Source organism: Eumetopias jubatus, unplaced genomic scaffold (genome assembly GCF_037043125.1).
Source record: "Eumetopias jubatus isolate StellerSeaLion01/CBP00866 unplaced genomic scaffold, mEumJub1_p1.0 scaffold_8, whole genome shotgun sequence".
NCBI lineage: Eukaryota > Metazoa > Chordata > Mammalia > Carnivora > Otariidae > Eumetopias > Eumetopias jubatus.
The window spans coordinates 45,160,586-45,304,764 of record NW_028274814.1 but is presented as its reverse complement, the minus strand read 5'-3'; the positions used below and the strand labels follow the sequence as shown (position 1 = coordinate 45,304,764).

General features: G+C 38.0%; 1 protein-coding gene and 1 pseudogene across 4 annotated transcripts; one reads left to right on the top strand and one right to left on the bottom strand.

The window, feature by feature from the left end:
* Positions 1–25,384: 25,384 nt before the first annotated feature.
* Positions 25,385–26,427, bottom strand: LOC114222618 (protein SET-like; annotated as a pseudogene).
* Positions 26,428–79,941: 53,514 nt separating this feature from the next.
* On the top strand, positions 79,942–120,960 carry CD163 (CD163 molecule). Of its 4 annotated transcripts, none has more exons than XM_028121112.2 (17): positions 79,942–80,095; positions 81,467–81,553; positions 82,526–82,846; positions 85,781–86,101; positions 97,824–98,144; positions 98,891–99,211; positions 109,792–110,106; positions 110,205–110,519; positions 110,908–111,000; positions 111,341–111,655; positions 112,805–113,125; positions 114,328–114,636; positions 114,998–115,033; positions 115,454–115,561; positions 116,834–116,944; positions 117,854–117,903; positions 120,748–120,960. In XM_028121112.2, the coding sequence occupies exons 1-16, from the start codon at positions 80,065–80,067 to the stop codon at positions 117,871–117,873; spliced, it is 3,345 nt and encodes a 1,114-aa protein (XP_027976913.1). In that variant the 5' UTR covers positions 79,942–80,064; the 3' UTR covers positions 117,874–117,903; positions 120,748–120,960. The 4 variants fall into 4 exon arrangements, with proteins under 4 accessions (XP_027976913.1, XP_027976912.1, XP_027976914.1 ...); XM_028121111.2 differs by having other exon boundaries at positions 117,851–117,903; XM_028121113.2 differs by having other exon boundaries at positions 79,943–80,095; positions 116,849–116,944; positions 117,851–117,903.
* The last annotated feature ends 23,219 nt before the right edge of the window (positions 120,961–144,179 follow it).

The window sequence follows — 144,179 nt, the reverse complement described above, 5'->3', positions numbered from 1 at the left end:
CCAAACCCATGGCCCCCTAAGCAAGGGTGAATGGGTTCCTTTTATTTAGGGTTCAGATGAATATTTAGATAGGGAAGCCTTGTCACCCTATGTAGACGTGGGCATAAGGCCGTGCATGCACCTTAAGGAGACATGCCTATACAGACATTGTATGTTATGTAGATGAGGCCTGTGGTCCTCCTTGGGTGGAGATTTCAGTATTATGATGAAGTAAAGGTAATTGTCAGTCATTCCAGAGGTCACTCCGTGGTCCATCTAGGAGGCATGAGTGGGCGGTCACTTTCAAACTGGTCTGGGTGGTTTGGGCTGACTGGAGGTCTTGTTGGGGCAGTCACTTCACTCGAGGGGTGGTTTTGGTTTCCATTTGCCTGAGTGAAGAGATAAACTGGAAAAAAGGGCTTACGGTAAAATGGGGGACAATGGTCAGTGAGTACAAGCAGGTGGGCAGTAAAGGCCAGGTCTTGGGGTCCAGCTGGTGACACCATGTTGTCCCAGAAGCTCTGACTGATAAGAGTCAGCCTATCCAACCCCTAAGAACGTGAAAGAGGTGCAAAGCTTTGTAGGGATTTCAGGGCTATGGAGGACTTTTATTCCCCACCTGGCACAGTCCCTCCAACCCTTATGTCACTTGGTGAAGAAAGGGCACATGTGCAACTGGGAATCGGGGACATAAACTGCCTTCGAGAAAGTGTAAGTGCTAGTGAGGCATGTTAAATCTCTGGGCATCTCCCAAGCAGGGCTAGCATTTGAGTTAGTTGTATCTGTGACTCCGGGGGGTATGGGTCAGGCACTGCGGCAGAGTCAACAGAAGGGGAGAGTGCCCCTCGGATTTTGGTCTCAGCTCTGGAAGGGGGCAGAGACCCAACATAGTCCCATGGAGCATGGAACAGTAGCTCCTAACGGTATACACAGTGTTCCTCCAGGGAGAGCCTCTCACGAAGGAACAGCAGATCGTGGTGAGAACTTCTCTGCTTGTTAAGGGGTGGGTTGAGAATATGTTCCGTTGACCCACCTCAGCCGTGGCTTAAACTCCTGCTTTGAATGAGTGACATCTCTCTTTGTACAGAGGAGCACCCTGTCCACCAGCCCACTGTCTCTAGAAAGGTGCGTGCTACAAGGTCTTGTGGAGTATGTTGATCCTCCAGATGCCCTGACCCCTATTTCTACAGAAGCCCCTGTAGCCTGCAAAGAGGGGGCAAAGGAAATTCTTGCCCATGCCTGGGATACAGACAGGTCTAGTCCAGGAAGTCCACCCACATGGACTGCTCTCACTATTCAACTCGATGCATGGAAACAAGAACGAACTGTAGCAGCCCATGGACTGAGCTCAGAGCAGTCTCAGTGGTGATCACCGTGTGCCTTGGCTCTTAACCTTTTTCTCTGATAGTTGTGCTGCTGTAAAGGGATTAACCCTATGGCTCGGACAATGGGAAGCCAAGGCATGGATGATTATGAATAAGCCCTGATGGGGTCAGGATATGTGGAAAGACATTTGGGTCCATCTGCAAAAGCCCGAGTGGCCCTCACTGTTTTTCATAACCCAGCTCAGAGAGCACTGATACCCCCTTGCAATCAGGAGGCTGAGACCTTAGCTCGGGTGTGAACTTCAGCTACTGATGCTCCAGTAGATACGGTAGATGGGATGCACAGAAAGAGTGGCCATCACAATGTCATCATGTCACCCAGAATGGTGTACTGCTGGGAGTGCTGGCCTGCCCTTGAAGGACAGTGACTTGGTAACAGCACGTCCTGGGTGTGCTCTAAACAAGGCCCAAGGCAACTGCCAGAAGAAGCTGGGGGCATTCACCGGCGTTCCCAGCTGGTGAGGGACTGGCAAATTGATTATATTGGCCCCTTCCGCTGAATGAGGGTTCTAACTATGCCCTGGTTTGTGTGGACACTGCATCTGGCCTAATCCAGGCTTCCCTCTGCTGCCAAGCAAACCAGGCTGTCACCATTAGGGGACTGAAGAAACTGAGTCTCATCGAATAGTGATTGGGGGTCACATTTCAAATGTCACGATATGTAAGACTGGGCAAAAGAATGACATTGAATGGACATTCCATCTCCTTTATAACCCATGAGCAGTGGGAGTGGTAGGAAGATCTTACAAAAATGCAAATCTGATATTATTTCTGTAATTTAAGCCCAACAAGAGCTCTCCACACATCTTTTAAAAGGAAGTTCAGACTTATTATGGCCCACAGGCTGTTCATTAGCAGCTTATCATTTCAGTAGGCTTTTTAAAACATTTACATGTACACTTGTAATAACGTGGTTAATACTCCTGCTTCTCCAATGCCCTAACTGGAAGTTAGATTGCTTGTGTTCTTTCTCTTGGTATCGCAAGTGCTTATTATTCATGTTTAAAAAATACATAAAAAAAGAAGAGGAAAATGAGTGGAGGTGGATGCCAACACAGTAAGTTTTCATAATGATCATAAAGAAGTCCTTGTTCCTAAAAACAACTGGTTTATATCACTCTTTTGGAAGAGAGATTAATAGCGTAAAAATGACCAGTATTTTTCAATAGTTTTGGTAAAATTTTTGAGGAGTGCAAACCCACATTTGAATTTGTAATTTTTTTCTAATATAAATTGTGCCATATATAATTGTTCTTCAGAGTGAATGAGGTCAAGCCTTAGTGGATGAAAGTTCATACTTTATTATGCTTGTTTTGCAATTTCTTCAAAACATTTACCTCTAAAATTTCTTCTTCTCATTGTTATTTTTTACTGTAACCACCAAATAATGGTAAATCTGTTGTAAAACTGCTATCATAACCAAATTACAACTTTCAAGAAAGCACTTACCAGAATAAAGATACTCAATAAATATTAGTACTCCTTTATTTCCTAGGTTTTCCGTAATTAAAGCCCAGAATCCTTGGAACATATTCCCTCTTCCTTTCATACATTATCAAATACATTTTTTATACGGTCTGTGTTTTTCTCTCAACATCACTTTACTTCCTATTTTTTAAAAAATTTTTTTAAAGATTTTTTATTTATTTATTTGACAGAGAGAGACACAGTGAGAGAGGGAACACAAGCAGGGGGAGTGGGAGAGGGAGAAGCAGTCTTCCCGCGGAGCAGAAAGCCCAATGCGGGGCTCTATCCCAGGACCCTGGGATCATGACCGGGAATGACTGATAGGTTATATTAAATCAGACTGTATCCCTTTCAGATGTGTATGAAGTATCAGGTATCTTGAAGACCCACATCCAAATAAACAGAGAAATCATGCCTCCCCAAAATTATGACTTTTTTCTTTTTCCTCCTATGAAGATCTTCTAGGAGCTGTTCTGGTCTTTTGGCCATTAGTTTTTATGTCCTCACTACTCTGATTTTAGGACTGTTCATCCACTATGGAGACACACCCATTGTCAGAGAAAATAACTGAAATCTCAGTTCAATCCTCATTGTTTCCTTAATATTTTGCTTCTTCTGCTTTTTGACTTGTACTGGTTGGCCTCTCCTGGTCACCTTTGTCTTGAGATAAACATTCTTTGGAGTTATATTTTCTGTAGTCATTTCTCCTGTTTTAGCAAAGACTTTCATTGTGGTTGTGTCCTTCAAAGCCATAAAACCAGGAAACACTCCAAATATGGTTGGTGACCCAATTCTCAATTGCTATTGTCTATAGTGGATCCCTCGTTCAAGTACATATCTGCATAATCTGGCTGGGAACTTCTCCCTCTTTCCCTAACATTGACACACAATCAATTTGGTAAAATCATCCTTCAGTGTAGCAAGGGATCCACCACTGCCTTCTACTGTGTTCTGGATAACTTGGGCTTTCTAGCACTTCTGAGCTTGACTTTTGCTTTTCTGGCTATAAGGCTACCAGACAGTTTCAATAAGCCCCAAACAATCACATTCAGCATGCTGATTTTCCATAGTGTGTGGATTGCTTTCATACCCACCTATCTGAACACCAGACACAAAGTCATGGCGGCCTTGGAAACCTTTTCAATCTTGGCTTCCAGGGCTGGTTTATTGGGTTGTAATATTTCTTCCCAAGTGCCATGTGATCCTACTAAGATCAGGTAGGAATTCAAGGAAAACATTACTTGAATATTTTCTTCCCCAAAAGTAAAAAGGAATTAGTGTTTAAGTGGCACCTTTGACACAAAATGAACAATAATATGGAAATAAAGATTCCAAAGTGTGGCATGAAATAAATGCATTTCATCAAAACAATGGCAATTGCTTTTTAATCAAGTGACACTGTCATCCTTGTGGGCAGCAAGCCATGGTGAAAAAAGCTCTGGGGTCAGAGAGAGCAATGTTCAATTTCAACACCCCTACTGGCTGACTCTGACTTCCATTATATCCAATTAACATTTCTTTGAATCACATTTTTTTCATCTTTAAGCAACATGTAGCAGGTGGACAAGGGTTAGGGTGACAATTAAATAAAATCATCCATGTGAAAATATAAGGGTGCTCAAAAATATGCTTCCTTTCTGTTAGCTATCTTTTTCTTCTTATTTCAATAAAAATTCAATTTTAAGGCATTTTAAGTTCTGGTGGTAGAAAGCTAGTGATGTCTAGTTGTCCCTCATTAAACCATTCATAAACCCAAAACAAGATGAAATTTGAGTTTTAAGCAGTCTAAATGTGCTTCCATATGCCCAGGTGACATATGGATCCAAGATTAAGGAGAACACTGAGGGAAACAGTGCTTATTGCTGATCCTGCTAACATGGAGGTGGGGAAACTCGACTGACTGAGAGAGAGAGAAGATCGTCCTTTATGGGAGAGGGTTGCTTTTGAATATACTCAGAACTTTCAGGCATTTTCTCTTTCCTCTCTTCCCCAACGATATCCGATATCCCTTACAATTTCTTAAACTATATTTTCCAGTAGTGAGATGTGTAAGGGGTTAGATGTGAATCAAGAAATGAGGTTTCGATCCAGGAATGTAAGATTAACAACTGTAATTAAAAGCACCTGGATGAACTATAGAACAGTTCTCTCTGGGAGATGTAGTTTTTCAGTTTTTAATTTTTTTCTGGCAAGGGAATTCTTCTGCACAGACCATTTCTGATTATCCAGTAAGAGATCAATCCATCATACAAGTGTTTCAGAGCAAAAGGCCAAGTGGACTGTGAAGGGAGTATACGGGTCCTCCTCATTTAGCTCTCCTCAATTGCCAGGTCATCATCTGCGTGTACATACAGACAAGTGCCACATACCTGACTTCTAGGAGCTTAAGCTGGAGTCTGCTATGGTGGTCAGGGTCCCTGCTGAGGCATGGCAGCCATGCCCCAAGTAATAAAAGCATTGGAAATTACTGATGCTCAGAAATTGCTGCATCAGGTAAAAGTTCTGTAGTTTTTGTTTAGTTTTGTTTTGCTTTTTAGAGTGGGAGTTATATGTCATTCAAAGTTCTGGAGCTTGAGAGGAATTGTGTTGGCACATAATATGGAACACAGTACAACAGTAAGACTAAGGAACTTTGAATTAAAGGTATTCTTAGCTTGACTCCATTCTCAATTGTCACCTATCTTTTTCTTTCTGTAACAAAATAATTTTTTAAAAAAGATTTAGGTATATTTTTTAGAGAGAGTGCGAGTGTGTGGGGGGGGGCAGAGGGAGAGAGACAATCTCAAGCAAACTCCCCACTGAATAGGGAGGTCAGCGTGGGTCTTGATCTCACGATCCTGAGATCATGACCTGAGCTGAAATCAAGAGTCAGATGCTCAACTGACTGAGCCACCAGGTGCCCCACGGAATAGATTTCTAACTAAAAATAAGATAGGTTTACCACTTTGGTTATATTGAACTGAGTTGCTTCTATTTGGCCATAAATTTGTAGGAAAGGGAAGGAATATTCCATTAGAATCTGCTTTGATGTGAATAAGGCAAGATATACTCACAGTTTATTACCTGATGATAATGGAAAAGATTGTGTTGTAGAAGTTGAATTGGAAAGTTTCTACAGCTATATTATGCATCCATTCACTGGAACTTACAGCTTAAAAAGGGATAAGCTTAGTTTTTAAAAAATGGACGATCATAATTATGACAATGTAAGGCCACGTTTTTAGAGCAAATCTTTCTGTGTTGGGGTTGCATATCAAGCACTGAATTGTAAGGAATTGATAGAAGGAATAAATGTCTTCAGAAACATTTCCATATAAATGGTAGAAATTTAACCAAAGAGGTAAAGGATCTACACTCTAGGAACTATAGAACACTCATGAAAGAAATTGAAGAAGACACAAAAAGATGGAAAAATATTCCATGCTCATGGATCAGAAGAATAAACATTGTTAAAATGTCTATGCTACCCAGAGCAACCTATACCTTCAATGCCATCCTGAACAAAATTCTTTCAAAGACATTTTTCAAAGCGCTGGGACAAACAGTCCTAAATTTTGTATGGAATCAGAAAAGACCCCAAATCGCCAAGGAAATGTTGAAAAAGAAAAGAAAGCTGGGGGCATCACGTTGCCCAATTTCAAGCTATATTACAAAGCTGTGATCGCCAAGACAGCATGGTACTGGCACAAAAACAGACATATAGACCAATGGAACAGAATAGAGACCCCAGATATGGACCCTCAACTCTATGGTCAAATAATCTTTGACAAAGCAGGAAAAAACATGCAATGGAAAAAAGACAGTCTCTTCAATAAATCGTGCTGGGAAAATTGGACAGCAACATGCAGAAGAATGAAACTCAACCATTCTCTAACACCATACGCAAACATAAACTCAAAATGGTTAAAAGGTCTCAATGTGAGACAGGAATCCATCAAAATCCTAGAGGAGAACATAGGCAGTAACCTCTTTGACATCAGCCACAGCAACTTCTTTCAAGATACATCTCCAAATCTAGTGAAACAAAAGCAAAAATGAACTTTTGGGACTTCATCAAAATAAAAACTTCTGCACAGCAAAGGAAACAGTCAACAAAACAAAGAGGCAACCCACAGAATGGGAGAAGATATTTGCAAATGGCACTATAGATAAAGGGCTGGTATCCAAGATCTATAAAGAACTTCTCAAACTCAACATCCAAAAAATAAATAATCAAGTCAAAAAATGGGCAGAAGACATGAAAAGACACTTCTCTGAAGAAGACAGACAAATGGCTAACAGACACATGAAAAAATGTTCATCATCATTAGCCATCAGGGAAATTCAAATCAAAACCACATTGAGATACCACCTTACACCAGTTAGAATGGCAAAAATGGACAGGGAAAGAAACAACAAATGTGGGAGAGATTGTGGAGAAAGGGGAACCCTCTCACACTGTTGGTGGGAATGCAAGATGGTACAGCCACTTTGGAAAACAGTGTGGAGGTTCCTCAAAAAATTAAAAATAGAGCTACCCTATGACCCCACAATTGCATTCCTGGGTATTTACCCCAAAGACACAGATGTAGTGAAAAGAAGGGGTACGTGCACCCCAATGTTCACAGCAGCAACGTCCGCAATAGCCAAACTGTGGAAAGAGCCGAGATGCCCTTCAACAGATGAATGGATAAAGAAGATGTGGTCCGTATATACAATGGCATATTACTCAGCCATCAGAAAGGATGAATACCCAACTTTTACATCAACATGGATGGGACTGGAGGAGATTATGCTCAGTGAAATAAGTCAAGCAGAGAAAGTCAATTATCATATGGTTTCACTTATTTGTGGAACATAAGGAACAGCAGGGAGGACATTAGGAGAAGGAAGGGAAAAATGAAGGGGGGGACATCGGAGGGAGAGATGAACCATGAGAGACCATGGACTCTGAGAAACAAACAGGGTTTTAGAGGGGAGGGGGGTGGGGGGATGGGTTAGCCCGGTGATGGGTATTAAGGAGGGCACGTTCTGCATAGAGCACTGGGTGTTATACGAAAACAATGGAACGTGGATCACCACATCAAAAACTAATGATGTACTGTATGGTGACTAACATAACATAATAAAATTTAAAAAAATAAATGAAGAAAAAGGTAGAAATTTGATTGTCTTACAGGAGCCTAACCAGTGTTTAAGTGAATATTTATCAAATATGTATTTCTTTCTTTTTTTTTTTTAGATTTTATTTATTTATTTGACAGAGAGAGAAACCACATAAGCAGGGAGAGTGGGAGAGGGAGAAGCAGGCTTTCCGCTGAGCAGGGAGCCTCGATCCCAGGACCCTGGGATCATGACCTGAGCTTGAGGCAGATGCTTAACGCACTGAGCCAACAAGGTCTCCCATTATCAAATACCTATTTCAAACCAGGTCATGATCCCTGGCTCCTGGGATCGAGCCCCTCATGGGCTCCTTGCTCAGTGGGGAGCCTGCTTCTCTCCCTCCCTCTGCCCCTCCCCCTGACTTGTGCTCTGTCTCCCTCTCTCTCAAATACATAAATAAAATCTTAAAAAAAAAAAAAGTATCAGTACCTATGAAGGTCCCTGGATGTCCTTTCCCTGACCACATGCTGCCCCTTGCAGTTCTCTAGAGGGAAGCTCTACTCTAAATTTTGTGTTCATCATTTCCTTTCTTTGTTTGAAAGTAGCTTTCCATCCCCAAATAATATCTTGTTGAATTTTGGCTGCTTTTCAACTTTATATAAATGTATCATATTGTACATATTCTTCTGTAATTTGCTATATTTCAAAAGCCTGTTTTAAGGATTTATAACATAGTCATATGTGATATAGTTTTATTTCATTTTTTGTCCCAGCAGCATTTTGTATCTCATTGTGTAAGAATACAATATAAACTAGTAAATTCTCTTCAAAACAGCTATTTGGACTATTTCCTTTTTTTTGTATTGCAAATGATGCTATTTCTTCTCTTCTTGTACAAATCTATTTGTATGGGTACTATTTCTCTAGAAGTGGAATTTCTGTGTCATTTCCTTTGCTAGGAAATATCAAATTGCTTTCTAAATTCTATTTCTAAATTCTAAATATGAACTTTCAACAGCTGTTTATATAAGCTCCCTACTGCTCAACATTTTTACCAACCTTTGGTCATTGTCAGGCTGTTAATTTTGTCATTTTGAGATTGTGAAGTGGTATTTCATTTTGTCTTATAATTCCCTGATTCATAATGAAATTGTCATTTTACTTCCACTTTTCTTTGGAATTCAACAATTTCACAATGACATGACTAAGTGCTGGATTTCTTTTTTAATCATGTCTGGGATATTCTGGTCTTTCTAAATACGTAGAGTAACTTTTACTATTTTAGGAAAATTCTCAGACATTTAAAAAGTATTTTGTCTCCCCTAGTCTCTAGCTCCTCTCCTTACGGATATATAATAGTCTTATTCTATGCCTCTTAAACTCCATTTTATATTTTTCAATGTCCCTTAAACTCTATTTTCTGTTTTTCATTAAAGAAAAAAATTATTATCTTTGTAAACTGCCTTCAGCATTTAAGGATCTTGACAAGATTTAATATCCATTCTTCACACAAACACTTGGAGGCCTGGTTATTCCTAAAGTCAGCTTCTAACTTAGTGGGGAGACACTATGACATTCCCACTAAGGTCAAGAACAAGGCAAGAAGGCTCACTTATTTCCATTACTACTTAGTATTATATTGGAACTATGGGCCAGTGCAATTTTTTTAAAATGCAAATAACTAGAAAACTAGCAAATGGAAAAGAAGATGCAAAACTATCTTTTTTGGCAGGTGTTATGGTAATATACCTGAAACATCTAAGAGAATCAAGGATGCAAACAATGAAATAAGTTTAGGAAGACAGTAGAATAGAAAAAGAGCGTACAAAATCAATGTGTATACAAACATAACCAGGGAGAAGAGAAAACTCTATTTATAATAGCAACAGATAAGATACAATTCCTGGAAATAAACATAACAAGATATGTGAAAAAACCATATGAGAAAGACTTTTGCACACCTCTGAAACAGGATGTGAACAAATGGAATGATATCCCTTGTTTGTGGATGTCAATTTAAAAAAAATTTTTTTATTAGCATATAATGTATTGTTTGTTTCAGGGAGGTGTTTTTTTTTAAGATTTTATCTCTTTATTTGAGAGAGAGCACACAAGCAAGGGGGACGGTCGAGGGAGGAAGGGCAGAAGGAGAGGGAGAAGCTGACTCACCACTGAGCAGGGAGCCCCATGTAGGGCTTGATCTCAGGACCTTGAGGTCATGACCTGAGTGGAAGGCAGACTCTTAACTGACTGAGACATCCAGGCACCCAGATGTCAATTTTTCTTAAATTAATGTAGACATTTAGCACAGCCCCAACATAAATAGCATAATTTTTTTCTTTAAGCAAAAAAAAAAAAACCTCTGCAATTCTATTGCAAAAAACATACTAGAATACACATGATATTTAAAAAATGTACAGAATACTGAGTAGAAAAGAAAAGAGCCATAAATGGGAAATAGTCTTTTCAGATATGAAAGCACATTATAAAGCCTCTGTATTTAAAAACTGTGGTATGGGCACAAAAGGAGACACACAGAGAAATGGAATAAACAAAAATTCAGAAATTAATACAAGTATTTAAAAATATAAAAGTGCCATCCCAAAATGGACTTTTAAATAAATAAAATGGGAACAACTAACTAGGCATTTGGAAAAATAATGAAATTGGGTCCCTATGTCAAATACCAGAATAGTTTCCAAATAGAGAAGAAATCTAAATATAAAAAAATAAAACCATACAAACACAAGAATACACAGATGAAGTTTTATATAACCCAAGTCTGAGAACTTAACTGTGACTAAATACATCTCAAAATCCAGATACTACACAACCTATAAAAACATTATACGCAGTGACAAAAAGACAGACGAGAAAATAAGAGAAATATTTGCAAAATATAGCATAGATATAAAACTAATATAAAGAGCTTTTAAGAATAACGAAAAAAGGGATTCCTGGGTGGCTCAGTCAGTTAAGCATCTGCCTTCGGCTCAGGTCATGATCCCAGGGTCCTGGGATCAAGTCCCACGGCGGGGTCCCTACTCAGCAAGGAGCCTGCTTCTCCCTCTCCCTCTGCTTGCAGCTTCCCCTGCTTGTGCTCTCTCTCTCTCTCTCTGTGTCAAATAAATAAATAAAATCTTTTAAAAAAGAAAGAATAAAGACAAAAAAACCAGTGACACCCCGATGGCAAGAACAGTTAATCCTTAGTGGCTCTTAGGCACCATTTCTCACTTAAGTGAACTGGAGGTTCTTGGAGAAATGGATGATTGTAGGTCTGATACAGGGAAGGTACAGGGCAAAGCCTAGTCCATCTTTTTTTTGTGCAGAAGGCAAAGCAGTGTTCAATAACTGATGGAGACTTAACAAATGGGCAAGGGAATCAACTCGAAGAGATTTGTACCGGCCAGATTTGGGGAAATTTAAACACACAAAAAAGCCAATAATGAATTATAAAACATTAAATTAAAAACAGAATCCAGAGTCCATAACATTACTCAAAATATGGGGGCTCTTCTTCACGGAAGAATGCCAGGTGATAAATATGCAAGAAATGACAGAATTATCAAATCATGGCTTTGCATCAATCTTTAATTTTAACGATTATTTCAGTCAGGAATCATCAATGGATTTTGAAATCATTGGGAGAATGTTGTTGGGAAATCAGCTGTGTGAATATATTGGGAAGAGCATTACAGTCAGAGGGACCAACAAAAGTCACAGTAAGCAGGAGTAAGCGGGATGTGGATCATACCAAAGAGGCCACGGAGGGGGAGCAGAGCAAGGGAAGGTGACGGAGGAGAGGAGGAAGCTAGGTGGCTAGAGCACGTGGAGACTTGAAGGCAATTTTAAGGACTGGCTTTTGTCACCCCGCAATGAGGAACAATTACGGGGCTTTGAGCAAAAAAAGTGGTATAATCTGACTTAAGTTAAAAAAAAAAGTCACTCTGAATAGTCTGGAGGGGACAAGGAGAAAAGAGACGCGGGCCAGGATGGTATTACTGTCATAAGCACGGGGACTCTAAATCGTAGTATTGTGTAAATGTGAGTATAAACAGAGTGTGATGGTTCATTGTATGTGTCAACTGGACTGCCTCCGGGAGTACCCAGATATTTAGCGAAACATTATTTCTGGGTGTGTCTGTGAGAGTTTTTCCCAGTGACATGAGACTTTGAATCGGTGGTTGTAGCAAAGCAGATTGCCTTCGCCAGTGTGGGTGGACATTATCCAATCTGTTGAGGACTTGAACAGAACAAAACGCAGAGGAAGGGAGAAGGTGGCCCTTTTCCGCCTGATCGCCTGAGCTGAGACATGTTCTCCTGCCCTTGACTGAGACTTACACCATCAGCTCCCCTGATTCTCAGACCTTTGGACTGGACACCACCAGCTTTCCTGGGTCTCCAGATTGCAGATGGAAGATTGTGAGACTTCTCAGCCTCCATAACTGCATGAACCGATTCCTTATGATAAATCTCAGGGTTCCCTGGAGGACCCTGTCTAATACACAGACAGACAATTGATGGCAGAGAACACATTTTTTTAAATACAATTTGTGAATAGTGCACACACAGAATAAAAAGCAAAGTATAAATTTGGGAAGATCATACAATATTTTAAACATTTTAAGAATGAGCAGAAATTAAATCTTCAGGTGTGAACAGAATTTAAAAAGTAAATGGACTTGCTTTATACCAATGGCATGTCTGCTTTTCTTCTGTAATGCCAAGACCTGAACACTTGAGTCTTTTGTTTTGACAGACTGCCACCCAACAATTCAGTGTTTGATGTGGAAAAATTGTCCAACCCACTGTGTTGTGTTTTTTGTTGTTGGTTTGTTTTACCACTTTATTACCCAATTTGAAGTTTACATAAAACATCTAGAAAATCCACAATTGGTTAAGAAAAATAATCTCAAAGGTAAACATGAGCAAACACAACAATGCTGCAGTTTCTCCCAGATGCACAGATTTTATTTGTGAGGAGAGAACACGATAGGCCATTAGAGAAGAAGAAAAAATAACTGGAACAGCTAAACAATTATACAATGTAATGGTTTCATCATGATCATTTCGTGGACTCACATCTGTGAAGATACTGAATCTTCTACTAGCATGGGAAATAAAACATCTGGACCCAAATCAAACTTTCTTTTCACTTGACAAGGCTTTATGAAGGGACATTGTCTTCCTTAAATATTTCTGAAACAAGATTATTACCATAAATATCCATCTCCTGCTATAATGGAAAATAAAAATATAGATAAATAATTCCAAATTAGTTCCGTTAAAATATTTTTCCTCTGATAATTTAGAAAATGAGTCTTATTTCATACCTACCTCGGGGCGTGGGGGGTCAACATTGAGCGCTTTTTCATCTTTGTAATTCCTTTAGTTCTTATCACTATATTTTATTTATTTTATTTTTTTAGGAATTTATTTATTTATTATGTTACATTAATCGCCATATATTACATCATTAGTTTTTGACTTTATCACTATATTTTAAAGGAGGTTCTTCCTGCTCATGTCTTTGGCAGCCCAGTCATACAAATATCTTACACTTTCCTCCTTAAGAGTTTTGAAAACATCTTTACTCAGCACTAACACTATAGAATGGGATTGAGTTCCATATTAATGTTCAAGGATAACATACACGAAAAATAAACTCTTCAGGGTAAAAAAAAAAAGCATAGTTTTTATTTTGTTCTGTAGGCAGATTCATAAATGGAGAACCAGAGACACATCATGGTGGGAGGGGTGCTCCAGGGTTCCTACCTCAAGCCAATTGTTCAATATAATTATGAAATGTCAACATCCTCTAAGAATGATCTAGTCCTTCCTGTGTTTCCCAAATTCATACAAAGAGGAAACTGGGACATCTGCGGTCTTTTATCTTCAACCAGACTTTTCGCAGTGAGTTTCATCTGCTAAATATTAGCTTTTGTCTATTCATTGAAAACCCATGTGTGCCTAGGTTCTGGTATTTTTCTGGATATACCACGCCACAGTAGTCTGCCCTGGCTTAGTTGCATAAACAACCAAACACATGTGGAGTTTTTTTGTTGTGTTATTCTGCTTAAAAATAAGAGAGTTTAAGGGTGGATAAAATAAAGTACCTACACTTATGTAGTTTACATTCTCACAGAAAAGACTTCATTGGGGATGTGTGAAGGGATTGTGAAATGGGTTCTTACCCACATTAATACACACACACACACACACATTATCATTTATTCTTTCAACAAGCATTTATTGATCCAGGTATTATTCCAGGTTCTAGGAATACTGAAGTCACAAAGCAGACAAAAATCCTTGCCTGTATGGTAGATACTTTCTAGTTAAGTGGAGAAACAAGAGCATCATGAAAATTTTAAGTAAAATATGTAGTACATTAGAAGATGATAAATAATATGGGGGGAAAATAAAGCAGGAAAGGAGACAGGAAATTCTTCCTGGAAGAGAGTTGAGATTTTAAACAGGTCAAGGAAAGCCTCACTGTGAAGGAGATAAGCAACCAGCACTTGGAAGAAGTGGGAAAGCAAGCCATGAAGGTGTCTGGGGAAGAGGCAGAGGGAGTAACAAGAGGCAGGCTCAAATCAGCAGCAAATGCAGCAGGTTAGAGCAAGAGCAAGAGCAAGAGGCAGGAAGTGAACTGGTGAGGGGCAGAGCGGCAATGAATGAGGTCAAAGAGGTCATGGTCACGGGGGCGGGGGGGCCGGATCTCTGAGGGCCTTGTCCTCCGTTTTAAGGATTCTCTCTGGTGTTACTCTGACTTAGGTAAAAAGCCACTGGAACTTTTGCGACGAGCAGTGTTATATTGTGAGTTACCTTTTCACAAGATCACTTCAGCTACTGCATTGAGGGGAAAAAAGACAAATCAGGGAAATCTTTTATATTACTACTAATAATTATAATCTGGATGAGAGGTGATGCCATCTTCGGCCCAGGTGGTAAAGATGATCAGAAGTCTTTTTTTTTTTTTTTTTAAGATTTAATGTATTTGACAGAGAGAGACACAGCGAGAGAGGGAACGCAAGCAGGGGGAGGGTCAGAGGGAGAAGCAGGCTTCCCGCCGAGCAGGGAGCCCGATGCGGGGCTCGATCGCAGGACCCCGGGATCATGACCTGAGCCGAAGGCAGATGCTTAACGACTGAGCCACCCAGGCGCCCAAGATGATCAGAAGTCTTAAAATTCCAGATATATCTTGAAGGATAAACCAGGAGGAGTGCGGGGGGATTGGTATGAATTATCAGGGAAAGTAGGAGTTAAGGATAACTCCAGCAGGGCAGATCAAACCCTGGCAGGGCGACATTTAGAAAATCGACCTCCCTGGCTATAAAATGTGCCTCTGCCCACTCTTGTTAAATGGGCATGAAAAATTGAATTTGACTGATGAATGCAGCCCGGCAACCTCTCAATTTTCTAGATTTTGTGGGTTGCATGAGCTTCCCTGCCAGAGTAAATTTTGCTGTGATTTTTTTGGACAGGGGTCTATCTGAGGATATCGATGAAACCCAGTATTATAGGGTTGTGGTACCTTAAAGTGGAGATCTCCTTTCTCACAAGGTCACTAAGGCCCCAATTTGTCATGAAATAGCTCCATTTTCCTTTCACATTTGTCTTGTTGAGCTGCATTTCTCATCTGCTTATGGAGACAAGAAATAGGAAATCTAAATTTCATAGACCAAAGTAATTCTTAATGTTGGTTCAATATTTTTAACTCTATATAATTCTGAATCCATGAATTCTTCGCTGAGTCAGTATTTATTGGTTGGCTACCATGTGCCAACTAATGTTTTAAGAATTGTGAATGCTGTGTGATTGAACAAGATAAAGTAAAGGAGAAGAGGATCAATTCTAAATGCAGGGAAAATAGTTTCTTCTAAATTATTTGGTGTATCAAGTCTCATTCCTGAGGTAATGATGCCCCCTTGTGGCTCTATATTGCTGCCAAATCATTTCTTCTCCATTTCTTTTGGAATTCAGGGTGCTTATTAGGAAATGCTATGACATATTTCTGTGTTAACATTAAATTATAACATAGAAATTCACATTAAGTACACTTTCAACTTCCTCTCTATTCTAGGATATAGATTTCCTAGAAAAAAATTTACCTTTAATCCAGCTTTTTTCCTTTCTGTTGGGAAAATAACATCATTAATTTGGAGATAGAACATCTGTGCGTGTGTGTGTGTGTGTGTGTGTGTGTGTGTGTGTGTGTGTAGTTTGTTCATGGTACTTATATAGTGTAAAGTCACTAAGAACACGGAATCAGTGAATATTGAGCCATTGTTCTCAGAAAAAATATAGAGTTAGGTGTCTGTGAACCTTTGGTCACAATTTTTTTTTTTGTCAACTGATCAGTACATCTGTTTTATGTATTTTCTGTTTAAAGACACTGTATTAAATATATATTGTTGGTTCATTAACATTGTAAGATTCACTAACAGCCAACAGCACCATAGCTCATGCCTGAAGGAAGTTTATCAAACACACGTACTTTCTCCATTAGGCACATCACAGCCTTCCTGTACTTACGAACAATAGACCGCACATCAACATCAGCACTGTATGTGGGGATCATTTTATTTTATTTTATTATTTTATTTTTAAAGATTTTATTTATTTATTTGACAGATAGAGAGAGAGGAGAGAGAGAGAGCGAGCACAAGCAGGGGGAGCAGCAGAGGGAGAGAGAGAGAAGCAGGCTCCCCAGCTGAGCGGGGAACCCAACATGGGACTGGATCCCAGGACCCTGGGATCATGACCTGAGCTGAAGGCAGTTGCTTAACCGATTGAGGTGCCCCTCACCCAGGTGCCCCTAGGGGGAGTATTTTAGACAGTGACCTCATCAACAGAAAAGCACAAAAACACACACAAAAAACCCATTGCCCTAAATGTACCACGAAAAGGACATTTGTTCAGTGTATGGGAGGGGAAACAAGAAGGCAAAGCATCGGCTTGCTTGCCCTCTGTTGGGAACACATGCCTCAGGCACCTCAAATTGTCACTCTGTGCATGTCCGTGAAGGATCACGAAAGTCTCACAGAGTATTGATTTTAAGTGTGCAAGTACATTTTAGCAAATGGAGTGAATTTACAAATACATGAGTAATGAAGGTCAGTTGTATACGTGATCCTTTCTGAGAGATGTAGGGATTTGAGATTAGGAAAAAGCTTAAGAATAACTATGTTCTTTTTACCCTACCAAACAAAACAATAAATAAAACAAAAAGGTTACAATCTTACTATTAAACATAAAGGGTCAAAGGACAAATTAAAGTGATTATTGTCTTCCTCTCTACTTTGAAGGCAAGAGCATACCTTGAATATTGTGTTTAGCTCATCTCTGCACACTTTCAGAAGAGTATTGGCCAGGACGGATGTCCATGCTATATTGTTCATTCCAAAAAATGCAAGTTGAAGGTAAAGATAATTCAACTGTAATAAATTTGAGAAAAAGAAGTATGTTGCTGTTAGCACATTGAAAGAATCACTCATAACTCATGTTAATATTTGTTATTTTAGCTGGTTAAGATAGGGAAGAGGGTAATAATTAATATCTTGAGCCAAACTCTCTAAATTTGAATCCCAGTTCAGCCATTAACTAACATGTGTGACTTTTCCAGTAACCTAACCTCTCTGTGCCTTAACATCTCCATCTACAAAACAAGTATAATAGGGCACCTGGGTGGCTCAGTCAGTTAAGCAGCTGCCTTTGGCTCAGGTCTTGATCCCAGGGTCCTGGGATCGAGTCCTGCATCAGGATCCCTGCTCAGCAGGGAATCTGCTTCTCCCTCTGCCCAACCCCACCCCCCAACTCGTGCTCTCTCTCTCTCTCTCAAAAATAAATAAGATCTTAAAAAAAAAAAAACCCGAATATAATAGTGTCTATGTCTACAGCCAGTTTCCTCCTTAAAATATCTGGCAAATTCTGAACCTTGCCGGGGCAAGATACTGTAAACTAAGCCAAAGACTTCTGAAAAGCAGAACAGAGTTTTTGTAGCCTAGTGATGTTAAAGAGACAAAGATTTGATTCTAGAGCCCACCAAAGAGGTCTCTAGAGAACATACTCTATGTTTAAAGCTCTGGAGGACTATTTCAGGAACAGGGTGAATAGATGTAGGCTGTTCCTTAGCAAAAATGAAACCTACACTCAACTCAGCTCAGCATCTTGTTAGGATTGAAGTGTTTTAACCTCACTCTATTCTGCCTACTGGAGAAAAAGATGTGATATGGAGACTCTCTAGTTTTTATACCACTGAAATGACTGAAAACCAAGATAAAAGTTCCAACAAACACAGCAATCCACAGGTGATCAAAATATTGGAGTTAACAGATAAAGACTTTAAAATACGCACGATCGGGGGGTGCCCGGGTGGCTCAGTTGGTTAAGCGACTGCCTTTGTCTCAGGTCATGATCCTGGAGTCCCAGGATCGAGTCCTGCATCGGGCTCCCTGCTGAGCAGGGAGTCTGCTTCTCCCTCTGACCCTCCCCCCTCTCATGCTCTCTCTATCTTATTCTCTCTCTCAAATAAATAAATAAAATCTTAAAAAAATAAAATAAAATACGCATGATCGGGGTGCATGGGTGGCTCAGTCATTAAGCATCTGCCTTTGGCTCCGGTTGTGATTCCAGGGTCCTGGGATCGAGCACCACATTGGGATCCCTGCTGGGTGGGAAGCCTGTTTCTCCCTCTGCCACTCTCCCTGTTGTGTTCCTGCTCTTGCTATCTCTCTCTGTCAAATAAATAAATAAATAAAAATCTTTAAAAAAAAAAAAAGGAAACCAGAAAATGGGGCCTCTACCTAAGTGGCCAACTGTCAGGAAGAAAGGAAGAATGGATTGTGTCTGTCACAGGAGGACTGGGGTGAGGGTGGATTATACACTGCGGGAACTCTCCCATTTGGAAGGAATCTTTTACTGCAATGATCTCAAGCTGACTCTACTCATAACGCTTTTGGCTTTTGCTCTAATCTTCTCTTTCTAACTCAACTTAATAGTCATGTCCTAGAATAAAATTTTTGCCTTATTACAAACCCTATTACTTTTCTTTCTTTACAGTTTTATTGAGGTATAATTGACATACGACAGTGTATAAATTTAAGGTGTACAGCATAATGATTTGACTTACATATATTGTGAAATGACCATAATAAGTTCAGTTAACATCCATCTTCTCATATGGATACACACACACCAAAAAAAAAAAAGAAAAGAAAAAAAAAGAAAAAATGCTTTCTCCTTGTGAGAACTCTTAGAATTTACTCTTTTAAAATTGTATATATATCATACAGCAGTATTAACTATAGTCATCATGTTGTACATTATATTCCTAATAATTTTTAGCTTGTAACTGGAAGTTTGTGCCTTTTGACCACCTTCATCCAATCCCCTTTGCCCCACTCCAACCTCTGACAACCACAAATCTGCTATCTTTTTCTATATCTTTCTATATCTTTTCTATCTCTGATATCTTCCCCCCCTTTTTAGATTCCACATATAAGTGAGATCATTCAGTATTTGTCTTTCTCTGTCTGACTTATTTCACTTAAGTTCAGCCCCCAAAGTTCATCCATGTTGCCATAAAAAGCAGAATTCCTTCTGTTTCATAGCTGAGGAGTATTCTAGTGTATGTGTATACACACACACACACACATATATATATAAACACACACACATATAAACACACACACATATATAAACACACACATATATATAAACATAATATGTATCACATTTTATTTATCCATTTAGCCCTTGATGGACACTTGGGTTGTTTCCATGTCTTGGCTATTGTAAATAGTGCTTCAGTGAACATAGGGGTGCAGAGACCTTTTCAAGATAATGTTTTATTTTCTTCAGATAAATACCCAGAAGTGGAATTGCTGGATCATGGGGTAGTTCTACTTTTAATTTTTCGAAGAACCTCCATACTGTTTCCATAGTAGCTACACCAATTTACACTTCCACCAACAGTGCACAAAGATTCCTTTTTTCCCCACATCCTGCCAGCATTTGTTATCTCTTGTCTTTTTGACAACAGCCATTCTAACGGACAAGAGGTGATACTGTGCTTTGGATTTGCATTTCCTAATGATTAGCAACATTGAGCACTTTTTCATGTGCTCATGAGCACTTTTTCATGGCCACTCATATATCTTTTAGGTCATATATCTTTATGTCTATTCAGGTCCTTTGCCCATTTTAAACTGGATTAGTTCTTTTTACTTGAGTTGTATGAGTTCTTTATATATTTTGGATATTAACCCCTTTATCAGATGTATTACTTGCAAATATTTTTTTTAATTTTTTTATTGTTATGTTAATCACCATATATTACATCATTAGTTTTTGGTGCAGTGTTCCATGATTCATTGTTTGTTCATAACACCCAGTGCTCCATGCAGAACGTGCCCTCCTCAATACCCATCACCAGGCTAACCCATCCCCCTACCCCCCTCCCCTCTAGAACCCTCAGTTTGTTTTTCAGAGTCCATCATCTCTCATGGTTCGTCTCCCCCTCTGACATACTCCCCTTTTCTTCCTCTCCTGTTATCTTCTTCTTTTTCTTTTTTCTTAAAATATGTTGCGTTATTTGTTTCAAATATTTTTTCCCCATTCCTTAGGTTGTCTTTTCATTTTTATTGTTTCTTTGCTGTGCAGAAGCTTTTTAGTTTGATGTAGTCCCACTTGCTCATTTTCTATTTTGTAGTTTGCACCTTAGGTGTCATTTCCCAAAAAAATAATCGCTAAGACCCATGTCAAGGAGTTTTTCTCCTATGTTTTCTTAGAGGAGTATTATGGCTTCTGGTCTTACATTTAAGTCTTTAACCCACTTTATTCAGACAAGTTTAAAAATCCTACTGATAGGGGCACCTGGGTGGTCCAAGCATGCAAGTCTTGGTTTCTACTCAGGTCATGACCTCAGGGTTGTGAGATCAAGCCTTACGCTGGGCTCTGGGCTCAGTGTGGAGTCTGCTTGGGATTCTCTCCCTCTCACTCTACCCCTCCACCAATTCACACACTCTCTCTATCTCTCTCTAAAAATAAAATAAAATCTTAAAAAAAAATCCTACTGATACATTTGGGAAGATAGGCTAAATGGAGTTTCCAGAAGTTTAGTTGCTGTTGAATGCCATTATATTTATCGCCATCTAACATATATTTTACTGATTGATTCTGATGGTTAGTTATGTCTCCCAACTAGAATAACAACTTCAGGACGACAGAAATTATTGTGTCATTGTTGTTGTTGTTCACTACTAAGCATCCCCAATGCTCAGAACAAAGTTCTGATAATAACTGTTATATAGTATTTATTACATGCTTTGTAACTAGGATGGCTATGTAATTTATTTTCCAAACTGGGACTCTTTTTAGATTGAACAGGAGGCCCTATTAATAATTATGCTAGGACAACAGGAATAATCAAGAGTGTCCTAGGCAGAGTAGGATTCACAGTTACTCTGTCTGTAACTGTTCTACATAACCTACATGTGTGTTTTACTTGTATTTCCTCATTTGCTTTTCATTACAGCACTTGAGGGGATTACTGTTGTTATCCCCATCTTACAGATGAGATATAGACAACCATTATCTCCATTTTACAAATGAGGAAACTGTGAAGTAGAAAGACTAAATAATTTTTTAGAGCGGGTAGGGACAGAGGAAGAGAATCTCAAGCAGACTCCCTGCTGAGCGAGGAGCCCAAGGTGGGTCTTACGACCCTAGGATCATGACCTGAGCCAAAATCAAGAGCCCGACGTTTAACTGACTGAGCCACCCAGGTGCCCCCTAAAGACTAAATAATTTATATAATAATTTAATAAATTAGATTTAAGTAATCTATAAATCTATAGATTTAAATCTAAATAATCTAATAAATTAAGCCCAGATTTGAACTCAGGTAGTCTGGCTTCAGTGCTTATGATCACTCTATTATATTAATTTGAAAAATATTTGTGCCTTAATGAATGGACTGGCTACATGAGAAATCACCAGGTAAGCCCACCCTGAGGCACGCTGTACAAAATAATGGATGGGCACCTTTCCAAAGTGTCAGAATTGTAGAGACAAGGAAGAACTTAGGAATTGTTAGAGGCTAGAAGAAACTAAGGAGATAGGACAAAACTAAATCCAAGGTGCAATCCTGGATTGGGTCCTAAAACAGAGAAGCAATGGAAGAACTGGTGAAATTTAAGTTTTGAATTTAGTTGATAGTATTGTACCAATATTATAATGTACCATCATTTCTTTTGATAAATATCTGATGGTTGTATAAGATATTAACACAGTGAGAAGTTGGGAAAGTTTATATGGGTATATGTGTGTATGTATATATGTGCTATTTTCACAATTTATTTTAAAAAGTCTATAGTTACTTTTTAAAAAAGCCTATCATTGGGGTGCCTGGGTGGCTCAGTTGTTAAGCGTCTGCCTTCAGCTCAGGTCATGATCCTGGGGTCCTGGGATCGAACCCCGCATCAGGCTCCCTGCTCGGCGGGAAGCCTGCTTCCCCCTCTCCCACTCCCCCCTGCTTGTGTTCCCTCTCTCATTGTGTCTCTCTCTGTCAAATAAATAAATAAATAAATTTTTTTAAAAATAAAAAAGCCTATCATGAAGACTTCTAGAATAAAATATTCTGGGAAATCTGTAGTTTGATTTTTATCTTTATTGCTCTTAATTGAACTCAGTTTGTTACATTAGTGACCTTGCAAAGCTTTCTTGTTCGCAGTAACTTGTTAGAGTTACTTTTTACTTCTTTTTAACTTTCCTAATTTATTCAGCCTCTTGGGCCAGGCAATAATCTGTACTGCCAGGGGCCTTGGTTTTGTTGATAATTCAACAGAGAGTGCAATTTCACAGCTCAGAACTCTTCTGAAGTCTCAGGCTTAATGAGGATGTCCACCTGCCCCTGGAGGTTTGCATGATTCCAAACATATTTTTCACCTATTATCTCGGTATTAATTGGAGGCAGGTGCAGAACCAGAGGCCATTAACCTCTCAAGGACCCTAATTTCTGGTTGAGAGTGAAAGAAGAGAAAAGTGAGAACAGTGCTAATGAATGGACTCCAGCTTCTCATCAGAGCGATAGAAACAGGAACCCCTTTAGAAGATGTTATCTTTGGTGTCAGGTCTCAGTATGGCAACAGGAGCGAGCTCGGCACAATTATCATGTTACTAAAGTTTGTTACAGCAACACCTGCCCCTGTCATTTTTCTGCTCTTCCTTACCTGATGTTTCATTCCATACCCTCAACCATATCATGCTAGATCCCCCCCCCCAGTACCTCTGGTTGATCACCACTGTTAGGTCACCTTAAGGCATGTCTGTTTCTTGTAGCTGTATCACATCTGTCCTCCCTGCCTATGGGTGGCCAGATGTTCTTTCCACGATAGCTTATTGTTTTTTTTATTTAAAAAGTTTTAATATCTTTATTGATTATAATTGATATACAAATAACTACACCTTTAATGCATACGATTTGATGAGTTTGGACGTATGCAAACACCCATGGTACCATTGCAACAATCAAAAGACATATCTCATGCTTCCCAAGTTTCTTTGTGCTCCTGTGTGTGTGTGTGTGTGTGAAGCACATTTAACATAGATCTACCCTCTTAACAAATTTTGAAGTGTACAGTACTGTATAGTTAACTATACTATATTTGTTGTACAGCAGATCTCCAGGATTTATTTATGTAGTATAACTGAAACTTTATACCCATTGAACAGCAATTCCCCATTTCTTTTACTCTACAGCAACCACTATTATATTCTTTGCTGCTATGAGTTTTTTTACACACCTTACATAAGTCAAATCATGCAGTATTTGTCCTTCTGTGATTGGCTTATGTCACATAGAATAATGTCTTGTAGGCTCATCTACATTGTCACAAATGGCAGGATTTGTTTCTTTTTTAAGGCTTATTAATATTCCATTGTGTATAGATGCCATACTTTCTTTAGCCATTCATCCATTAATAAACACTTGGGTTGTTTCCATATCTTAGCTATTGTGAATAATGCTGCTAAGAGAATGGGGGTGCAGATATCTTTGAGATCCTGATTTCAATTCTTATAGGTACATACCCAGAAGTGAGATTGCAGGAGCACATGGTAGTTCTATTTTTAGTGTTTTGTTTTTGTTTTTTCCATAGAATAGTATCTTTTATTTGTATAAAGTTATGTACTTTGGGGTTTTTTTATTAACATATAATGTATTATTTGTTTCAGGGGTACAGGTCTGTAATTCGTAAGTCTTATATAATATCCAGTGCTCATTACAACACATTCCCTCCCCAGTGTCCATCACCCAGTTACCTCATCCCCCCACCCTCCTCCCCTCCAGCAACCCTGTTTATTTCCTATGCTTAAGAGTCTTTTATGGTTTGTCTCCCTCTCTGGTTTTGTCTTGTTTCATTCTTTCCTCTCTTCCCCTATGATCCTCTGTCTTGTTTCTTAAATTCCACATATGAGTGAGATCATATGATAATTGTCTTTCTCTGATTGACTTCTTTCACTTAGCATAATATCCTCTAGTCCCATCCACATCATTGCAAATAGCAAGATTTCATTTTTGATGGCTGTGTAATATTCCACTGTTGGTTTTTTTTCACACATTTAGTTTTATTGTAACAAAACAACTTGTACACTTTTAATATTTAAAATTGAGCATCATCTTTCCTTTCAAGTGAAACAAAAAAATTTTAAAAATAAGCAGGAACAAAATTACAATAGAGAATGTCAACTTCAAATAAGATCCTACAGGTTCTCTGATTCTCCCCTCAAGGGGCAGGGCTCAAGTCATCATTAGGAGAGAGTTTTCTTTTAAAAGTGTCATCTTAAACTGCAAGGATGTCTGTTAAATATCACAATTAAATATGCCAAAGGAAAAGCCATGTTGTCAAAAAGCCCACTTAAACCACCCAAATATCTCAAACCCACCCTTTGTTGACCTTCTCTAACCCTATTTTTAAAGTTTTTTTTCTTTTTTTTTAAACAAGAGAAAGTAGGCAGGTACGTGTTGGTAAATGCTAACTGTCCATATTCACATAGAGACACAGTGTAATCTTTGAACCCAATATACAGAGAAAGGAAGGGGAAAAAAGCTAGAATTCTATGTACTACTACACAAGGACCTAGCACCCTCCAGCTTCCAGCAGAGCTGAGGGAGCAGAAGGTTTTTCTTTTTTCCCGTCGAGCATGGTGGTATTGATTCCATAAAGTTTTTGTTGAGACAGGAAGGGATAAAAATGAATTTGGAACAGAAAGAGGTAGAGACTCTTTTCACACTGTATTCTGCTCAAGATATTTCCCCCCAAATAAGCTGAGAACTATGGCATAAAGGGAGAGAAAGGAGACTTCAAAAAACAAGGTGAATGAGCAGAAGAGGAGGAAAATAAAACTGCAACTTGCCCCCAGGGACTGGAGAAAATTAAAAAAGGAAGGTTGAAATCCGTGTTCCATTAGTCATCTTCTCCTTCATCATCCTCTCCTTCCTCCCCCTCATCATCATCTTCATCTTCTTCACCTTCATCTCCTTCTTCATCAATATCTTCCAATCCTTCATCATCATCTTCTTCTTCTTCTTTTCCTTCCCTTTCATTTTTTTAAAGATTTTATTTATTTATTTGTGAGAGAGAGAATGAGAGACAGAGAGCATGAGAGGGAAGAGGGTCAGAGGGAGAAGCAGACTCTCCGCCGAGCGGGGAGCCCGATGTGGACTCGATCCCGGGACTCCAGGATCATGACCTGAGCGGAAAGCAGTCACTTAACCAACTGAGCCACCCAGGTGCCCCTCCTTCCCTTTCTTTATCATCCATATCAGGAACTAAGTAGTAGTGTAATGGATTTGGCCAAATATCACCTTTGATGACCTCTCCTAACTCATCTGCACCTGCATCAGAATGGTCAGTAAACCAGGTGAAGTAGCTCTCTGGTTCTTCATGCTGTCTCTATTCTGTGTTTGACTTGAACGTTCTGACAAATCCTTTCCAGATTTCATTTGGTTTCAGTGAACTTTGAAGATGGATCACCACTCTCGTTCAGATGAAATTCTTTGGAGAGAAGTTTATTTTCAAAGTAAGGGTTTTCATCAAAATAATCTATTCTGTAACCTGATTTAATATCTTCAAATTCTGTCACTTCAACTCTTGTCACATAATGCAACACCTCTTCATCTTCCTCCCCAAGCAGTGCAGACACTTGTGGATGGTTGACAAATGTTGTTACCCAGAAATTGGAGATTTTGGCGATCAATTCTGACCTCTTCTGAAAAACAATGGTTGGTGAAGTTTGTTATATTTCTGTTCTACTTTCAAAACCTCACTGGCTTGTTCATTAAGTCTATTTCATTTTGTATTTCATCAATATGTTCGATTGTTTCTTGCTGTTCTTTTTCTCCCTTCGGCAAGTGCTGAGAGGTCCATGTCTCCTCTGGCTTGGGGGCAGGAGGCAGTCTCAGTTTCTTCATTTGAGGCAGGAGCGAAGACTGGCATTTGGCGGCCATGCTATGAGGAAACTCCATGAAACCAGGAGAGAGGCATCTCTGGAAGAAGCTCCGATTACTCTATTTTTAGTGTTTTGAAGAACCTCCCTACTTTTTTCCCATAATGGCTGTGCCAATTTACATTCCCACCAACAGTGTACAAGTGTTCCAGATTCCCCAAAACTTGTCTTTTCTTTTTAATAGTTATCCTAATGGATGCAAGAAGCACGAAGGATAAAGTGTAGAACACATCTCCACAGACTAGGAGTAAGCCCTTGCCCAGGACACTTCTACGTGCAGTGTCATCCCCCACTGTGAAGTTGTAGTCACTTGAGTCTGTGGAATCTTGGGGGTGGTGTGAGAGTATGACTGGCCATGCAAGATAGGAGTGCGCTGGCTGGCTCAGTTGGTGGAGCATGTGACTCCTGATTTCAAGGTTGAGAGTTTGAGCCCCATGTTGGGTGTAGAGATATTAAGAAAGAAAGAAAGAAAGAAAGAAAGAAAGAAAGAAAGAAAGAAAGAAAGAAAGAAAGAAAGAAGGAAGGAAGGAAGGAAGGAAGGAAGGAAGGAAGGAAAGAAAGAAAGAAAAAGAAGGAAAGAAAGAAAGAAAGAAAGAAAGAAAGAAAGAAAGAAAGAAAGAAAAAGAAAGAAAGAAAGAAAGAAAGAAAGAAAGAAAGAAAGAAAGAAAGAAAGAAAGAAAGAAAGTAAAAGAAAGAAGCAGGTTAATTTTGATAGTTTGGGGATCTATTTATTAAATGACCTTGTACTGTGCCATTTGATGAAGGCAGAATATTATTACAAATAATGGATATGATTTATTTGAGAACTTACTTTGTGCTAAGTATCCTTCAAACACCATGTATAGTGGTAGGCACTGTTGGTTTCCTACGCAAGAGACTTTTCATTCCCATTTCTTTTTTTTTTTTTTCCTGGAACAATGGATTTCTAAGAAAGAGGGTAAAAAGGCCAGATACTTCCATTCACAGCCTCCCTTGTAAGTATGAATAAGCATGTGACAGTGTATCATAAGAATTAACACTTATGTACACCTTCTATGTGCCTGACACTGTTCTAAGGTCTTTACATATGCTACACAATTTAATCCTCATGCCAACTTTCAGTATGAATATTACTGTTTTGATTTTACAGGTGAAAAACTAAGACATGGAGAGGCTGAGTAACTTTCCCTGGTTGCACAGTTAGTGCCAGAGTCACGATTTGTTCTCAGATAGTATAACTGTAGTCTCTGCTCCTGGTGAGCACAATACTGTCTCTCAGGAAAGAGACAAAAGGGAAAGACCCACTGGTAGAAATTCTGGACATTCTGGACATTCTTGAAATTCTCCTTTCCCTAAGCAGAGAGATATAAGGGAAGGCTGCTGTCCTCCTTTTTTTTTTTCTGATAAAAGTAATAGAAGTTTTTCTTTAATAACATTTTCTAGAAATTGGTTTATCTCTCTTTTTATTTGAGATTTTCAAAAATATATATTTTTGATAACAACGAGTCTTTTTAAAATTATGTTCAGTTAGTCACTGTATAGTACATCATTAGTTTCTGATGTAGTGTTCAATGATTCATTAGTTGTGTATAATACCCAGTGCTCATCACATCACGTGCCCTCCTTAATGCCCATCACCCAGTTACCCCCTCCCCCCCACCCACCTCCCTTTCCACAACCCTCAGTTTGTTTCCTGGAGTCCAGAGTCTCTCATGGTTTGTCTCCTTCTCTGATTTCTTCCCATTCAGTTTTCCCTCCCTTCCCCTATGGTCCTCTGCACTGTTCCTTATATTCCACATATGAGTGAGACCATATGATAATTGTCTTTTTCTGACTGACTTATTTCACTTAGCATAATCCCTTCCAGTTCCATCCATGTTGATGTAAATGTTAGGTATTCATCCTTTCTGATGGCTGAGTAATATTTCATTGTATATATATATATATATATATATATATATACCATATCTTCTTTATCCATTCATCTGTTGAAGGGCATCTCAGCTCCTTCCACAGTTTGGCTATTGTGGACATTGCTGCCATGAACATTGGGGTGCATGTGCCCCTTCTTTTCATTACATCTGTATCTTTGGGGTAAATACCCAGTAGTGCAATTGCTGGTCATAGAGTAGCTCTATTTTTAACTTCTTGAGGAACCTCCATACTGTTTTCCTGAGTGGCTATATTATACTGGTATTTCTAAGCCTATTTTTATTATATGGGCAACAGTTATATTTCATTTAAGAATTTTATCAGCAAATAGTTATTCAACATATATAATGTGTCAGCCTTATGTATAAATCAGAAAGGAAATTAGACATATTCCCTCTCGCAAGAAGGTTGTATTTTAGTCGATGATAAAGGCAAATAGTGATGCATTGTCGCCAAGTGCCATGATTAGGTAAGAACACAGAATCGCAGATGAGATCTCTTAATTCAGACATGGAAGAGCAGGGAAGTCCTCCTGCAGGGAGTGACATCTAAACAGAACCAGGTCATTAGTGGAAGTTAGGTAAACAAAGAGAATGGGAGTTCTGTGAAAATGATCACAGTTGGAGAGTAAAGCTTGTGTGAAGGCTCAGAGGTCAAAAACAGCATTGCATTATAAGGCACTCTAACAGTTGGGTGGATCATGAAGTGTGGATGTGTTGGGAGGTAATGGTCAAAAATGACATTGGATTGCTAAATAGGAAGCTAACAAAGTAGAATTTTGTAAAAAATTTTCAAAGAGTTTAAACATTTTTTAGGACAACGAGGAACGAAAGCATGGAAGTGGCAACAGTGTGAAGAACGGGAGGGGGTCAACATTAGACAGCTATTATTGAGATCTAAATGGGACATCATCCTGTAAGAGTAAAAAGTGAGAGTGATGATGGAGAAGATTGGATAGATACTGGACCTGAGGAGAATTTGCCTATGCATAGCAAATTAATAGCTTCATAGGTCTTTAGTTTCTACTGAGTAATGTGATCTAGATCTATCTCAAACGGGCCATGGAGATCATTTGCCTTGTGTCTTGTAATGCTAGGTTACAAATTATAGACCTCTGGGATCATCTAAAGCATATCTATAAGTAGCATGACAGGAGCTTGAGGGGTAGGGCAATCACCAGACATGAACCTTGCTGATTCACTTCATTGACTCTGGATGGAGTTCAAGACATGTTAAAAAGGATCCTCACGCTGCCATCCTAGTACCACATGTCAACGCCTGACTCTATGAATACATATATCCACACAACACCATCTAATCTCATCTTCTAAGTTGCTGTTTATTTTGTGGTGAGCCACTTCGGTTCATCAGGAACCATTTGCCTTGCTCATTGGAGGTCCATATATTTCCCTGGCCCCCAAATGTATCCATACACTACTAGCAGCAATGCTGTGGCTGCATTTACTACTTAAGTCTTCTGTCAATGGAGAATCTTCAATGGTTCTATAAAGAATTTGCTTCTCAAATTTAATCACTTTTTTTAAAGATTTTATTTCTTTATTTGTTAGAGAGAGAGAGAGTGCACAAGCAGGGGGAGTGGCAGGCAGAGGGAGAAGCAGACTCCCCGCTGAGCAAGGAGCCCGAATGGGGACTCAATCCCAGGACCCTGGGATCATGACCTGAGCCAAGGCAAATGCTTAACCGGCTGAGCCACCAATGCCCCAAATTTATCACTTCTACATATCTTCATTCAGTTTGCTGAAACTAAGCCAGTAGTTGGTAATAATTAAATAAAGTACCAAAGGGAAAAAGATACTGAGCAAATAGAGAAATATATTTATACAATGGAATGTTATGCAGTCATCAAAAATGAAATCTTGTCATTTGCAATGACGTGGATGGAACTAGAAGGTATTATGCTAAGCGAAATAAGTCACTCAGAGAAAGATAAGTATCATATGATCTCACTCCTCATATGAGGAATTTGAGAAACAAGACAGAGGATCATAGGGGAAGGGAGGAAAAAATGAAACAGGATGAAACCAGAGAGGGAGACAAACCATAAGAGATACTTCATCTCAAAAATAGAAAAGAAAAAAAGAGACTCAATCTCAGGAAACAAACTGAGGGTTGCTGGAGTGGAGCGGGGTGGGAGGGATGGGGTGGCTGGGTGATGGACATTGGGGAGGGTATGTACTATGGTGAGTGCTGTGAATTGTGTAAGACTGATGAATCACAGATCTGTACCCCTGAAACAAATAATACATTATATGTTAATAAAAATTTTTTAAAAAAGAAAAAATATATATTTGCTGCTTTTCTTTTCTTTCTCTCCCTGTCCTTAGTACGTGTCTGACACGAAATCATTTACTTTGAAGCTCTGAGAACATATTACTTCCCTTTTGTCATATTCATTTATATTTTCTACTTAAGCAAAATATTTGGTATGAACCTCCTTGAAACATCAGCATTGAAGTTCACTCAAGTAGGAAACCCTGCAAGATATTAAGAACACTGTCCATAGTAGCTACTATTCTAATATATTAAAGAAGCTATGATGTTTGATTATCTGTCATTTTGCACTTTGTCTCTCCCTCTAAAATTCTACTATGTAAATTCTCTTAACCTTAATCTGAAATTACTAATTAACAAAATAGAATAGTCCTTAAAATTTCACTGTGGATAGGATATCAAAACAGCTAGGGTGAAATGCCCTCACATTCCTCCCTTTGAAATATCCTGAAATCTATTCCAATTTTTACCCTTGAGAAAGAAATTGATTACCCAGATGAGAAGAAAGCAGACTCGGCCCATCTCCAAGTTTATTTTTCTTAGATAAGGATGTTCTGGGAATGTGAAATAAGGATCAAGTATGCATTTTTTTTTTTTTTTTTTTTTTTTGGTATCAGACTGCTACAGGCCTCCTCTGCAATCATTCCGTGTTTTGTCATCAGTGTTGATCATCAGGGCTACTCAGGCAGATTTACGTCCCATGACTAGGTATGTGTTAATCGTATACAGGAAGAACATAATACAAAACATCATGATAACCACTGAGAGTGTAGCCAGAAGTATGATGGACATCATCTTTTCCTGTGTCCCCAACAGCACACATGCATAAGGCCCATGACACATGTGAGTACTGCACCAAATGGGTTTTTTAATCAGTGGTAGGTGATAGTGAATGAGAATGACCAAGAAGATCACCTGTACGGACAACTGCATGAGAAAGTAGACAAGATACATTGCCAAGAGGGGCTTTTCCTGGGATAAGTAAAAAATCTTGTCTTCCTTTGTCTCTACCTGGTCTGCGTTGCTGTCAGTGTCACTGGGCTCCTTTTCCAAAGATTCCTTCTTAAATATCTTGATTTGTTTATGCACACTCTGAGAGACAAAAACTCCATCACAAAAAAGATGGAGGAAAAGGAAAAGCCAACCACATACCGAACTCCTAACACAGGCCTAGGGAAGTGATTCTCATAGCATTCTGCCAGACAAGCTTTGATGTTTCCATGGCACTGGAAGTCTTGATCCAGATCAAGCCAGGTGTTTTGCACCACATACACAACTGAAATATAAAGAAAAGTAATGCCGAACCACAGTGCTCGCCCTATGTAGAAGTTGGTGGGGTCTTTGCTCATCTTCAGTATGATAGGTGCCATATCCCAAAATTCAGTACTCTCGGCCATCTTGGAATCTAGGAAGACAAAAGCAAAGTTGTATCAGGGGGAAGGAGTGGCTGTGTTTTAGCCCTTTCATACAATCTCTGCTGTTCTCTTATTAGGTGCTCTCTGTGAGGACACTCAGTGGTCTTAAGTGACTGGACAACTCCAAAGAAAGAGTGTTCAAAATAAGTATACTCACTTACTAATATTTCCTGTTCTTTCATTTGCTAACTTCTTCTCATTTTTCCTTACCAATCTCTCCTCTCAACCCCATTGCTTTTCCCAACCTTTTCTCAGTTTATGAAATCCTCTGTATAGCTATCCTGTTTGCTCTCATTATAAACTCTGTGGCATTTACTTCTTTTTATAATCTATGTAGCAACCTGTGTCAACAGTACAGTTCCAACTGTCATAGAACTCCCACAGTTATCTGCATTTAAGTGCTTAAAGGTAAGTCTTTATCACTTCTCCCTGAGATGTACCTATCTGCTGGATTAACTGAATTCACTAGTGTCATTTTAGGCTCTTCCTGAGGCCAACTTTCCCAAAGCCCATTGCCAATTTCAAAATCTGTTTCTGATTAACCAGTCAAGATGCATGGATTGCCTTTTTCCTGGGAGAGCAGCTTATATTTCTTATTTGCATCATATTTTGCTGCTCACTTGAAATTTTTATTGATTCACAGATATTTTGAGCATCAACATAATTTTGAGTATAGAAAAAGGAATGAGGTAGTTCTTGCCTTTAATTACTGATCTGATTTGCATTTCCTTGGTGATTAGTGATATTGAGTATATACTTTAATACTAAAAATAAAAATTACTTTAATAAAATTCTGATGGTGTGAAGAATGCTTTTCTTCCGATAAGTTTGTGACCTCCGTGGTTTCTGTAATTCCCTCTCCCACCTACGAAGACATTTTCAGAACAAATTATTACTACAATACTCAAACAGTCCACACTTGCTCCAGCCTTCCCTACCAAGATGGCTGAGATTTTGGGGGGCCTGCATCATAGTTTAACTTCTTCCTTTATTCCATCTTGTTTTTCACAGCCCTGACACTCGACTTCTTTTCAGAGACATTAATCCTTAATAAATATTTTGCACTCTCAACTCTGTCTCAACATTTGCTTCTGGAAAAGCCAACCAACAATACTCCGCTTCGGATTTTGGGAACCCGAGAGACAAGCCATACAGACAGTAGGGCTTTTCTTCATCCGTGGGGTCACAGTTACTGGAAAGCCAAGCCTTCTGCAGAAAACACTATGTTTAATCCTTGCCCTGGGACTCTCTGAAAAAAATTCTAACATGGAGAAGTGACAGGCTTGCATCAGTTTCCCTTATGGGGATTACTACGGAGGCTGATGCCATCCCTGTTCTGCAAAGGACCTGACGAATTGTTGGTGCTGGCTGCTGCTCGAGTCAGGGGAAGGGAACGTGTTGAAATTAAAAGTAAAGGGGGGGCGCCTGGGTGGCTCAGTTGGTTAAGCGACTGCCTTCGGCTCAGGTCACGATCCTGGAGTCCCGGGATCGAGTCCCACATCGGACTCCCTGCTCAGCAAGGAGTCTGCTTCTCCCTCTGACCCTCTTCCCTCTCGTGCTCTCTCTCACTCTCTCTCAAATAAATAAATAAAATCTTTAAAAAAAAAAGTAGAGGGGGACTCTGGGAAACAAACTGAGGGTTACAGAAGGGAGGGGGTGGGAGGATGGGGTAACTGGGTGAGGGCTAACAAGGAGGGCATGTATTGTGATGGGCACTGGGTGTTATACGCAACTAATGAATTGTTGAACACTACATCAAAACTAATGATGTACTCTATGTTGGCTAACTAAACATAATAATAATAAAAAAAAAGTGGAGGGGGGATGGGATGCATTCAGACTGAAATATTCCCAGCATTCCCCCTAAATTTCTACGTTACTTAAAATTATTTTTCTAGTTTCTTGAGTAGATTTTTAGTAGATATACACTTTGAATTAATTTTTAAAGTGTAAATGTATACAAAAATACACACCGTTATCAAACAGTATATAGAACTTTCAATGTCATGTTAACATCAGATAAGTACACAAGTCACATTGTTCAGTTCTATGAATTTCACAGAATGAATACACTCAAGTATTGTCATTCAGATCAAGAAAGAACAGTACAAACATCCCAAAAGCACTTTTCGTACATTCATTCAGTTACCATTCTCCATTGTGCAACCAATATCTGAATATCTAACAATATAGGTTGCTTGCTCTGGAAATGCATATAAATGAGTCATAAAGTATGTAATCTTTCATGCCTGGATTTTTTGTTGTTGTTTTATATATTGTTTGTGAGATCCACCTATAGTATTGTTGAGTGTAGTTGTGGTTCTTTCCTTCTCTTTGCTGTAGAGTATTCCTCTGTGTGAATATACATGTTTTATTGATTCATTTTAATGTTGGTAATTTTCAAGTTGGGGCTTTTATAAGTGGTGCCATTATGATGATTTTGTACCTGTATTTTGATATGTTAGTTACACTCCCACAACATGAGAAATCTGTTTCCTTTGCATATTTGCCAACACTTGGCACTGTCAGGTGTTTTTCATTTTAGCTATTCTGGTTAGGTCTGTAGTTGTATTGCATATGGATTTAGTTTGCATTTCCCTGGTGATGCTCATTGATGATGAGCATTGTATTGCATATGGATTTAGTTTGCATCTCCCTCAATGATGCTCATTGACTATTTGAATATTATCTTTTGTGAGTGCTTGTTCAAATCTTTTGCCTATTTTTCTCCAATAAGTTATGTGTCTTTTCCTTCCTGAATTAGAGGAGTCCTTTATGTGTTCTGGATATGAGTCCTTTATAGATATGTGAATTGCAAATATCTTCTCCCACTCTGAGGGATGCCTTTCCATTCTCTTCATAGTATCATTTAATGGACAGAAGTTTTTCATCTTAGTATTGTGGAAATTTATGTTTATTTCCTTTCAAGTTAGTGGTATGTATGTCCTATTTAAGAAACAACTTACTCCAGGGGCACCTGGGTGGCTCAGTCGTTAAGTATCTGTCTTCGGCTCAGGTCATAATCCCAGGGTCTTTGGATAGAGCCCCACATCAGGCTCCTTGCTCAGCGAGAAGCCTGCTTCTCCCTCTCCCACTCCCCCTGCTTGTGTTCCCTCTCTCTCTGTCTCTCTCTCTGTCAAATAAATAAATAAAATCTTCTAAAAAAAAAAAAGAAACAACTTACTCCAATATCATGAAAATGCTTTCTATTCTATTGAAAACTTTATTGTTTTACCTTTTTTTTTTAATACCTTATACTAAGGCAAAATACAGTAAAATTCTCCCCTTTCTAGTGGATAGTTCTGCAAGTGTTTACAAAAGCATATATTTGTATAACCCCCACCCAAATCAAGATACAGAACTGTTTCACCACAACAAAAATGGCCCTGTGCCCCTTTGTAATGAACTCCTTTTCTGCCATGCCTTCTGTTTTCTGTCTCCAGAATGTCACAGAAGTAGATTCATACAAAATACAACCTTGTGAATCTCACTTCCTTCCATGGGCATAATACATCTGTGCATCCATATATCTTAGCATGTATAGGTAGTCATTCCTTTTTGTTGCTTTCATAGTATTTCACTGGACACTTCTCATCTGTTGTCATTATGACTGTTACTGCTTATCTTCTGTTCTCTCATTTAATATTTCTATAAATCCTATTAGATGGATATAACTCATGTTTATTTTTACATTCTTTTACTTGGTTATCTCCCTATCTACTGTACTTTGGGAGAATTATCTATTTATGTCTTCCAGGTCAAGAATTTTTTATTCTGAGGTGTTGATTTTGCCCTTCAAGTACTATTTTGAGGGATTTTTCTGTTTCAACAAGGCAAATTTTTATATAACCAATGTTTTTTTATTAATGAAATATCCTTTAATGTCTCTTAGAATATCTTACTTTTAGTTATTTTATTTTATTTTATTATTTTTTTAAAGATTTTATTTATTTATTTGAGAGAGAGAATGAGATAGAGAGAGAGAGCATGAGGGGGGGAGGGTCAGAGGGAGAAGCAGACTTCCTGCTCAGCAGGGAGCCTGATGCGGGACTTGATCCTGGGACTCCAGGATCATGACCTGAGCTGAAGGCAGTCGCTTAACCAACTGAGCCACCCAGGCACCCCACTTTTAGTTATTTTATATACCTTGTATGTTTTCTTAAAGTGTTTCCTTGGGTATAGGTGTTTCACTTGCTGTGTTTATTGTCTCTCTCTCATAATATTTAGTTTCTTCAGACGTTTTGTTTTTCTTGACCCTGAAATAATTTTTCACATTAAGGTCTTTTGGACACCCTAGAGTTTCCATCTGTGAATCTGACTTTAGGATATGAATGTGATTATCCTGCCATTTGCCCTTGGATTTCTTCTTGTGCTAAATTTGAAGCATTCTTGGAACTACCACTTGTAGGTTTCAGTAGTATTAAAAATGGTTTTAAGTATATATTATGGGAGATTGATTTCTTTATTTAATATCATTCTTTATGTTATCTCTCCCCAAGAATTGTATATGAATCTAGGTCTATTGAGTTTCCACTTAATTTGAGCATGGTTATAGATTTTTAAAAATAATTTCCTTGTCATTCTGAAAGTCTTGATGCAAAAGGGAAGATTCTATAGTGTCTGTTTAGTTCGCCATCTTCAAATGGAGATCAGCAACATTTTTCTGCTATTGAAAATCATACAGAAGCTTCCCAGTGAAAAACAAGGAGATAATCTTTGCATTTTGGCATGATTATTTTATATCCTAATTCCCCCATTGTTGATCACTGCCTAATTCTGGGGTTTGTGTCAATAACAATAACGGTAAGGTATTGTTTCTTTGTATTCTCATCTCAAGCCCCTTTTTTCCCCTTTATCTTACCATATATTTTAAGGTTGTCCCTGGTATATTTATTTCTTTATAATTGCCAGTTTCAGAGACCTTGGAGACTGTTTCAATTAGAGATGTTTGGTGAAGTTCCTCAATAAACTAATAAGAAGAAACAAGAACCCTAACTGTTCATGGTTTTTTTTTCATTTTCTCAGGAGATAGAGAGAAGTTATAGAAAATTATTAAATTTAGGATTAAGTGACAAACTTAATAGATCTCTTTCTACAGTAGACTGACTCCAGGAATCATTCTTTTGATGTTATGTAAATGGCATTGTTTACTTAATTTGTTTTTGGATTTTTTCAGTATTAGTGTACAGAAACTCAACAGATTCTTAAAAACATTTTTATTTAAATTCTATTTAGTTAATATGCAGTGTAATATTAGTTTTGGGTGTACAATATAGTGACTCAACACATCCATACATCACCTGGTGCTCTTCACAGCAAGTGCACTCCTTAATCCCCATCACCTATTTCACCCATCACCCCCCACCTCCCCTCTGGTAACTATCAATTTGCTCTCTGTAGTTAAGAATCTGTTTCTTGGTTTGCCTCTCTCTCTTTTTTCCCCCTTTGCTCATTTGTTTTGTTTCTTAAATTCCACATGTGACTAAAATCATATGGTATTTGTCTTTCTCTGACTGACTTATTTCTTCCAGCATAATACTCTCTGGTTCCATCCATGTTGCTGCAAATGGCAGGATTTTATTCTTTTTTTATAGCTGAGTAATATTCCATTATGTATATATAACAACTTCTTTATCCATTCATCAGTTAGTGGACATTTAGGCTGTTTCCATAATTTGATTAATGTAGATAATGCTACTATAAACATTGGGGTGCATGTGTCCCTTCATATCAAAATTTTTATATCCTTTGGGTGAATACCTCGTAGTGCAATTGCTGGATCATAGGGTAGCTCTATTTTTAACTTTTTGAGGAACCTCCATACCATTTTCCAGAGTGGCTGCAACAGTTTGCATTCTCACCAACAGTGCAAGAGGTTTCCCCTTTCTCCACATCTTTGCCAACACTTGTTGTTTCTTGTATTCATTTTAGCCATTCTGACAAGTATGAGGTGATATCTCATTGTAGTTTTGATTTGTATTTCCCTGATGATCAGTAATGTTAAGCATCTGTTCAGGTGTCTGGCCTGTTGTATGTCTGATTTTAGTGTGTTGATTTTGTATTCTGCAACACTGTAAATTTGTTTTTTAGGTCAAATAGGTTTTTGTGTGTGTGTGTAGAAAATCATTATGATTTTGTACATATAAACTCATGATATCTGAAAGTAGAGATAGTTTTACTTTTTTGTTTCTGAATTAGATGCCTTTATTTCTTTTTTATTGAGTAATTAATCTGGCTAGAAACTCCAGTAAAATGTTGAATAGAAGTGATGAAAGCAGACATCCTTGACTTGTTCCTGATCTTAGGGGGAAATCTTTCGTTCTTTCACCACTGAGTATAATTGCTGTGGGATTTTTATAAATACACCCTGTCAGGTGAGGACATCATCTTCTATTCATATTTGATTGAGTGTTTTTATCATGAAAGGGTGGCAGATTTTATCAAATTCTTTTTCTGCATCTGTTGACACATAGATGTCATCTATCAATGTACTACATCATATAGTGTTTTGATGTATTACATTAATTTACTTTCTCATTTTGCAGCACACTTAGATTGCTGGAATAAATACCACTTGACCATAATGTATAATACTTTTAATATGCTATTAGATTCAATGTGCTAGTATTTTACAAAGGACTTTTGCATCTATATTCATAAAAGATATTAGTCTGCAGATTGTGTGAATTCTTCTTAAATGTTGGATAGAATTCACCAGTGCAGTCAACCGGTCTTGGCCTTTTATTTGTTGAGAAGTTTTGATTACTGATTAAGTCTATTTGTTATAAATCTATTCATATTTTATATTTATTTTTTTAGTCAGTTTTGTTTGTTTGTTTCTAGAATTTTGTCTGATTTTACTGTGCTGATCAGACATACCTGGGTTACATAATTTGCTACAGTACAGTTGTTCATAGCATTCTACTTTAATTATTTTTATTCCTATCAGGTCATTAGTAATATTCCTACTTTCATTTCTAATTTTAGTAATTTGAGTTTTCTCTCTTTTCTTTAGTTTGGCTAAACATTTGTTAATTTTGTTGGTATTCTCAAGGAACCAAATTTTTGTTTCATTAATTTTATTTATTGTTTTTCTTTTTAAAAGCCATTTTATTGAGGTATAACTGACATGCAAAAAGTTGTACATATTTACTGTATACAACTTAATGAGTTTGGAAATAAGTCCATACCCATAAAAGCAGCACACCATATACCCATAAAATCACTGCAATCTATGCTATAAATATATCCATTCCCTCCAAAAGCTTTGCTTTGTCCTTTTTATTTATTATTATTCTTATTTTCTTGTGATAAGAACACTTAATATCTACCCTCAGCAAATTTTTCAGTATATAACATAATATTATTTGCTGTAGAATTTCCTTTATTTAAGCTGAATAATATTCCATTGTATGAATATACCACATTTTCTTTATCCATTCATTTGTCAATGGATATTTAGATTGCTTCATTTCTTTTGGGTGTATTTCCAGAAGTGAGATTAATGGATCATATGGTAATTCTATTTTTAATTTTTTGAGAAAACTTTATATTGTTTTCCACAGTGGTTGCACCAATTTATATTCCCACGAACAGTGCACAAGTGTTCCTTTTCCTCCATAGCAACACTTTTTATCTTTTGTTTTTTGATAATAGCCATTCCAACAGGTATGAATTGATCATTGTGGTTTTCATTTGCATTTTTCTGATGATAAGTAATGTTGAGAACCTTTTCATTTATCTCTCAGCCACTTGTATGTCTTTTTTGGAAAAATGTCAATTCAATTCTTTTGTCTATTTTAAATCTCTGGAGTTGTAGGACTTCCTTATATATTTTGAATATAACTCTATCAGATATATGCCTTGCAAATGTTTTCTCCCACTGTGTAGGTTGCCTTTCATTTTGTGCAGAAGCTTTCTATTTTTTAAAATTAATTAATTAATTAAATTTTTATTATGTTATGTAAATCACCATACATTACATCATTAGTTTTTGATGTAGTGCAGAGGCTTTTTAGTTTGATGTAATTCCACTTGTCCGTTTTGCTTTTGTTGTCTGTTTTTGGTCATATTGCCAAGGCCAAAGTCAAGAAGATTTTTTTCCTCTGCTTTCTTCCAGGAGTTTTTATGGTTTGGGCCTTATGTTTAAAATCTTTAATTCATTTTGAATTGATTTTTTAAAAAAAGATTGTATGTATTTATTTGACAGAGAGAGCATGAGCAGGGGGTAGGAACAGAGGGAGAAGTAGGCTCCCCACTGAGCAGGGAGCCCAACGTGGGGCTCGATCCCAGGACCTTGGGATCATGACCTGAGCCAAAGGCAGATGCTTAGGGGCACCTGGGTGGCTCAGTCGTTAAGCATCTGCCTTCAGCTCTGGTCATGATCCCAGGGTCCTGGGATTGAGCCCCGCATGGGGCTCCCTGCTCCACGGGAAGCCTGCCTCTCCGTCTCCCACTCCCCCTGCTTGTGTTCCCTCTCTTGCTCTGTCTCTCTCTGTCAAATAAATAAAATCTTTAAAAAAAAAAAGGCAGATGCTTAATTGATTGATCCACTCAGGCACCCCCATTTTGAGTTAATTTTTGAGAGTGGTGTAAGATAAGGGTCCAATCTTACTCTTTTGCACGTGGATGTCTAGTTTTCCTTATACCATTAATTGAGCTTCCTAATACCACTAATACCTTTTTTCCATGTTTATTCTTGGCACCCTTGTCAAAGATCAGTTGACTGTAAATGTGTTGATTTATTTCTGTGCTCTTTATTCTGTTCTATTGCTCTGTGTGTCTATTTTTATGCCAGTGTCACACAGTTTTGATTATTGTACCTTTAACATATTTTGAAACCAGGAAGAATGATGCCTCCAGCTTTGTTCTTTCTCAAGATTGGTTTGGCTATTTGGAGTCTTTCTGGTTCAAAATGAATTTTAGGATTTTGTTGACATTTCTGTAAAAATTGCCATTGGAATTTTGATAGGGGTTACATTGAATCTGTAGATGACGTTGGGTAGTATGGACATTTTAACAATGTTAGTTCTTCCAATTCATGAACACAGGCTATCTTTCCATTTATTTGTACCTGTTTAAATTGTTTTCATCAAAGTTTTATAGTTTTAAGTGTACATGTCTTTCACCACCTTTGTTAAGTTTATTCCTAAGCATTTTATTCTTCTTGATGTTAATGTAAATTGGATTTTTAAATTTCTTTTAATGACAGTTCATTGCCAGTGAATAAAAAACTACTGATTTTTGTATGTTGATTTGAAGTGGTGAAAATGATTATCCTTGCTTTATTCCAGATCTTAATGGCATTTAGCTTTTCATCATTGACTATGATGTTAGATAAAGGCTTTTTAAATATGGCCTTTATTGTTTTAGGTAAGTTCTTTCTGTATCTAATTTGTTGGGAGTTTTTATCATAAAAGGGTGTTAAATTTTGTCAAATGCATTTTTGGCATCTGGCAGGATGATCATGTGATATTTATCTTTTATTCTGTTGTTGTGGTATAACACATTGATTGATCTGTGTATGTTGAACCATCCTTGCATCCTATGGATAAATTCTACTAAGTAATGGTGTGTGATCCTTTCAATGTGCTGTTGAATTTGTTTTGCTCGTATTTTGTTGAGGGTTTTTACATATGTTCATTATGGATATTGCCCTGTGACCTTCTTTTGTTGTAGTGTCTTTGGATTAGGGTGATGCTGGCCTTATAAAATGAGTTTGGAAGTTTAAATGGTTTATGACATAGTTGTATTAATTCTTTAAATATGTGGTAAAATTCATCTGTGAAGCTTTTGCTTTTTGTCCTTGGCTTTTATTGTTGTTGGGAGGTTTTTAATTACTGATTCAATCTTTATATTTGTTATTGGTCTTTCAGGTTGTCTACTTCTTCTTAACTCAGTCTTGGTAGGTTGCACATTTCTGACTTTGTTCTTCTTCACTATTGTGTTGACCATTCTGGATCTTTTGATTTTTCATATAGACTGTAGAATCAGTTTGTCAATATCCACAAAGTAACTTGCTGGGATGACATTTGGAATTGCATTGAATCTATAGATCAGTTTTGGAAGAACCAATACCTTAATAATATTGAGTTTTCCTATCCATGGACATGAAATATATCTCCATTTATTTAGATATTTTAAAATTTTTTGTTCCATGTTTTTCTTTTTTTCAGTTTTGGAAGTTCTTATTGACATATTTTCAAGCTCAAGGATTCTTTCCTTGGCCATATCTAGTACTGATGAACCCACCAAAGGCATTTTTCATTTCTGTCACAGTGTTTTTGATTTTTAACAGTCAATTTTGAGTTTTTCTTAGAATTTCCATCTGTGTCTTACATTATTTTTTTTTCATGTCTTACATTACACATCTATTCTTGCATGTTGTCCACTTTTTCATTACAGCCCTTTCATATTTTTCCTTGTTATTTTAATTCTCAGTCTAATGATTCTAAAAATTTCTGCCATAGCTGAATCTGGCTTGATGATTTGCTTTGTCTCTCAGACCGTACTTCTTGCTTTTTAACGTGACTTGTAATTTTTGTTGTTGTTGAAAGCTTGACAAGATATATCACATAAAAGGAACTGAAGTAGATAGGCCTTTAGTGTAAAGTTTTAAGTTTATCTGGCTAAGAGTTATGCCATGTTTACTGTTTGCTATAGTGCAGTGTTGGAGGCTAAGATTTTCCCTAGTGTCCTTATCATTGTCTTCCCTGTTGCCTTTGGGTTTTCTTAGACTTTTAAACTAGGGTCTGTGTTGCAGTTGTTTGGGTTTTTTTAAAAGATATATTTATTTCTTTCTAGAGAAATAGAGGTGGGGAGGGGAGAAGGGAAGGTAGAGTCTTAAGCTGACTTGGCACTGAGCATGTAGCCTGATGTGGGGCTCCATCTCATCACCCTGCGATCATGACCTGAGCTGAAACCAAGAGTTGGACACTTAACTGATCCTGCCACCTAGGCTCCTGAGGCTTGCAGTTATTTTAGCTATTCTGCAGGAGCTCTATTGATGTGGTGGTGAGGTGTAGAGAGGAAGGAAGCATTCTATAGTCCAATGACAAGGTCTTAGTCTTTTAGTGAGCTTGAATTAGTATTTCCCTTCCCCAGCATGGAACGCAAAGGGAGGTAGAGTTGGGTATTTCTTTTTCTTTAGTCCACTTGGGCTTTAATAAAACTCTAATAGATTAGGTTTGAGTAAAATAGTTTCCCTTGAAGAGCAGACTTTGTGAACGACAATAGAGAGCTCTGTGCAAATCTGTGCCCTCCCCCTGCTATCACCACAAGACGATTTTTCTTTGATCTTTAAAGTAAGATTCCTACATGGTTCCTTAAGTTTAAGTTCAAGAAAGCACCTTTAAAACATGAATCTCAGATTTTTTGACTCTCAAACTAGTCTATACTGAGCTTTGAGCATTTTATCAATTACAGTCTAAAGTGTTTCTACTAATATTGGCTTCAAATGCTGCGTTTTGATTCTGGACTTCTGCTACTGATTCTCTGTATCTGTCTGTCAGACTCTCTAGGTTTGGGGACAGCAGTTTGCCCTGTGACTTCAATTCTCTGATGACTTTTAAGAAGAGTTGTTGATTTTCCAATTTTTTCTTATTGTAAGGACAAGAATGATATCTTCTAAGCTTCTTATATATCAGATCATAAACTGGAATGTTCCCTACACAATGTATTTTTCAAAAATAAATATGAAACTTCAATGTGCAGTTTACATGTTATAGGTTCATAAATTCAAAATTACACTTTACCTGTTTGACAGACTCTTCTATAATACATGTTAAGCATTCTGTGTATATTCATTCTATCAAGAAATATTTGTTTGCCATCTACTATTGTTAGATACTGCGTATACAATGATGGGGAAATGGAATGATGTGTCTTTTTCCTCATGATACCCTACTGTCTCCTTTTTTTAAATTAATAAGGACATTTAATTTTCACACATAATAGGAGCCGTAGAAATGGACAAATCCAGAATTATGAGGTGGTTCAGTAGTGTGAAGACATTTAATTTCAATTTCTGCTATTTTCTTGACCTTGCCCTCATGGTTGCAAGACGGTTACTTCTCCAAGGCTCATGTCTTATTTAAAGAGAATTCTTAAAGACGGAACAGAGAAAATGGGGAGGGGGGATAATTCCTTTACATTAACTATTTTCTTTCACACAAACACAGAATCAAGTGGTTTAATTGCAATAAATCTCCATCTGAGGCTAAAGAGTTATATTATATCAGTATAATCAATGTGTATATCCCCATTATAATTTCATGAAACCTACATGTCTTAACAATAGCATCAAATGTTCCCAATTTCTACACTTTTAAATGCAAAAAGGAATCTGATTAAAAATATTCAAATCAGTGTACAAACAAAGCTATAGACAAAGATGGTGGCCACAAGACAAAAGGTCCTTGGTGGGGAACATAATAATGAAATACCTCAAGCTCTTTGATTGACACATGAAAATCCAAATTTGACATATGAGTAAGAGAATATGATATCTTTAGATTAAGTATAGGTAAAGTCCAACCAAATGCTAAATTAAAAAACCTGTATGTCAAAATACTGTAATATATAAATACAGTGGAATATTTTTCAGTCACAAAAAGGAAGTTGTGATATGGCTGAACCTTGAAAGCATCATGCTAAGTAAAATAAGCCAGATATAAATGAACAATATTGTATGATTCCACTTCTATGAGGTGCCTAGACTAGGCAAATTCACAGAGACAAAGTAGAATGGAAATTATAAGGGACTCGGGCAGCAGGGTGCTGGGAGTCACTGCTTAAATAGAGCAGAGTTTCTGTTTGGAATGATGAAAAGTTTTTCGAAATAGAGATGATGGTTACATAACACTGTGAGGAGACTTAACTGAATTGTGCACTGAATTGTACCCTTGAAAAATCATTAAAATGGTACACCTCACGTTATATATAGCTTGCCACAATAAAAAAGAAAAAATTTAAAGAATCTAGGAAAAATATTAGAGGGATTATTAGAAGCAATAAAAACAACTAAACATGGGAATTAAGTCTGAAGAATAGCTTTAACTAGGGTTATAAAACTATGTGAATGAAATAAATAATCCTTGAAAGAGAAATGGAAAACCTAAAGAAAAATTGGTGATCATAACAGCAATAATAATATGATTCTAAAATTTTTATTTTAGACACCAATTATGCGACAAGATAAAGAGAAAAGAGAGGAAGCAAAATATTCAATTTTTTTTAATGTTTGGACTATTTTTTCATTATTGATGTTGCAAAGTGAGTTTTAAACCCTTCCCCTAGAGAAGTAGCATTTTTCTTTTTTATCATTTGACCATAGGGCCTTAAACCTAATGTGTACAGTGGGCATAAAACAAAATCAGTGGCATAAAATGCTCATATTCAGCTCAATCTTTCCCAACTCACTCCATGGCACACAACCAAAGCTACACTTTCTTTTTTTTTTTTAAAGATTTTATTTATTTATTTGTTAGAGAGAGTGAGAGAGAGTATAAGCAGGGGGAGAGGGAGGCAGAGGGAGAAGCAGGCTCCTCACCAAGCAAGGAGCCCAATGTGGGACTTGATCTCAGGACCCTAGGATCATGACCTGAACTGAAGGCAGACGCTTAGCCCACTAAGCCACCCATGTGTCCCAAACCAAAGCTACAATTTAATGTTCATTTAATTTGTCTTAGTCAGTGTGGTAAGCACTTTATAATAATTGCCTCTTTTAACGTTAAAAGCATTTCTATAAGGCAGGAATAATATGGAGGGGCATCAATACAGGATAAGGCTAACTCATTGTCATCTCTCTCATTGAGACATGGATATGGAACAGCCTAAAGCTAGAGAGAGGGGAGGAAGGAAACGAGTTACCCTTTCTGGTAAATCAAGTTTTTGTAGGTCTAGAAGAGTAAAGAAAGAGATAAGCAAGCTGAATACACTAAATTCAAGATGTGTTATGAACTAACAGGAATCTGACCTATTTGAGAGAGAGAGATGATGGGAACTACATAAGATGAAAGGATGCATCAAATGGAACATAAAAGAGTAACATAAGTGAGGACCTAGGAAAATAAGGAAATCCTACAGAGAGGAAAGTTCAGAAGTAACAGGGTTTTGCTAAATAAGGATGTGTGAATTTCACTGTTAGGAATCAAGAAAGAGAGACACAGGTACACACACACACACACACACACACACACACACACACACACAGTATTTAGACTACAATCCCAGTAAAGTCTTACCTAACAGAAAGAAAGACTAAGCATGTGCTTAGGGTACCATCAAATTAATGCAATTGGGGGAAAATTTTCATATTCTAAATATAGAACAAACCATTGAAGGAGTAATTGTTGGGAAATAATCTAGAATCTTGTTGGGCTTCCTTACTCATGTTTGAATGTTTAACGTATTTTTATTTTGAAGTATGTATATGAAATAGCACCATAATGTCTTCAGACCTTGGAACAGCCTGAAGGTCTTAATCTTGGCCCTATGTCCTATACATCTCTTGCTACAATCCCTTTTCTTCCCACCATGTCTGTGTAAGGACCAGTAATGTTCAAGTCAGGTCAGTTGAATAGTGTTCCACAAGATAGTCTTAAGAATGAAAACTGACATGGAAAATTAACAGTCCTTTAACCCAAAGCCATAGCCTTCCAAATCATATGAGCCTTTGTGAACACACTGTAACCCTCATTTTGATTACTGTAATTCAGAGTTGCCCACTTTTACTTCCTTTCCTTGTTTAGGAAGAGGTCATAGTCCTCACATTGACTACATTTCCTCATTCCTTCCAAATTTACTTCCTCTTCAGGCTTACTTTCTCCTTCCCTTGCTAACCCTAGAGACAGTAGCCAGGGAAGGAGGACTGTGGAAGGAAGAAGAGCATGGCAAGAGGTGAAAAATTCAACCACAAATTCTCCTAAGTAATAAACTCAGCATTTCCTCTCACGCTTAGTTTCGCTGATTCCAGAAGGACTTACCCGGTAGTCCTGCTGACACACATATTCTTCTGTCTCCCCTTGCTTTCCTCCTGTTCTGCTTTCCCATATCTTTCTTAATTAGTCACTTTTGTTGCTTCTTTCTGAAATAATTTTGGGCATTGTGTGTGAGTATACTTTTTTAAGACATTAAATAATTAAAACATTCTGCTGTCCTCACACATGACAGATGAGTTGATTGAGTAGAATTATTGGATCATAACTATTTTAACAGTGTATTATTCTATATCCATTGTCACCTGTTGCAGAAAATAAGTCTAGGGTCAGTGTTGTTCTGTTCCTTTAGTGTATAGGTTACCTATCTTTCCCCTTGTAGTTAAAACATGTTGGTGAAATAATATGTGTGATTCTCTTTTTATTATTTATTCTCCAAAATACAATGATCCATTTTAATCTACATATTTCATTATCTTTCTCTCTTTAGGAACCTTTTGTTACTCCAATTACATATTTGATACATATTTTCTTTTATCCCATCTATTGTGATTGATACTTAGAAAGGATCTCTATTTCCTAGGTTGTATTTCTACTCTCCATCCCCTATAGATCATTTTTGTCCTTCTCCTCAATTGTCTGCTAGAGTTTCTCAGATTTAGCTTCCTCTTATAAATTTATCTTTCTGTACTGTCAATTACCTTCTTTACTTCCTGCCATACAGATTTTAATTACAATGTAACATTTTCAATGTTCTACAAGCCACACTAACCTCACCAAGCTGTCATTACAACTCTTCCTGTTATAATTTGACACCATCATGCTCTCTTCCCATGTTTGTTTGTTTATACCTCATAAAGGCCACAACATGTGGAAACCTACAGAGGATGACAAAATATCTAACTTCTCAGGAGTTGCTTTTCCATGTTGATACTCCTTGTCCTACCCAATAATCCTTTATAACATAAGGCTGACTTTTTTTGTTCATTCACTATATATAAGATACAAATGTGTGTCACTCATGTTTTCTTCTGCATATCTGTATATTAATTTGTATCCTGTGACTTTACTGAGTTCATTTATTAGTTTTACTAGTTTTTTGGTGATTAAGGGTGTTCTATACATATAGTATTATGTCATCTGCAAATAGTGACATTGAAGTTTTACTTCTTCCTTTCCAACATGGATGCTTCTTGAGCTGTGGATCTTGACATTTATATAAGCAAAATCCTTTGGCCAGTACCTACATTTTAAAATGTTTTTCCTAATTTTCAGTTTATTTCACCTCCCATCACCAGGACAAATAACAGAAACATTAAGAGAAAAAAGAGGAGACTGATTATATCACCCTTACACAAATTAATATGTTTGCTCTTGGACATATTGTTCAAAACTCTTACTTTATTCTAATGTCTTCTTGATAACTTGTGGGACCAGAATATACTTACAAGCACTGGATAGATCTAGGCAGTTCTAATATCTTGAGACCAAGGATGTATGGTGTTCATACATGTTTTTTCTAGTTCTTTCTAGACACCACCAGGTAAGTTATTGTTAATTAAAAAGGCAAAAATACAAAATGTGGAAAAGAAACCATATTGTATCAAGTTCAGTTGAATGAAAGGAAAGCAAATTGTGAGTATAAACTGCTTTCTCACAAAGAACTCTAAAAAGGGAGAAGCAGGAGTTGAAAGTCTATGCTGAAGAACATTGGGAAACTCAAATATGAAAAGGTGAAGATGTCAAGTACAATATGAGTAAGCTCCTAGGGATTAAATACATCCAGATTTGGAGCAAAGATTTGGAGAAAGACCAAGATCAAGAACAGGAGAAAGGTCAGTGTGGGATTATCTGTAACACATAATTCACTAGCTGTTGTGTACATAAAGTGTGATTGTGTTTGACTAGCTTAAAGAGCAAATAAAATGTTAAGCAGGTAATAATTTTCAGGGGAATCATAAATGTGTAAGAGCATTAATAATATTACTTGGTTGAGAAAAAGAATTTAGACTCAATATGGGAGTAATGTAGACCAGTTATAAACCTGTGATATTAGATAGTTTAGCCATGGCAATGGAAGGAGTAAAGATAAAAATATCCATTCTCTGGCTGGTAGTAAAACAGTATGAAGACAATATCTTGCTTCTGTCTCCTACATATTGGTTATAAAGAAGGACTCCTGGTCTTGAAGCACTAAACAATTTGGAGAGGTAATCAAGATAGTATAAATGAAGCATAAGTAGAGCATATGAAACAAATGATTGGAATTGGCACATGACAAAGGCTGTCACAAGGCCAGAGCAAATCAGAAGTCCAACTACTAGAATTGAAGGAAAAAATCAGAGTATGATGGAATCAAAATCAGCTATTAGTCAATAGAAACTTACAATGAATTATTCATATGCAACAAGCACGTATCATATTATGCCAACATGCACACTTTATATGTTCAATGTAAATGATGAGTTTGCTAATATGTAGCTTAAATTTCTGCTCAGCATGCTAAAATATTAAGTGAAAATAATCTGAGAACGAGGGCAATATTGAGCGAGGGCCAGGAGCATGAAGGAGTCAGAAGACATCACACTCTGGGGTTTTGAGAGGGCAAAAAATCAGATATGAGGGATGAAGAACTTTCCAGAAAGGCTAAAAAAATAATAGTAGAAGAATTTGAAACCAAGGGAGTCCTGGTACTCTATCACAAAGGATAATCGGGTATAGACAGCCATTTTCTACAAACAACAGAAAACTCAACAATTACTGTGAGCTCAGTCTAGTTCATTATCATTACTACCTTATATATCTCCTTTTCTGACAAAGGTTATATTCTCTTTATAAAGGTACATATTTCTTTTTTTATTTTTTAAAGATTTATTTATTCATTGGAGAGAGAGCCCTCAAGGGCAGGGGAGGGGCAAAGGAAGAGGGAGAGAGAGAATCTTCAGCGGACTCCCTGCTGAGCACAGAGCCAGGCACGGGGCTTGATCTCATGACCCTGAGATCACGACCTGTGCCAAAATAAAGAGTCAGATGTTTAACCGATTGAGCTACCCAAGGTGCCTCAAGATATGTATTTCTTATTCACTTAATATAATACATATTTTTTAATTACCAAAAGAAGTTGTGAATGTTAATATTGTCTAATGATAGATTTCAAAAAATAATAAAATATTTTCACAAATTAATATTTTCCCTCTAATATAATCCAGAAAATATTTTTATTTTATGTATTATTTTCCAGCTCTATCGAAATATAATTGGCATACATCACTGTATAAGTTTAAGGTGCACAACATAATAGTTTGAATTCCATATTTTGTGAAATGATTATCACAGTAAGTTTAGTTAGCATCCACTATCTCATATAGATACAGTAAAAAGAAACATTTTTTAAGTTGTTTTTCTTTGTGACAAGAACTCTTAGGACTCTTAACAACCTTCACATATATTGTACAGCAAAGTGAGGCTAGTCATTTTCATGTCATACACTACATCTTTTGTACTTATTTATTTATTTTTTAAAAATTTTATTGTATTATGTTATGTTAGTCATCATACATTACATCATTAGTTTTTTTTTAAATTTTTTTATTGTTATGTTAATCACCATATATTACATCATTAGTTTTTGATGTAGTGTTCCACGATTCATTGTTTGTGTATAACACCCAGTGCTCCATTCAATACATGCCCTCCTTAATACCCATCACTGGGCTAACCCATCCTCCCACCCTGTACTCATTTATTTTATAACTGAAGGTTTGTACCTTTTGACCATCTTTCTCCAGGAAATATTTTTTTGTTTGTTTTTTTATTTTATTTTATTTTATTAATTATTTATTTATTTTTATTATGTTATGTCACCAGGAAATATTTTAAAATCGTGTTACTTTGTCTAAATTCATGTGAACTAAATCAAGTTATAAAAAATATAGGGCCATCCATAGCTAAAATTTTCCAATCACTAATGGTTATAATTTAAAATTTTTGGTATCTAGAATGATTTTGACCATATCCAAATAATTCATAATTCCTCATTGTTAACTATGTGCCAGTTCAAATCCATCACAGGCCCTTTGCTCCAATTTCTTGAAGGCTTCCAAACTGTTCCCTTTAAAGTATAAAAAGGTTTGATATATTTACTAACTTTTTCAACAATAGAAATTGAAATATCCCGTTACCTCACTTACTGATGTGAATCTTTACTTCTATAACAAACCCCAGAGATTTGCTAACCAGTGGTTTACAAAAATTGCACTACTCCAAATTTCCTGCAGTTTATATTTCATAAAATGTTGGAAATAAAAAAAGACCTTACGTAAGATTGAGTTCAGTAGTTTTCAGACTGGAGTACCTGTATCTTTGGTGATATTTCCAAAGGTTATGCTGACAAAGATAGCATAAAGGGAATCATTGTCTAGATCTTCAATTTCGTATGTACTTAGCTAAAACTTCTCTTTTCCAAACTCTCCCATCATAATTGCTTTTTTCTATAAAAGAAAGATATATATCTTTTTTTCTCTTGACTTTATTGTAATACACTTTCCTGGGGTGTTGTAAACCCCAGTGTGTCAATTAACACAAAATGAAATACTGGTACTTGTTTAGAAAGGGGATTACTCTACTTATAGACGACAAATACATTTGAAAGTTAGAATATTTCCATTTCTTTGCTTTCAATAAAATTGAAGGGATATTGATTAGAGTGGTTAGCTGAGTCATCATTAATAATAATCGATGATAGTTCCTTGTATATTTTTTGGTACATAACTCAAAAGGAGTTCAGCAAATCAAATGGCATTGCTGTAACAAAACTTCCTCCATTACTATTTCCATATTTATCTGAACAAGATTTCTCAGCACTTTTATAAAAATTATGAAAGAATTTATGCTGAGTCCTATAGATTACAGTAACATATAACACTAATTATGAATACATGTTATAATTTTTAAATTCTAATTCATTTCATTAAGAGGATTTTTAATAGAATTGTATTTTTATGTTTAATAATTATACACCAACAGTTCAATGTAATTATGTTATTTTGGTTGTTTCTACACTAATAAAAATTATAATCATAACTAAGTCCACAATAATTTTTGTCACCTCGATAAAAATTAAAATAAATTTGTAAGTGGAAATTTAAAAAAGTTACAGACTTTTCTCCTCCAGGCTGGAATCAGCCATTTATCTAAAGTGTCCTGGCTCTTTATGTAGAGAATGGTATTTAGAGACCAAGATCTCAACACTAAGTGAGTTTATTGCTTCTGGGATGTCACTGTTTTTAGGCTGTCTAAACACTCAAAGCTACTCACACACACACACACACACACACACACACACACACGTGCACACACACACACACACACTCTCACTCCCCTATACCTATGTCTCTTTTTTTCTATTAAAACTATGAATTTATATTGATGTCTACATTTCTAATCCAATAACCCAGGATTCATCCTAACTGCTCTCATTCCATACTTGTAATTCTCTACTCTCATAGTGGAAAATCTGTCTTCCAGTACATTTGCTTGACTCTAGAATACACAGAAGCCTTAACCAAAGGATCAGAGTTGACCTCATCAATAGTGGAACAAACTGACATTCTTCATCCATGATATAATGCACTGAGGAGAATTTTTTAAATGCCTAACTCTGATTTTTCTGAATTCATTGTTATTATAATTTTTATTAGTGCACAAACAAGACAAAAATAATCATAATAAAATCTTGGCAAATAATTAAACACAAACAGTACAATTTTATTGGAAAGAGCCTCTCAATTAAATGGATTGGACTTTAAAAATTATAGCATGTATTCATAATTGAGTGTTCATTATAAAATATCAGAAAAATCCAAAGTGCGAGGTCTTTTCTAAAATAACTGCCATGCACTTTTCAAAACTATTAATATAGTCAAAGACAAAGAAACATTGCTGAACTATTTCAGATTAAAGAAGACCAAAAAGACATGGTAACTATATAAAATAATACTGGATAGTAGACCAGGCGGTAGTTGGGGGAACAGGGAGGAGAAGAGAATATTTACATATTCTCAAAGTATTTTTCTACAAATTACTTAAGCACAAAAGGAAAAATCATAAATTTATACAGTGGAGAAACCTGTAGACATCACTTCACCAAATGATCAAGGCAACACATGATCTGGGCTTTTCTTGTGCTATAGAAGATATTATTAAGGAAATTAGCAAAATATGATTAAGGTTTGTAGATTAAATAAGAGTATTGTTCTCATGTTAACGTCTTAACACTATAAATTTCTCCTGATTTTCATAATTGTACTGTGGTTATGGAAGAGAACGCCATTATTTTTAGAAAACACAAAGAAACAGGAAATAGTTGCCTGTTTTAAGGAACTAATTAGGAGAAAATGAACATCATGTCTTAACTCTCAGAAGGTTGAGAAAATAAAAACTGTGTGAGAGAGTATATATAATTGAAAACATGTAAATGTACACTCATTCTCAAATCTTTTGATAAGGCCAAGGTTACTCTTTTTTCTGTTGGTTCTACTGACTGTAGTTGTGCCTCCTTATTCTTGAATAATCTTACATCTATAAAGCATTGTCTAAGATAACTAGTTTAAGATTATTTCAAATAGAGTCAGAGTTTAAACACATTTTTCAAGTAATTTTTATGTAGGATCTGCCTAGATTTTTAGGATTTTTGCTAATCTTTTAAAATTCTTATTAGCAACTCACTTTCCCCAAATACTCCATCTTTATAGAAACAATTCTTCATTTAATTCATATTCTATCCATTAGTGAAATATTTATTTAACTACATAGAGGACAATTCCTATAAGGGTGCAGTGCCTAAAATATCTCAACTAATGATGGTTCTTTAGTAAATGCTTTTGGAAGGAGGTCCAAAGGGATATGATTAAGGTCACTAATTTCAAAATTAAATTGATGATGTCCTAAAAAGTGGTTTAAGGTGCAGTGCCACATGGCTCTTCCTGTCACCCCCAACCAAGTGTTAGTACCAATGAATAGCATTAGTTGTTCAATGCAGTGGGCAGACTGTTATGAATTATACTAATTACAATATCTGGCACTAACTGATTAAGAAAAAGTCATAATTGACTCATATTAGTCACCTTGAAAATTGTACCAAGTGGTTTACTAAGTGCTTGGTATATATCAAAGAATGAATTCCCTCCCCATATAGAGCATATATTCAGATATGGCTAGTTGGGAAGGGGAAAGACTGATACCCAGGAAAAAAATAGGCCAATAAATAAATAAATTATATTGTATGACAGAAAGTAAAAATTTTATAGATGAAAAGAAAAATTAAATAAATACAGCAGTGGAATTACTTTTTCAAATCATTATGGGAAAGACTCACTAGGAAACTCAGTTGAGATTTGAAGAAGGTGAAGGAATTTAATGTTGTAGACAAAGGAAACAATTAGGTACAGCTGCCCCATGGCGGGACTACACTTGGTGTGCTTGAGGGACAGAAGCACGGCCAGTATGGGAGGAGACTAAAGAGTAGGGAAAGAGTTAAAGTCAATTAAGAGAGGTAAGGAGAGTGGTGGCAGTGGTGGGAGATGGTTAGTCCTCTATAGACCATTGTAAGTGGTTCAGGTCTTACTCTGAGTGAGATAAGGAGCCTTTGGAGAATTTTGAATAAATGAATGTTGTCATCTGACTTAAAATTAAAAGATTTACCCTAGTTTTCTTGTTGAGAAAAGATACTTGGGAGGAGTGAAGGGAGTTAGAAGGCTAAGGCAGGATAGTCATGAGATGATGGGGACTCTGACCAGGGTGATTGTAACAGATGTATATCTATTTTTAAAGTGATACCAATAGGGGCACCTGGGTGGCTCAATCAGTTAGGCGTCCAACTTTGGTTTTGGCTCAGATTGTGATCTCATGGTTCATGGGATCAAGCTCCATGTTGGGCTCTGTGCTCAGCTGGGAGTCTGCTTGAAGATTCTTTCCCTCTACACCCCCCCCCCCTGCTCTCTCTCTCTCTCTCTCTAAAATAAATAAATCTTAAAAAAAAATAAAATAAAGTGATACAAATAGGATTTCCCAAAGAATTGGATGTGTGATGTGGGAGAAAGGGAGGAATCAATGAAGACCCCAAGAATTTTGATCAAAAGAACTGAAAAATGGTGGTGTTGCCATCAACAGGCCTGCTTTTCATGTGACAGTGAAAACTTAGGATCCATATTGGTAACCCATGGATTTCCCCTATTTATATCCTGTAATGTGTAATAATACTTAGATTGGGAGAGCTCAACTGAAAGATCATAATGCTTATTTCAGATTGTTCTTTTAATTTCCTTTTTGGAGTGAGCTATGCACAAAGTTTAGAACTGAGTTTGAATCTGAATCAGAACCAGCTCCAAGAAATACTCCATTCAGACTTACACAGCAGTCCACTGGCACATTTCCTAAATGGCTGTTCATGTTGGTTCTCTAACAATTCTTTTCTAACATCTAAGTCAAATTCTTTATTTGACATAATGGATGTCATTTATCTTGATCAGAAAAGCTATCACTGGGGCGCCTGGGTGGCTCAGTCGGTTAAGTGGCTGCCTTTGGCTCAGGTCATGATCCTGGAGTCCTGGGATCGAGTCCCGCCTTGGGCTCCCTGCTCAGCAGGGAGTCTGCTTCTCCCTCTGACCCTCCCCCCCTCATGTACTCTCTCTTTCTCAAATAAATAAATAAAATCTTAAAAAAAAGAAAGAAAAGCTGTCACAGAATAATTACAATGATTTACTTTTGTTCAACGTAAAGTCTCTTCAATCTTTCCAACACATTTTTTTCTTTTTTTTAGAATTTTTATTTAAATTCCAGTTAGTTAATGTGCAGTGTAATATTAGTTTCAGGTTTACAATATAGTCATTCCACACTTCTGTAAAGCATCCAGGGTTCCTGACAACAAGTGTCCTCCTTAATTCCCACCTATTTCACCCATCCTCCCACCCACCTCCCCTCTGTTAACCATCAGTTTGTTCTCTATAGGTAAGAGTCTGTTTCTTGGTTTGCCTCTCTCTCACTCTTTTTTTTTTTCCTTTGCTTGTTTTCTTTGTTTCTTAAATGCCACATATGAACGAAATCATATGGTATTTGACATATCTACAAATGACATACCACATTTTTGCTTTTTATCAACTTTTTTCTAAGAGAGAGAGAATGTACATGTGAGGAGGGGGAGGGGCAGAGGGTGAGGGAGTGAGAGAATCCCAAGCAAGCTTCCTTATCTGCATGACTACTATTGATGCAGTTTCAGATTTAGCAAGCTTTCTTGACCCTGTTGATGTTAAGAGATGCTTATCCATGCTCTTAAAGTACCCATACACACTGGCCATCCAAACTTATGCCACACTGTTGTAGTTGTTGATTTTCTTGTTTATGGCACCTTGTTCATCTATGAATTTGTACCGTCTATCTCAGAGACTAGCATCTACTGGATCATTAGTAAATATTTCCTAAGTAAGTGACTGAAGAGATAAATAAATTAGGGAGCCACATATTATTTTAAAAAAATACTCCTTTACTTTTAATATACAAATAAAATATATATCAGTCATAAATAAAGCACAATTCAATTTTTGTTTGATTATTTCAGAACTTTTAGTATATGCATAGATGTGTGTGCAAATATTTTCAGACATTTGTAAAATGTAATCATACTATAATATTCTGTATCCCGATTTTCCCACTTATAAAAGAGCATGGATTTTGCTAGTCTGTACATAAAAATGTGCCATATTATTCTTAACAGCTGTTTAGTATTCACTGAATGGTTGTTCTAATTTTTTTTTTTTCTTAGAGAGTGTGAGCAGGGAGGGGCAGAGGGAGAAAGAGAAAGAATCCCAAGCAGGCTCCATACTAAGCACAGAGCCTGACACAGGGCTCAATTCCACAACCCTGAGATCATGACCTGAGCCAAAATCCAGAGTTGGACACTTAACCAGCTGAGCCACCCAGGCACCCCTAGATGTCCTAAATTTTGCTGACAACTTTTTCTTACTGGAAACATGCTTGTTTTAAAATTTCACTGTGCTAAATAACTCTGAATATTTATATTGGCATACTTGTCCACTTGCTTCCTTAAAATCTATGCCTGTAGGTGAAATCTTAAATTTCTTGGACTTAAGGATTTAATAGTAAACACATGGGGAGGGGGGAAGTCTGTGTTGTGTACATTTTGCACCCAATTCTTATTATGGAATAAAAGGCTGAGGTTTTCAGCAAATAACTGGGTGTGATGTTCCTGGTTTTCACAACCAGCTGCTTTCAAAAAGGGAAGAACATTACACTCCTAAAAAAATCCATTTATGAAAACATTCAACTCTATGCTGACAAAATATAAGGCAATTGTACAAGGGTGAACATAGAGCTCATATACCACTGTTGGAATTCAGTAGGAAGACTAATGCTGTTCTCACCTAATTTATTGCTCTTTTTTTCTATAGAGAATTAGAGAAAAGATTTGTCTTGCCAAAAATAAGTAACAACATCTTTATACCAAGGACAGTAACAATAAGAAAAAATACAAATACCTCAGAACCCCACCTTGTCATAATCTGCCCATTTATACTGGCACTTTTCTGAGGATTTAAGTTTTGCCAAGGATGGAGATTTTCCCTGCTTTCCAACTCTAAATGAAAGTTTCTGGTCTTTGGAACTGTGTTCTTCATGATGGAAAGTCATTGTACGATTTGCTTTCCCCTTGCTTTAGGGATTTGGGAATCTTTTAAATTTTTTATTTTAATTTTTTTAAAGATTTTTATTTATTTATTTGACAGAGAGATAGAGAGAGAGAGCACAAGTAGGCAGAGTGGCAGGCAGAGGGAGAGGGAGAAGCAGGCTCTCCGCTGGGCAGGGAGCCCCACTTGGCTCAATCCCAGGACCCGGGGATCTTGACCTGAGCCAAAGGCAGACGTTTCACTGACTGAGCCAACCCAGGCACCCCTGGGGATATTTTTTATAGAGTTCAAAATGTGTTTTAACTCTGAGGAGGATATATTTAAATGGAAAGGAAAATGGGCTTGGAGTCAAAATGTCAGTTTCAATCCTTATTCTTCTACACAATAACCAAGTTGGGTAAGCCATTTAATTTATAAGCCTTGGTATTCTTATCTGCAAGATGAAGAAATTATTGTTTCACAAGGTAGTTGGCAAGATTAAATAAAGCAACCTGCCTGCAACTGTACAACACATCACCTGAGTAAAGAATGGGTCAGCTGCAATTGTTAGCAGACTAGATTGGCTTGATTTTCACTAAACCTTAGTTTCCTTCTCTTTGTACACATCAGAATTCAGTATTTACTATTCCCCTTTGTCCCTGGGAATGTTTTGCTTCCTCATGTTCAATATCTGATTTTTTAAAAGATTTATTTGCTTATTTTAGAGAGAGAGAGAGCACGTGAGCACGTGCACTAGTGGGAGGGGCAAAGGGAGAGGGAGAGAGAGAATCTCAAGCAGACTACAAACTGAATGTGAAGCCTGATACAGCGCTCGATTTCATGACCCTGAGATCATGACCTGAGCTGAAACCTAGAGTTGGCAGCTTAATTGATTGCACCACCCAGGAGCACCTCAATATCTGATTTTTAAAGTGACTTTTTCTTACTTTTAAAAGAAAAGGTCTAATTCTTTCCAATTTTGATACTCATTTTCCAGGCTTATCATTTTGCAGGAAGCAAAAAGACTTCTGCAATGTCTGTTTTCTCTTCTGGATATCCTATTCTGTAACCCACTCACACTGGCAATCCTGCTTTCTCGCATATGTACAGCATCAGCATATTTTGATGAACCAGGAGAAGTGCCCTCATTCCTGCAGTCTTGCCTGATGGGTGGCTACAACTGGTTTCCACCCCGCCTCAGATTCTATGTTTCTGGTGTTAATACTCAAGGAACACGCTCTGACCTATGTCCTAAGTGGTCTCTCTTGCTTGGTCAGACTGCTATTTTCCCCCATTTAGTTATTCCTGCTCCTTCACTACTTGGTGGACCTAATTTTAAAATGACTTACTTTATATTCTGCTTTTTTTTCCTTTTAACTTTAAATCATAGGTGCCTGCATTGAAAATTAACTTATTATTGTGTGCAAGTTTGGCCATGAAATAATACAGCTGAAAAGCCAAAGCATCTAGCTCAAAAGACACATTTGGAAATGCAGTGAAACTCTGCCATTTGGGACAGTCTCCAGGGGCAACTTCTAATGTAATAATATCCTCAGCCTAAATGTTTTCGAGTTTTCTTTCATTTTATCACTTTTTTACTCACATCTTTATTTAAAATAGGGTTATCTCACGTTATTGAACCAGAATTTGTTTAGAAGTCTTAACTACCAAGAGCAGAGGGAGACGAACCATGAGAGACGATGGACTCTGAAAAACAAACTGAGGGTTCTAGAGGGGAGGGGGGTAGGGGGATGGATTAGCCTGGTGATGGGTATTAAGGAGGGCACGTATTGCATGGAGCACTGGGTGTTATAAGCAAACAATGAATCATGGAACACTACATCAAAAACTAATGATGTAATGTATGGTGATTAACATAACAATAAAAAATTAAAGAAAAAAACCTAATGATGTAATGTATGGTGATTAACATAACAATAAAATAAAAAAAATAAAAATAAAAAAACGCTCTCATATGATTTTGTATATAAATCTTATGACATTGTGGGGTGCCTGGGTGGCTCTGTCAGTCGAGCAGCCGACTCTTGATTTTGGCTCAGGTCATGAGGTCAGGGGTGTGGGATCTAGCCCCAAGTTGTCCTCCACACTCTGCGGGGAGTCTGCTTGAGATTCTCTCTCCTTCTCCCTGCATCACGCACTCCCTCTCTCTCTCTCTAAAATAAATAAATACTTCTTTAAAAAAATAAAAATAATCAATCTTAGGACATTGTAATTGGCTAAGCTCTAGATTAGATTGTAAGTTCTTTGCGGGTAGGGATCATGCTTATTTTATCCTTGCACTTACCACACCTTCTGGCATACACCAAGCTACATTAACTGAGTTATGGAATGAATGTGCTAACAGATCCATTAAACAAAAATTTTCTCCAGGCGCCTGGGTGGCTCAGTTGGTTAAGCGACTGCCTTCGGCTCAGGTCTTGATCCTGGAGTCCCGGGATCGAGTCCCACATTGGGCTTCCTGCTCAGCGGGGAGTCTGCTTCTTCCTCTGACCCTCTTCCCTCTCGTGCTTTCTCTCTCTCATTCTCTCTCTGAAATAAATAAATAAAATCTTTAAAAAAAATTTTTCTCCATGGTATACTCAGACATTATCTTAGAACAAGACTCACATGAGAGATTGTATAAAAAAATGTTAAACAAAATACTTTTAAACTAAAATATATTCTTTTATTAATTTATTCAGCAAACATATTTTCATGTAGTGCTCAATATTATGTGCCAGGCCCAAACAAATTACTGATATATGAGTGTCTCTTAACTCTATCCTGTGACTAGTTTTGTAGAACTAAATTGTTTTTTAAAGTTTTATTTATTTGAGAGAGAGAGTGCATGCGCGAGTGCACAAGGGGGAGGGGCAGAGGAAGAGGGAGAGAGAATCTCAAGCAGACTCACTGCTGAGCATGGAGCCAGACTTAGGGCTGGATCTCACAACCCTGAGATCATGACCTGGGCTGAAACCCAGAGTCTGACGCTTAACCGACTGAGCCACCCAGGTGCCCCTAAATTTTGTTTTTGATAATTTTGTTCTGGGGTTTACATTCTACATGTCTATTGATATTTTCTATCTCTCACAATTTTCCTTACAGATCTTGATGACACATTTCTACCTTCCTCTGAATTTTATTCCAAAATCTTGACTTTTTTAGAACTGAGCTTTTCTTTACCTTCCCTGAGTTTCACTTGCTATTAGCTACTTATTTGGTAAAGAAACTTCTGTTAGATTATTAATAGATACTAATAAGTTTATATGTTACTACTCTGTGACATAGTATTTGTATTTTTATCTCAGAATCAGCTCATTACCTTTCTCCCCATAATATTTCCTGATTCAGATAAAGTTTTTCCCCAGGTAAAATTGCTTTGTACTTTGTGCTTTGTATACATTATGTATGAAAAGGTAAAATTTGACATGTATTTCAAAAATTGTTTTATCCAGATGGTTAACTGTTATAAATATCTTCTCACCCAAAGGTGAAGTTTTTATCTGAAAGTATCCTAGTAAAAACTATTGACTTTTTAAATTTTTTTATATTATTTTATTTTTTCCTCAACAAAACAAGCCCCCAAGGACTTTTTGAAAAAATTTAAATTCAGTTAATTAACATATAGTGTATTAGTAGTTTCAGAGGTAAGTTCAGTGATTCATCAGTTATATATAACACCCAGTGCTCATTACATCAAGTGCCCTCCTTAATGCCCATCACTCAGTTATACTTTCCCTCTACCCCCGTCCCCTCCAGCAAACCTATAGTTTGTTCCCTATGTTTAAGAGTCTCTTATGATTTGTCTCCCTTTCTGATTTCATCTTGTTTTATTTTTCCCCTCCCTTCCCCTATGCTTCTCTGTTTTGTTTCTTAAATTCCACATGTGAGTGAGATCATATGATAATTGTCTTTCTCTGACTGAATTTCACTTAGCATAATACCCTCTAGTTCCATCCAACTTAAAAAAAAAACATAAACACAAAGTAAAGTTGTAGGAAACTTTTGGTAAAAAAGTGACTAGAAGGTAAAAGTCATGTTTGCTTGGACAACTTTTGAAAGGGGGTCAAAGAAGAGAAAAAGAAAATAAAAAAAATCTGTGGAACTATTTTTCTAAATTAAAAATAGTAGACAGGCAAAAGAGTCTAAAATATAATGTTTTTATATGCTAAGAAGTAAGATATAGAGTGCCACAGAACTAAGTATAAACCTCAAATATGCATGCGGATTTTAAAGGTGTCTTTTTAGGATGCAAGTAGCTTGAATGATCTTCCAGGACTGTGGCAAATAACAGAACTCAATGCTTCTCCTTCCTCCACTTACCAGTTCAACCTAGCAGACAAAGAATTCAAACTCCTGTTCATGGTGATTTCATTTACATCTCATCAAAGGGCACTGGTTAAATCTGTAAACCCTTTCTCGTTTCTACAAGGTCTCATTGGAGTTCTACACGTGCTCTGGCCTTAGGGCCCAAATCAGTGCAACTATGTGGGGCCTTTCATCTGCTCCAGGTGGTGGTTTTTCTCCTCATTTGTCTGATGAGAAGTTAAAAATTATCTTCCCTGTAACTGAGACCACACAAGTTGAACATTTTGACATTCCTTCAAGACACATACTATTCCCCTTTCTGAAACCACTAACCCTTGAGTCTCCTTTCAGCAACACTGTGCATGTTGCTGGAAATTGCAGTGGCCAGTTAAGAGTGAGACAAGAACTTGTCCTCTCTAGCATTTCTTTAGAATGCCTTCACAGGGACTAGAGATTATTTATGCAGTGGGCTGTTTCAAAAAAAAAGTGGGATGGAAAGAATGGGAAGTAGCCTTTTCTTGGTAGAATTGCAGTGTAATTGCTTCTGGAATTAGTAATAATGATGAATTGTTACACAATGATGGGGAAGTTCTGAGTGGGTGACCCAGAAATACACTGAGCCTGGATTTTTCTCTGCTCCAGTTGCTCTTCTTGTTTATCTCCCCTGTCTGTGATCACTGCTGGAAAATATTGAGCAGAAAGGAATCATTTTAAATAATAATCTCAATCCTCATCTGGGTCTTCTGTTTTGTTATGCGCTCACTTTCCCAAAATCTGTGCTATGTCACGTGTTCATATTTCACACACAAAAATAAAGTTACTTCACTGAAATTCTACATCAATTCATTATTGAACATCACAAATCTAAAAAACTCTTTTTAGTCCTCATCTCATTTGATATGTCAAACCATCTGACACATGGATTTTTTTCTTTTTTTTTTTGTTCCTAATATTTTCTTTTCTTGACTGTAGGGCCTCACTCTCCAAGATTTTCTCAAGGTATCTGAGAATTCCTTCTCTGTTTCTTTGGAAAACTCTTTCTTCTCTGTTCCATCATTCCATGTTGGAGTTTCTTGGATGTTCATCACTCCCCATGCTCTCAGGGTAAGTGATTCTCTTTGATTTTTACGTCCCTCAATTGCCAGCTAACACTTCAAAACTTACATCTCCAGTCTAGTTTGCTTCTCCACAATTCTAAATTGCATGTATATTGCTTTCTCATTGCTTCCTCCTGGATGTTTCCAAGAGACTTCAACTGTCACTTCTAACTTATTGCCTTTCATTCTGATTTTACTCCAGTATTCCTTACCATAGTTAATGACAACCTTATTGGTTGTTCAATCCATCACCTTGAATCCTCTCACCCCTCATGATCAACCAGCAAAGTTTATCTTTTAGACTACCAGTGTGTATTTTGCCCATATCCACTTGTTTTCTTCTTCTTCTGTTCTTGGATCTCAGGTAGATACAGTCGAATCTGTGATAATCCTTGGGCTATGGCACATTGTTATTATTGATACACATATACATCTTTTTTATTTATTTAATCAGTCACTTTTTAAAAAAAAGATTTTATTTCTTTATTTGACAGAGAGAGAGCACAAGTAGACAGAGTGGTAGGTAGAGGGAGAGGGAGAAGCAGGGTCCCCACTGAACAGGGAGCCAAACATGGGGCTTGATCCCAGGACTCTGGGATCCTGACCTGAGCTGAAGGCTGATGCTTAACCAACTAAGCCACCCAGGCACCCCAGTGATTTTCTTATATACCAAATCTTAGTGATATAATGATTGTATATTTTTCTGAAGGCTGTTTCACGTAATTTTGTCCTCCTTCTTCTACACAGGTGGTTCTTCCAGTGCTTGGATACAATATTCAGTACCTGAAGAGCAAAGTTGGGCTGTGCTACTGGGAAATACTTAGCAGAGATGGACTACAGACATGTAGGTTTAAAGTACTGACTCTGAAACTCAAGATTGAGATGAGAATTGAATAGGAATAACTGAACACAGAAGAACCCACCACCACATCCCATCATCCACACCATATGTCATTCTTACTGAACACAGTAAGAGTCTCCTATCTGGCATTATTACATCTACTTTTGCCCTTTTGCAAGCTCTTTTTAAAACATAGCCAGAGTGATGGTTGAAAATGGAAATCTGATCATATTACTACTTGTTTGCAACCACTCAGGATCTTCTTTATGCCCTTAATGAAAAATTCTTAACATGGCCTGAAGTGTTTCGTGAGATCTGTTTCTGCCCTCCTCTGAACTCATCAAATGCCAATGTCATCCTGTTTCTTTATTGCAATTATACTGGATTATTAGTTCCTGCAGGGCATCAGTCTATTTCTTACCTCCTGCACTTTCAAAATGCTTTTCTTTCTGCCTGGAAAATCTTCTACTTTTCCATTATAGCTGTCTAACTGATCCTTTGGAGCTCAACTTAAAGGACACTGTTCCTGGGTGTCATACAAATCCTTTAGAATTGTTTGCAGGATGTTAAGTCCCCTTGCTATGCTCCTGCCCTCTACCTATTATGTTTCTGTCTATCATTCCTCCTAGACTGTATGCATGAATGAATTAATTTCTAATGTATTCCAAGAAACTAACAGAGTACTTGGTACAAATAACATTTAAATATATTTGTTTACTAAATGCAAAAAATATAAAATATGGAGTAGAAGCCATATTGAACTGAGTTCAGTTGGAGGAAAGGGAAGCAAATTGTATGAACTGCTTTTTACCAAATAAATTATAAAAGGGAAAAGCTTGAGTTGCAAGTCTATGCTGAAGAACATTGGGAAACTCAAATATCAAATGCTGAGGGTATTGAGTACAACATGAAATCTAAGCTCCCGGGGATAAAATCAGACACCAGATTGAGAGCAAAAAGTTTCTATTACAGGAGATGTGGAGAAAGAGCAAGAAAAGATTGCGAACAAGGAGAAAGGTCAGTGTGGGATTATCCATAACATGTAATTCAAAAGCTGTTCTGTACATAGGGTGTAGTTGTGTTTGACTAGCTTAAAGACCAAAATAAAGGCTAAGAAAATGATAATTTTCAGGAGCCCATAAATGTATAGCAGCACTTATGATGTTACTTTGTAGAGAATAAACAATTTAGACTCAACAGGGGAGTAATTCAGGCTAGTTATAAACCATAAAACTGTGATATTAGATAGCTTAGCCATGGCAACTGTTGGAGTAAAGAGAAAGATATCCAATCTCTGGCTGGTAGTAAAACAGTATGCAATATCTTGCTTCTGTCTCCTACATATTGCTTGAAGCACTCATGATTTGGAGAGGTAATCAAGATAGTAAGTGAAGCATAAATAGAGCATCTGAAACAAATTACTGGAATTACTTTGGTCCATGACAAAGGCTTTCACAAGGCCAGAGAAAAGCAGAAGTCCAATTACTAGAATTGGGGAAAAAATATCAGACTATGATGGAATCAAAGCCAACTATTAGTCAATAAGCAGCCTGTGACGAACTACTCATATGCAACATGCACACTTTATATGTTCAATGTAAATGATGAGTTTGCAAATGTGTACTTTAAATTTGTACTCAGTATGCTAGAGTGTTAAGCAAAAATAATCTGAGAACAAGGGCAATATTGAGTGAGGGCCAAGAGCATACAGGAGTCAGAAGGCTCTGCACTCTGGGGTTTGATGGGGGAAAAAAATCAGATATAAGGGGGTGAAGAACTTTCCAGAAAGGCTAAAAAATAATACCTGAAGAATCTGAAACAAAAGGAGTTTTGGCATTCTGTCACAAAGGATATTCAGGTGTGGATGGCCATTCTCTATAGAATGCAATGAAGACTAAACAATTGATGTGACTGTTTATTCAGTGATTGGTAGAACTAAAGAAAGGGAAAGTTGAACTTGAGCTTGCTCAGCTCTATGGAGACTGTATTTTAGACACATTAGGAAAAGAACACAGATATTCTCTATGGGTGAGTGGTGGAAGATGACGGAAAAAGCATGAATTTGTTCCTGCTTTGTATAATCATACTATAAACCTGCAATTTATATGTAGCAATTTTAAAAACAGCAATAAAGCTTATTTCATTATAAACCACTAGGTAAAGCTAATGACTTCATTTATAGAAGGGACACAATAAGAATATGGGCACAGTGGCTTTACTAATAAGCCCCAAATCTGTTTCAAAATTCAAAAGAAGTTCCAAAATCTGGTACCACCCTCCTTCTCTATTTCTCTTCCTTCTTCCATCTACCATGCACAGGCCCGTATAAAAATGTCACAGATTTCCTACCAAATTATGTTCTAATTTCCAGATCCACTTACATTTTTGTACATATCTAATTCCCCCAAACCTGACTCTCACTGGAGGGTTTGCCTGGCCCCATGAATTGTTGTAAACCTGGAATATGGGCTGACTTTTCCCTTTCCTTTATCTTCCACTAATAATTGCTCACTAAAATTTCCTAAACAGCTGTATTAAGGTATCATTGATATACGCTAAGCTGTATGTATATGCTTAAAGTATTCAATTTTTTAGTTTTGATATAGGTGTATACCTGAAACCATCAACGCAATAAAGACAATGAACACATCACTTGCTCCAAAAAGCTTCATCATAATTACCCCCTATTGTAATCCCTCCTTCCCACCCTTCCCAATCCATCTCTAAGTAACCACTGCTTCCAGTCACAATAGATGTGTTTGCATTTTCCCGAATTCTATAGAAATAGAATCACAAAGTTTGATTCATTCCTGCTGTAGCATATGTGTCAATAGTTCATTCCACTGCTTGTTAACCCATTCACCAGTTGAAAGACCTTTGGTTTGTTTCTAGTTTTTGTCTATTACAAATTAAACTGGCATAAATATTCATGCACAAGTCATTAAATGGACATATGTTACCATCTCTCTTAAGTAAAAACTTAAGAATTTGTTTAATGTGTTTTTAAAAAAACTGTCAAACTGTTTTTAAAAGTGGTTGCATCATTTAAATTCTCTGTAAGACTATATGACAGTTCCAGTTCCTCAGTATTCTCAACAACATGCAGTATAGTCAGTCTTTGTAGTTTTAGACATTCTAATAAGTATGTAAGTTTTATCTCATTGTGGATTTCTCACTTGCATTTCCTTAAGGACTAATGATGTTGATAATCACTCCATTGCTTATTCACCATCCTGTACATTCCCCAGTGAAGTGTCTATACAAAATTCTTGTATTATTTTTTAAATGAGGCTGGTTGTTTTCATAGTATTGAGTTTTGAGAATTTTGAATATAAGTCCTTTATCAAATACATGATTTGCAATTATTTTCTCTCTCAATCTGTGGCTTGGCTTTCATTCTTTTGTGATTTTGAAGAGCAGAATTTTAAAATTTTGATGCTCTCCAATTTATCAAATTTGTTATTTTATGACATGTTTTTGGTATTAGAAAATCATTTTTTTAAAAGATTTTTTTATTCATTCATTTGAGACACAGAGATACAGAGAGAGAGAACATGAGCAGGGGGAGAAGCAGAGGGAGGGGGAGAAGCAGGCCCCCTACTGAGCAGGGAGCCCAATGCAGAGCTTGATCCCAGGGTCCTGGGATCATGACCTGAGCCAAAGGCAGATGCTTAACCATCTGAGCCACCCAGGCACCCCTAGTATTAGAAAATTTTTGTGGAACCTAAGGTCACAGAGATTTTCTCCTCTGTTTTCTTTGAAAAGTTTTATAGTTTTAGGTCTTCAATTTATGTTTCTGATCCATTTTGAGTTAATTTTTGTATTATATGATGTAAGGATTGAAATTCATCTTAGTTCACTAATTGGGAGCTAGAATGAACCAATGATAAAGCAAAGCAAAACCAAAAACAAAGCAGGCGGCCCGAGTTGGGCCAGTAGGAAGGTAAGGGAAAGAAATGATGGGAACAAAAAAAGAAAAAAATTCACAAGAGAAAATCTTTTACCTGTAAGTCAGACCCTGAACAAGCCTTCTCATCCCCTCAAAATTCCTAAATCTCAATGCTCTAAAAACTCAGAGAGCACTAATTACTGAAAAACCTAACATCCTTCCTTAAAAATGTCTTCCAAAAAAGCATTAGGCTACGGTAGTGATTTTGTTAGTGCCGAGGACCAGCTTTCTTTAAAGGCCACTATGATTTTAGAAGCTGGTTGGACTTCTTCAACCCTACATCTCACCTTCAGAAGTGTCTCTTATAGAAAGGACCCCATGTCAGAACAATCAAATCTCTCCCAGACCCACAAAATAGAGCAACAAAGACCAAAAAAAAAAAAAAAAAAAAATCAGACTTTCCATTAATAAATAAGGAATCTCAGGTTTCACAACACAACCCACATATACAAAGTGCAAATTTCTGGGACTTTTCTCACTGATACAGATCCCTGTCCTATTATGTTCAGAGAAACCATGTAGAGACAAGCCCCCTCCCTGTTGGGATCCTGCTTCCAAGCAAATGAGCACCACTGCGACCTAACTAGACAGAGATATTGGGAAGGGACTGAAGTGCCAGAGTCACAGAAGAGGGAGGTGGTCCTCATGAATCTTTCCTTTCCAAAACCCAGCGGGGAATGGAGGCTATGGGAGTGAGTGAGAGAGTTAGGCATGCGGTTTTAACAGCTCACCCTGCTAAGGGGTCTAAAGTGCCAAGTCAAGCTGCTGGTGACCTCCAGAGATTAGAACTGTAGGATACACTGGGGCTAAGTGTGCTGCAGTGGGAAAAAGCCAGAACCATAGGGTAGCAGTGAAGAAGGGGTTTAGAGGACAATAATATACTATCAAGAGCTAAAAGCTGACCCAGAACACATCAAAGTTATAGGTTGGAGAGGAATCTGCTGGTTCTTTTCTTTTTCTAAGGTGACAATTGGTGTCATTTATTTGTCATGTCTTTTTATAATGTAAGAGTTTAGTGCTATAAATTTCCCCTTACGTAGTGTTTTAGTGACATCCCATAAAGTTTGATGTGTTTTATTTTCATTTTTATTTATTCTTAAATATTTTTTAATTCCCTTTTTGATTTCTTCTTTGACCATTGGATTATTAAAAGTGAGCTATTTAGTTTTCAGATATTTAAAGTTTTCCGAGATATTTTTGTTATTGATTTCTAATTTCAGTCCATTGGCTTTTTTTTTTTAAAGATTTATTTATTTTAGAGAGAGAGCGAGAGCAGGATGTGGGGTTGGGGAGGTGGGCAGAGGGAGAGGGAGACAAGCAGACTCACTGCTGAGAGGGGAGCCTGACTTAGGGCTGGATCCCAGGACCCTGAGATCATGACCAGAGCCAAAATCAAGAGTCAGACACTTAATCAACTGAGCCACCCACGAGCCCCTAATTTCATTCCATTGTTATCAGAGACAATATTTTGTATGATTTGAATTACTTTAAATGTGTTGAGAATTCTTATATGTCCAGAAATATCATCTTAGGAAATGTTTTGCATGCATTTGAAAAGAATGTATATTCTCTTGTTACTGAATAAACTGTCCTCTACATGTTCATCAGGTTAAGTTGATTGATAATTTTGTTTAATTCTACTATCTTCATACTGATTTTCTGCCTAGTTGTTCTATCAATTATTGAGAGAGAGAGATAGAAATCTCCTACCGTAATTATGGATTTGATATTTCATCTTGCAGTTCTATAAGTTTTTGCTTCATGGGTTTTGAAGCTCTAATGTTAATTTCATTAACATTTAGGATTGATATGTACTCTTGATAACTGGACTCATTTACCATCGTGAAATGGTTTTCTTTGTCACTGAAATCAACATTCACTGATTTTAATATAGCCACTCTGCCTTTCTTTTCATTGATGTTAGCGTGGCATATTTTTTTCACAATTTTCCATAGCCTATTTTTTTTATATTATTTAGGCATCATATAGTTGAATTGTGTTTTTGGGGTTTTTTTATTGTTATGTTAATCACCATACATTACATCATTAGTTTTTGACGTAGTGTTCCATGATTCATTGTTTGTGCATAACACCCAGTGCTCCACGCAGAACGTGCCCTCCTTAATACCCATCACCAGGCTAACCCATCCCCTCACCCCCCTCCCCTCTAGAACCCTCAGTTTGTTTTTCAGAGTCCACCGTCTCTCATGGTTCGTCTCCCCCTCCGACTTACTCCCCTTCATTCTTCCCCTCCTGCTATCTTCTTCTTTTTCTTTTTTCTTAACATATGTTGCATTATTTGTTTCAGAAGTACAGATCTGTGATTCAACAGTCTTGCACAATTCACAGCGCTCACCATAGCACATACCCCACCCAATGTCTATCACCCAGCCACCCCATCCCTCCCACCCCCCACCACTCCAGCAACACTCAGTTTGTTTCCTGAGATTAAGAATTCCTCATATCAGTGAGGTCATATGATACATGTCTTTCTCTGATTGACTTATTTTACTCAGCATAACACCCTCCAGTTCCAACCACGTCATTGCAAATGGCAAGATCTCATTCCTTTTGATGGCTGCATAATATTCCATTGTGTATATATACCACCTCTTCTTTAGCCATTCATCTGTCGATGGACATCTTGGCCCTTTCCAGTTTGGCTATTGTGGACATTGCTGCTATAAACATTGAGGTGCACGTACCCCTTCGGATCCCTACATTTGTATCTTTGTGGTAAATACCCAGTAGTGCAATTGCTGGATCATATGGTAGCTCTATTTTCAACTGTTTGGGGAACCTCCATACCGTTTTCCAGAGTGGTTGCACCAGCTTGCATTCCCATCAACAGTGGAGGAAGCTTCCCCTTTCTCCACATCCCCTCCAACATCTGTCGTTTCCTGACTTGTTAATTTTAGCCATTCTGATTGGTGTGAGGTGGTATCTCATTGAGGTTTTGATTTGGATTTCCCTGATGCCAAGCGATGTTGAGCACTTTTTCATGTGTCTGTTGGCCATTTGGATGTCTTCTTTGGAAAAATGTCTGTTCATGTCTTCTGCCCATTTCTTGATTGGATTATTTGTTCTTTGGGTGTTGAGTTTGATAAGTTCTTTATAGATTTTGGATACTAGCCCTTTATCTGATATGTCATTTGCAAATATTTTCTCCCATTCTGTCGGTTGTGTTTTCGTTTTGTGGACTGTTTCTTTTGCTGTGCAAAAGCTTTTTAATCTTGATGAAGTCCCAATAGTTCATTTTTGCCCTTGCTTCCCTTGCCTTTGGTGATGTTTCTAGGAAGAAGTTGCTGTGGCTGAGGTCAAAGAGGTTGCTGCCTGTGTTCTCCTTTAGGATTTTGATGGACTCCTGTCTCACATTGAGGTCTTTCAACCATTTGGAGTCTATTTTTGTGTGTGGTGTAAAGAAATGGTCCAGTTTCATTCTTCTGCATGTGGCTGTCCAATTTTCCCAATACCATTTGTTGAAGAGACTGTCTTTTTGCCATTGGACATTCTTTCCTGCTTTGTCAAAGATGAGTTGACCATAGAGTTGAGGGTCCATTTCTGGACTCTCGATTCTGTTCCATTGATCTATGTATCTGTTTTTCTGCCAGTACCAGACTGTCTTGATGATGACAACTTTGTAATAGAGCTGGAAGTCCGGAATTGTGATGCCACCAGCTTTGCTTTTCTTTTCCAACATTCCTCTGGCTATTCGGGGTCTCTTCTGGTTCCATACAAATTTTAGGATTTTTTGTTCCATTTCTTTGAAAAAAGTGGGTGGTATTTTGATGGGGATTGCATTGAATGTATAGATTGCCCTAGGTAGCATTGACATCTTCACAATGTTTGGTCTTCCAATCCATGAGCATGGAACGTTTTTGCATTTCTTTGTGTCTTCTTCAATTTCTTTCATGAGTATTGTATAGTTTTCTGAGTACAGATCCTTTGCCTCTTTGGTTAGATTTATTCCTAGGTATCTTATGGTTTTGGGTGCAATTGTAAATGGATTGACTCCTTGATTTGTCTCTCTTCTGTCTTGTTGTTGGTGTATAGGAATGCCACCGATTTCTGTGCATTGATTTTGTATCCTGCCACTTTACTGAATTTCTGTATGAGTTCTAGCAGTTTTGGGGTGGAGTCTTTTGGGTTTTCCCCATACAGTATCATATCATCTGCAAAGAGTGAGAGTTTGACTTCCTCTTTGCCGATTTGGATGCCTTTGATTTCTTTTTGTTGTCTGATTGCTGTGGCTAGGACTTCTAATACTATGTTGAATAGCAGTGGTGAGAGTGGACATCCTTGCCGCGTTCCTGACATTAAGGGAAAAGCTCTCAGCTTTTCCCCATTGAGAATGATATTCACTGTAGGTTTTTCATAGATGGCTTTTATGATATTGAGGTATGTACCCTCTATCGCTATACTATGAGGAGTTTTGATCAAGAAAGGATGCTGTACTTTGTCAAATGCTTTTTCTGCATCTTTTGAGAGGATCATATGATTCTTGTTCTTTCTTTTGTTAATGTATTGTATCGCGTTGATTGATTTGCGGATGTTGAACCAACCTTGCAGCCCAGGGATAAATGCCACTTTGTCATGGTGAATAATCCTTTTAATGTACTGTTGGATCCTATTGGCTAGTATTTTGGTGAGAATTTTTGCATCCATGTTCATCAAGGATATTGGTCTGTAATTCTCCTTTTTGATGGGGTGTTTGTCTGGTTTGGAGATCAAGGTAATGGTGGCCTCATAAAATGAATTTGGAAGTTTTCCTTCCATATTTTTTGGAACAGTTTCAGGAGAATAGGTATTAATTCTTCTTGAAATGTCTGATAGAATTCCCCTGGGAAGCCATTGGCCCTGGGCTTTTGTTTGTTGGGAGATTTTTGATGACTGCTTCTATTTCCTTAGTGGTAATAGGTCTGTTCAGGTTTTCTATTTCTTCCTGGTTCAATTTTGGTAGTTGATACATCTCTAGGAATGCATCCATTTTTTTCAGATTATCTAATTTGCTGGCATATAGTTGTTCATAATATGTTCTTATGATTGTTTGTATGTCTTTGGTGTTAGTTGTGATCTCTCCTCTTTCATTCATGATTTTGTTGATTTGGGTCATTTCTCTTTACTTTTTGATAAGTCTGGCCAGGGGCTTATCAATCTTGTTAATTCTTTCAAAGAACCAGCTCCTAGTTTCGTTGATCTGTTCTACTGTTCTTTTGGTTTCTATTTCATTGATTTCTGCTCTGATCTTTATTATTTCTCTTCTCCTGCTGGGTTTAGGCTTTATTTGCTGTTCTTTCTCTAGCTCCTTTAGGTGTAGGTTTAGGTTGTGTATTTGAGACCTTTCTTGTTTCTTGAGAAAGGCTTGTAGTGCTATATACTTTCCTCTCAGGACTGCCTTTGCTGTATCCCAAAGATTTTGCACAGTTGTGTTTTCATTTTCATTGGTTTCCATGAATTTTTTAAATTCTTCTTTAATTTCCTGGTTGACCCATTCATTCTTTAGTAGGATGCTCTTTAGCCTCCATGTATTTGAGTTCTTTCCGACTTTCCTCTTGTGATTGAGTTCTAGTTTCAAAGCATTGTGGTCTGAAAATATGCAGGGAATCATCCCAATCTTTTGGTACCGGCTGAGCCCTGATTTGTGACCTAGGATGTGATCAATTCTGGAGAATGTTCCATGGGCACTAGAGAAGAATGTGTATTCCGTTGCTTTGGGATGAAATGTTCTGAATATGTCTGTGAAGTCCATTTGGTCCAGTGTGTCATTTAAAGTCTTTATTTCCTTGTTGATCTTTTGCTTAGATGATCCATCTATTTCAGTGAGGGGGGGGTGTTAAAGTCCCCCACTATTATTGTATTGTTGGCAGTGTGTTTCTTTGCTTTTGTTATTAATTGCCTTATATAATTGGCTGCTCCCGTGTTAGGGGCATAGATATTTACAATTGTTAGATCTTCTTGTTGGATAGACCCTTTAAGTAGGATATAGTGTCCTTCTTCATCTTTTATTACAGTCTTTGTTTTAAAATCTAATTTGTCTGATATAAGGATTGCCACCCCAGCTTTCTTTTGGTGTTCATTAGCATGGTAAATGGTTTTCCACCCCTCACTTTCAATCTGGGGGTGTCTTGGGTGTAAAATGAGTCTCTTGCAGACAGTATATCAATGGGTCTTGTTTTTTAATCCAATCTGATAGCCTGTGTCTTTTGAATGGGGCATTTAGCCCATTTACATTCAGGGTAACTATTGAAAGGTATGAATTTAGTGCCATTGTATTGCCTATAAGGTGACTGTGACTGTATATTGTCTGTGTTCCTTTCTGATCTATGCTGCTTTTAGGCTCTCTCTTTGCTTAGAGGACCCCTTTCAATATTTCTTGGAGGGCTGGTTTCGTGTTTGCAAATTCCTTTAGTTGTTGTCTGTCCTGGAAGCTTTTTATCTCTCCTTCAATTTTCAATGACAGCCTAGCTGGATATAGTATTCTTGGCTGCATATTTTTCTCGTTTAGTGCTCTGAAGATATCAGGCCAGTCCTTTCTGGCCTGCCAGGTCTCTGTGGATAGGTCTCTTGCCAATCTAATATTTCTCCCATTGTTGATTACATATCTTTTCTCCCGAGCTGCTTTCAGGGTTTTCTCTTTGTCTCTGAGACTTGTAAGTTTTACTATTAGATGTGGGGGTATTGACCTTATTTTTATTGATTTTGAGAGGGGTTCTCTGTGCCTCCTGGATTTTGATGTCTGTTTCCTTCCTCACATTAGGGAAGTTCTCTGCTATAATTTGCTCCAATATACCTTCTGCCCCTCTCTCCCTTTCTTCTTCTTCTGGGATCCCAATTATTCTAATGTTGTTTCGTCTTATCGTATCACTTATCTCTCGAATTCTGCCCTCGTGATCCTGTAGTTGTTTATCTCTCTTTTTCTCAGCCTCTTTATTTTCCATCATTTGGTCTTCTATATCGCTGATTCTCTCTTCTGCCTCATTTATCCTAGCAGTTAGTGCCCCCATTTTTGATTGCACCTCATTAATAGCCTTTTTGATTCCAACTTGGTTAGATTTTAGTTCTTTTATTTCTCCAGAAAGGGTTTCCCTAATAACTTCCAAGCTTTTTTCAAGCCCAACTTGTATCTTCTGAGTCATGATTCTGAACTCTAGGTCCGACATCGTACTAAGGTCTGTATTGAGTAGGTCCCTGGCTGACGGTACTACCTCTTGTTCTTTTTGCTGAGGTGATTTTTTTCATCTTGTCATTTTGTCCAGAGGAGAATAGATGAATGAGAGAACAAAATGCTAACAGGTTAACAACGTCCCCAGCAAATATACTCTATACAAATCAGAAAAGACCTGAAACCATGGGAAAAGAAAGGGAAAGAAAGAAAAAAGAAAGAGAAAAGAAAAACAAAAACAAAAACAAAAAGATAAAAACAAAAACAGAACAATACAAAAAAACCAGAATATGATCAAATATGATCATGCTAGTGCATAGATCAGTGCCACACACTAGATTTTGGGCATATTTTGGTCTGTTAGAAAAAAGTGCCTCCTAAAATTTTAAAGGAAGAAAGACTTATATATGTACAAAATAAGGGTTGATACAATGAAGGGATGGAAGATGACTGTAAAGATGAAAATTATAAAAGATTTTATAAAAGGAATTGATAAGATAAGAAGTTGTTTGAAAAAAGAAAGAAGATTTAAAAAAGAGAGAAAAAAAAAAGGAGAGAATGTGATCAGGCAGGAGACTAGACCAAAGCCATACACTAGTGATTTAGGGTATATTTTGATCTGTTAGAAGAAACTGTATCTCAAAATTTTAAAGAGAGAACAACTTATATATATATATATATATATATATATATATATATATATATATATATGCCAAAAATAAGGGTAACTACTGTGAAGGGATAAAATATGACTCTAAAAATGAAAAATAAAAAATGTTTTTTTTAAAAAAGGGATTGATAAGATGTTGGTTGAAAAAGGGAAAAAGAAAAATTAAAAAAAAGAGTTAAAAAATTAACTTTGAAAAACTAATGAATCATGGTAAAAAAAAAGCCACGAATTCTATGTGCAGTATTCCCCTAGCGCTGGAGTTCTCCAGTTCTCCTTGATCAATAAACTTGGTCTTGGCTTGCTGGCTGTTCGTGCTGATCTTCTGGGGGAGGGGCCTGTTGCCGTGGTTCCCAAATGTCTTTGCCGGAGGCGGAAGTGCCCCGCCCTTCTCGGTCGGGGTTAAGCAAGCTGCTTGGGTTTGCTCTCAGGAGCTTTTGTTCCCTGCAAGCTCTGGTACAGCTTTGGAGGGCCAGGGTGAAAATGGTGGCCTCCCAATCTCCACCCGGAGGAGCTGAGAACTTGGGGCCCAGGTCATCAGTGCACCCCCAGGGAAAAGCAGTCACTCCCGTCTCTCTGGTCTCTGGCCGCACTGCATGCTCACCCGGCCTGTGACTGAGCGTTTCTCTCTCTGGCACTGGACCCCGTGTGGAGTCTCGAAACCCAGCAGATTCCTGCGGTGCGCTTCTGCACCGCTCCTCCTGGGGGAGGAAGGGGAGTCTCCCCGGCTCTGCCACTTGTTGGGTCCCTGCTGGAGGCGCAGTGGCCCGACTGGGCTGCGGATCACGGTTTATGGCAACCCCGAGCTGAGAGCCCGCGCCTCGGCTCCGTCTCTGCAGCCGGCTTCCCCGCTCCGCTACCTGGGAGCTCTGCTGCACTCAGGCACCCCCGGTTTTTCTGTGACCCCGAGGTTCCTGAGACCACACTGTCCCACGAGGTTTCCACCCCCCGCTTAGCCACTGGAGCGATATCCCTCAGCGGAGCTGACTTCTAAAAGTTCCAATTTTGTGCTCCGCGGCTCTATCACTTGCCAGAAGCGGCCGACGGAGGCCCCTCCCCCGCCGTCTATCCTCCTGAATATCGCCTTGGATTCACTTCTCCGCACGTCCTACCTTCCAGTAAGTGGTCGCTTCTCTGTTCAGAGAGTTGTTGCTACTCTCTTCTTCGGTCTCCTGTTGAGTTCGTAGGTGTTCAGAATGGTTTGATCCCTATTCAGCTGAATTCCTGAGACCAGACGAAATCCAGGTCTCCTACTCCTCCGCCATCTTGCTCCGCCCCCCTGAATTGTGTTTTTAATTCAAGCTGTTAATTTATGCCTTTTAATTGGGTATGCCTAGACCATTTGCATTTAATGTAATTATAAATATAGTTGAGTCCAAATCTATTATCTTGCTCTTTGTTTTCTATTTGTCCAATCTATTCTTTGTTCCTTTTTTTCTCTCTTTATGACTTCTTTTGGATTAAATACCTTTGATTCCACTTAATCTACTTTGTTGGCTTACTAGCTACCACTCTGTTTTGTTATTCTAGTGGCTTCTTTAGGTTTATAGTATACAATGTAGCTCATCGTAGTCTACCTTCAAAAGATATTTTGCTACTTTATATATATAGTACATAATTTTATAATAATATTCTTCCATTTGTCTACTTATCCTTTGTGTTATTATTGTTATTATTATCTTTTCTTATTTATTTTTTCAGAGAGGGAAGGAGGGGGAGCAGAGGGAGAAGGAGAGAGAGAATCTTGGGCAGGCTCCACACTTGAACATGGGGCTTGATCTCATGACCCTGAGATCATGACCTAAGCTGACATCAATAGTCAGATGCTTAACTGACTGAGCCACCCAGGTGCCTCTCTTACTTTTTAATTATAACATGTCATTTATGTAATTTAAAAACACAAGCAGGCAAAACTCATTTTACAAGGCTGCATGTATGTATAGTTGAGGATCTGCATCAAATACTGGAGTGTTGGTCCATGACAAGAGCTGGGAGAGAAAAGGGTGCAGCAGCAGGACTGAAGGGCAAAGGGAAAAAATGAAAGTCACAAGAAATAACAAATAGAGGAGTCATACATTCAACTTGTTGAAAAAGAAGACACTCTTCCTATCCTTGGTATATTAAGACTAGCAAGTAAGATGAACAATAATTATAAAAAGTACAAGTTACAATTTTCAAAGTACAGGTTATATGACAGACAAATAATGACAGGAAATGTTTTTCAAAATTGGAGTATCAAAAAGATGTTTTTTTCTGTGTGTTTTTTAGAGATTTATTTATTTTAGAGAGAGAGAGAGAGAGAAGTGGGGGAAGGGCAGAGGGCAAGAATTTTCAAGCAGACTCCCCACTGAGCACAGAGCCCAATGCACGGGGCTCAGTCTTACCACCCTCAGATCATGACCTGAGCTGAAACCAAGAGTCGGACGCTTACCCAACAGCATCACCCAGGCACCCCAAGATGTTTTGTGTTTTACATTTTATCTTGGTAGCAATATTGAGGATGATTGGAGGCAGTGTGGTAATAGAAAGGAAGGCAAGAGTAAAATGCAGTGAAAGTAGAATGTTGTTTTTTAAATCTATTAAGAGTATAAGAAGAGCCTAATTGAAAAAAAAAATAGGGGAATGGAAGGAATAGACCAGTGCAAAATTCAAAAGAGAAAAATCCTAGTGAGCAAAAAATTTCTGCTTCCATTAAGAATGAAGAAAAAGGAAGTGCATTTATTTTCCCACCTGAAATAACTGAAAAACAGACAAAATAGGTGAAGCGACAATTTTCAAGACACTGAATATCAGGCAACAAAAGACAGTGATCCATGAGAGATGAGAAACCAACAGGTTAAGCTCAATGATTGCTCTAGTTTGTTGCCTTGAGAGAATTTCTTTGCCAAGGAGTAGGCCTTTATAATATAAAGTTCAAATTCTTTAGCATGGTACAGGATGCCCTTTTTCATGTAAACTTCATGTTGCAGTTTAGCTCTGCAACAATAACAACATTATCAACAACATTTGTCACAGTAACAAAAAATAGGTATTATCAAGTGCCTACCCCTTGGCAAGGGCTGGTGGATGTCTTGTTGAAAAAGAAGACACGCTTCCTATCCTTGGTGTTTTAAGACCAGCTAGTAAGATGAACAATAAATAATTATAAAAAGTATGAGTTATAATCTTCAAAGCACAGGTTACTGTGAGTGCACATTTTCCTGAGTAATTCAAGGTTAAGGTTATTTTTCCCAGTGAAGTGGTGTTTAACGAAGAACTAAAAGCTAGATGAGTAAGGGTTAGCTCCGGAAAGACAGTGGCGGGAAGCAATACACACAGAAGGAACAATGTGTGTAAGAGGTTAGTTATGTCCAAGAAATGGAAAGAAGCCAGCATGCCTTTGTTGACCTGATTGTAGTATCTCCTTGCAAGATGGGAGATGCTTCTTAAACTCCCCTATTCTGGCACACCACTTATACCTGAGAATGTTTATACTATCATGGACCATCAAATTTCCATGTTTTCATATGGCTGTATTGTTTTGTATGTGTCATTTCTTATGCCTAAAATCCCTTTATCCTTTTTCTTTGGGGCAAAGCCCTTCTCATATTTTAGGATACAACATGAGCATCTTCTCACAGAAAAGAGTTTTCTGACCGCTCATTCCTGTCTCCCAGTTGATATGACCATTTTTTTCTCTATTTTTCACACTGTGCTTTGAACCTCTGTTTATTATTGTTAACATGTGTGTTTCTCTCACTTGAATTTGAGTTATTTAGAGATAAAGTTATGTCTTATAAATTTGTATTGCACCCTTTGTAGAATCTGTAATGGTCATGGCTAATTTTATTCATCTCATTAGAAAAGAAAAAGCAAGTGCTGTCCGTAGACAGTCTACAGATTTATTCATTTGGCACATTTGATTATGGTAATAGTATTACAAGTGATTATAATGATAAAATATTATTAAATTATGCTTTGCTTCTTTCACTTTAGGTTTTTTGACATAACTACATAATGATTGTCATTCTTGTTTCTATTAGTCCAAAACAAAATACTGAAATCTAAATATTCATTTCAATAGCAATAGGACATGAGTTAATATTTCCCCTTAATTTTTATAAATCGGTAGTAAATGTTTCTCAGTTTCTTTTGGCTGTTTCATGTCCCATATTGAAGAAAACATGAGCATGAAAGGGAACCTCAGTTTATGAATGACTTCCTTTTTTTTTCGTTGACTGACTCCACCTCCATTATGTAGCCTTTCTGGTTTTTTTTGTTTTGTTTTGTGGAAGTGAGATGATTTTTAGAAGTCTTAGTGGTCCTCCTCTTTAGCAGAACATTTCAAAGGAAAAATACAAGACGATTTAGAAATCATTAAAACTTTGGACTGGACAAACTCAGAATGGTCCCACATGGAAACTCTGGATCTGCTGGTAAACATTTCTTTTAGTCTACATTTGCCTTTTAATGTAGTATAAAGTTAACAGTCAATGGATCTTATTTAATAGTGATTGGCATTGGGAGAGTAAGGAATGGGAAATGGGCATCAAGCTTTTATGGCAGTAACTTTTATCTGCCATAGATTCAAAATTGAAGATGGGGGATAAAGATTAGATTTGGTATAAAAAAAGATTAGATTTGGCATCAATTTTGTAAAACTGCTGAGGTGAAATTAAGAAAGGAGCTGAAACGAACTGAACAGTGTTGAGTAGGAAAACAATAATTGTTAGAAAACATAGATAGATCATACAGGAATGAATATTGATTTCAAGTTGATCACATACAGAAATTTAGAACAGCATCCCTGAATGTTGAAATCTACTTCATGATTTACATGGATGTGTTAAACTCCTTTCGCATTTTTTATTTTTTCCAGAGCTTTTTTTTTTTTTAATATTTTATTTCTTTATTTGAGAGAGAGAGAGAGAACAAGCAGTGGGAGAGGGAGAAGCAGACTCTTTGTTGAGCAGGGAGCCCAATTTGGAACTGGATCCCAGGACCCCAGGATCATGACCTGAGCCGAAGGCCAATGCTTAACCAACTGAGCCACTGAGGGGCCCTTTATTCAAAGCTTTTTAATCATAGTATAGGATACCACATGAAAGCACAAGTCCTAAGTGCACAGTTCAGTGACTTATCCCAAAGCGCATGCTCCTATGTGGCTACCAATGCATTCTTGCTTTTACATGAGTGTCGGGTTAGAGTAAGAACAAGAAGTGAGAGTAATGAAAGCTTTAGAGCTTTATGCTCTATCTAGGGAAAAGATCTAGTATTTGGTTTTTTTCAGATATAAGCATTATAACTTTATTCCATCAATGTTCAGCTACTATTTAGCAGGTACTGTGCCAGGTACTGGTGAAGTAGTGCTGAGCCTGATACATAGAATCCGTTCCCTCCTGGAACTTAACACCTAACCAGCTGGGTCCAGTGGGCTTGGAGACAGGGACCTCAGTAGTTGACTACCGTTCTGTGCCCCTGCTAAGCTTCATCGATGCTTTTTCGATTTTCCAGGTTTTAAGGTCTGCTCTTAAAATTCTTTTCCATCCACAGCTTCCTCCTAATTACTCACCCCTAGGTCGCCTCTAAAATGAACATTTCCAAAGCTATTTCGCTGAGACTACATGATCCTGGGTATGAATGTTTCCTGTCCACCTTGCCTTTTAGAAGGAAGGGTTTTTTGTCTTTGTTCGATTTTCCTTGTTGACCTCAAATCTCTGAAACCATCTGTCTTCTCCAAAGTCTCTTTTTTGGGAAGGCAGTACTTTTGTCCTTTTCCTTTTCTACTTTTTTTTCTTTTTTCACAGACTGTAGAAGATGTTTCACCCTCTTGAGCCCCTCCACTGTGGCTATGGTCTCAGTTCTCAGTGCCTGTTTGATCACCAGTTCTCTCGGTGAGTGCTTTGTCAAATGCAAATAATTCTCCTGAAGGCTCAACAGCATTTAAAAACATGCTTCATGACTTCAAAGGATCAGATATTAAAAGCACAAAATACGGTCCTAACCATGTGACACCAAAATAGGAACAAAATAGCGTGGTTTCCCCCAAAATAAAATTAACTTTCACTGGGGAAAAAATGTGCATTTTGCTTAAAGATTTAAAATAATGTCTACCTAAAAAATAGGGAACAATACAGAAGAGTAAAAACCTCGGAATTATTGGGATGAAATGGAATTTGAGGAACACTTTAATAAAATCAAATGCCAAAATTTACCTTAAAATGTATTGAGGGAGGTCAGATAGATATCAGTGAGACCACAGGTTCCTATGTTAGTTAAAGTAATCGTAGGATGGTAGCTGAGACATTTGGGGGGTGGGTGGCTTGGGGGAGGGAGAGGGATTTTTTTCATGATAGGAGATAATAGGAAAATATCTCCATCTCAACTTCCATTTAAGTAGAAAAGTTTCAGCCAGATATCAACTAGTATTTTAAGAAGTCTTGGTGTTTTCCATATGTGTGTGTAATGGGCGTTAAATTCCTTAAGACTGATCTCTTCATCCTCATCATGAGCCTTCTTTCTATCAATCTTAGGAACTTGGAGAAACTTACATAGCTCATACCTATAAAATTTTGTAATATATTATTTACATAGTAAACTCTCTGTGGAGATTATATAAATCGACATTAGAAAGAATCTCACAATTGCGTTACTTAGCTTAACTGGTTTTATGTCCTTGCTTCATCTGAAGCCTGTGATGCTGATATTTGTACTTGCATTCCCATGAAATAGCATACTTCTATTGTTCCATGGATGAGTCCAGAATGTTTCTCAAATTTGGCTTTGAAAAATAAGTAATCTAAGGAATAATAATTCTCCACTCGCTCTGGATCCCGACCAATCGCTGCCTTTACGCATTGTTGCAGGGGGAACAGAGAAGGAGCTGAGGCTAACGGATGGTGAAGACAAGTGCACCGGGAGAGTGGAGGTGAAAGTCCAGGAGGAATGGGGAACTGTGTGTAATAATGGCTGGGGCATGAATGAGGTCTCTGTGATTTGCAGGCAGCTGGGATGTCCCACTGCTATCAAAGCCACTGGATGGGCTAATTCCAGGGCAGGCTCTGGACGCATTTGGATGGATCATGTTTCTTGTCGAGGGAACGAATCTGCTCTCTGGGACTGCAAACATGATGGATGGGGAAAGCATAACTGCACTCATCAACAAGATGTTGGAGTAACATGCTCAGGTAGGACTTACAAAAGTCAAAGCCTCGACATGAAATGCTTTGTGTGTGGGGAAGAATATGGAGATGGGTTAAAAACGAAAAGGAGCCAGTTTTCTTCTGTAAGTCATCTAGTTCATATATAAAATCACCCAATCCATTGCTAAAAGACCAGAAGATGTATGACAAACCCCATTAAAAAATCAAAAGAGATTCTGAAAACCACAATCAATAAGGAAGGGACTAGCCTCAATTTTACAGTCAGTAATCTTACTATAAGTCTCTGCTCCTACATAAGAGTATGATATCTAAGTGAATTCTTTGTCCTCTTTCTCAGTAATGTGCTGCTTTTGTGCATTGACCTTTTTGTCCATTCACTGATATTCAACTTACTGAATCGAGAAATAAATATTCCTAGCACTAATCCTTTGTTGGAGGAAGGATGTTTTGCCAAGTATAATCGCTTTTTCCGGTGTATAATGCCGTTCATTTTATTTAATGGTGGTTTGTTGTGGTTTTTTTTTTTTTAAGATTTATTTATTTATTTTATTTGAGAGAGAGAGAGAGCTGGGGGAAGGACAGAGGGAGAAGAAGAGGGAGAGAATATAGAGAGAATTCTCAAACAGACTCCTCACTGAGCATGGAGCTCAACACAGGGTCGATCTCAGATCATGACCTGAGACGAAATCAAGTCAGATGCCTAATCAACTGAGCCACCCAGGTGCCCCATGGCGGTTTCGATTTCTAAAACATTTCATAACTTTTATCTCAGTTGACCTTACAATAACTCAGAAAGTTCTGCATCAGACCTTTCTGCTATAAATCCTGGGGTCATATTTATGACCCAATTCAGATTCTTGGGCTTCCCATTTCTCCTTGTTCATTTCACTGGCCTCTCTCTGCTAGCCTCTTTCTTGGAGACCGTCTCCTCCATGGGACTGATTTTTAGAAAGGCCTAGTCTCTCTCCAGGCATTGGGGTGTATTGGGAACAACACAGGCCATTATCTAGAAAAATGCGGGAGTAAATTCCAACTCAGCTGCTCATGAATGTTATTTTGAGCAAATTGTTAAATTTTTCTAAACTTCAGTTTCTGAAAACTCAGTGCTTTAATACATGTAGAGCTCTACTTTTTCCTTTTTCCTTCCTTCCATCCTCGCGCTTCCCCACTCCTCCTGTTCCTCCCCCTCCTCCCCCTCCTCCCTCTTCTTGTCTTTTATTGTTAATCATCACAGGGGAAAGATAGGGAATAACAATAGTAACATCTACATCGAGCCCGTACAGCGAAGTTAAAAATCCTAATAAATCTCGCCAGGCTCAGGGATCCTGGGTGGCTCAGTCAGTTGAGTGTCAGACTCTTGATTTTGGTTCAGGTCATGATCTTGGGGTGATGGTATTGAGCCTCAGTCTGGCTCCACACTCAGCGCAGAGTCGGCTTGTCTCTCTCCCTCTGCTCCTCCCTACTCTCTCTCTCTCAAATAAACGAATACATAAAATCTTAAAAAAAAAAAAAAAACTCTTGCCAGACTCTTACTATAATTATTGCAGCCTACAGAGCTGTTTAAGCTAAGATATCAGTGTAGCATTTTTAACTCTTGTTTCCTGTTTTTTCATACTTAAGGATAGAATTAATCAAATTTGCTCTTTGAAGTTTATACAGTGAATGCTCCAACTGGTACATGCCTAGTCACCCAAGGACTCCCTAGTTTCATGAGGTTTCAGAGGCTATGTTTCTGAGATTTCCCCACCCTGACTAATGCTCAATCCTTAGATCCTCTACCCGTTGGGAGGTTATGTTATCATCACACGCGCAGGGACAATATAGTATAACAATCAGGAGAGTAAAGGCTGGTGTTAGACTGCTTTTTCTCTTAACCTCCTGACTCTACTATTTTCTAGGTGTATGATCCTGTGACAATTAGGCAAACTGAGAATGCTTATCTGTGAAGTAGGGACAGTGGGAATAACACATAATACTCAATGTTGTTAAGATTGATAGCTTAGGTGATACACTAAGATGCATATTTTAATTGTGAACTACTACTTTTATGATTATTAATTGTCCAGAATAAAAAATCCTGTTAAGTAGAGGTATTTGCCTGGTATTTAGAGCTTTTAAAAGTGAATCCCTTTCTCAAAAAGAGAGCCTCTAAACATTTTGTTCAAGCCCAAACAGTTTTTGTTTTTCACGTGTCCCCAGATTTCATCCCAAATCTCCTTTTCTTGGGTATTTTAGTCCTCATAGAAAATCTAGGGAAGAGTGTATAGAGAGAATTTCCTTTATGAAAAAGCTGTTCTTTGCTAAAAAATGGTACCAGATGCTTTGGGGGAGGGGAAGCTTTGATTCGAACAGGAGATTGGTAAGAAATGAATTATTTTGACTTGTTTTTTTTAATTTTTATTAATTTGGTATACCATAGGATGCTTTTGCAAACTATTGTGCATGCTTAGGCATTTTTATTTCCCCCTTTTTCCTGTTTTCTAATTTTATATTTGACTTCAGGCAATTTTTCATGCTCTGAACTGTACATAATAAAGACAGATTAAAAAAGATTTTAAATGTTCAACAAACGACCAGTTTTCCATTTTTGCTACTTTGTTAGATGAGCTAATTTTATTTTCTCTAGTTTTTAAAATAAGTGCATTAAGTCAAATTTATCAATTTCTACATAAAAGAGTGCTTACTTTGCCTTAATAATGGAAGGAAATAAAACAAAACAGAAAGCAAATTTTAATCTGTAAAACATTTTCCTTGGTAAGTAGGTGTAGATGAAAGTCCTCATTGTTAGCCAGTCTTTAAAAGATTAAAATTTCCCCATATGTAAAGATGGGCAGCATCCAAAATGAGGCATCATTTTTAAGGACAGCATCAAATCTCAAACGTCCAGAGAAATCTTATTTCCTAAAGTCACTTCTGAATGAATATCACTTCTGAACTATGGTCTTTTCTCTGCTCTAGATGGATCCAACTTGGAGATAAGGCTGATGAATGGAGGAAACCAGTGTTCTGGAAGAATAGAGGTCAAGTTCCAAGGACAGTGGGGAACAGTGTGTGATGATAACTTCAACATAGATCATGCTTCTGTGGTTTGTAAACAGCTCGAATGTGGAAGTGCTGTCAGTTTCTCTGGTTCAGCTAATTTTGGAGAAGGTTTTGGACCAATCTGGTTTGATGATCTTATATGCAGTGGAAATGAGTCAGCTCTCTGGAACTGCAAGCACGAAGGATGGGGAAAGCATAACTGTGATCACTCTGAGGATGTTGGAGTGATTTGCTTGGGTAAGGACTGATCTGGGTTTGTTCTGTTCTTCCTGAGAGGACAAAAGAAAGGGAGTAGGCGTCTGAAAAGCCTGAACTCTTAAAAACAGAATGAGGCCTGCTTCCTTAGTCACCTTATTATGAACTAATTTCAGGTTCCCCATCTGATACCTGCGGAGATTTTATCTTAACTGAAATGAGAATAACTAGGTTAGGGAGGAGGGATGAACAGGGAAACTGAGATCCCAGTCATGAGGATAGAAGGAGGTGTTTAGAGAATAATCCAATCCTTCCTCTTCCCCCCAACCCCCCCAAAAAAGAGAAGAAAGAAAAAGAGAAAAGGAAAAAAAAAACCCAGCTGAACTAGGAAATTGTACTTTTGGGATGAGTTTTAAAAACAAATCACCTTCTTTTTCATCCTCTACCTGCAAAAGGTTTAACCCACCCCTTCCCAAAATATTAGTTCAAATTCACAGAATCAAATGATAAAAAAGAGTTTGGTTTTCTACTAAAACCTCATTTATGCTAGTCCTATGGTTTGAACAGACTCTGTGTCTAGAGACTTTCGTGTTCCAGGCTTGCTCAGGGAACAGGGACAGTGGATTTGTGTGTGCAGGGATGACACCCCTTTTTTCACTTGAATTCTTTTTTTTTCAGTGTTTAAGGACTTTAATAATAATTACAGCAACATTCACCAGAATTATTAGCAAGGTTGTTTGGACCAACATATAGAACTCCCTGTTAAATGTACATCTCAGTGATTAGGAGAGCTCTCCATGGAAAAGAATTCACTTCAAAACAATGCAAATATTTAAAAAGTTTGTTTGTTTGTTTGTTTTAAAGCTCATGATTCTTAAGTGAGTTGTCAAAGCTCAGTACAGTTGTAAGATGACACTGTGTGAAGACTTCACTTGAATTCTTAGTTTGAAGCTTAGTAGGTCCTGAACCCCAGAGAAAATTCAGAAAAATGTAATAGAGTAAAAATGTCCCTGTAATTACCAGATATCTTCTTTTTTTCCAATGACGAAAACTCAATTCAAACTTTAACTAACTAATTAACTTTAAGGAAAGAGGATACTGACTCAGAAAACTGGGAAATCCAGAGGTACTGTTGGCTTCAGGTATGGCTGGATTCAAACACTGAAACAGTGTCATGGGGGTTCTGGCTCTTTTTCTATTTCTTACATTGGCCTTTTGTTGTTGTTGGACAACATGACCATCTATTGTTTGAACTACAAAGAATGGGATTCCTACAGCAGAGATGGAATTTGTTAGCTGAAGAAAGCAAGAGGGATTGGGGATCAAAAAAAGCACAGGAGTTACCTTCCATTCTCCTTCACGCACCAAAATCTTTCTAGGTCCCCAATCAGCACATTTCTTCTCAATGCTGAGGACTCCCAGTAAACTGTATTGTGGCAGCAAATGCTAAACCTACCAGAAGAAAGGGGCAACTTATTTATTATAAGAGATGGCTCAGGATCAAGCTCTGTTTTTTGAGGAATATTGATTGGGGGAGGTGAAAGTGGTAATGATGAGGTTCCCTTTTCTCTTTGCTTGCTTTTAGACTAAAGAAGTGGTCACAAAGGGGCCAGGTGTATAACGCAAACCGGGTAGTCATAGACAGGTAATGAATCAGTGTTGAGTCCTGGGCAAACCGGAGTGTGTGCATACCACCTAAACACATGCAAATATATATTTAACAAGAAAAATAAACAATTCCAATAAAAACTCTGTGATAGTCAAACAAACCTCTAGATAAAATGTGGCCCCTAGATCTCCTGTTAGGAACGTTTTCCTTTTTTTTTTTTTTTTTTTAAGATTTTATTTATTTATTTGACAGAGAGAGACACAGCGAGAGAGGGAACACAAGCAGGGGGAGTGGGAGAGGGAGAGGCAGGCTTCCCACGGAGCAGGGAGCCCGAGGTGGGGCCCGATCCCAGGACCCTGAGACATGAGATGAGCTGAAGTCAGATATTTAACTGATTGAGCAACCTAGGCGCCCCAGAAACTCTTTTTATAGTTCATGTTCTCTGTACTGAAAAGTCCTGTCTTCTTTTTCTTTTTCTTCTTTTTTTTTTTTTTTAGAGATTTTATTTATTTATTTGACAGAGAGAGACACAGTGAGAGGGAACACAAGCAGGGAAGAGGGAGAGGGAGAAGCAGGCTTCCCGCTGAGCAGGGAGCCCGATGCGGGGCTCGATCCCAGGACCCTGGGATCATGACCTGAGCCGAAGACAGACGTTTAACGACTGAGCCACCCAGGTGCCCCCTGTCTCCTTTTTCTAAAAAAGTTATCATTGAAGCATCATTGACATAAATGTTATATTAGTTTCAGGTGTACAACATATTGGTTCAACAATTCCATAAATTATTGGCTGTTCACCACAATAAGTGCGGTCACCATACAAAGTTATTACAGTGTTACTGACTATATTTCCTATGCTATACTTTTCATCGCTCTGATTATTTATTTATTTATTTTTATTATGTTATGTTAATCGCCATACATTACATCATTAGTTTTTGATGTAGTGTTCCATGATTTATTGTTTGCGTATAACACCTAGTGCACCATTCAATACATGCCCTCTTTAATACCCATCACCAGGCTAACACATCTCCCCACCCCCCTTCCCTCTAGAACCCTCAGTTTGTTTCTGAGTCCATAGCCTCTCATGGTTCGTCTCTCCCTCTGATTCCCCCCCCTTCATTCTTCCCCTCCTGTTATTTTCCTTTTTTTTTTTTACATATAATGTATTATTTCTTTCAGAGGTACAGGTCTGTTATTCAACAGTTTTCAACAATTCACAGCGCTCACCATAGCACATACCCTCCCCAATGTCTATCACCCAGCCACCCCATCCCTCCCACCCCCCACCACTCCAGCAACCCTCAGTTTGTTTACTGAGATTAAGAATTCCTCATATTAGTGAGGTAATATGATAAATGTCTTTCTTTGATTGACTAATTTCGCTCAGCATAATACCCTCCAGTTCCATCCACATCGTTGCAAATGGCAAGATTTCATTCCTTTTGATGGCTGCATAATATTCCATTGTAGATATATACCACATCTTCTTTATCCATTCATCTTTCAATGGCCATCTGGCTCTTTCCAGTTTGGCTATTGTGGACATTGCTGCTGATAAACATCGGGGTGCACGTACCCATTCAGATCCCTACATTTGTATCTTTGGGGTAAATACCCAGTAGTGCAATTGCTGGATCATATGGTAGCTCTATTTTCAACTTTTTAAGGAAGCTCCATACTGTATTCCAGAGGGGCTGCACCAGCTTGCATTCCCACCAACAGTGTAGGAGGGTTCCCCTTTCTCCACATCCCCGCCAACATCTGTCGTTCCCTGACTTGTTAATTTTATGCATTCTGACTGGTATGAGGTTGTATCTCATTGAGGTTTTGATTTGGACTTCCCTGATGCCGAGCGATGTTGAGCACTTTTTCACGTGTTCTGTTGGCCATTTGGACGTCTTCTTTAGAGAAATGTCTGTTCGTGTCTTCTGCCCATTTCTTGATTGGATCATTTGTTCTTTGGGTGTTGAGTTTGATATGTTCTATATAGATTTTGGATACTAGCCCTTTATCTGATATGTCATTTGCAAATATCTTCTCCCATTCTGTCAGTTGTCTTCTGGTTTTGTTGACTGTTCCTTTTTCTGTGCAAAAGCTTTTTATCTTGATGAAATCCCAATAGTTCATTTTTGCCTTTGCTTCCCTTGCCTTTGGCGATGTTTCTAGGAAGAAGTTGCTGAGGCTGAGGTCGAAGGGGTTGCTGCCTGTGTTCTCCTTTAGGATTTTGATGGACTCCTGTTTCACATCTAGGTCTTTCAACCATTTGGAGTCTATTTTTCTGTGTGGTGTAAGGAAATGGTCCAGTTTCATTCTTCTGCATGTGGCTGTCCAATTTTCCCAACACCATTTGTTGAAGAGACTGTCTTTTTGCCATTGGATATTCTTTCCTGCTTTGTCAAAGATTAGTTGACCATAGAGTTGAGGGTCCATTTCTGGGCTCTCTATTCTGTTCCACTGATCTATGTGTCTGTTTTTGTGCCAGTACCATACTGTCTTGATGATGACAGCTTTGTAATAGAGCTAGAAGTCTGGAATTGTGATGCTGCCAGCTTTGCTTTTCTTTTTCAACATTCCTCTGGCAATTCGGGGTCTTTTCTGGTTCCATACAAATTTTAGGATTATTTGTTCCATTTCTTTGAAAAAGGTGGATGGTATTTTGATGGGGATTGCATAGAATGTGTAGATTGCTCTAGGCAGCATTTGCATCTTCACAATATTTGTTCTTCCAATCCATGAGCATGGAATGTTTTTCCATTTCTTTGTGTCTTCTTCAATTTCTTTCATGAGTATTTTATAGTTTTCTGAGTACAGATTCTTTGCCTCTTTGGTTAGATTTATTCCTGGGTATCTTATGGTTTTGAGTGCAATTGTAAATGGGATCGACTCCTTCATTTCTCTCTCTTCTGTCTTGTTGTTGGTGTATAGGAATGCCACTGATTTCTGTGCATTGATTTTATATCCTGCCACTTTACTGAATGCCTGTATGAGTTCTAGCAGTTTTGGAGTGGAGTGTTTTGGGTTTTCCACAGGAAGTATCATCTGCAAAGAGTGAGAGTTTGACTTCTTCTTTGCCGATTTGGATGCCTTTGATTTCTTTTTGTTGTCTGATTGCTGTGGCTAGGACTTCTAATACTATGTTGAATAGCAGTGGTGAGAGTGGACATCCCTGCTGCATTCCTGACCTTTAGGGGGAAAGCTCTCAGTTTTTCCCCATTGAGAATGATATTCACTGTGGGTTTTTCATAGATAGCTTTTATGATATTGAGGTACATATCCTCTATCTCTATACTCTGAAGAGTTTTGATCAAGAAAAGATGCTGTACTTTGTCAAATGCTTTTTCTGCATCTATTGAGAGGATCATATGGTTATTGTTCTTTCTTTTGTTAATGTATTATATCACGTTGATTCATTTGTGGATATTGAACCAACCTTGCAGCCCAGGGATAAATCCCACTGGGTCGTGGTGAATAATCCTGTTAATATAGTGTTGTATCCTATTGGCTAGTATTTTGGTGAGAATTTTTTCATCCATGTTCATGAAGGATATTGGTCTGTGATTCTCCTTTTTGATGGGGTCTTTGTCTGGTTTGGGGATCAAGGTAATGGTGGCCTCATAAAACGAGTTTGGAAGTTTTCCTTCCATTTCTATTTTTTGGAACAGTTTCAGGAGAATAGGTATTAATTCTTCTTTAAATGTTTGGTGGAATTCCCCTGGGAAGCCATCTGGCCCTGGGCTTTGTTTCCTGGGAGAGTTTTGATGACTGCTTCCATTTCCTTAGTGGTTATAGGTCTGTTCAGGTTTTCTATTCCGGATTCAGTTTTGGTAGTTGATACATCTCTAGGAATGCATCCATTTCTTCCAGATTATCTAATTTGCTGGCATATAGTTGCTCATAATATGTTCTTATAATTGTTTGTATTTCTTTGGTGTTGGTTGTGATCTCTCCTCTTTCATTCATGATTTTATTTATTTGGGTCATTTCTCTTTTCTTTTTGATAAGTCTGGCCAGGGGTTCATCAATCTTGTTAATTCTTTCAAAGAACCAGCTCCTAGTTTCGTTGATCTGTTCCACTGTTCTTTGGTTTCTATTTCATTGATTTCTGCTCTGATCTTTATTATTTCTCTTCTCCTGCTGGCTTTAGACTTTATTTGCTGTTCTCTCTCCAGCTCCTTTAGGTGTAGGGTAAGGTTGTGTATTTGAGACCTTTCTTATTTCTTGAGAAAGGCTTGTATTGCTATATGCTTTCCTCTTAGGACTGCCTTTGCTGCATCCCAAAGATTTTACACAGTTGTGTTTTCATTTTCATTTGTTTCCATGAATTTTTTAAATTCTTCTTTAATTTCCTGGTTGACCCATTCATTCTTTAGTAGGATGCTCTTTAATCTCCATTATTTGAGTTCTTTCCGACTTTCCTCTTGTGATTGAGTAGTACTTCCAGAGCATTGTGGTCTGAAAATATGCAGGGAATGATCCCAATCTTTTGGTAGCAGTTGAGACCTGATTTGTGACCTAGGATGTGATCTATTCTGGAGAATGTTCCATGGGCACTAGAGAAGAATGTGTGTTCCGTTGCATTGGGATGGAATGTTCTGAATATGTCTGTGAAGTCCATTTGGTCCAGTGTGTCATTTAAAGTCTTTATTTCCTTGTTGATCTTTTGCTTAGATGATCTGTCCATTTCAGTCAGGGGGGTGTTAAATCCCCCCACTATTATTGTGTTGTTGTCAATGTGTTTCTTTGCTTTTGTTATTAATTGCCTTATATAATTGGCTGCTCCCATGTTAGGGGCATAGATATTTACAATTGTTAGATCTTCTTGTTGGATAGACCCTTTAAGTAGGATATTGTGTCCTTCCTCATCTCTTATAGTTTTTGGTTTAAAATCTAATTTGTCTGATATAAGGATTGCCACCGCAGGTTTCTTTTGGTGTCCATTAGCATGGTAAATGGTTTTCCACCCCTTCACTTTCAATGCGGGGGTGTCTCTGGGTCTAAAATGAGTCTATTGTAGACAGCACATCGATGGGGCTTGTTTTTTAATCCAATCTGATAACCTGTGTCTTTTGGTTGGGGCATTGAGCCCATTTACATTCAGGGTAACTATTGAATGATATGAATTTAGTGCCATTGTATTGCCTGTAAGGTGACTGTGACTGTATATTGTCTGTGTTCCTTTATGATCTATCCTGCTTTTAGGCTCTCTCTTTGCTTAGAGGACCCTTTTCAATAGTTCTTGTAGGGCTGATTTCGTGTTTGCAATTTCCTTTAGTTTTTGTTTGTCCTGGAAGCTTTTTATCTCTCCATCTATTTTCAATGACAGCCTAGCTGGATGTAGTATTCTTGGCTGCATATTTTTCTCATTTAGTGCTCTCAATATATCATGCCCATTTTTTCTGGCCCGCCAGGTCTCTGTGGCTAGGTCTGTTGCCAGTCTAATGTTTCTACCATTGTAGGTGACAGATCTCTTCTCCTGAGCTGCTTTCAGGGTTTTCTCTTTGTTTCTGAGACTCGTAAGTCTTACTATTAGATGTTGGGAATTTGACCTATTTTTATTGATTTTTGAGAGGGGTTCTCTGTGCCTCCTGGATTTTGACGCTTTTTCCTTCCCCAAATTAGGGAAGTTCTCTGCTATAATTTGTTCCAGTATACCTTCGCCCCTCTCTCTCTTTAATTTTCTTCTGGGATCCCAATTATTCTAATGTTTCATCTTATGGTATCACTTATCTCTCAAATTCTCCCTCGTGATCCAGTAGTTGTTTATCTCTCTTTCTCTCAGCTTCTTTATTTTCCATCATTTGGTCTTCTATATAATTGATTCTCTCTTCTGCCTCATTTATCCGAGCAGTTAGTGCCTCCATTTTTTATTGCACCTCATTAATATAGCCTTTTTGATTTTGACTTGGTTAGATTTTAGTTATTTTATTTCTCCAGAGAGGGTTTCTCTAATAACTTCCATGCTTTTTTTCAAGCCCAGCTAGTATCTTTAAAATCATCATTCTGAACTCTCGTTCTGACATCTTACTAATGTCTGTATTGATTAGGTCCCTGGCAGTCGGTACTGCCTCTTGTTCTTTATGTTGAGGTGATTTTTTCCATCTTGTCATTTTGTCCAGAGGAGAATAGATTAATGAGAGAACAAAATGGTAACAGGGTAACAACATCCCCCCAAAATATACACTAAACAAATCAGAAAAGACCTGAAACTGGGGGAAAAGAAAGGGAAAGAAAGAAAAAAGAAGAAGATAAAAACAAAACAAAAAACAGAGTATGATCAAATATGATCAGGCTGGTGCATAGATCAGTGCCACAGACTAGATTTTGGGTGTATTTTGGTCTGTTAGAAGAAAGCACCTCCCAAAATTTTAACGAAAGAAAAACTTATATATGTACACAAATAAGGGTTAATACGATGAAGGGATGGAATATAACTCTAAAGATGAAAATTATAAAAGATTTTATAAAAGGAATTGATAGAATTTGGTTGAAAAAAGAAAGAAGAGGATTTTTTAAAAAAAGGGAGAGAATGTGATTAGGCAGGAGACTAGAACAAAACCATACACTGGTGATTTATGGTATATTTTGATCTATTAGAAGAAACTGTATCCCAAAATTTTAAAGAAAGAACAACTTTTATATATATATATATATATATATATATATATATATATATATATGCCAAAAATAAGATTAACTACTATGAAGGGATAAAATATGACTCTAAAAATGAAAAATAAAAAAGATTTTTTTAAAAAGGGATTGATAAGATGTTGGTTGAAAAAGGGAAAATAAAAATTCAAAAAAAAGTTAAAAGAATTAACTTTGAAAGACTAAAGAATCATGGGAATAAAGCCATGAATTCTATGTGCAGTATTCCCCTAGCACTGGAGTTCTGCCATTCTCATTGATTGGTAAACTTGGTCTTGGCTGGCTGTTTTTTTTTTTTTTTATGTTAATCACCATACATTACATCATTAGTTTTTGATGTAGTGTTCCATGATTCATCGTTTGCATATAACACCCAGTGCTCCATGCAGAACGTGCCCTCCTTAATACCCATCACCAGGCTAACCCATCCCCCACCCCCTCCCCTCTAGAACCCTCAGTTTGTTTTTCAGAGTCCATAGTCTCTCATGGTTTGTCTCCCCCTCTGATTTCCCCCCTTCATTCTTCCCGTCCTGCTATCTTCTTCTTCTTCTTCTTCTTTTTAACATATAATGTATTATTTGTTTTGGAGGTACAGGTCTGTGATTCAACAGTCTTACACAATTCATAGCACTCACCATAGCACATACCCTCTCCAATGTCTATCCCCCAGGCAACCCATCCCTCTCACCCCCCACCACTCCAGCAACCCTCAGTTTGTTTCCTGAGATTAAGAATTCCTTATATTAGTGAGGTCATATGATAAATGTCTTTCTCTGATTGACTTATTTTGCTCAGCATAATACCCTCTAGTTCCATCCATGTTGTTGCAAATGGCAAGATTTTATTCCTTTTGATGGCCGCATAATATTCCATATATCACATCTTCTTTATCCATTCATCTGCTGATGGACATCTTGGCTCTTTCCACAGTTTGGCTATTGTGGACATTGCTGCTCTAAACATCAGGGTGCATGTACCCCTTCAGATCCCTACATTTGTATCTTTGTGGTAAATACCCAGTAGTGCAATTGCTGGATCATATGGTAGCTCTATTTTCAACAACTTTTTGAGGAACCTCCATACTGTTTTCCAGAGTGGCTGCACCAGCTTGCCTTCCCACCAACAGTGCAGGAGGGCTCTCCTTTCTCCACAACCCCACCAACATCTGTAGTTTCCTGACTTGTTAATTTTATTGGCTGGCTGTTCTCACTGATCTTCTGGGGGAGGGGCCTGTTGCCGAGGTTTCCAGATGTCTTTGCCGGAGGCTGAATTGCCCCGCCCTTGTCGGTCCGGGCTAAGCAAGCTGCTCGGGTTTGCTCTCGGGAGCTTTTGTTCCCTGCAAGCTTTCCATACAGCTTTGGAGGATGAGAGTGAAAATGGCAGCCTCCCAATCTCTGCCCAGGAGGAGCGGAGAACTTGGGGCCCCACTCCTCAGTGCGCCCCCTGAGAAAAGCAGTCAGTCATTCCCGTCTCCCTGGTCTCCAGCTACATTCCGTGCTCACCCAGCCTGTGACCGAGCATTTCTATCTCTGGCACCCAAATCCGTGTGGAGCTTCCAAACCCAGCAGATCCCTGCGGTGCACTCCTGCACCGCTCCTCCCAGGGGAGGAAGGGGAGTCTCCCGGATCTGCCAATTGTTGGGTCCCTGCTGGAGATGCAGTGGCCCAACTGTGCCGTGGATCACAGTTTATGGCAACCCCAAGCTGAGAGCCCGCGCCTTGGCTCTGTCTCTGCAGCTGGCTTCCCCGCTCAGCTCTGCCACACTCAGGCACCCCGGGTCTTTCTGTGACCCCGAGGGTCCTGAGATCACACTGTCCCGCGAGGGTTCCACCCCCTGCTTAGCCACTGGAGCTACGTCCCTCAGCAGAGCCAATTTCTAAAAGTTCCGATTTTGTGCTCTGCTTCTCTATCACTTGCCAGTAGTGGCCAACGGAGGCCCCCTCCCCCACCGTCTATCCTCCCGAATATCGCCTCGGATTCACTTCCCCACACGTCCTACCTTCCAGAAAGTGGTCGCTTTTCTGTTCAGAGAGTTGCTGGTATTCTTTTCTTCGATCTCCTGTTGAGTTTGTAGGTGTTCAGAATGGTTTGATCCCTATCCAGCTGAATTCCTGGGACCAGACGAAATCCAGGTCTCCTATTCCTCTGCCATCTTGCTCTTCCTCTGGCTTATTTTATAACTAGAAGTTTGTACCTCTTGACCCCCTTCATCCATTTCACCCATCCCCCTGACCACCTCACCTCTGGCAACTACCAGTTTGTTCTCTATAGTTAAGAGTCTGTTCATTTGTTTTGTTTTTTAGACTCCACATATAAATGAAATCATATGATATTTGCCTTTCTTTGTCTGGCTTATTTCACTAAGCATTATATCCTATAGGTCCATCCATATTGTTACAAATGGCAAGAACTCATTCTTTTTGATGGCTGAGTAATATACCATCTTCTTTATCCATTCATCTGTAGATGGACACTTGGGCTGTTTCCATATCTTGACTATTGTAAATAATGCTGCAATAAACAGAAGTACATACATTTTTTCAAATTAGCATTTTCATTTTCTTTGGGTAAATAACCATTAGTGGAATTACTGGATCATATGGTATTTCTATTTTTAATTTTTTTATTGTTTTATATTTTAATTCTAGTGTAGTTAACATAGTGTTATATTAGTTTTAAGTGTACAAACTGGTGATTCAACAATCCTATACTTTACTCAATGCTCATCATGATAAGTGTACTCAATCCCCTTCACCCATCCCCCCACCCACCTTCCCTCTGGTAACCATCGGTCCTCTATAGTTAAGAGTCTGCTTCTTGGTTTGTCTCTCTCTCTTTTTTTTTTTCCCCTTTGCTCATTTGTTTGTTTCTTAAATTCCACATTTAAAGGAAATCATATGGTATTTGTCTTTCTTTGATTGACTTATTTTACTTAACATTATATACACTCTAGCTCCATCCATGTTATTACAAATGGCAAGATTTTATTCTTTTTATGGCCGAATAATATTCCACCATATATATATACACCACACCTTCTTTATCTATTCATCTATCGATGGACAGCCCAAGGGGGCTGCTTCCATAATTTGGCTATCATAAATAATGCTGCTATAAACATAGGGGTTCATACATCCCTTCAAATTAGTGTTTTTGTGTTTTGGGGGGAAATACCCAGTAGTGCAATTCCTGGATCATAAGGTAGTTCTATTTGTAATTTTTTGAGGAACCTCTATACCGTTTTCCATGGTGGCTGCACCAGTTTGCGTTCCCACCAACAGTACGAGAGGGTGCCCCTTTCTCCGCCTCTTCACCAGACTTGTTATTTCTTATCTTTTTGGTACAAGCCATTCTGGAAAGTCCTGTCTTCTTGCCCAAGCCACTCTTTCTCCACCTTTAATGATTTTTCAGTGGTATTATGTCACTGTTTTCTCTGTCTCTACTTATAGCCCCCCCCCTTATTCTTGTTTCTTTATTATGATTTGTTTTGTGTCTCTCTTACAGATGGAGCAGATCTCAGCCTGAGACTGGTAGATGGAGTCACTGAATGTTCAGGAAGATTAGAAGTAAAATTCCAAGGGGAATGGGGGACAGTGTGTGATGATGGCTGGGATAGTAATGATGCCGCTGTGGTATGTAAGCAACTGGGATGCCCAACTGCCATCACTGCCACTGGTCGAGTTAATTCCACCGAGGGAACTGGACACATTTGGCTTGACAGTGTTTCCTGCCATGGACACGAATCTGCTCTCTGGCAGTGTAGACACCGCGAATGGGGAAAGCATTATTGCAATCATAATGAAGATGCTGGTGTGATATGTTCTGGTAAGTTAAAATAAAAAGAAAAACAGAGAAGGAAGGACCTGTGTTCTTTAGGAGTAGGAATGGGTGTGAGATGGGAGAGAGAGGAATAACTAATAATTTCCTTGTTGTAAGGAATCTTAAACACATTCTTTTTTTTTCTTTCTTTTTAAAAAGGTGTTATCTATCTATCATCTATCTATCTATTTAGAGAGTATGAGCAGAGGGAGAGGGAGAGAGAGAATCCTCAAGCAAACTCCACACTGAGTGCAGAACCCAACGTGGGGCTCAGCTCCACAACCCCGAGATCAGGATCCCAAAATCACAACCCCGAGATCATGACCTGAGCTGAAACCAAGAGTTGGACACTCAACCAACTGAGCCACCCAGACATCCCCATTCTTTATTTGACTAGTTTGGAGGCTTGTCTGACTATTTTCTGTAGTGATTATTCAGGCTGCTGTTAGGGACCACATTTCAGGGTCTAAATCTACCTGGAGCTCCAAGACACAAAATGTTATGTCTTTTTAAAAAATCTCTGGCTGCTCATATTTTTCTGCCAGTGACAATTTTTATTAACCCTTGCAACTATAATCCTGTTTCTAACCAAATCCATGGCCTATACTGGCTGTTTAAAAAAAAGCCAAGAGATGGATAAATCATCCTTTCCAATGCCTCAGTATCTGGGAAGGAGCAAGATAAAAAAAATCTATCCTTTGGGAGCTAACCTCCATATGTATCTATGGACTAAGCTTAAGTTTCTTTTGTAGATGGATCCGATCTGGAGGTGAGACTTGTCGGTGGAGGCAGCCGTTGTGCTGGGACAGTGGAGGTGGAAATTCAGAAACTGATAGGGAAAGTATGTGACAGAGGCTGGGGACTGAAAGAAGCCGATGTGGTTTGCAGGCAGTTGGGATGTGGATCTGCCCTCAAAACGTCCTATCAGATTTATTCCAAAGTTAAGGCAACAGACACATGGCTGTTTTTAAGCAGCTGTGTTGGAAATGAAACTTCTCTTTGGGACTGCAAGAACTGGCAGTGGGGTGGACTTAGCTGTGATCACTATGAAGAAGCTAAAGTTACCTGCTCAGGTAAGACTTTCAATCAATGTGTTAAGAAGTTGAATTCCAGGGGTATAAATTTCCAGTAAGATCCTTGAAACTGATGAGAAACCTTGCTACTTATGAGTAGATCTCACTCCAGAAACTAGAAAATGCCTATTCCGTTGTGTGAGTTTCAGATGAAATTATAATTCATTTTGTGCCTTGGTCAAGGGTGTGTCTTGTTTTATTTTGTTTTTGTTCACTTTAGCTTTTCAGGAATTTTTTTTTTTTAAGATTTAATTATATGAGTGAAAGAGAGAGATCGAGCAGAGGAAGGGGCAATGGGAGAGGGAGAAGGAATCCCAAGCAGACTCCCCACTGAGTGCAGAGCTCAATCTCACAACCCTGAGATCACGACCTGAGCCGAAACCAAGAGTTGGATGCTTAACCGACTGCACCACCCAGGCCCCCCTGTTTTTGTTTTTATTTAAATAACAGTTAGTTAAGGGGCACCTGGATGGCTTAGTTGATTGAGCAACCACCTCTTGATTTCTGCTCAGGTCATGATCTCACATTCATGAGATCAGCCCTGCGTTGCGCTCGTTGGGGTGTCTGCTTGGGATTCTCTCTCTCCCTCTCCCTCTGACCCTCCCTCAGCTCTCTCTCTCTTTAAATGAATAAATAAAATCTTAAAAAATATAAATTAGTTAACATACAGTATAATATTAGTTTCCGATGTACCAATTAGTGATTCAACACTTACAAAGAACACCCAGTGCTCTTCACAAGTGCCCTCCTCAATCTCATCCGTCCCACCTCCCCTCTGGTAACCATCAATTTGTTTTCTATAGTTAAGAGTCTGTTTATTAGTTTGCCCCCTCCCTTCTTTTCCCTATGCTTGTTGATTAAGAAACAAAACAATTGAGTCATTTTTAAATCCATGGAAGTACTGAAAGATTAAGAAGGATTAAAATTTTGAAGGTAGAGCTTAATTATGTCTTTCATGGGAATGTCTCCAAATGATTTAAAAAAAATGTGAGACAGGACTCCATCAAAATCCTAGAGGAGAATACAGGCAGCAACCTCTTCGACCTCTTCTTCTTAGCAACTTTCTCCCAGAAACATCGCTAAAGGCAAGGGAAGCAAGGGCAAAAATGAACTATTGGGACCTCATCAAGATAAAAAGGTTTGCACAGCAAAGGAAACAGTCCACAAAACCAAAAGACAACCGACAGAATGGGAGAAGACACTTGCAAATGACAGATCAGATAAAGGGCTAGTATCCAAAATCTATAAAGAACTTATCAAACTCAACACCCAAAGAACAAATAATCCAATCAAGAAATGGGCAGAAGACATGAACAGACATTTTTCCAAAGAAGACGTCCAAATGGCCAACAGACACATGAAAAAGTGCTCAACATTGCTCGGCATCAGGGAAATCCAAATCAAAACCTCAATGAGATACCACCTCACATCAGTCAGAGATGCCTAAAATTAACAAGTCAGGAAACGACAGATGTTGGCGGGGATGAGGAGAAAGGGGAACCCTCCTCCACTGTTGGTGGGAATGCAAGCTGGTGCAGCCACTCTGGAAAACAGTATGGAGGTTCCTCAAAAAGTTGAAAATAGAGCTACCCTACAAGTCAGCAATTGCACTACTGGGTATTTACCCCAAAGATACAAATATAGTGATCCAAAGGGGTATGTGCACCCCAATGTTTATAGCAGCAATGTCCACAATAGCCAAACTATGGAAAGAGCCGAGATGTCCATCAACAGATGAATGGATAAAGAAGATGTGATACACACACACACACACACACACACACACACACAATGGAATATTATGCAGCCATCAAAAAACAAAATCTTGCCATTTGCAACAACATGGATGGAACTAGAGGGTTATATGCTACATGAAAGAAGTCAGTCAGAGAAAGACGAGTATCATATGATCTCACTGATATGAGGAATTCTTAATCTCAGGAAATAAACTGAGGGTTGCTGGAGTGGTGGGGGTGGGAGGGATGGGGTGGCTGGGTGATAGACATTGGGGAGGGTATGTGCTATGGTGAGTGGTGTGAATTGTGTAAGACTGATGAATCACAGGTCTGTACCTCTGAAACAAATTATACATTATATGTCAAAAAAAAAAAAGATAGTAGGAAGGGAAAAATGAAGGGGGGGGGAATCAGAGGGGGAGATGAACCATGAGAGACAATGGACTCTGAGAAGCAAACTGAGGGTTCTAGAGGGGAGAGGGGTGGGGGGATGGGTTAGCCCAGTGATGGGTATTAAGGAAGGCACATATTGAATGGAGCACTGGGTGTTATACAGAAACAAGGAATCATGGAACACTGCATCAAAAACTAATGATGTAATGTATGGTGACTAACATAACATAATAAAATAAATTTAAAAAATATGTTGGATAAACGGGCATGACTATGCAAGAATTTCTTCTTTCTGAATGTTTTTGTGTATTTCACTGCAACTTCTTTTAGCAGTTCCAAAGTGAGCTGTGAGTTGGCCAGTTTTAAGGAAAATCTCTAGTATTTTATGCTAATCACATTTACACAAATGTTAATGTTGTTGAAAAGTGATGCCTTTTTTAACAACTGTAAGGTAACATATTGACATAACTATTACTGATATGGTAAAAGAAAGACTTTAAGGAAAGCAACCCAAGAACAAAACTGTTAACCATATAGAGATGTGGTCATGTGGTGCTCCATGTCCACTAACCAATGGTTTTACTTCAGATACATCCTAATCTAGATGTGCTCCTATGTGCATTACCTGATGTTACAAATTGTGTCTACCTTTAGTTACATAGAAATTATCCTCTGACTGGAAAAAGACAATCTTATAAGGTACAAATTTGAATATACATATCTGCTTTTCAACCGTTCTTCTTTTCTTTTTTAAAGAGATTTCTTGATTAGACAATATATTCACATGGTTCACAATTTGTGTGTGTGTGTGTGTGTGTGTGTGTATGTGTGTGTGTGGTATTTTTTATGGTTCACACTTTGAATTGAAAGTGTAAGCTCTTCCCAAAAATTATCCCCAGCTGTCCAGTTCTATTCTTCACATATATATATATTCACAAATATATATTTATATATATATTCTTTAGGAGATATTTTATGTAAATACAAACAAATCCATATATAAGTTTCACCTCATTTTGTTGTTCAAGTGAGGGTATATTATATAAATTGTTCTGTACCTTAGTATTCACTTGGTAAAATATCTTGACCGTAATTTCATAGCAATATTTAAAGACCTTTCTGAAATTACTTCTCTATCCATGACATTTCTTTTCTTATCATGTATTACTGTGTGACTTTATTTATACTTTTAATTTCTTTTATTAGATAAAATTAGCTTGGTTTTGCTTTCTTTTAATGAACCAGCATTTGGATTTTTTAAGATCAATAATATTTTCATTTTCTAATTCATTATAATTTGTTTTTCTTTCTGTTAATTCCTTTCTGGTTTCTGACTGATTTAACTCTTTGAGTTCAGCGCTTAATTAATGTTGATTCTTTCCTAGTTATTAATATAAATACGTGAGGTTATAGGTTGTCCACTGAGTATACCAGTGATTGCCTCATATAATTGACGAATTGCTGCTCTGTGAATCTGGGACATATATCTTCCTACAACTGTTATGTGGTCATTATGAATTGTTCTTTTTCATATTATAAAGTTTCCCCTTTTCTATGGTTGAATGGTTTTTGTTCTGAATCAAACTTGTCTGATATTTCTTTTTAAAGATTTTATTTACTTGACAGAGAGACACAGAAAGAGAAGGAACACAGGCAGGGGGAGTGGGAGAGGGAGAAGCAGGCTTCCTTCTGAGCAGGGAGCCCGATGTGGGGCTCGATCCCAGGACCCTGGGGTCATGACCTGAGCCGAAGGCAGACGCTTAACACACCGAGGCACCCAGGCACCCCCAAACTTGTCTGATATTAATATCACAACTATTGCTTTATTTATTTTCTATTCTCTTATTTTCAACCTTTATGAATCATTTTGTTCTAGGTGTACCAGTTGTATTCATCCTAGAATTCAGATTTATTTTAAAAAGAACTCTGGATTACTTTTGAGAGATGAGAGACATATTTGACCTTAACTTAGTCATATTATGCATTTTTTGTTGTCATATTATGTATCCATAATATTTATTGTCATCATGTATCATGCTACACCTATGACCTATATTTCTCTACATAACTTTTTTGGGGGGAACTTTGCTTATGTTTGGGCACATGTAAGCATTATTTTATGTCTGATCATTTTCTTCTAAATATTTTCCTATTAATTCTGTTTTATATTAGTTAGCATTTAGTTTAGCAGCATCCAAAAGAAAGCCAAATAAGAGTGGATGAAGAAAATTTTACTTCTTTCTCACTAAAATAAGTCAAATAGGTAAGCAGTTTAAGGCTGTTTGGGTGGTTCTGTGGTCACCAAGAAGTGCCTAGAGTTGTTTCTCTGAGGTAATTATCAAGTCCTATTGGTTAAGAATGATAAGTTGCCCTGCAACTGAGTGAGCTTCCTGGTAAGCCAATCTGATGGGCCAGGTTCTGCCCTCTGAGAAGCTGTCCTCTGTCCATTGTCCTTCATGGGCCCAGGTGCTATTCTTGGGCCAGTTCCTTCTACTGCAGGCTCTCCAAGTCATATCTAAGTGCAGTTTGGGGGCTGCACACCTTTCACAACCCACTTTCTGCTGACTTTGGTTCAGGGACCCTTGGATTGCTTTACGGGTTGAGTTATTGTTGGCTGATGTCAGCTGTCCTCAAAGTCAGTGAAATAATTCTCTCCAAACTTAGAATCCTTCTGGTCAATTTTCTTTCATGGTAATGCCACTTGAAAGTAACCAGAGTCAAGGAATATATTTATAAACTTTGATCTTTGCTATGACCAGCTCCTTCACTGCCCTAAGGTCATTTGAAACCTGGGCTTTGGGAGAAAAAGCAAGACCAAAGTCCTGTCTTTGCTGGTAGGCTCATGGACTTTGTGCAGTATCAATTCTATTTTCTGCTAAGCCTACAGTTTTATCACCACCTCAGTTTGGGGGATAGGGATGCTTAGGGTTTTGTTTTGTTTTTTTTCAATCCTGCAAGTTCCCAATTATAGGTCTCTCATTTCATTATGTAGTAGCTGCAGGCAGAACATACCTCCCTTACAAAATTGGTATTTTTCCTTCCATTTTCTTCTTGCAGTGTGACTACTTTAAGTCTGAGTTCATCTCTCCCTTGTTAAATGCTGAAAGTGGCAAGGAGGATTTATGTCATGCCAGCATTCTGATTTTTTTTTCCAGTTTTCTTTTGTTCTCCAAGTACACTCTCTGATTTTTCAGCTTCAGAGCACACATTGTTTTCTTTTCAAGGTGACACTTGTCCAACTATCTTACCATGGATAACAAGACATTAGCTTTCCAGGCTATAGTATCTGAGTTATTATATATTTTTTCCAACCATTCCATTCAACCACATCCAAAATTTAGATTTTACTACTAGAGCACACAGTTTTGGTAACATTCTGAATTATTTAGGATTCTATTCAACTGCATATAATAGAAATCCCAAATAGCATAAATTTGCAGCAGAAGGTGGGCCCTTCTGTTTACAGAACTATATTTTTGTTTGCTAAGTATGTTGTGTGTGCTCTTTGTCTTCTTTTGTAAACTCTTTTGTTACATTCGGGCAGTGTTTAGAAGCTCTTCTACTTAGTGGGTACCTAGGTGTTAGCACTCTTCTTGTTTTGCTAGAAATAGAATTTGTAATTTTGTTTCTTTTTTGAAAGATTTATTTATGAGAGAGAGTGAGCTAGCAAGTACAAGTGGGGGGAGGGGCAGAGGCAGAGGATCTCAAGGCGACTTCCTGCTGAGCAGGGAACCCGAAATGGAAGTGAGCTTGATCCCACAACCCATGAAATCATAACCTGAGCCCAAACCAAGAGTTGGTCACTTAATTGACTGAGCCATCTAGCCGCCCCTGTAATTTTGTTTCTTGATTTCTTGGTACTTTCAGAAGATTTCCAGGGGTGGGGGGGAGATCATGGAAATACTATCTCTGTGCCTGCCAAATTCAAACTACAAATTCCATTATCTGTTTAAATTCTTAGAGTTCTTAGTTTTGTAGAGCACAGGACTTTCGGGCTGAAAAGGGCCAAAGAACTCAACAAAACAGGAAGACTAGAAAGATAAAGCAACAGTTTATCTCTGATGTGCAGTTTCTATAAACCAGCCACAAACTGGTCTAAGAAAATTGGCTACAAAATTACTTTGAGTCCCAGACATTTTGTTTGTGATGGCTGTGTATGTGCCACAGAGAACATCTGAACTTTAGCATCAGTTCATATGATTTGTGCTGTATTTACTAAGGTTTTTTATTTTTAAGATTTATTTTTATTTTTTAGAGAGAGAAAGAGAGCACAGGGTTGTGGGGGGGAGGGGCAGAGGGAGGGAGAATCCCAAGCAGACTAAGCACTGAGAACAGAGCCTGACCCCGGGTTGGATCCCACAACCCTGAGATCACAACCTGAGCCAAAACCAAGAGTCAGTCCCTTAACCAACTGTGCCATCCAGACGCCCCTGTATTTACTAAGGTTTGAGAAATAAGTTTTGATACTAGAATGATTTATACTTCTTCAGAGTCTGGAAAGGAATAAATGATAAAAATGTGTTAATGCTTCTTTAAATCATATTGTGTATTTTATCTATTACTAAACAAAAGGAAGTAATTCTAATGAATTCTTATATTTGTTCTTCTGTCTTCATTTATTTACTTTTAGAGAAAGAAAGAAATACAAATTCAGTTACTTATGCCAGGGGAAAGTCTAAATTATTGATCAAAGGAGCTAAATACAAGTACAAAAATCAAATTAATGGCTTTTATGTTAAAATGCAGTCACAGGTTTAGCAGGAAAGAAATCTCTTAAAGGAGCAAATTATGAATAGTCTAACCATGTACCCAGAGTAAACGATATAAGGAAGCCAACTCATGGTGTAGATTAATGTGTTGCTAACAGATTCATGAAAAAAAAAGAAAGCTAGAACGGAATCTCCCAAGTCATTTCTGAATGGAAAACTCTCCTTTTGCTCAGGATTCAAACATTTTAGGAAAAAAGGAAACAAGAGAAATTTATAGAAGGGAACTGTTTTCGAGTGCTTCACAAGTTTTCACCATGAAAGAGAAAATTATTTGGTCCGGTTTCATTTTTTGGTTTGTTTTGGCATCAGCCGTGTTTTATTTCGTTCGAGATGGATCCAGATGAGAGAGCAAGAGGTTACAAGAAAGCTGACTTTGGCTCAGTCTAAGAAACTGCCTTCTTAGAGGAATTTCATGCTCAGATAATGATTTAACAAGAAGAAATTAAGGACTCAAGAGTCTTTCATTATTTGTGGGGTAGGGACATTATTCGCTTTAAACTTGGAGCTGTGTTTAGAAAGCAATGTGTTCTTCAACTCATATTTGTGTAGAAATTTGCTTTGTATAGATTTAATGGATAAGTGGTGAAATTTTAATGTGCTGGGGTATTCTATACTGCTACAATAGAGACTATAGTCAGATCTAAAACATTTTCAGAACTGGCAAGTGCTGATAGGCTATCTGTGTCATGCTGAGAGTAATGTCAAGGGAATTAGTGATGTTTGACAGCAGGCACTTCTAAAAGACGTATGCCCTTTAGAAGGTCCTTCAAATGCACTTCCTTTCTTTAAAAAATTAATTAAAGGAAATACTTTGTATTCCCCAAATAATTTCAATCATCTCTGAGTGTGTTAAAAGAAACTCTTACTTTTCTTGATGGTTGTACTTGGCAAAGAGTGTTCCCAAAACCTGAGCTCCATTTCGTTAGCTTTATTTCTGGTGTGTCTTTTCTTTACATTTTAAATCCCATTCATACTAAATTACTCATAATTCCTCAGTTATGCCACATTTCATGACTGTATCCTTTATATATATATATATATATATATATATACATATATATATATATATTTTTTTTTAAGAGAGGGAGAGCAGGGGATGGGCAGAGGGAGAAAAAGAACCTTAAATAAGCTCCACATTAGGTGCAGAGCCTGTCGTGGGGCTCAATCTCATGACCCTGAGATCATGATCTGAGCTGAAATCAAGAGTAGGACACTTAACCGACTGAGCCACCCAGGCGCCCCTCTGACCGTATCCATTAAATGTGGATTTACACATCGCTTACTTGGCAAACTCTTTATCTTTTTATTTCAAAACTCAGCTCGAACTTATAGCACTCTCTATCGTTTTCCTGCAAAGCCTCAAACAGGGCTGATGGCTCCTTCATTTATTAGTTTTGTATCTAACATATATTTTTAGTTTTGGACACATCATTATTTGCTTTTTTAATATTTTATTGGAGAGAGAGAAAGAGAGAGTGCACCAGGACAGGGGAGATGCAGAGGGTGAAGCAGACTCCCCATGAGCAGGGAGCCCAACATGGGGCTCGATCCCAGGCCCCTGAGATCATGACCCAAGCTGAAGGCAGACACTTAACAGATTGAGCAACCCAGGCGCCCCTGGACTCATCATTATTTGAGCATGTATATCTTCAGCTCACCTGTGTGTTTTTGAGGGAGAGGGTGATCAATGAGAACTTGAGTAGCCTTGAAAAGAAGTAGCTTTTTCCCAGGTACAAATGTTGGGAAATACATTATAAGTGGAGAGAAAAGTTTCTGCAGAGGCCCAGAAACATGGGATGACCAGGATTCTTTAAGGCTGGAGCATCAGGTATGATTGATAGAGTAATAGACATGAAAGCTTTAAAGGTGACATCATAAAGTATTTTCAAGCATGCTAAGAAATTACTGTTTATTATCTTTCTTTAACTTTAATAGATGTGTGACATTGGAGTATCTACCAAAGCTCTCTGTGCTTCAATTTCCTCAAAAGAAAAGTGGTAGTTATAATACTTGCTTCACAGGAATTACGTAGCAAGTGATCAATACATGTTAACTGCTATGGTTATGACTATTATTAGTAGCAGTAACTATTTTCACTGATGGACTGAACGGTGACAGACTTTTTAGCCCACCCAAATGCCTAAAACATTGTAGGTCCTTAATACTATTTGTTGAAATGATAAATTATTGCATAAATAGTAAAGAAACGTTGAATTGCCTTGAAGACAAAGAAATCATGTGAAAATACTTGAAATGTAATAACATATCTGTGGGCATGGCATATATTTATTAGAAAGAAGGCTTAGGAACAAGATCACTTAGGAAGCCATTGCAAAGGTCTACATGACATAAGGTGACAAATTAGATTAAAACAGTAGCAACAGGGGCGCCTGGGTGGCTCAGTTAAGCGTCTGATTCTTGGCTCAGGTCATGATCTCAGGGTCGTGAGGTTGAGCCCTGTGTTGGGTGCCGTGCTCAGCAGGGCGTCTGCTTGAGATTCTCTCTCTCTCTCCCCCCGTCCCTCCCCCTGCCCCCCCTAAAATAAATAAATAAATCTTAAAAGAAAAAGCAGTAGCAACAAATAAGGAGGAGAAATATCCTGGAGGACTGACAGTGATGTTCCACATGAGCAGTGTATTGAGAAGGTTGGGAGTCTAGGCTCTGGAACATACTGCCTGCCTTCAAATCCTGGCCCTTCAGTAACTCCTTATGTGATTGCAGCAAATTACTACACCTCTCTGTTTCAGTTTCCTTGTCTGTAAAATTGGAATGATACTAATAATTATCCCCTGAGGAGATTGTAAAGATTAGGTGAAATCATGTTTGCTCAATATTTAGTAAAGTGCCATAAATAAAATAGGTGCTCATTTAATGCTCACTACTGTCATTATCATTACCATTATTTATGAGATAAAGAAGTGGTTCGATTCTTAAGTGATTCTAATTTGGTCTGGATGTCATTAATTGAGTAAAGAATACTGCGGTCCTGTCAGTAAAATAATTCATTCAATTTTGAACACCTTATATTCTGATGTCCAAGTAGATAGGTTTATGAATATAAATTTAAAGAGAAACATAGAGATGAAAACATATTTATTGGCATTTAAGAGAAGGTGAGGGAGTTGAGGACAGAATCTTGGTCAGGGAATGCATGAAATGTGCTGGTAAAGCACTGTCAGACGGGAAGGAGGAGAAAACAGGAGAAAGGGGTATCTCATGTATCAAGTGTAACATATATCAAAGGGAAGAAGAAATCCCATGTTCAGTTTGAAAACAGGAAGTGTACTGCAACACTTTATATTAAACCATTCAAAAAGATTGGGGCCAACACCAGACTGCGGTGGATAGAGAAATGAATATAAGGCTAAAAAATAAAAGAAGATATATATCATCTATGGTCTCCAGTGTTATGAATAATGTACACAAAATATTAAATGGAAAGAGTTATCATGTTTCTAGGAATGGTTGATGCCAAGAAACAAAGTTCTAAAATTCTCTCAGATGAATTGGTCCATTGAGGAATGGGGAGATCTAGAATTTGCTATGCTGAACTCCAGGCAGAAAAGCCAAGGGAAACAAGGATGAAAAACCATTAAACACCCCGGCCTCCCCTTTCCAGTCACATCATGAAGGAAAATCTAAGAATCATGTCATTTCTCACTGAAATAGTATCATTTTTCAGCCCACAGGGAACCCAGACTCAATGGAGGAGAAGTTCCCTGCTCTGGTCGTGTTGAAGTGAAACATGGCGACAGGTGGGGCACCGTCTGTGACTCTGACTTCTCTCTGGAAGCTGCCAGTGTGCTGTGCAGAGAGTTACAGTGTGGCACAGTCATCTCCATCCTAGGGGGAGCTCACTTTGGAGAAGGAAATGGACAGATCTGGGCTGAAGAATTCCAGTGTGAGGGGCAGGAGTCCCATCTTTCACTCTGCTCAGTAGCTGCCCGGCCAGATGGGACTTGTAGCCACAGCAGGGATGTTGGAGTCTTCTGCTCAAGTGAGACCCAGAGAACATGTTCAAGTTGTCCCCACACTGTGAAGAGGGTGGGGTTAGGTAATTGCAGACATCTTTTTAAAAGCCCTGTCTCCTTCCAGGATACACAGAAATGCGTTTGGTGAATGGCAAGTCCCGATGTGAGGGAAGAGTGGAGCTTAAGATACTTGGGAACTGGGGATCCCTCTGCAACTCTCATTGGGACATGGAAGATGCCCATGTTTTGTGCCAGCAGCTCGAATGTGGAGTTGCCCTTTCTACCCCAGGAGGAACGCATTTTGGGAAAGGAAGTGGTCCGATCTGGAGGCACATGTTTCACTGCACTGGGACTGAGCAGCATATGGGAGATTGTGCTGTAACTGCTCTGGGTGCATCACTATGTTTGGCCGGGCAAGTGGCCTCTGTAATCTGCTCAGGTAAGAGGATGACAGACAGCCAATGATAAACGTTTCTCATGGTGGTGTGCCTTCAGAGCAAGTGTACCTATAGAGATGAAGAACAAAAGTAAAAGGGCATGATCTATTTTAAGGGATCATGAGAAGTGTGCCAGAATATTAACCTCATGTGTTTTTTTAGAGGAAAAGTAAACTTAACTTTCACAAACCTCATAATCACGTATCTGGTGCTTACCATGTACCGGCCATTCTCAAAGCATTTGATTCATTCCCAGCCTGGTTGACCTACCACCTTCCCCTCTCTCTAAAGCTGTTTGTTCTCAGCTCATCTGTCTTACACTTCATCGGATCTCCCTTCCTCATCCTGACTTTTTGTATCTTGTATGACTGAGCAGTTTGGTGTTTGCAGGAAATCAGAGTCAGACGCTATCGCCATGCAACTCCTCGTCTCCGGACTCAACAAGATCTACCATTCCAGAAGAAAGTGGTGTTACTTGCATAGGTGAGAATCAGTGACCAATCTATAAAAATGATCTTAATCCTTATGGATGTGTCTTATTTATTTATTTATTTTGAACTCTTTTAAATTTTATGTTATGTTAGTCACCGTACAATGCATCATTAGTTTTCGATGTGGTGATCCACGTTCCATTGTTTTCGTATAACATCCAGTGCTCCATGCAGTACATGCCCTTCTTGATACCCACCACCGGGCTAACCCATTCCCCCACCCCCCTCCCCTCTAAAACCCTGTTTGTTTCTCAGTGTCCATAGTCTCTCATGGTTCATCTCTCCCTCCGATTCCCCACCCCATCATTTTTATTAACATTTTCTCTTTTCAGGGAGTGGTCAACTTCGCCTAGTAAATGGAGGCGGTCGCTGTGCTGGGAGAATAGAGATCTACCATGAGGGTTCCTGGGGCACCATCTGTGATGACAGCTGGGACCTGAGTGATGCCCATGTGGTGTGCAGACAGCTGGGCTGCGGAATGGCCATTAATGCCACTGGCTCTGCTCATTTTGGGGAAGGAGCAGGGCCCATCTGGCTGGATGAGGTGAACTGCAATGGAAAAGAATCTCGTATTTGGCAATGCCATTCACATGGCTGGGGGCGGCACAACTGCAGGCATAAGGAGGATGCAGGAGTTATCTGCTCAGGTAAGTTCTGCACAGAAGCTCTGGTCACAATTACTTAAGAAAGGACTGAGGAGGAGCCAAGGGGAGTGAGGGATATTCAACTGAGAGAATTCCCTGAGAAGCAGGTTTAGAGGGAACTATTGCTTGAGTCAGCGTCCCGACGTGTGGATTTGATTAATTAATGCTACCCCATGTGCAAGGTAGTATAACATCAGAAAGAGAAAAATACAGAAATAGGCTTGCATATCATGAACATGACAATAAAACTAAGGTTGAGAACTTCTTTTATGAATATATATGGAGCTACATTCAGTGCACCACTTGGTATCACTGTATAAAGAAGTAGACTAAAAGGGATAAGAAGAAATAAACCCAGCACTACCTTCTACAGGGCAAAAGGTAATTACCATACCCAAGTAATTTTTCGTGATAGGCAAATGAAACTTACTTGTCATAGGAGCGAAAATTATCACAAGAAGCCACTGCTTTTATTCTGTATACATGGCAAGCTTTAGAAACTATTGTGAAGTTGAGAACTGTACTCAGTTGTAATATATTGCAAAAGACAGAACTATGACTTGATTACTTAGGTAAGTGAAAAATTCTATATGCCAGAAGTGATTTGATATCATTTGCATTTAATATCATAAACTGGTAGAGGACATACGCAGCCAACTATGAAGAGTCAGAACAGGAAATATTTTTCTTTAAGGTAATGTACACAACATTGGTTTTAGTGTCTGAGTATCTCACTAAATGTTAACTATCAAGAGAGCTGCAAAAAAAAATTAATGAAATAAATTTCTTGAGGCTAAAATTGCAGTAATTTAGGGAGAAAAATACAAACTATGTGATTGATATAAAAGGCTCTGAGCCCTTGATTAAGATTTAGAAATCAATTTAGAATCATTGGTGGTCTTCTAAAGAGATCCCTAAGCACAAAACCCAATACTAGAACACCATAAGCTATTTATAGAACTATACTATATTTAGTGTAGAACATAATACATTTTACCGAAATCTACTAAATCATTCAGAAGTTACTAAAGAATGACTAGTAATTGACATATTATACCTATTTTTAAAAGCATTCTACCTTAGAGTAAAGGGAGGGAGCCCTGTGAATCTTCAGAGAAGACGTGAAACTACTAACTCTGTATTTCACCCCAGAGTTCATGTCTCTGAGACTGATTGATGAAACCAACAGACACAGTTGTGCAGGGCGTCTGGAAGTTTTTTACAATGGAGCTTGGGGCAGCATTGGCAAAAGTGGTATGTCTGCAACGACCGTGGAGGTGGTATGCAGGCAGCTGGGCTGTGCAGACAGAGGGGACATCATCCCTGCATCTTTAGACAAGCCAACATCCAGGCACATGTGGGTGGACAATGTCCAATGCCCGAAAGGACCCGACACGTTATGGCAGTGTCCATCTGCTCCATGGAAACAGAGAGTGGCCAGCCCTTCAGAGGAGACTTGGATCACATGTGCCGGTGAGTATCCACTGGTTGATATGAGAATTCCATTTTTAATTCTACTATCATCTTCTGATCTCATTAAGTAGGAATGAATAACCTCTGCTACCTCTTCTACCCTAGTGATGTAATTGGTTTCATTTAATTTGGCTTATAGGTATTCAGGATCACGGATTAGTTGTCCAAAAAGCATTACACTCCCCACAGTCTTCTTGAAAGTTTTATTTAATTGCTTTCTCTGAGAACACATGAAGAGCAGAAAATATATAATTCAGTAGTTGACTATTGAATGGTCTACCTTACCGTTCCCACTTTTCTTTTTTCTTTTAAATATTTTATTTATTTGAGAGAGAGCATGAGCAGAGGGAGAGGGAGAAGCAGGCTCCCCGTTAAGCAGAGCTCGATGCGGGACTCAATCCCAGGGCCCCTAGGTCATGACCTGAGCTGAAGGCAGACGCTCAACCAACTGAGCCTCCCAGGCGCCCCCCCTCCCACTTTTCTTTCAAATATTATCTTGCTTTACTAATAGAAGAAGGGAAGCAGTCAAAAATATTGATCCTGGAGTATTTTGCCGTTCTTCATCTTCTTAAACTGGAAGAGGTTTTTTATGTACCTGGCAATCTCCTAAATCGTTTTCTCTTTGAGAGAAATTAACATTATACAGTGTTAACTTTGTTTATTTCACATTTTCTGACTCACACTAGTGTTATTTTTTTTAAAAAAATATTTTATTTGTTTATTTGAGAGAGAGAGGGAGAGCAAGCAGGAGAGAGAGACAGAGGGAGAGAGAGCGTGCACCAGTGGGGAGAGGTAGAGGGAAGGGGAGAAGAAGATTCCCCACTGATTAGGGACCCCAACTTGGGGCTCAATCACAGGACTCTGGGATCATGACCTGAGCCAAAGGCTGATGCCTAACCTACTGAGCCACCCAGGTGCTCAGTTCTGATGTCCAGGATGAAATACACCCAGTTTGCTGAAAGGGTAAAGGTTCTGATGTCCAGGATGAAATACACCCAGTTTGCTGAAAGGGTAAAGGATAAAGGATATGCATAAAGGATTGCATAAAGGATAAATTTTGTTAAAAATATATTTTTAAAGGCACATTAAATAGCAAAGTATTAAAATAGAGATCTAAAAAGAATTTCAAATCTCTTTTCCTCTGTGACCTCTTAGAAGTTTTTATGTTCTCAGAAATGATCTAGGTGTCTGTGATTTTTCAGACAAGATAAGACTTCAAGAAGGAACCTCTAATTGTTCTGGACGTGTGGAGCTCTGGCATGGAGGTTCCTGGGGGACAGTGTGTGATGACTCCTGGGACCTTGAAGACGTGCAGGTGGTGTGTCGACAAGTGGGCTGTGGCCCAGCCTTAGAGGCACTAAAAGAGGCAGCGTTTGGTCAGGGGACTGGGCCCATATGGCTCAATGAAGTGACATGCAAAGGAAATGAGTCTTCCTTGTGGGATTGTCCTGCCAGACCCTGGGGGCACAGTGACTGTGGGCACAAGGAAGATGCTGCGGTGAGGTGCTCAGGTGAGTGCCAGGAGCCTGGAGTAAGCTTGGAATCTCAGGCAGCAATGAGGGGGTGGGCATTGAAGTGCCTTGTGTCAAGACTGGACACCTCAACACAGGGAACTGGTGGGGAAAGAATGATGATATTCCAATCTGAAGGAACGATGAGAACATTTGTTGTTATACATTGACTTTCACCAAGGAAAAGCATATAACTTATATGTATCTCTGTACAGGAAGAATAAGGATAAAGGGACCCTAGTTTTAGGTGGGAAGGAGTAGTTTACTTGGTTGAGAGGCACCAAGGCTCACATAAAAAAATAGAAACATTTGTTCTACACATTACTCCCCAAATTGAGTCTCCTTCTCTGTTCTCCTACAGAAATTGCCATGGCCCAGAGATCATCAAATGCTGGAGGTATATCATGGGGTTTATGAGCATGGGTCCAGTTGTCTGCATTATTTAGAATCTTTTTTTGTTAAGAGACTTTGGGTCAGAAGTCTTTCTTTTCTTTTCTTTTTTAAAGATTTTATTTGTTTATTTGACAGAGAGAGACACAGTGAGAGAGGGAACACAAGCAGGGGGAGTGGGAGAGGGAGAAGCAGGCTTCCCATGGAGCAGGGAGCCCAATGCGGGGCTCGATCCCAGGACCCTGGGATCATGACCTGAGCCAAAGGCAGACGCTTAACGACTGAGCCACCCAGGCACCCCGGTCAGAAGTCTTTCTGAGGACTGGGAAACTTACTTCAGCCAACCTGTATTTAAGAGAGGGATGGTACCAGGGACCTCAGTCTGTTAGCAAAGACATCATCTCTTGTGATACTTACTTGCACTTAGGTTACGCATCCCTTGTTGCATTTGGGATCCTTGGCGTCATTGCGTTGGGCTTTCTTGGTGTTCTCCTCTTGTGGATTCAGAGGCGAAGACAGCAACAGCGGCTTACAGGTCTGAGCCAAGCTATGGTCTTTCTAATGTCTCTATGGGATAAGAAAGTTCTTGGGATAAAATACATATTATCTGAAATATATATACATATTAAAAGCAAGTGTATGCATATTAGACTCAAGCATCAAACAGCCAAAATGATGGAACCTAGAAGAGGTTTAAGCAGTTTCTCCAAAAGAGGGAACAAGATTTCAGAGGAGAAAGGGGTTTTGGTTGGTTGATGATTCCTGTACTCTAGCTGCATGTTTAATCGGGACATTATAGAATTGGTAGTTTAGAATGAATATGTGTATATGGTTTAGGAGGAATCTTTTATTGCCCAAATATGTATTTGCTCTTACTATATACTTAGTACTCATTCTACCATTCTGTTAAGCAATGTACTAGTCTCTGAAGATATAGACATCAATAGTCAAGTGTTTTGGTAGTCATGGAATTTCGAGTCTAGCAGAAGAGATACATATGCAAACAATAAGGTGCCATGTAGTATTGGACGTTCATGTGAATAAGGAACACAAGTGGCACAGAGAAGACAGTAATTAACTAGGGGGAGGGGCAAGGGGAGAATTGGAGGCTTCTAGGAGGCTTTTGAGACATTTTGAAAATCAAGTTCCAAGAACTAGGTAAAGTGCATTATAGGGAAAGAGAAAAATATGTACAAATGTAGAGAAGCTTAAGGGACAGCCACCTGCCGTTTCGAGGGGAAGTAAAAAAAGTTGAGTTCAAAGAGAGAAGCTACTGATAAGGCTGTAGAAGAATGGGGAACAAAGGATGAATCATGTACTTCATGGTAAGAAGATGACTAGTCAAAGAGTATTATGTGGTGGGAGAGGGTGAAATAGTCCAGCTGTTTTTTAGAAAGTTCTGTTTGATGATGGGGTGTGTGAGGGGTTGTAGGAAGACTACATTATTGACAGGGGTAGCATTTTGATATAGTTGACATGAAAGTTAAAAAGGACTTGATAGTGAGCATGGAGAAGAGAGGATGGATAGATTTCAGAGAGTTGTTTTTTTTTTTTAAAGCTCCCACGAATTAGAGAAGACTGCCGCCTGCTTGGGGGGAAAAATTGTGGTGGCATATGATGGCAGTAGGGGTGGTTTCACCTCAACCTACCGCATTTGAGTTTGTAGCCTTATAAGGGAAAGGCTTGGTAGTAGAAGGGATGGAAACAAGACAAAGGCATGGATAAAGATTGAGTATGTGTGCACTGCTGGGAAAAAGCACTGGTAGGGAGGGCAAGTTTTATTATGATCTGCTGATCCCTAATCTAGGACCTCTGTTGTCAGTTTCCTCGAGAGGAGAGAATTCTGTCCACCAAGTTCAATACCGGGAGATGAATTCTTGCCTGAAAGTAGATGATCTGGATGCGCTGACTTCCTCAGGTCTGTGGGTTCTTTGAGGGTCTACAGCCCTGGGGTTCAGACCAGTAGTTACAGTTGCAGCTGAGGCATTGTACTTTGCGTAGCTGTGAAAGAAATCTCAAACATGTAATAGGAAGCTTATGATGCATATAAGGAAGAAAGGCAGGAATGACCTACAAGTGACTCTTAGAGAACATAAAAACTGCAATCATGCGATCTGACTTAGAGGTCTATGATGATTTCTGGTGGAGGTACAAAGAACCATGCAAGTAGAATATTATGATTTGGACCTCATCTTACTGAAACAAATTAATCTAAAAGGTTTCACTTTTCACATCTCTTTCACTATTCCTTCCATTCTTACTTCCTGCTCCTTTCCTTACTCTAACTTGATATTTATATTTTCCCCTAAAAATCTAAAAGCTTAAAGTTCCTATATCTTTTTCCCATAGAATCCATCACTATTTCCCATTACATTATATGGCTTTCTTTGTCCTCCAACTTCTGTTTAGCACCAATGCACTAATTCTGCCTCTGGGAGGCCTAATTCTGCTGGGTTGGAAGAAATAGCCCAACACCCACCTACTCCATGAAGGATCAACACCTTCTCTGTATTCCTTACCTTCTGAGAAGGACCTGCCTCACTTCTTAAATCCCAGGGCCTTGGTATTTGCAGCAACTATGTCGGGAAAACCTATTTAAAGCATGGAAAAGACTTCCTGTGCCCCGTAAATCACACGTTTGCCTTCCTAACTGTGGGCAATGCGTCTAAATATTCAAAGAGGTTCTAAGGCACTGGAGGGGAGGTCTGATTTATTTCCCAGTAATTATTTCCTTCCTTTCAGAAAATCCCAATGAGTCAGATGATTTTAATGATGTTGGGCTAATTTCTGTGTCTAAATCTCTTCCTGTTTCTGGATGAAAAAGAAGACCATTCTGAGGTACACTGAAAAGGAAAATGGGAATTACAACCCAAGAAGGTGAGTGAGGAGAAATTATTCAATGTTGTTCAAACCAGGTACATTTTTTTGAAAATTGAGAACTCCTCTGGTATTATAAACAAAGAAAGAATGTATATACATATATTTCCATACATATGTATATTTATGTATGTATATCCATATTCAGAATATATAACAGCTCTTTATAAATGTGACTCTTATCCAACTCTTAGTTATATATTATTATTTTTAAAGATTTATTTACTTATTTGAAAGAGAGAGAGAGAGAGAGAAAAGGGGAGAGGCAGAGGGGGAGGGAGAGGGAGAGAATCCCAAGCAGACTCCTGGTTGAGCTGGGATCCTGACTCGGGGTTTGATCCCACGACCCTGAGATCATGACCTGAACTGAAATTAAGAGTCAGATGCTCAACTGACTGAGGCCCCCAGGCGCCCTAATTCTTAGTTATATATTCTAAGCAATAACAATGGTACATCATGGAGCTAAGGAGAAACTGGGTACATTTATATGATTAAATCTTTTTAAGATATTGTAACGGTCATTTTGTGAAAGAGCAAAGACTTATGTCAACACTTGTATAATGCACATTATGGTAAAGGTAGTATAAGATGCCATAAGAACATAGAAAGTTTTCCTAAGAAATTGGAGGAAATTCTGAAGATATGATATTCAAGGCAAACATTAAATGATTGAAAGACAGACAATTTTAGGGCAAGGACAGCATGTACAAAATATGGAGGCATGGAAAAGAACCACATCTTTGGGGAACAGTAAGAAGTTTTTCATTCATAAATATGTATTGAAGGGGCGCCTGGGTGGCTCAGTCGTTAAGCGCCTGCCTTCGGCTCAGGTCATGATCCCAGGGTCCTGGGATCGAGTCCCACATGGGGCTCCCTGCTCAGTGGGGAGCCTGCTTCTCTGCCTCTGCCACTCCCCCTGCTTGTGTTCCCTCTCTCACTGTGTCTCTCTCTGTCAGGTAAATAAAATCTTTGAAAAAAAAATATGAATTGAACTGGTGTGCCTGGCTGGCTTGCTCAGGAAAGCATGCATCTCTTGCTCTCAGGACTGTGAGTTTGAGCCCCATGTTGGGTGTAGAAATTACTTAAAAATAAAAACCTTAAAAATGATTAATATAACATAATAAAAAAATTAACTACCAAAAAAATTTAAAAAAATAAAATGGTATAATCATTGGAAAAAATATGTATTGATCATATTTATGGTGACAAGTAGTGTTCTGAGCACTGAAGACACATAGATAAAAGATATTACTGACAAAGACATGATTGTTTAATGTAAATCTCAAGAGAGAGGAAGTGGTGAGAATCTAAGCTAAAAAGGCTGCATACAGCCCTATCATGAATGGACTTGTCTGCTATATTTCACATTTATATTTTATTTTAGGGACTATTATGGAGGCAGTGGGCTTTGAAAGATTAAGCTGGGGCAAGACACAATCAGATTTGCATTTTATAATTTGCTTTCATGCAGAATGTATAACAGAAGAAATTTGTTAAGTTATACATTAAAAAGAAAAGATGGTGAAATGAGGTAGTGGATATATTTTTCCATTAAAAAAACAATTTTTAGAAGACTATATATTTAGAAATAATAAATATATCCCAAAGTATGGGTTTTTTTTTTTTTTTTGTAAGAAATACAGATTGAGACACAGGATTAAAGTTAGAACTCTTAAAAGTATATAAATGTAAAGTGTTAAATCATACATATACACATACACACATAAAAGGTAATAAATTGTATATAGCATGAAAGGGATAAATATACATTTATATGCATCTTAATATATGTCTTAACAATTATTAAAGGATAGCATTTGATGGAGCATCACTGGGCAAAGCTATGAAAAGACAACTCACACAGAATGAATTTCAAGTGACAAACAGACATTTATAAATGCTCAAATTCACCAGTATGTCTGGGCAATTCAAATTATAATTAACACTGAGATGTCACTTTATGTAAACCAGACCACCAAAAATTTAAAACAGCACCAATATTTATTGCTGGTGGGAATACAGAGAAAATTGTAATTTCAAACATTGCTATTGGAAATGGGAGCTGTGGTGGCCTTTGCAGAAAACAATCTGGGAATGTCTATAAAATATTTTTTTAAATGTTCCACAGATCCATTCATGCAAAATTCTATCCCTGAGAATTTCTTCCTTGCAGATAAAGCCACTAGTGTGTAAGAACTTATATATAATGATTCCTTTTTACAGCATTGTTAGTAGTGACAAAAAGCTAGAAACAGAATGAATGTCTGTGAGCTAATGGCTAGAAAATTATGGTACAGCCAACTGAAAAAGGAAAAATCATCCACAAAAATGCAGCCTCATTCCATTTATGTCAGTTCCTGTTATCAAATATAATGAAATGTTTACACCTATAAGATTATATGTATGTATATGTATATGGAAACATTAAAAATCAAACTTTGTTAGATTAAGACTACAATAGGCTTATGATTTATAATCTTGAACATATGAATATTATTCCAAAATAAGGATTAAACTACTTTTTCTGTAAAGAGGAATCATTGCTGAGTCACTGCTTCAGAATCACGTGGGGGTACTTTAAAATGGCATTTTGGGGTGCCATCTTAGTTCTATGAAATGGAAATAATTCTTATGCATCCTAAAGTTTGCAAATCATTGCATTCAAGTTTTCTGTTCAGGGAAGTAGTATGCTTTTTAATACATGTGAGTTTGTGTGTGTGTGTGTTTGGTGTGTGCACATGTGTGTGTGTTGTAATATAACACATTATATCACATTATCGTATAATTCTTCTGTGCAAGTGTGTATAAAGAGGAAAATAACAGTTTTTCTATTTATGGTTTCAGTTCAGCCTTTAAGATCCCATGATGAAGACCAGAATTATGGAAGAGAGCAAGAACCCACTTTGTTCACTGAAGATTACAATACAGTCGTTTGTCTCCTAGTGTTCCAAAGATTGCTGCTGAATTTATAAAAATTAAATTGGTGAATGTGACTATTAAAAGCTCTTTATAAGACTTTCAGGGGGTTTAAATAAAAAGGAATATTGCTGATTTGAATTTGTCTTAACTTCCTGCTCTTGATTTTATGAATTTCTGGGTAGCCTTTCTGACTTTTTCAGGATTTCATAACTATAACATGATGTCTTTTCATTTGACAGTGTTTCCATTTGTATATAATATATATGTTTTCTATTTTGGTTTAAATAATAATTTTCTTCTTATTACCAAATTAAAACAAATTTGTTTTTCTTAGTTTTTTTAAAGAAAGGGAAAGTTAATGATTATTGAAGGGTTAATAATATATTGTTACCTCTATAAGGCATGAATCTCATTGGTTCTTAATTGCTTTTTGTTATTGTAATTTGTCAGTAAACTTCACTGACAAAATATGCACAGCAACACCTGGTAAAGGTACAAAGACTCAATAGCTCACTTCCTTGTTCCTTAGGACAGTGTAACTAAAACTGAAATGAATGTGTAAATTACATCTTTTCTATATAAATGTAAGTTATAATGAAAATTCCTATTTTATTAAAAATCACGTATCCATATTATATATTAACATAGAAGATAACATTTATTTTTTTTAAGATTTTATTTATTTATTTGGGAGAGAAGGAGCAGGGAGAGGGGCAGAGGGAGAGGGAGAAGCAGACACCCCGTCTAGTGGGGAACCCGACATGGGGCTTGATCCCAGGATTCCGGGATCATGACCTGAGCTGAAGGTGGACACTTAACCAACTGAGCTACCCAGTTGCCCCAGAAGATAACATTTAAAGAAAGACATAACAATTCAACACTAAGCTTAGAGTCTGTTGTTAAATTTCCCAGTGTTAGATGCAAATTGATTTTTAGCCTTTTCTCAGTATTCTGGTATTGCCTACACTCTTTTCTGGCATTTAGGGCTTCAAAGCCATTATCTTGTAGAACCATGAAATTTGGCTCACTTCCCATTTCTTTCCTTCCTCTTGTCAATTTTAGACATATCTTTGACATAAATTAATTAAATCATTTACTCTTTTATTCAATAATATTTACTAAGCACCTACTATTTGTCAGGCATTGCACATTAAATACCCAATTATATGCCATGCACTATTTTCCTAATTACAGGTCAGGTACCATATATGTGTATGTATATATATATATATATATATATATATATATATATATATATAATATGTATCATTATAGGATACACTTGTAGGAACCCCACTTAACATAAATATTTATGTACATGTTTTAAAGTAATATATAATATGAATAGAATTCCTACTTATATTTAGATTTATTTTACCCAAATTATGTATGAGACATCAACTGTTACAACACTTTCTTATTAATACACTAGTAGGAGGTAAATGAAAATTGTGATGGTACTTTCAGAATTTTCACAATTTTTTGAGAGAATATTAATAGTAATGCACCCTCCCTCTTCTGTTGCTCAACATGTCCCCTGGATGGTGAAATTCTACTCCATGTAATAATAGTTACCATATGGTACTTACTATGCACCAGAGACTACTTTAAATGTTTTATATGTGTTAACAAGTAAATACTCATAATAATTTGAAATGGGTTGTAATACCCATTTTAGATTTGGAAAAACTGAAGGACAGAGAAGTTAAATAACTTGCCTAAAAAGAATGCAACTAGTTAGTGACAGAGCTGAAATTTGAGGCCAGATACTCTGGTTCTAGAGTCCATGCTCTTAACCATCATATGATATATACCAACTTTCAAAGTGAAAATATATGGGATGAAGACATTTCCAACTTTCATTGTCTTATACCCACTTAAGTGTAATTTGTGATACTGATACTGTTTGTAGAGAACCTGTTTGCTTTGATGAAACAGGGCAAGAATAGAGTATGGGCCACCTCAACAGAGAAAAGGACCAAATCTATATTAGCAAATTGTCCTCTCAACTTTTGCCTATGTCTCTCTGCTCCAAGTCTAGCTTTCTCAAGATGCTCAAATGCTCTCATTTTTCAAGTCTATATTACTTGGCCACTTTAATCACCTAGTTAAAAAATAATATTCTTTGAATTTTAAAAGCAGCAAGAGAAAAGACAGCAGTTATCTACAAGGGAAACCCCATAAGTCTATCAGCTGATTTTTCAGCACAAACTTTGCAGGCCCGAAGAGAGTGGCATGATATATTCTAAGCGCTGAAAGGAAAAAATCTACAGCCAAAAATACTTTATGCAACAAGGCTATCATTCAGAATAGAAGAAGAGATAAAGAGTTTTCCAGACAAACAAAAGCTAAAGGAATTCATCACCACTAATCTAGCCCTACAAGAAATGTTAAAGGGGACTCTTTAAGTGGAAAAGAAAGGCCATAAGTAGGAGTAAGAAAAGCAGGAAGCACAAAAGTAGTAAAATTAAGTATACTTACAAAAATCAGTCAAGAGATTCACAAAATAAAATGATGTAAAGTATGACACCATACACCTAAAACATGTGGGTAGAGGAGTAAAGAATGGGTTCAAACTTAAGTGACCATCAACTTAATATAGACTGCTATATGCATAAGATGTTATATGCAAACTGAGTGGTAACCACAAATCAAAAACCAGTAACAGATATGCAAAAAACAAAGTGAAAGGAATCCAAGTCTATCACTAAAGATAACTAGCAAACCATGAGAGAAGAGAGCAAGAGAACACAGAAACAGAGAACTACAAAAACAATCACAAAACAAGTAACAAATCACAATAAGAACATACCTATCAATGATTAGTTTGAATGTAAATGGACTAAGTGCTCCAATCAAAAGACATAGGGTGATGAAATGGATAAAAGAAAAAAAGACACATCTATAACCTGCCTACAAGAGACTCATTTCAGACCTAAAGACACAGGCAGATTGAAAGTGAAAGAACGGAAAAGCATTTATCATGCAAGTGGAAGTGAAAAGAAAACTGAGGTAGCAATATTTATATTGGACAAAATAGACTTTAAAACAGGCTATAACAAGAGACAAAGAGGGACACTACATAATCATAAAAGGGCAATCCAACAGGAAGATATAACAATTGCAAATATTTATGCACTGGACATGGGAACACTGAAAAACATAAAGCAGCTAATAACAAGCATAAAGGAAGTAACTGATAGTAATACAATAATAGTAGGGGATTTTAACATCCCACTTACATTAATGGATGGAATATCCAAACAGAAAATCAACAAGGAAACAGTAGCTTTTAATAACACATTGAACCAAATGGATCTAACAGGTATCTTCAGAAGAATTCATTCCCCAAACAGCAGAATACACATTCTTTTCAAGTGCATGTGAAACATTCCCCAGAACAGATCACATATTAGGCCACAAAACGAGTCTCAAAAAGGTTGAAGTCATACTATGCATTTTTTCTGACCACAATGCCATAAAACTAGAAATCAACCACAAGAAAAAAAATCTGGAAAGAACTACAAATGCGTGGAGGTTAAAAACATGCTACTAAACAATGAGTGGGTAAACCAAAAAGTCAAAGAGGAAATAAAAAAAATACATGGAGACAAATAAAAATGAAAACACAACAGTTCAAAATCTTTGGAATGCAGCAAAAGCTGTTCTAAGAGAGAAATTTATGCAATATGAGCCTACCTCAAGAAACAAGAAAAATCTCAAATTAAAAAAATCTAACTTTATACCTAAAGGAACTAGAAAAAGAATGAACCAAACCCAAAACCAGTAGAAGAAAGAAAATAATAAAGATCAGATCAGAAAGAAATGAAATGGAAACAAACAAAAAAAAATCAATAGAACAGATCAATGAAACCTGGTTCTTTGAAAAGATCAAAAAAATCAATAAACCTTTGGCCAGATTCATCTTTAAAAAAAACAGAGAGAGAGGACTCAATAAACAAAATCAGAACTGAAAGGGGAGAAATGACCACTGATGCCACAGAAATACAAAAGATTATGAGAATATTATGAAAAATTATATGCCAGCAAACTGCACAACTTAGAAGAAATGGATCAATTCCTGGAAACTTCCCAAAACTAAATCAAGAAGAAATAGAAAATTTGAACAGACTAATTACCAGCAATGAAGTTGAATCAGTAATCAAAAAAACTCCCAACAAACAAAAGTCCAAGACCAGATAGCTTCACAGGCAAATTCTACCAAATATCTAAAGAAGAGTTAATACCTATCCTTCTTAAATTTTTCCAAAAAATAGAAGATAAAGAAAATTTTCCAAATTCATTCTTTGAGGCCAGCATTATCCTGACACCAAAGCCATGTAAAGAACCCACCAAAAAAAGAGAACTACAGGCCAGTATCTCTGATGAACATAGATGCAAAAATTCTCAACAAAATACTAGCAAACCGAATCCAACAATACATTTAAAAAACCATTTGCCGTGATCAAGTGGGATTTATTTCCAGGATGAAAGTGTGGTTCAATATTTGCAAATCAATCAACGTGATATATCACATCAACAAGACAAAGGATAAAAATCATGATCATCTCAATAGATACAAAAAAGTATGGGACAAACTAAAACATCCATTGATGATAAAAACCATCAACAAAGTAAGTTTAGAGGGAACATATATCGATGTAATAAAATATGAAAAAAATCACAGCTAACATCATACTCAATGGTGAAAAGCTGAGAGCTTTTCCTCTAAGATTGGTAACAAGATGAGGATGTCCATTCTCACCACTTTTATTCAACATAGTACTGGAAGTCCTAGCCACAGCAATCAGACAACATAAAGAAATAAAAGGCATCCAAATTGATGAGGAAGAAATAAAACCTCCACTATTTGCAGATGACATTATACCACATATTGAAAACTAAAGACTCTACCAAAAAAAAAACCTACTAGAACTGATAAATAAATTCGGTAAGGTCTCAGGATACAAAATCAATATACAGAAATCTGTTGCATTTTATACACTAATAATGAAGTAGCAAAAAGAGAAAATAATAAAACATCTCAATTACAATTGCACCAAAAATGATAAAATACCTAGGAATAAACTTAACCAAGGAAATGAAAGACCTGCACTCTTAAAACTATAAAACATTGATGAAAGAAATTGAAGATGACACAAAGAAATGGAAAGATGTTCCATGCTAATGGATTGAAGAACAAATATTGTTAAAATGTCCATACTACCCAAAGCAATCTACACATTTACTGCAATCCCTATCAAAATACCACCAGCATTTTTTACAGAGCTAGAACAAATACTCTTCAAATTTGTATGGAACCACAAAAGACCCCAAATAACCAAAGCAATCTTTAAAAGGACAAACTAGAGGTATCACAATTCCAGATCTCAAGATACACTGCAAAGCCATCGTAATTCAAACAGTATGGTTCTGGCACAAGAACAGACCCGTAGATCAATGGAACAGAATAGAGAGCCCAGAAATAAGCCCATAATTATATGGTCAATTAATATTTGACAAAGGAGGCAAGAATATGCAATGGGAAAAAGTGTCTTCAGCAAACGGTCTTGGGAAAACTGGAAAGCTATGTGCAAAAGAATGAAACTGGACCACTTTCTTACACCACACACAAAAATAAACTCAAACTGGATTAAAGACCATTTAATGTGAGACCTGAAACCATAAAAATCCTAGAAGAGAGAACAGGCAGTAATTTCTCTGACATCAAACAAACCAACATTTTTCTAGATATATCTCCTGAGGCAAGGGAAACAAAAGCAAAAATAAATTATTGAGACTACATCAAAATAAAAAGTTTCTGCATAACAAAGGAAATAATCAAGAAAACTAAAAGACAACTTACTGAATGGGAGAATATATTTGAAAAAGACATATCTGATAAGGATTAGTATCCAAAATATTTAAAGAACTTATACAACTCAACAGATGCACAAAAATGGATAATCCAATTAAAAATGGGCAGAAAACATAAACAGACATTTTTCCAAAGAAGACATACAGATGGCCAACAGACACCTGAACAGATGCTCAACATCATTCATCATCTGGGAAATGCAAATCAAAACCACAATGAGATATCACCTCATGCCTGTCAGAATGGCTAAAATAAAAAATACAAGAAAAAGTGTTGGCGAGGATGTGGAGAAAAAGGAACGCTCCTGCACTGTTGGTGAGAATGCAAACTGGTGCAGCCACTGTGAAAACAATATGGAGATTCCTCAAAAAATTAAAAATAGAACTACCATTTAATCCAGTAATTCCACTAATGGGTATATACCCAAAGAATAGGGAAACACTAATTCATGTGACTTTTTCTACAGCTGACTTCAACTTTCTCACCCCCCTCCTTTCGCAATTGAACATAGTATACAAGATACAGTTGTGTGTGTGTGTGTGCGTGTGTGTCTGTGTGTGTGTTCCCATCTTGCTTGGTGTTCTTTAAGTATGTTGGACCTGCGGTTTGGTGTCTATCATTAATTCTTTTTTTTTTTAATTTTTTATTGTTATGTTGATCACCATACATTACATCATTAGTTTTGGATGTAGTGTTCCATGAGTCATTGTTTGTGCATAACACCCAGTGCTCCACGCAAAACGTGCCCTCTTTAATACCCATCACCAGGCTAACCCATTCCCCCACCCCCCTCCCCTCTAGAACCCTGTTTGTTTTTCAGAGTCCATCATCTCTCATGGTTCGTCTCCCCCTCCGATTTACCCCCTTTATTCTTCCCTTCCTACTATCTTCTTCTTCTTCTTTTTTTTTCTTAACATATATTGCATTATTTGTTTCAGAGGTACAGATCTGTGATTCAACAGTTTTGCACAATTCACAGCACTCGCCATAGCACATACCCTCCCCAATGTCTATCACCCAGCCACCCCACCCCTCCCACCCCACACCACCCCAGCAACCCTCAGTTTCTTTCCTGAGATTAAGAATTCCTCATATCAGTGAGGTCATATTTAACATGTCTTTCTCTGATTGACTTATTTCACTCAGCATAACACCCTCCAGTTTCATCCACATCGTTGCAAATGGCAAGATCTCATTCCTTTTGATGGCTGCATAATATTCCATTGTGTATATATACCACATCTTCTTTAGCCATTCATCTGTCGATGGACATCTTGGCTCCTTCCACAGTTTGGCTATTGTGGACATTGCTGCTATAAACATTGGGGTGCACATACCCCTTCGAATCCCTACATTTGTATCTTTGTGGTAAATACCCAGTAGTGCAATTGCTGGATCATATGGTAGCTCTATTTTCAACTGTTTGAGGAAGGCCCATACTCTTTTCCAGAGTAGTTGCACCAACTTGCATTCCCACCAACAGTGTAGAAGGGTTCCCCTTTCTCTACATCCCCGCCAACATCTGTCGTTTCCTGACTTCTTAATTTTAGCCATTCTGACTGGTGTGAGGTGGTATCTCATTGAGGTTTGATTTGGATTTCCCTGATGCCGAGCGATGTTGAGCACTTTCTCATGTGTCTGTTGGCCATTTGACTGTCTTCTTTGGAAAAATGTCTGTTCGTGTCTTCTGCCCATTTCTTGATTGGATTATTTGTTCTTTGGGTGTTGAGTTTGATAAGTTCTTTATAGATTTGGGATACTAGCCTTTATCTGATATGTCATTTGCAAATATTTTCTCCCATTCTGTCGGTTGTCTTTTGGTTTTGTGGACTGTTTCTTTTGCTATGCAAAAGCTTTTTGTCTTGATGAAACCCCAGTAGTTCATTTTTGCCCTTGCTTCCCTTGCCTTTGGCGATGTTTCTAGGAAGAAGTTGCTGTGGCTGAGGTCGAAGAGGTCGCTGCCTGTGTTCTCCTTTAGGATTTTGATGGACTCCTGTCTCACGTTTAGGTCTTTCAACCATTTGGAGTCTATTTTTCTGTGTGGTGTAAGGAAATGGTCCAGTTTCATTCTTCTGCATGTGGCTGTCCAATTTTCCCAACACCATTTGTTGAAGACACTGTCTTTTTTCCATTGGACATGCTTTCCTGCTTTGTCAAAGATGAGTTGACCATAGAGTTGAGGGTCCATTTCTGGGCTCTCTATTCTGTTCCATTGATCTATGTGTCTGTTTTTGTGCCAGCACCATACTGTCTTGATGATGACAGCTTTGTAATAGAGCTGGAAGTCCGGAATTGTGATGCCGCCAGCTTTGCTTTTCTTTTCCAACATTCCTCTGGCTATTTGGGGTGTCTTCTGGTTCCATACAAATTTTAGGATTATTTGTTCCATTTCTTTGAAAAAAGTGGATAGTATTTTGATGGGGATTGCATTGACTGTGTAGATTGCTCTAGGTAGCATTGACATCTTCACAATGTTTGTTCTTCCAATCCATGAGCATGGAACGTTTTTCCATTTCTTTGTGTCTTCCTCAATTTCTTTCATGAGTATTTTATAGTTTTCTGAGTACAGATCCTTTGCCTCTTTGGTTAGATTTATTCTTAGGTATCTTATGGTTTGGGGTGCAATTGTAGATGGGATCGACTCCTTAATTTCTCTCTCTTCTGTCTTGTTGTTGGTGTATAGGAATGCCACTGATTTCTGTGCATTGATTTTATATCCTGCCACTTTACTGAATGCCTGTATGAGTTCTAGCAGTTTTGGGGAGGAGTCTTCTGGGTTTTCCACATAAAGTATCATATCATCTGCAAACAGTGAAAGTTTGACTTCCTCTTTGCCAATTTGGATGCCTTTCATTTCTTTTTGTTGTCTGATTGCTGTGGTTAGGACTTCTAATACTATGTTGAATAGCAGTGGTGATAGTGGACATCCCTGCCCCGTTCCTGACCTTAGGGGGAAAGCTCTCAGCTTTTCCCCATTGAAAATGATATTCAATTCACTGTAGGTTTTTCATAGATGGCTTTTATGATATTTAGGTATGTGCCCTCTATCCCTATACTCTGAAGAGTTTTGATCAAGAAAGGATGCTGTTATTTGTCAAATGCTTTTTCTGCATCTATTGAGAGGATCATATGCTTCTTGTTCTTTCTTTTGTTAATATACTGTATCAGGTTGATTGATTTGTGGATGTTGAACCAACCTTGCAGCCCAGGGATAAATCCCACTTGGTTGTGGTGAATAATCCTTTTAATGTACTGTTGGATCCTATTGGCTAGTATTTTGGTGAGAATTTTTGCATCCATGTTCATCAAGGATATTGGTCTGTAATTCTCCTTTTTGATGGGGTCTTTGTCTGGTTTGGGGATCAAGGTAATGGTGGCCTCATAAAATGAGTTTGGAAGTTTTCCTTCCATTTCTATTTTTTGGAACAGCTTCAGGAGAATAGGTATTAATTCTTCTTGAAATGTTTGGTGGAATTCCCCCGGGAAGCCGTCTGGCCCTGGGCTTTTGTTTGTTAGGAGATTTTTGATGACTGCTTCCATTTCCTTAGTGGTTATTGGTCTGTTCAGGTTTTCTATTTCTTCCTGGTTCAGTTTTGGTAGTTGATACAGCTCTAGGAATGCATCCATTTCTTCCAGATTATCTAATTTGCTGGCATAGAGTTGCTCATAATATGTTCTTATAATTGTTTGTATGTCTTTGGTGTTGGTTGTGATCTCTCCTCTTTCATTCATGATTTTGTTGATTTGGGTCATTTCTCTTTTCTTTTTGATAAGTCTGGCCAGGGGCTTATCAATCTTGTTAATTCTTTCAAAGAACCAGCTCCTAGTTTCGTTGATCTGTTCTACTGTTCTTTTGGTTTCTATTTCATTGATTTCTGCTCTGATCTTTATTATTTCTCTTCTCCTGCTGGGTTTAGGCTTTATTTGCTGTTTTTCCTCTAGCTCCTTTTGGTGTAGGTTTAGGTTGTGTATTTGAGACCTTTCTTGTTCCTTGAGAAAGGCTTGTAGTGCTATATACTTTCCTCTCAGGACTGCCTTTGCTGCATCCCAAAGATTTTGCACAGTTGTGTTTTCATTTTCATTTGTTTCCATGAATTTTTTTAATTCTTCTTTAAATTCCTGGTCGACCCATTCATTCTTTAGTAGGATGCTCTTTAGCCTCCATGTATTTGAGTTCTTTCCGACTTTCCTCTTGTGATTGAGTTCTAGTTTCAAAGCACTGTGGTCTGAAAATATGCAGGGAATAATCCCAATCTTTTGGTACCAGTTGAGACCTGATTTGTGACCTAGGATGTGATCTATTCTGGAGAATGTTCCATGGGCACTAGAGAAGAATGTGTATTCCATTGCTTTGGGATGGAATGTTCTGAATATGTCCGTGAAGTCCATTTGGTCCAGTGTGTCATTTAAAGTCTTTATTTCCTTGTTGATCTTTTGCTTAGATGATCTGTCCGTTTCAGTCAGGGGGGTGTTAAAGTCCCCCACTATTATTGTATTGTTGTCAATGTGTTTCTTTGCTTTTGTTATTAATTGCCTTATATAATTGGCTGCTCCCATGTTTGGGGCATAGATATTTACAATTGTTAGATCTTCTTGTTGGATAGACCCTTTAAGTAGGATATCATGTCCTTCCTCATCTCTTATAGTTTTTGGTTTAAAATCTAATTTGTCTGATATAAGGATTGCCACCGCAGGTTTCTTTTGGTGTCCATTAGCATGGTAAATGGTTTTCCACTCCCTCACTTTCAATCTGGGGGTGTCTTTGGGTCTAAAATGAGTCTCTTGCAGACAGCGTATTGATGGGTCTTATTTTTTAATCCAATCTGATAGTCTCTGTCTTTTGAACATGGGCATTGAGCCCATTTACATTCAGGGTAACTATTGAAAGATATGAATTTCGTGCCATTGTATTGCCTGTAAGGTGACTGTTACTGTGTATTGTCTGTATTCCTTTCTGGTCTATGCTGCTTTTAGGCTCTCTCTTTGCTTAGAGGACCCCTTTCAATATTTCTTGTAGAGCTGGTTTCGTGTTTGCAAATTCCTTTAGTTGTTGTCTGTCCTGGAAGCTTTTTATCTCTCCTTCAATTTCCAATGACAGCCTAGCTGGATATAGTATTCTTGTCTGCATATTTTTCTCGTTTAGTGCTCTGAATATATCATGCCAGTCCTTTCTGGCCTGCCAGGTCTCTGTGGCTAGGTCTGTTGCCAATCTAATGTTTCTACCATTATCGGTTACATATCTCTTCTCCCGAGCTGCTTTCAAGATTTTCTCTTTGTCTCTAAGACATGTAAGTTTTACTATTAGATGTCAGGGTGTTGTCCTCTTTTTATTGATTTTGAGAGGGGTTCTCTGTGCCTCCTGGATTTTGATGCCTGTTTCCTTCCCCACATTAGGGAAGTTCTCTGCTATAATTTGCTCCAATATACCTTCTGCCCCTCTCTCTCTTTCTTCTTCTTCTGGGATCCCAATTCTTCTAATGTTGTTTCTTCTTATCGTATCGCTTATCTCTCGAATTCTGCCCTCGTGATCCAGTAGTTGTTTATCTCTCTTTTTCTCAGCTTCTTTATTTTCCATCATTTGGTCTTCTATATCACTAATTCTCTCTTCTGCCTCATTTATCCCAGCAGTTAGTGCCCCCATTTTTTATTGCACTTCATTAATAGCCTTTTTGATACCGATTTGGTTAGATTTTAGTTCTTTTATTTCTCCAGGAAGGGTTTCTCTAATAACGTCCATGCTTTTTTCAAGCCCAGCTAGTATCTTTAAAATCATGATTCTGAACTCTAGGTCCGACATCGTACTAATGTCCGTTTTGAGTAGGTCCTTGGCAGACGGTACTACCTCTTGTTCTTTTTGCTGAGGTAATTTTTCTCATCTTGTCATTTTGTCCAGAGGAGAATAGATGAATGAGAGAACAAAATGCTAACAGGTTAACAACGTCCCCAGCAAATATACTCTAAACAAATCAGAAAAGACCTGAAACCAGGGGAAAGGAAAGGGAAAGAAAGAAAAAAGAAAGAGGGAAAAAAAAGAAAAAGAAAACGATAAAAACAAACAAAAACAGAACAAAACAAAACAAAACCAGAATATGATCAAATATGATCAGGCTAGTGCATAGATGAGTGCCACACACTAGATTTTGGGTGTATTTTGGTCTGTTAGAAGAAAGTGCCTCTTAAAATTTTAAAGAAAGAAAGACTTATATATGTACAAAATAAGGGTTGATACAATGAAGGGATGGAAGATGACTGTAAAGATGAAAATTATAAAAGGATAAGATAAGAAGTTGTTTGAAAAAAGAAAGAAGAAGATTTTAAAAAAATGAAAAAAAAAGGGAGAGAATGTGATCAGGTAGGAGACTAGAACAAAGCCATACACTAGTGATTTGGGGTATATTTTGATCTGTTAGAAGAAACTGTATCTCAAAATTTTAAAGAGAGAACAACTTATATATATATGCCAAAAATAAGGGTATCTACTCTGAAGGGATAGAATATGACTCTAAAAATGAAAAATAAAATGTTTTTTTTTTCAAAAAGGGATTGATAAGATGTTGGTTGAAAAAAGGAAAAAGAAAAATTCCAAAAAAAAAAAAACAGTTAAAAAAATTAACTTTGAAAAACTAATGAATCATGGTAAAAAAGCCATGAATTCTATGTGCAGTATTGCTCTAGTGCTGGAGTTCTCCCGTTCTCATTGACCGGTGAACTTGGTCTTGGCTGGCTGTTCGTGCTGATCTTCTGGGGGAGGGGCCTGTTGCCGTGGTTCCCAAAGGTCTTTGCCGGAGGCGGAATTGCCCCACCCTTGTCGGTCTGGGCTAAGCAAGCTGCTCGGGTTTGCTCTCAGGAGCTTTTGTTCCCTGCAAGCTCTCGGTACAGCTTTGGAGGACGAGAGTGAAAATGATGGCCTCCCAATCTTCACCTGGAGGAGCCAAGAACTCGGGGCCCCGCTCCTCAGTGCACCCCCAGAGAAAAGCAGTCACTCCCATCTCCCCGGTCTCCGGCCGCACTCCGTGCTCACTCGGCCTGTGACCGAGCGTTTCTATGTCTGGCTCCCGACCCCGTGTGGAGTCTCCAAACCCAGCAGATCCCTGCGGTGCGCTCCCGCGCCGCTCCTCCCAGGGGAGGGAGGGGAGTCTCCCCGGCTCTGCCACTTGTTGGGTCCCTGCTGGAGGCGCAGTGCCCCGACTGGGCCGCGGATCACAGTTTATGGCAACCCCGAGCTGAGAGCCCGCATCTCGGCTCCGTCTCTGCAGCCGGCTTCCCCGCTCCGATACCTGGGAGCTCTGCTGCACTCAGGCACCCCCAGTCTTTCTGTGACCCTGAGGGTCCTGAGACCACACTGTCCCACGAGGGTTCCACCCCCAGCTTAGCCACTGGAGCGACGTCCCTAAGCGGAGCCGACTTCTTAAAAGTTCCGATTTTGTGCCCCGCGGCTCTATCACTTGCCAGAAGCGGCCGACGGAGGCCCCCTCCCCCGCCGTCTATCCTCCCGAATATCGCCTCGGATTCACTTCTCCGCACGTCCTACCTTCCAGTAAGTGGTCGCTTTTCTGTTCAGAGAGTTGTTGCTATTCTTCTCATCGATCTCCTGTTGAGTTCGTAGGTGTTCAGAATGGTTTGATCCCTATTCAGCTGAATTCCTGAGACCAGACGAAATCCAGGTCTCCTACTCCTCCGCCATCTTGCTCCGCCCCCTCTATCATTAATTCTTGACCATCATTTCTTCTGCCCCATTCCATCACCATTTTCCTCCTGGTATTCCAATTACAAGTATGTTGCACTCTTACATATTGTCCCACAGCTTTTGGATGTCGTGTTCTATCTTTGTTCAGTCTTTGTTGTAGATTCTTCCCCAAATGTTCCCCAATTAAGTCCTCAAGTAATCATGCCTTATGTAATCCCGTCCCCTTGTGGGTGGGCTGGACCTAAGGACTTGCTTCTAATGAATAAAATAAGGCAAAAATGCTGAGATGTCACTTTGAAGATTAGGTTATAAATAACTGTGATTCCATCTTTCTAGTATTCTCTCTTTCTCATTGTAAGAGTTCAGACTCTCTCTCTCTATGGAGAGGTCAATATGGCAAGGAACTAAATGTAACCTCTGTCTGAGCAAGAAAAAGTTTGCCTCAAATACAACATCCCATAACACACTGAATCCTCCTGACAACCTTATTAGTGACTATGTTAGTCTGCTTGGGCTGCATAAAAAAATCCCATAGATCAGGTGCCTTAAACAACTGAAATTTATTTTCTCACATTTCAGGAGACTGAAGTCCGTGATAAAGGTGTTGGCAAATCTGGTGTGTGGTGAGAGCTCTTCCTGCCTTGCAGATGGTTACCTTCTCATCAAGTTCTCATACAGGCTTTCCTCTGTGTGCATGCAAAAAAGACAGCTCTCTGGTGTCTCCTCCTCTTCGTATAGGGACACCAATCCTATTGGTTCTGGGCCCCACCCTTATAACCTCATTTAACCTTAATTATCTCCCTAAAGGCCCTCCAAATGCAGTCACATTTTGGGTTGGAGCTTCAACCTATAAATTTTGGGGAGACACAATTCAGTCCACAACAGTGGCCATGGAAGCAGGTCTTTCCTCAGTCAAATCTTTAAGTGAAACCATGGCCCCAGTTGACAACTGGATTACAGCCTTATGAGAGACCTTAAGGCAGAATATCCAGCTACTGCCAAAGGAGAAATTTGTCCCATTCATTGTACCTGCTCATTGTAAAGGTGAGAAAGAGACTCAAACCTTTAGATCAGGAACTGCTACCGTGCATCAGAGGGAGATGACTTTGGGAGACTGGAAATGGAGGAAGCCCAAAACAGTAGCAGATTTGTTGTGAAGGCAAGTATCAGTACATATGTTTTGTCAAAGAATAGCAATAACCAGGTTTTCATTGTTCTATGTTTTTAGTTCTCACTTCTGTAAGATCAAAGTTCACTCATTTACCAGCAATAGTTTACTCTGGATTGTGTCAGCATGAAAATGTCAAAGAAGTGAAAATGTTTCCAGTTATCCTGTCTTTTGAAAATTTCAGGAAGTTGTGGCTGAGAAACAAGGTACCAGACCAAGTTTCAGTACCCTCCCTTTGTATCCTCCATTATCTCAATCATATGATCTCGTGCTGGACCATAAATTATATTTCTCCAATACTTGTTTCATTTCCAGCTTTTCCAGAAAAGGTTCTCCCTGTTTTTCTTCTGTTTCTGGCTTGGGCATTTACCTCTGCCCTGAGAAGAGAAAAAGAGACAATGTCAGAGGTGTAACTGTCTCCTACCTAGCGAGCACTGAGATTTAATTAGACTTCCTCTTTTCTTCTTCTTCTTCTTCTTTTAAGTAGGCTCTATGCCCAGTCTGGAGCCCAAAGGAGGGCTTGAATTTGCAACCCTGAGACCAAGACCTGAGTTGAGATAAAGAGTCATATGCTTAGGGGTGTTTGGGTGGCTCAGTCAGTTAAGCGTCTGCCTTCTGCTTAGGTCATGATCCCGGAATCCTGGCATCTAGCCCTGCAATGGGCTCCCTGCTCAGCGGGGAGTCTGTTTCTCCCTCTGCCCCTCACCCTACTCTTGCTCTCTCTCACTCTCTCTCTCTCTCAAATAAATAAATAAAATCTTAAAAAAAGAGTCAGATGCTTAACTGACTAAACCAGCCAGGCACCCCATTGTAGCATAATTTTATTTAGTCTTTGTTATGTGGTCTGCCATGTATCTAGGCTGACAAGGAAAGAACAAGGAAGGACAAAGCTTTTGAATTTAGCAGTGGAAATTTCTAAGGGCTAAGTTATTTAAAGTCTTTGTTTTCTTATGTCTCATTTTAATTTCTTTACGTTAGCTTCATTTTTTTAAAGATTTATTTATTTTATATTTAGAGAGAGAGAGAGACAGCACGAGGAGGAAGGGCAGAAGGAGAGAGAGAGAATATTAAGCAGACTCTGGGCTGAGTGTGGAGCCTAATGCAGGGCTCAATCCCAGGACTCTGAGATCATGACCTGAGCTGAAACCAAGAGTCAAATGCTTAGCCAACTGTGCCACCCAGATGGCCCTAGCTTCATTTTTATTAATCAGCCTACTCCATATAGAAGTATGGTATGAAAAATCCAGACAAGTACACTGATGGGCTTGTTGGCTTTTCCTTGGACCTGTCACTATAATCAGGGAGACATGGGCTTATAAGAAGATGTGAGTTCTATTAACATATTGAACATGAGGGAGAAAAAGAAATTTTCCCCAACAAGCATGTATAAGCCCATTAGAACATATAACAATCACTATGAGCTGAGAAGCTACTTTTGCTAGTTTCTACCAAATGTTTTAAATAATTTAAATTCATATTTTCCAAACTCATTTGATGACTAAACTTTATTTTCTGGCCCATGATCATTAACATTAATTTTCCAAGGACTCCATTTTAAACATGTTCATAGATTATAGGATATTTTCAAATGTGTTTATCCATTCTCATGTTGACATCAGCAAAACTTTCATAGAAAATCCAGCTGTGGGCACCTGGGTGGCTCAGTCGGTGAAGTGTCTGCCTTTGGCTCAGGTCATGATCTCAGGGTCCTGAGATCGAGCCCCATGTCAGGCTCCCTGCTCAGTGGGGAGTCTGCTTCTCCCTCTGCTTCTTCACCCCCCCCAATTGTACTCACACGTGCACTCTCTCTCTCAAATAAACAAATAAAATCTTAAAAAGAAAGAAAGAAAGAAAATCTGGCTGTGAGTCTTGTAATTTCCATCTGAGCTCTTTACCATAGCCAGTTGTAATATGTATGCTAAAGTAAACAAACCTGGGGACATAGTTTACCTTTTAAGTAAAATCCACATAAATATTTTCACGCAAAATATGAATCTTTCTGAAAGTTTAGATTGGCAGTTTATAGTTCCCCTTACTCTGTGAGAGCTTTCAGGCAGATTCTTTAACTTCCTTTTCTGTCCCATATCCTAACATGACAAGGAAGTAACAAGGGAAACACAACCTCAGCTTTTATAATGACTTCTTCTTTCAAGTACCAGTAACTTAATCTTACAGTCTTCTTATTTTCGATGAACAAATCTGTTTTTACATCATTAGTATACTTCTGAGGCATAAGAGGATCCAGGAATTATGTCTTTTTTTATGTATTTAAAAATTTTTGAAAAAGATTTTATGTATTTATTTGAGAGAGAGAGAGAGAGAGTGGTGGCGGGGGGTAGGGGGGAGGGACAAGCAGACTCCGCACTGAGCACAGAGCCTGGGCTCTATCCCACGACCCTGAGATCATGACTGAGCCGAAATTAAGAGTCAGAGACTTAACTGACTAAGCCACCCAGATGTGCCCAGGAATTATTACTTAAGACTCAGGAAGAGATAGTCTCATAACGATGCAACCTCAAAACTCTTGGCACATTGGTAAGGGTTTGCTTTTATTTTGCTTTGCCATTTGGAAGAGAGTAGGTATGGTAGGAGTTTGTATGTCAACACAGAGATATAAATATTATGCGGTAAGGACAAAAATCGAGAGGAAATGAAAAATATAAAAAATATTGGAAGTTTTGTGGTACTTAGTGAAACAGCAATATTGGAGGCAGAATTTGAATCCAAGAAAAGAGAAAATCACTAATAAAGTCAAGAAAAATAAATGACAAAAGCTGTGGATTAGAAGTCATACAAAGATATGAAGTTGTAAAAATGAAAATGAGGTTTAAATGAGAGACACATATTTATTGTTACCAAATGCTAAGTGCTATAGTAAATGCTTTACATCATTTCAATTTAATTCTCATAAGTAAACTGAAATGTAGGTATTATCATTCCTATTGTTAAATGGAAAACGAACGTTTATAAAGACTATCTGATTTATGTAGGTCATATAGTAAATTCCAAAATGTAATTTAAACCCAGGACCATCTAAGTCCAAACCCTTGAATTTTCTGCTATAAATTTTAGTAAAGAAAAGTAAAAATAAATTCTAAGGCAGAAAACAAAGAGCATGTCTTTAATGGACTCTACAGAGTAAAAATGGACAAAGGAAAATATGGCTAGGAAGTATTTCAGAGCACATTTGAAATTAGTGATAACCTTGGAAGTTACATGTCATAGACATTTAGTGGAAAGAAGGAATGGCAAAGGGTCCCGGGACTGGAAGGATTTTCTGCTGTATCTGAGACTTGAGGCCCAAACTGTGCAAGGCTTTTGAAAATGTAATATTACTTCTGTTGGTGCTGTGTCCACACCATACCTCAGTGTGCCATTGCTACAAGTCAATTTAATATTTTGTGACTATTTGGCTTATACCTGAAGACCAGCAAGTTTCTAGAAAATCAGCAGAATGTCTGACTTTTTAAAAAAGACATCTTTTTGAGAAAGACTTACTATAGTTCAAGAGCCACGGCCAGCTCCTATCTAGCAAAGTTCAACTTTAATGAATTCCAGTCCTTCCCAGTTCATGTGTGTTACTTAAAGGATTATTTTATTTAAACTGTAACATGCTGTGTGCCATGTATTTTAGAAAATGAACAAGGAAGCTGAAAATGTTGAATTTGGTAGGATGGCTTTAGGTCTAGGGAGGATCACAAGGTCTGGCTAAAATACTTTACTAGTTGTCCCTCCTATCTAGTCTTCATTACTGCGCTATTTGTTCACTTCTCGGTTCTTGCATGTTGGTATCAGCTTGCTAAGTAGCCTCCTTCTGCACTGTTGTGCATTACCCTTATAAATTTACATCTATTCCTATAAATCCCTATCATTAATCCTCCCATCTGCATTTATTTTATTTTTTAAAGATTTTATTTATTTATTTATTTGAGAGAGAGCAAGAATGAGAGAGCACAAGTGGGCGGGAGCAGACTTCCCACTGAGCAGGGAGCCCAACACCAAGCTCCATCCCAGGACCCTGGGATCACGACCTGAGCCGAAGGCAGGCGCTTAACCACTGGGCCACCCAGGCGCCTCTCCGATCTGCATTTAAAATAATCTTTCTAAAATGCTAATTTCATAGAGCATACCCTGATTAAATTATTTAAAGTCTCCAAATGACTCACGGAATAAGGTCTTGACCCTTTTAGTTGTATGTTGTTTCTGCCTATTTCAACTTATTCTTTTCGCATACACTGATGTAAATTTTACTAGTTGCAGAACTGAGAACAAACTGGAAAGGGAGAGAGAAGTGAGGAAAGTGACAGATTCTGCAGATGAAATAGTGAGATGCTCCTTTGAGCTACAATTGACATATCATGTAAGTTTAAGGTGTACAACTGCTGATTTGATACAATTATCTATGGCAAAATGATTACTACCATAACATTAGCTAACACCTCTCTCATGTCATATAGTTATCATTTCTTTTTTGGGGTGAGAACATTTAAGATCTACACTCTTCCCAATTTCAAATGTATAGTATAGTATTAACTAGTTAGACCTGAATTTATTCATCTAAAAAATGCTTAGAGAAAGAAAAAGAAAGAAAGAAGGAAGGAAGGAAGGAAGGAAGGAAGGAAGGAAGGAAGGAAAGAAAGAAAAAAGGAAAGAAAGAAAGAAAGAAAGAAAGAAAGAAAGAAAGAAAGAAAGAAAGAAAAAGAAAGAAAGAAAGAAGAAAGAAAGAGAAAGAAGGAGAAGGAAGGAAGGAGAAGGGAGGGAGGGAAGGAAGGAAGGAAAAGAAAGAAAGGAGGGAGGGAAAGAAAGGAAGGAAGAATGGAAGAAAGAAATAGCAGTTATTAAATTAAAAAGAAATAGTGAGATGCAAGCAAAGCGGCTAACTTTGGTAAATAATCATGATGTCCATCAGTAGTTCTCATTACAGTGAACTACAAAGGTTGGGTTGCTTGTACCTTCCGGTCAGAAACCACCCAGTAGAATGCAGGGAACAACACTTATTTCCTTTTTTGCCCATAACAATTAAGCAGCAAATCTGGTGCATACCTCCTACTCAATAAATGAGTAAATGAATAAACAAAGCAGGGTGATAAAGACCGGAGGAGAAGCATGGTAATAAAACTGGAGAGAAAGTAGACCAAGGAGTTGAGACATAAGAATAAGTAGTCCTGAAAATACTAATTAAACCACCCCTGAAAACCTCAAAATAAATTTGGACACATAGGCAAACTTTTAACGTCATATGCTAAAATATCCTGAACCCTTTGGTGGTTTCCATCACAAGATCTAATCCTATGACATTTTCCTAGGATAAAAGAAGTTTTGTGCCATTTCCTTTGTAAAATATTCTTTATTGCTTCTCCCTTGTTATGTGTTTAAATCACTGAAGTCATCTAGCATATCCCAGAGAGGCATGGAATTCCATCTTGCTATATTGTGTTTCTACAGATTTTGCCAGATGCAAGGCTCAACAGAATCTTTTGCCCACTGTGGTCATTTATAGCCTGCTCCTGAATTCCTGTTTTCTCACCAGCTGTTTTAATGAGTTCTATAGGATGATTACTTTTGGGCCTACAGTCCCTCACCCCCCCTTCCCCCGATCACTACCCAAAACAATTATTTTGAGGTCAATAGAACATGTGTAATTTGGAGGGTCTCATTGAAAAAAATATGCATATTTGAACCCAGTGTATTTTTAAAATTAGAAAAAGTTAATAAAACAAATACAGAAATCAAAGAGAAGAACATGATAAAGAAACGTATGTAATATTAACACCAAGAGATAAACACACCCTAAGAATTTGAAAACCAATTTGTGATATATTTTTATATTAATATATAATATTTTAGGGGCACCTGGGTGGCTCAGTTGGTTAAGCACCTGCCTTCAGCTCAGGTCATGATCCCAGAGTCCTGGGATCGAGTCCTCCCGTGGGCTCCCTGCTCAGTGGGGAGTCTGCTTCTCCCTCTCCCTTGGCCCCTCCCCCTCGCTGGTGTTTTCTCTCTCTCTCTCAAATAAATAAATAAAATCTTTAAAATATAATATTTTAAAGGAAATTAGTATTATACTATGTTACAGGTTATTACCTGTATAGTTCTTTAACATTTTTATTACATCACGTAATCACTTATGATACACAATTTTATTGGCTGTGTATGTTTCCATCACTTAGAAACATTCAAAGAGATTTAGATAAGACTCTAGGAGTGATTATTGAAGTTATTTAATTTTTATATTGTAATTACTTTAATAATTTTGCAATAAAATTGTTTTTTATAAATCTGATACAGAAATTATCTTTTTTCTATATTTTTCATATTTTTAAAAGATTTTACTTATTTATTTGACAGAGAGAGATAGAGAGAATGAGAGAGCACAAGCAAGGGGAGCTGAAGAGGGAGAGGGAGAAGCAGGCTCCCCACTGAGCAGGGAGCCTGAAGTGGGGCTCCACCCCAGGACCCTGAGATCGTGACCTGAGCCAAAGGCAGACACTTAACCACCTGACCCACTGAGACGCCCCTATATTTTTCATATTTTTGATAATTTTAATTAATGCCAAACTTTTAGACTGAATGGCATTTTATTGTTTTAAATTAACATTTTAAATGTATTGACATTGAATCCTGGTATTCAAATGCTTATTTACTTTAATTAAATGCTTAGTTCATTCATTTTTAATATTTGTTTTACATTAGAATAGTGTGAGATCTTTATATTTATTTCAAATTAGTATTGCTTCTTGTCATATATGTTGCAAATATTTCACTAATTTGTTTTTAAAAATGCTTTAAATTCCTTTATTTAATATATTTCATTAGACAAAAATGTTCATTACATATACACAATTTATTAACCTGAAGGTACATAAACCTACCATTCAACGAGGAAACTGGATCTTTAGCAACCTCTTTTTTCTACCTGTTTTCCTCTTCTCTTCCATCTGTCACCACCTCCAGAGGTGACTTCTCTTCAGAATTGTGTGTTTCTCATTACCTTGTCTACTAATATAAAATATATAGATATAGGTGCATAATATATATAATAATGTGTTAGTTTAGCTTGTTTTTAAGCTTTATAAAATATCAAACTGCATTTAGTGTTCTGAGATTGCTTTTCTCTTTCAGTTTTGTATTTCTAAACTCCATTTCTGTCATTACAAAAGCTATAGTTAATTTAGTCTTCACTCATGTAAAATATATTTTCTTGTATAAATAAATATTCCCCAGTGAATTTATACATTATCTTGTCAATAGTCACTTGGATTATTACTGTTATGAAATATGATGGTATAAATATTCTAAATACAAATATGCTGGTACAAACATGTCTCTGGTGTATATTTGTAAAAGTTTATCTAAAATCTACAGGTAAGAGTGAAATTAACAGATGTTAGGATGTATATGTCTTCGACCTTCCAGGTAGGATGAATTCCACCAGCAATGTATATGTGTTTCCAATGATCCACATCCTCTCTAACATTGAAATATTCAGGGTTCTTTATTTTGCCAATCAGGAGAACATAAAACTGTATAATGTTATCTTAATTCTCAGTTTCTTAAATATTAAAGATTTTAAACATCTTCTCACATATGAATGGTCAGGTCTTTTGTTCTCTTCTGTGAGGTGTCAGTTTAAGTCACTTGCTCATTTTGCATATTTTTATAAATATATGTATTTTAAAAATATAATCTACATACTAGTCCATAATCATAACTTACGCTACAAATATATTCAAGTTTGTGACTTTTCTTTTCACTTTTTAAATGATATCTTTTGAAGAGCAGTTCTTAGTTTATCAATCATTTATTTTAAAGATTTTATTTAGAGAGAGAGTGAGAGAGAGCACAAGCAGGGGGGAAGGTCAGAGGGAGATTCCCCTGCTGAGCAGAGAGCCTGACATGGGGCTCGATCCCAGGACCCTGAGATCATGAGCTGAGCCAAAGGCAGATGCTTAACCGACTGAGCCACCCAGGTGTCCCAGTTTATCAATCATTTTAATAATTAGAACTCTTTGCATCTTGCTTAAGAAAAAGTTATTTACCCAAGTCAAATGAATATTGCTTTTTAATCCTCTAAATGTTATAAAGTATTGCTTTTCACATGTCTGCGAACTTCCAAATTAGTTTTGGTTTTTTTTTAAGATTTTTATTTATTTATTTGACAGAGAGAGACAAAGCGAGGGAAGGAACACAAGCAGGGGGAGTGGGAGAGGGAGAAGCAGGCTTCCCACAGAGCAGGGAGCACAATGTGGGGCTCAGTCCCAGGACCCTGGGATCATGACCTGAGCCGAAGGCAGACACTTAATGACTGAGCCACCCAGGGGCCCCCAAGTTAGTTTTTTTTTAAAGATTTATTTATTTTAGAGAAAGAGCATGAACGGGAGGGCGGAGGGGCAGAGGGAGAGGGAATCTCAAGCAGACTCTGTGCTGAGAATGGAGTCCAACTCGGGGCTCAATCTCATGACCCTGAGATCACAATCTGAGCTAAAACCAAGAGTCAGACACTTAAATGACTGTGCCACCCAGGTGCCCCCCCAAATTAGATTTTTTAACTCATGAAATAAAAACTGATCTAATTTCATTTTTTCAAGTAAGTAATCAATTTTCTCCACATAATTTATTGCACA

Coding starts and splice junctions, on each gene's coding strand:
- CD163 (XM_028121116.2), top strand. CDS start 80,065: ATGGTCCCACATGGAAACTCTGGATCTGCTG. Junction 81,554..82,525: donor TTTGATCACCAGTTCTCTCG/GTGAGTGCTTTG, acceptor GCATTGTTGCAG/GGGGAACAGAGAAGGAGCTG. Junction 110,107..110,204: donor TGTTGGAGTCTTCTGCTCAA/GTGAGACCCAGA, acceptor GTCTCCTTCCAG/GATACACAGAAATGCGTTTG.